Raw genomic sequence first — 144,179 nt, forward strand, 5'->3', positions numbered from 1 at the left:
TTGTGCTAATGACTGGGGTGCCACTGCATATTTCAGCACTAATTCATTAAGGCGGGACAGGGGACAGGGGGACACTGGGAGATAGTCGGAGCTGGGTGAATCTCCACTGCCTGATTGAGGCTGTTATGTTTTATGGGAGCCATTTTTCAAAAACCACCAATGACAGCACTTGAGGTTATTAAACTGCTGGATCAAACGAAAGACTGAGGAGAGATGGGGGAAGAATAGAGGTTACAGGAGTTCAGACGTCGAACGTTGCCGGTCGGGTGGACAGAAAATAGGGGGTGGGGGGATATAATTGGAGGGAGAGGATGTGATTGGAGGTGTTGTTGAGCTGGATAGTCTGTGAACTCACGACCAGAGACATTCATTTACAGGTAAAGCATCAGGTGCGCCATATATATAAAATTACCATTTATTAATAAAATATTAATTATCTATTATCTATAAAATATTAATATATATATAAACATACAGTGCTCAGCGTAAATGAGTACATCATCAACATTTTAAAGTATCTCAATGAACACAAAAACAATTTCTAAAATGTTGACAAGACTAAGTTTAATATAACATCTGTTTAGCTTATAACATGAAAGTAAGGTTAATAATATAACTTGGAGAACAAAATTGTCAGTTTTACTTAAATTAGGGTGATGCAAAAATGAGTACACCCCACAACAAAAACTACTACATCTAGTACTTTGTATGGCCTCCATGATTTTTAAGGACAGCACCAAGTCTTCTAGGCATGAGATGAACAAGTTGGCGACATTTTGCAACATCTCTCTTTTTCCATTTGTCAAGAATGACCTATTTTAGAGACTGGATGCTGGATGGAGAGTGATGCTCAACTTGTCTCTTCAGAATTCCCCATAGGTGTTCGATTGGGTTCAGATTAGGAGACATACTTGGCCACTGAATCACTTTCACCTTGTTCTTCTTCAGAAATCCAACAGTGGCCTTAGATGTGTGTTTAGGATCATTGTCATGTTGGAAAAGTGCACGACGACCAAGGGCACGGAGTGATGGTAGCATCTTCTTTTTCAGTATAGAGCAGTACATCTGTGAATTCATGATGCCATCAATGAAATGCAGCTCCCCGACACCAGCAGCACTCATGCAGCCCCACATAAGGACACTGCCACCACCATGTTTCACTGTAGGAACCATGCATTTTTCTTTGTATTCCTCACCTTTGCGACGCCATAAAGTTTTGAAGCCATCAGTTCCAAAAACATTTATCTTGGTCTCATCATTCCAGAGTATAGAGTCCCAGTAGTCTTCATCTTTGTCAGCATGGGCCCTGGCAAACTCTAGGTGGGCTTCTTTCGTGGACGGCACCCATGCATGCCATTCCTCTGCAGTGTACGCCGTATTGTGTCATGGGAAATAGTCACCCCAGTTTGGCTTTCTACTACTTTAGATAACTGCAGTAAACTTGCATGCAGATTTTCTTCAACCCTTCTCATCAGAAGACGCTCCTGTCGAGGTGTTAGCTTCTGTGGACGTCCTGGATGTCTCTGTGAGATGATTGCAGTCTGCTGGACACCTGTGTAATGAATAATTAGACTCACCTGTGGTTGAATTCTTGTTAAATTAGACATTTGTAGTCTAAAATTTAGCTTTGCTCCAGAGACTTTCAGTGGGGTGTACTCATTTTTGCATCACCCTAATTTGAGTAAAACTGAAAATTTTGCTCTCTAAGTTATATTATTAACCTTAACCTTACTTTCATGTTATAAGTTAAACAGATGTTATATAAAACTTAGTCTTGTCAACATGTTGGAAATTGTTTTTCATTAAGTTATTGTTTAAAATGTTACTTTTCAAAGGCGGTGTACTCATTTACGCTAAGCACTATATATATATATATATAGATAGATACAGACAACCTATATTTATTTATATTTTTATCTAAAAAGTAAACATTGCATTTTATTTGTTTAACAATAGATCAATTAGAAATATTTTGTTGTCCATGATTATTTGACTGTAATTTATCAGATTAAATTTATAATGGCCTGTCTTGCTTATCGTAGCAATACTGATAACATTAAAATGTCACATTAGACTGTGATATATTTTGCATCCCTAAATAAATGTAACTATTTATTTAACATTAGCATCTTTTATCACCTTACTTTTACCATGGTAAAGTAGGTTAAAAGCACCCATAGCCCGTGGTAAAATCACTGTAACGCACAGCCTCTCATAGTTTATTGCTTTAGTGTAAATTGTATTAAATGCATAGATAATAATTTACCCTGACAAATGCTTTAGCTCTCTGAAAACGCTTGTTTAAAGCTACCACTTGAAAACATGACAAATGACCACTATACAAAATCATTTATTGAGACGTAGAAAAACTTGTCATAGACAATCTATTTACAATGTGATATGCATCCCTCATGTGTGTATGAATGTGAGGGAGATAGCGAGGGGAAGATAGTGTGAGTGTGTGTGTGTGTGTGCGCGTGTGTTGCAGACTATGAGGATTTTTTTCTGGTGTCAGCTCTGATTCAGGTGTGTGGAGTGGAGGAGAGAGAGGGGAGAGGACACATTTGACCGTTCTGACCTTGACACACAAACCTGCAGATTACACCCACACACAAAAACACACACGCCACTCATACACCACATACTCCCTGAGCTTCAAACCATGCCCTTCTCCTCAAGAGAAACACTTTCATTTTCCTCAGCAAGGTTACAATCAACATATTTAACTTAACGTCGGAATAATGTGCATGATTAATTGGGCGGTAGGGAGCAGCTTGTGGAAATCTGTACGTTCATACATTCAGTTTCATGTTACAGACTGACAGCACTCTCACTCACTCCAACTCTCTCTTCTCACTGATTAAAGTAATCCTCAAAATGGCACATTTGACTTTATTTTCTGACATCGCAAGCCCTCCCTTCAAACACAGTCAAACACACACTTAAAAAAAGATATCTGCACACCCAGAAGAAAATTTTATTGCTCTAGCTTAGCTTAGCAGACTTTAAAACATTAAAATTTGAGTTTTGTGGCTTACAGTCCATGTTTTTGTTAGGTCATTTACTATTTGTGTACTCCTAAGTTATCAAGTCTTCAAGTTACTCCAGTCTTCAAGTGTCACATGATTCTTCAGGTGGTATCAAGGGGAGGGACATTCTCATTCTAGAGAGCTTTTGATTGGACAAAGATATACAGTGCAGCATGAGTCAGCAATATTTGCGTTCCATTTTCCCAGAAGAGAATGTAAATTTTACTATATGCAAGAAATACTGTGCTATACCATTTGTTTCATTTAATTCGTTATATCAACTTTTCATATTCAGTGTGTATCATATTCCTAATCAGTGTGAATCATATTCTTCATATCAACTTTTCTTGATATTCTATCAGATATGCTCTTCAAATTCCATAGGAGAAACATTTGAACCAAGAGGAAAATTAGAACCAGGCAACCAGGCCACATGAGAGAGACTCTGATTGCAGATTTTGTCAACTCTAAACATAGTTTGAGACATTGTTGAGATCTCTTCTAAAACTCTGGAGGATAATTAATATCCTTTTTTCTTCTTCATTAAAGGGATAGTTCATCCAAAAATGAAAATTCTATCATCATTTTCTCACCCTTATGTTGTTCCAGACCTGTATGACTGTCTTTCTTCTGAGGAACATAACGAATGTTGGTATCCAATTAGTTTTGGTTACCATTGACTTTCATTTTATGGACCAAAAAACACTGAGACGCATCATCTTTTATGTTCCACAGAAATTAACAAATGTTTGGAAACACATGAGAGAGACAAAAATCTCTCAAACTTTTAGCATGTTTTTACTATTACAGCTCTCAAAGTTAACTAATCGTGAAAAGTGTTGCATTACATTTAGATCTATGGCATTATATTTAGACCGTGGCATGAAAGGCTGCAGTGATGAAGATTGTAGCCTATCACAGACATGTTGAGCACATGAAAGCAGTGATCTCGTCATTGCAACTCAATTTCTAACAAATGCTTTCATCATAACTAATAATGCAAACGCATTGTAACTAAGAGATTCGTTGAATAGAACGGGAGTTTGTTAGACATCTCCAGCAATTGCAAAGGGAGCTTTCTTTGATCGCTTCTTTATATAATTTAATCACCATTTAAATAACAGATTATTTTCATCCTACTAAGAGAAACAACGTGAAGTTGGCCATAGTCACTGGTTTGATTTACTCTGACACATAGACAAAGAACATCTGACTGTACATGAATCATTCCATATCAGATCAGGCATTAGAATTAACACTGTTTGCAAAGCCTGCACTGCAATGCTATTGATTTACCAAAGAATCAACAGTGAAATCACGAATACAGATAAATAAAGCTCAACTGAGACATTCACATTGTTGAAAATAAATAACCATATTCCTAGCATTAGGATCCTTTGAAAGGTAATGTTATTTTTGTCTTGTTGTATCGCTCTTCTCTCCTCCTCATCTCACTAAAATGCCAGTGGGCAGGGCTAATGTTGCAATGATGAAGAAGGCATTGATTTCTTCTGCGGAGGCGGGGTTTCACCTATCTATGTCATAGATAGACACATTCCAGGATCAGTTGTCCGATGGGCCTGGTGTCAATAAAAACTTTTATATGACTAACAAGGAAGTTTTCAATTCTGAAACTTACAGGATATTCTTATAGTATGATGACCTCTTATATATCAAAAGCTCAAGGAAAAGTTGATTTCTCAATTCATGACCCCTTTAAGGGAATCGTTCACCCAAAAATTTAATTTCTGTCATTAATTACTCACTTAAGCGTGCTTGAGCTTCCGTTTACCAAATTTGAGTGCTCTATTTACGTTCGCTGATGAAATGTTTATGTGAATAAAAGCCTAAACTAAGTCTAATCATCTTATAAAGTGATCGTGTCTCTTCAGAAGACTTGGATTTGTCCGCTCAATTCATATGGCTTTCTTTTACAATCTCTTTATGAATGTTTTAAAGTGTCAGAGTTTTGGGTGAATAGACTTTCAACAGAAATCTCTCATATTTTATTCAAAATGTCTTCATTTGTTTTCCAAAGATGAACGAAAGTCTTATGGGTTTACTGAGAGTGAGTAATTGATGACAGAATTTTCATTTTTGGTTGAACTAACCCTTTAACTCTCTTTTTTTTTTGTTTCAAAGAAACATTTATAAGAAATCTCATTTGTGATTTCTCATGGATCTGTAGATTCTCATTCACGAAACATCCAAGACTGTCAGTTAAGTTTCCTCCCATGCAGAAGTTTGGTGCATACGTATCACAGCACATATCTGTGCACGTGCAGATGTTTGTGTGCACGCGCTGATAGGTGTCTATTAGCGCATATGCGTGTTTGAGACTGTTCGAGTGTGTGTACGTTAGCGTCGACGGCGCAGCAGTAGCGGCGTCAGTCAAGGAGCTGTGTGTTCCTTGCTTATTACCACTCTCTCCCTGAGGAACGCATCACACATCGTCAGTGGCAGGCTGGGAGAGGAAGTCCCCAGCGGGAGAGAAATATCAGGGGAATCAGGATTCATTTAGCCCTTAAGAGCCTCTCCCCTGTCTACTGCACACAAACACACTGCTGCAGATAGCGACTGATAACCATCGCAGTAGAATGTACTACCATAGAGTGGCCCGGTGCACAAATTCCCCCTCTCTGAGGAGGGCCACCCGCCCCTGACACCATGTGGGCTGCGCGGAGTGGATTACTGCTCTGAGATGAAGGCCACAGACATAAGCGCCTGTGCAACTGCTCGTTCATTTTGAGTCGCGTAATGGTGGCCTGTAAGTCAAAATGGCAGACACGCGCCTGCTGTGATGGACCGTGGCCTGTGTTCTTGGCGGGACGTTTAAGTTCAGTTCAGAGTAGACACACTCGATTCCCGAACCTATTACAGTTTTTTTAAAAAGAAATTAATACTTGTATTCAGCAAGGATGCATTCAGTTGACCAAAATTGAGAGTAAAGACATTTATAATGCTACAAAAGTTTTGTTTCATATAAATACTGTTCTTTTCTATTTATCAAAGAATCCTGAAAAAAATCAAGGTTCCACACAAATATTAAAGGGTTAGTTCACCCAAAAATGAAAATTCTGTCATTAATTACTCACCCTCATGTTATTCCACACCCATAAGACCTTCGTTCATCTTCGAAACACAAATTAAGATATTTTTGATGAAATCCGGTGGCTCAGTGAGGCCTCCATTGCCAGCAAGACAATTAACACTTTCAATGCCCAGAAAGGTACTAAAGACATATTTAAAACAGTTCGTGTGACTACAGTGGTTCAACCTTAATGTTATAAAGCAACGAGAATGCTTTTTGTGTGCCAAAAAACCCCAAAATAACGAATTTATTCAACAATATCTAGTGATGGGCGATTTCAAAACACTGCTTCATGAAGCTTCGAAGCTTTACGAATCTTTTGTTTCAAATCAGTGGTTCGGAGCGTGTATCAAACTGCCAAAGTCACACCCCCCAGTGGTGAACCATTGAAATTTCGAAACACTTACGACGTAACGAATCCTCGTTTACTGAAATCACATGACTTTGGCAGTTTGATACGCGATCCGAACCACTGATTCGAAACAAAAGATTCATAAAGCTTCGAAGCTTCATAAAGCAGAGTGGTTAGAATGATTTCTGAAGGATCGTGACACTATAGACTAGAGTAATGACTGCTGAAAATTCAGCTTTGCGTTCACAGGAATAAATTACATTTTACCATTCAGCATATTGAAATAGAAAATGGTCATTTTCAAATGTAATAATATTTTTCATTATTACTGTTTTTACTATTTTTTTTTTTTTACCAAATAAATGCAGCCTACATGTGTATGTTTTATTTTATTAAAACTTTTTTATTGATGCTTTGCATTATTAAATTGAACTATTAGGTATGAAGTATATTTGTAATATTTCTCTTGCTTCATCAGCAAACTGCTTAGAGACAGTCTAGAATCAAAATGAAATTATCTTAATTTATTAAAAATGTATTTTTAAAAATTACTTTCTTAGTTTATCAAAGCCATTTGACTTTGGGGAATGAATGAACATACATTGTAACTCATTTTTGTCCTCAAATGACTTGTTGAGTCTGTCTGAAAAATTATCTGTTAACTGACAGCACGTGTATAAATTAGACGTAATGGCACCAGGGATTAGCAATTAACATTTTCTTTCAGTTATTTCATGTCTTATCTCTGTGAATGATATGGAATGCTGAGGAGCGCCCTCTCTGGACAGTAGGAAAGAATAATTGAAGTATGGACGCATTCATCACGGTTTTCTCTGAACAGAATTTAAATAAATGGATGACATAGCATGTGATTTTAATCTCTGATGTTAGTGATTAGCGCATGTAGACACACATTATAAACCAGTATGGAGCTGTGAAATCTTCACAAGAATAATGAACAGATTAATAGATGTGTCCCACTTTGGCTAGATAGTTTTTCCTGCAAATTATGGAAATTCTTATATCTTATAAATATCAGTGTCTTCGCTGTGTTGTTAGCGAGTGTTCAGTTTTGTTTGCTAAGACGTGCAGTTGATACTTGAGAGTACTTTTCATGAATAGGGTACAAAAAAGAAGCTGAAACTATAAAGGAAAATACATTTTTTTTGCAATCCCGTTATGTAAATATTGTGTCTCTAAGTATGTTTTTTAAATTTGTTCATTTTCTGTTTTATAGCAATAAACATTACATACAAATCTAAAAAATAAATAGGCAAAATATATATGCAAATCTTTTATAATTTATGTAAAAAGTAAAAAAATAATAAATACACACACACACACACACACACACGTGTATATATATATATATATATATATATATATAGATATGTATTTATTATTTTTTTACTTTTTACACACACAAAAATACATGGAATGTACCTGGTGTATGTACCGTATTGGTGTATGTATCATATTCTGGTTTAGCCTTGCCTGAGCAAACCACAGGTGAGTGTCTATATGTGTGTGTGTGTGTGTGTGTGTGTGTGTGTGTAGAGAGAGAGAGGCCCAGCAGATCATGTCCCGCCACACCACAGGAGTGATAAGAGGGAATAAGCTGTCAGTGGCGCACTGGTCGGACCGTATTGTTCATATTTAGATGGGAGAACAATACAGCACTGTCAGGCTCCTATAGCTCATAATCTGCTGATGCTGACCAAGTGTCAGGTTGATCCATGAGCTGCACCCAGGATTGGCTGTGGCTCCCGCATCCCTAAGCAAAGCCCCTGCAGGAGTGTCAGGGGAAGTACAAATGGGGCTTGCATCTGCTGGACTATAGATAGATACATACATAAAAGAGAGGGTTGAGGAAGACAAAGAAGACAGAGAGTGAGAGAGAATGCTGGGAGGAGACCAGAAAGGTTCAAGTGGTCCAGCTGTGGAAACAAAAGGAAGCGATCGTGAAAGAATCAAAAGGAGAGAATGGAAAAAGAAAGAGTCTCGGGGAATCCTTCACGACACGATTTCACAGTCAACGTTATATTAAGGTCTGACTTGGGTCTGTGGAGCGGCTTGTTTTATGTCAGTGGTACATGAAAAATGTGCTAAAATGGGTCATGGCCGAAATTGTACGAGTATGCGATGTCAGTGTGTGTGATAGATGTAATGATAGTGTTGACAAAGCTAATCTAAAACTAGCTCAGCAAGCTACAAGCTATTTAGAGTGGTTAAACTATAGTCAAGATGCTCTTTTGGAAACTTTGAAGCTGTTTAAGGAAGGAAAATATTTTACAGTATATAACTATCAGAGGATAAAATGTATGTATTTATGTATATGTACATATATATATATACATACATAAAAATGTGTCATTGAAATGTGTCCTTTAATTAAAATTTACACCAAAATACAACTAAAATAGGGCTCTGGGTCATTTTGAAAGATGATCAGTACAAATTATGGTGTAGTCTTGCCAACATTCAAGCATTTTTTAAACAATTCCATTATAATAATATACAAAGGAGAACTCCATTCAGTACTCACGTTCTGTCTGATAGACCATTTTCTGTCTGCAAAATTACAGCTCTTTCGCATCTTATTGCACTTGAACGGACAAATACACACAAAATTATGTCAAAATCCCTGTCTTGATGAATCAGTTAGGTCTTAAATGAATGTAAACAGTTGCGTTGAGCCCTAATCTCGAAACCTCGTAAAACCTCAAATACATACTGGTGAACAGCAGCGTTTTACTAAATATGTTGCAAAAAAGTGCCAACAGAGACTTTGGTGTCATGCAGTGACTTCTGAGAAAGAAAATCAGTTAAGTATTTCTTTAACTGGTTTATTTAAATGAATTGTTTGAATGAACCAATTCACTGAAATGAATCATTTCTAATGCTGCATAATACAGAGAGAAAGGAAGTTTTAGGAGAGTTGTCTATCCATCGGATTTCTATTAAGGCCTCTGTTCTCGTTAAATGAATCAGGCAAGATGAATCCTGGTGCTCTTGACACATGGCCGTGGATCTGAACTGTCTCAAGCAGCTTTTTACAGCCTGAATACATTTATGACGTGCAAATTTGAAGGAGGTACTATTGTTCAGAAAATGGGCCTTTCTGTTCTTTGAGAACAGAAATTATCCGTGATGGTCATGACAGACTGTGATAAAGAGGTCTGGGGACAAAGCTTCCTGTAGCCACTGGACCGGACTGGCCAGACAGAAAGAGAGAGAGAGTTTGACTGTGGCCAGACCTGAATCACAATGGAAGTGAATGAGGCCAAATTTTGGAGGATTTAAAAGAAATGTGAACCTTTTAATTTTATAAAAGCAATTACATTAATTCTTCTGTTAAAACGTGTGTGTTATTTGAGCTGTAATGGCACAAATGCTGTCGACTGAGCTTAACTTGTACTGAACTGAGAATATTCCTTCAAGTTAATGCAATATCAATATCACATTAAAACCACCTACCATGGTCATATGATGGTAAGTCAAGATATGAAATCAAAATTCAGTATTTAGAGAAGCCTATAAAGTTAACTCTGGGCTCGTAGACTTATCTGAAGTGACTAAGGTTCTGTCCCATATTGAACCTTAAGCCCTCGGGATCTTCCTCCGAGTCCACACTTACGTGACACAATGCCGCTTTGACTGTCGGGTAGAAGTCTGCTGTGGGGCTTGCGGACTGGGGCAAAAGTGCGCATTGAAAGCGCACATCGGCCACAAAGGGGAGCGTTCATGAGCACCCCTCTGAACCCTAAAATTACAACTGGGAAACCCTACGGTCTTGTGGACTTTGTAAGTCCGCAAGTGCACATGAATTGTGCTATTTGGGACAGGGCCTAAGGCCTTGCGCTCCTACACTGGGTCCACCTATTTGTTGCGTAATGACTATTAGGTAGTAATCTGCTGTGGACCCCGCAACAGTGGGGGGCTCGTGAGGGTCCTTCTGAGACCCAAAATGACAAACGGCCATTGCAAGCCCTCAAATGAACCATTTGGGATGGCCTACTCCAAAGAGCATCTGGTCTCTTCCCATGATCCTTTTCCCCCTAAACCGCATCACAGCCCGCAACCGACACAGAGCAGAACTCAGTCTCCCTCCATCTGCAGAAATCATTAATCCTTCCCTCAGCACTGTAAGTCATAGAGACAGATTTCACTTTGAGCGATGCGAGTGATCAAAGCAGGCGCTTCACTCTGTGACAGGACTGCAGAAGGCACTGAGGACTCCTCTCTTTAAGAACACTGTACACCTAATCATCTGCAATGTCTGTGACAATACAATTTACATATTTATATTTTCTTTGTCTCTGACAAGAGATGTGTGACAATGTTCTCTCTCTCCCTCACTTTTTCTCTTTCTCAAACACATAAATACATACACCCAATAGCGGAGGCTGGCAACGTCTGTAGGTTTGTTCGTAATGAATTCCTGGTTGCGAAGACACTGAGACGCTGCATTGTGTGTTTACAGGAAATGAGCTGTGGTAGAGAATGTTTGCTGCTTGGAAAGTATTATTACTGTGCATATTTGCGAGGAAAAGCAGAGAAATATCCTCAGCATTCAGTATAAAGAGTTCTTCTAATGACTGTTCTTTCGAGAGCGTCTTGGTATAGCACTTCCTGTTAGGCATCCTATGAGTGTGCTAGTGCTGATTTAAAGTTATACTTGCAACATCGTATCTGGGCTGTCTATCATCATGTGTAATGATCTAGAATATGATGCAGGGCAACAACTCACTGTGCGAGGAAGCCTATAGAATGCAGTCAGAAAGTGCAGTCCTTAAAATTAAAGATATGGGGGCAAAAATGCCCCTATTTGAGTTTATGTCTCATATTTAGATAATATGAGTTAAGCAATCACACGAGTAACGAGTGCAATATTACAAAAGTGCTGTTTTTAGCTATCGAGGGCAAATGCAATACTGATTTTATACAACAGTTCAGTAAATAAGAAGATAATGTGTTATTTTAGACACAATATTGTCTATTTTGTTCAATTTTGCTAATGAAAATTTAAAGACAAAGCAGAACTGTTCGTCTCCACGCAATGCAGTGTTTCATTTCTGAATCCGCGTTTTGAACGAACCGAGTGAAATCAATGAACCATTCATAAAAGACTCGTTGGACTTGAAGCGACGCTGCACAGACTGACCAGTGTATGATATCAAAGTACTTCCAGAGCGATTCAAAAGCAAACAAAGCCATCTGCTCTCTAATCGCTCTTGCGTTACTTTACTGCTTTGATGTCATACATGTCATCAGTCTGTGTAGCGCTGCTTCAAGTACAACAAGCCTGAAGAGAACCATTTACTTAACTCCTGAATGAATCTGCCGTTTGAATGAATTGAACGAATGAATGAATGACTTAAGTCTAATTTTATTTAAATTAGACTCTAAATACAATTTTTTTTTTATTTCCATATTAATTAAAAAAAAATTAAAGATATAGTTCACCCAAAAATGAAAATTCAGTCATCATTTACTCAACCTCATGGTCCAAAATTTTATGTGTAAAAATTTCTCTGTTGAATCGAATAAAATATTTCTTTCTGATGCTACTTTTTTTAATGTCTATTTGATGCTTTACACAATAATGCCTTCAAATTATCTTTTGGGGGTAATTTCTCAGCCAAAATTGACCTGCGATTAAATTGCGATTAATTAGATTAATTAACCGCCATATCATGTAATTATTAGATTAAAAATTTTAAATGCTTGACGGTAAAATATAAATATATATATATAAAACGTTCATTCCATAAAGAATTCCTGGAGTAATTTATTCATGAATCTATATGCCTTTGATTCACTAAAAAGAATCAGTTCATAAGAGTCATTTATTTGTGAATCAGTCTACACTGGTTGTGCTATATGGGTTTGATTCACTAAAAATAAATTGGTTCATAAAGATATTAAGAACCAATATTGAAATCAGTGTTGTTGATTTTTTTTTTTTTTTTTTTTTTAACCCAGCAATACTAATAATTTAAATGTGCTGTTATGTTGTGCTAGCAGAGCTGTTTTGGTGAGTCGTTATGTATACTATATGTTAGCAGTGTTCTGCTTCATAGTGCTGGGAAAGTTGGAGTCTTGTTTACCAAAATGTGTCAGCGATGTGCTGTTGAGTTCTTTACGGATGTTCTAGTCAGGTTCTGTCAGAAATTGTCTCCCTGAAAGCTAATTATTTCTGTCCTTGAGATGTATTTGAGCATCCCCCTCCTTCAAGCGCTTAGCGCGTAATCAAGCCTCTTATCAAGCCTTTCTTGTTGTTCTCAGAGCTACTGTTTAGCCCGCTGCTATTCTGAGAAACAGGTGATTGAGAAGAAGTTTGAGAGGTGCTAGTAGTTCTTTAGGGACCTACAGAGAGCGGTCCCTCTGAGCTGGAAACCCCTTGGCCCTTGCTTTACCGCTGTCTGGCCATGAATGGCAGCGGCGTCTGAGGAAGCAGTTCTGCTAGTGATGAGGCCATAACAACCTAATTACAAGCAGATTCTTTTTGTGTGTAATTACACTGCTAGCTCAGTTTTCATTGTTGACTAAAGGGGTTGTTTTGGCGTGAAAGAGCGCTTTCTTCTTCTCCCCACCCCTCGTTAGCCTTCTTTCTCTGTTTCTGCCTCTCTCATTCCACACAATTTATTACGCCAGCCAACAGATTCGACGGAAACCTCCCAGTATAGGACAATCTGTCATCTCAACATTATCAGCAAGCCACACCGCCTTCCATATTGTGCTACAAGAGCTTCAGCAAATTGCTATTTTTATGAGACATGATAAAGGAAATGCTACCTTATGTTCAAATTTTTTACAGTCTGATGTTGGTGGGCGAAAACGGTTGCGATTTGCCAGCGAAAACATCATGTGTGGCACGAGCGAGCGAGAGAGAGCGAGGGAGGGAGATTTAGGTTCAAAGATATATTTTCTCTTCTATGCATCACAGTCACACTCATCCTGCATTCCATCCAACATTTTAATTATGAAGTTTGATGGAATAAACAGCTGAATGGAAAATGCAAGGCCAGGAAGTTTGATTGTATAGAAGGTGACAAAGGTTGCAGTTAACTGTTTCGGCTTCAGCGCAAGGTCATGGGTGAGTGTAAAATGCAAACACTGAAAACCTCCCAGTGAATGTGAAAGCCCACATAGAAAGAGAGAAAACCAGGTCTTGTTCTGGGTGTAGTCTGCATCTCTCCCTCCTTCTCTCAATCTGTCTCTCCTCCCCAGCCTTGTGCCTGCTTGACAGCCTGGGCAGCACCAAACTGACAGGCCCTCAAACTGCAGCCCAGAAAGCAAGCATTAATTAAGTCATTGCCGGACTGTAATTTCCTTGAGAAGTAAAAAATTCTCACACAAGAAAAGGTTACGGAGACCTTTTCTGTGTCAAAATTACCATGCGTCATGAATATTAATGCCCTTAATGAAGACAACCTTTGCTTCATCAAGAATGTACCAGAGCAGGTGCCATGCTGATAAACTCACTCGTCTGATACTCTCTCTTTCTCCCTCTCTTTCTCTCTTTGCATCTGCTGAAAATAGACAAGCCAAGATTTACTTGTTTAAATCAGCATCTCCCTTCGGGTTTGACTCACCTCATTTTTCCCCCCACATTTTTCCTCTTTCATTCACTTTTGAGAAGCTTGTCCTCTTTGGCGTTCACCTCTTTAAATATGCTGACTTTTAAAGGGAAAGTTGTTTGAGGTTTAGCGATAAGGAATATTTGTTCATAATAGGGTATTTTGTTAAACTTTTGGTCTATTTAATAATGATAAACCCTCAATGTTGGCTATTGGGGTTGACCAGTGTTATTGAACTTGTAGGTGAAGTGTCTTATTTTCGCCAGTATTTTCACTAAGTAGAATTATAAAAAAAAAAAAAAAAAAAAAAAAGACTGTTTTCAGACAGGTTTCCCTGTTTTCCATTCCCAAAAAAACATGTTTTTACATATTTTCAAGATTTTTTATTTTTTTTTAATTTCAGTATTAAGTATATATACATACATACACATAGTTTTTTGGCCATATTGGAATGAACTGAGCAATGTTTTGATGCCACAGTTTTTACACTTTTCAAGGAACCTATGAGTGGCTTAGGATACGTAATGTACAAATAAATAGAACAGGGAATAAATTACACACTATTGGAGCCTGAACCACACAACATCTGAGAAAAATGACTAAAAGGCCATCTACTAGAATAAGAGTAACAGTAACCTGTTAATGGAGGTCCAAATGAACACAATCTATACCACAAAGACTCAGAATAGACAGAAAGCTTCAATTCTGTCATCTCCTCCTCCCTCCATCTTCTCTCCACAATTATAACAAACGAGTCCTAGCACAAACAAAGGTAGAGATCTGTTAACAAACTGCGACTTTAGTCCGACTGCGACTTCGGTGGGAGGCGGCTTTTCTTCTCCAGCTCACCGGCGATCCCCGGCCGTGCCTTTCATTTGACTCTCAGTGTGTGTCACATGTTAATTAGATAAACGTACACATGCGACTCGCCCATTATTCCACACGCCGACAACCAGAACAAAGTGGAGACTGGTGGGAGCACTGCTGATGAGAGAGATGAAAAAACACAACGCCATAGCAAGGGATGACAATTACCAATGGCTTTGAAGTTTTATTTATGAACTTCTCATAGTTCCCTCCTGTGGCTACATGTTAATGTATGATTCTGTGAATGCTTTTAGGACCTTTCCACCTTTTTTGAATTCATACTGAATAGTTTGTTTTGTCTTTGCTTGTTCTGTTTTCATATTTGCCTGGATGTAAATTAGGGCAGTTTTTGAGGTGCTGTCAGTGTGTGTGGGGTCATTTTTCTTTGCTTTGTCTCTCAGAGACTATGGACCTTGGTCAACCCAGACGTCATGTTTAATATAAAGAATAAAGAGGCTGTGAAGTTCTTTACGTTATGTATTATGTATTTTCACAACTGATGCTTTCAGATTCCCCCCCCCGTGGAAATTTTTATATAGACATATTTTTTGAGAAAGATGTTTACAAAACACATGTATCTGAACAATGTCTGAGTAAATAAATAGCTGCTGTGAATCTTTCTAAATGTTAAATCATTACGCCAGGGAATCATTGAATATGAACATCCCTGAATCATTCATTCAACCAATTCATTCATAAATTAATCACATTACTATATATGAGTCATTGAATCATTCACTGTAGCCAAACAAGTGACAAATGACTGTAAGCAAGTGACTTTATTTATGAGTGAGTCATTTGCCATCCAGTACAATCCTGCATTCCAGAACCAGGAGAGGAACCCATGCAAGTGGAAAATATGCGATTTACCCCGGCTGAGCGGCATTGTCAGCTAACCCAGAGATTGTGCTTATATTGTGGTGCCAGTGGAAACGTTATTGACTCGTGTCCAGTTCGACCTCCACATCCCTTGGTGAGTTACATTACCTGTTCCAAAGCTATTTCGTCACTACTTACCACCATTGTAACTCTTACTGCTTCATATGTATCTGTTTAAATCACGGCTCTCTTGGACTTTATATCACCAACTCAAACATGAGAAGAGGACAAGTCAAACCACCTACCAAGTCAAGAACTGGTAAACTGCTCAGCTGAAAAACCATCCATCATTGTGTGGGTCCTGTCAAGCTGCAAGTTGGGTGCCCCCACATAGAAAACATCAAACTCCTGGTTCTGGAGAAATCCACCTTTGGCATTTTGTTAGGGTGCCAGGGCTCAAAAAGCATGATCCCATTCTTTCCTGGAAGAACATAGACATCTTGAAGTGGGGTGACCGTTGCTTCCCTGACTGTTTTCCCAGCCATCCCAGTTCGTGTTTCCAGCGATTCAAGACTGTCTCTATTAACTCCACCTTTATCGAAAGCCCGTTTCGCTGTCACATTTCGGAGGTCCTCAAGAGGCTCTATGAGTACCAGCTATTTCTAAAAGCAGAAAAATGTTCCTTTCATCAGTTATCAATCCAGTTCTTGGGCTACCATATTAGTGCTGAAGGGATCAAAATGGACGAGGGGGAGGTGCAAGCAGTACGCACCTGGTCAACACCTACCTCAGTAAAAGAAATCCAGCACTTCACTGGTTTCTCCAACTTCTAACGACAATTCATAAAGAATTACAGCACCATCACCACTCTTCTCACATCCCTCCTGAAAGGCAAGCAAAAGTCTCTGTCCTGGAGTCCTGAAGCCAACCAGTCTTTTGTCAAAGTCGAAGTCAACTCCTCAAACTGTAGTGGAAGTTGATACCTCGACCATCAGAGTGGGAGCCGTATTATCCAAGCAGCAGGGGAAGCCTTCCCGTCTCCATCCATGTGCCTTTTTCTTCAAGAAACTGGTGGAGCAGAATTATAACGGGAATCTGTAGTTGTTGGCCATAAAATTGGCACTTGAAGAATCGAGACATTGGATGGAGGGATTGTCTCTATTCTGGTGGCCAGGGATGGCACAGGATATCAAAAGGTTCATTGAAGGTTGTTAGGAGTGTGCCATGTCAAAGACCTCTCACCACTTACCACCAGGCAAACTTCTCCCGCTTCCTGTCCCCAATCGACCCTGGTCACACCTAGGAGGGGACTTCATAACTGATCTGCCCCCATTGGATGGACACACATGCATCTTAGTCATTGTTGACAGGTTCTCAAAAGCCTGCCATCTGATTCCATTGGAAGGACTCCCATCTGCTACAAGAGATCAGTCGCTTCCTGAGAACCTTTTGCCATGGCCACCGGAACTCCTGGAACTGCTTTTTTGCCTGGGCTGAGTGTGCCCAAAAAGTCCCTGTGCTAGCCAACATCCGGTTTACCACAAATTCAGTGAGTACTTTGCTTTCAGCCCCCTCTCTTCTAAGGGTCAGTAGAGCCTTTGGAAGAGGGTGAGAGGGTCTGGGACTCATCTCACCTGTTTATCCTGACAATGATTCATACACTCAACCAGTTGTTTCAAAAACACTGCTTTGTTCAGGTACAAGACACATAGTGTATTTATGAGTGAGTCGTTTGAATCATTTACTCATTTGATTTTTTCAAAAACACAGATTCATTCAGGTGCAGAACATATGAATATATTGCTTAATGTGTATACAGTATTTTAATATCTGATGTTTAGGCTTGAGACCCAAATGTTAGAAAAATATATATCAGCACACTTTGAATGCTGCATGTCCAAACAGATTAGAGAATTGCAAGTAACTGTTGTATAATTTGTATTGACAGTGTATTGCCATAATTGAAATCACAAGCAGCGCATTCAGGAGACCTCTCCTGAAAGAGACGTGGCCCATGAGAGCAGAGATGAGCTTTGATTGAGCTCCGTCCCTCAGTCTGGTGTAAAAGGCCTCAGTTCTGTTTACTGTTCTGGCCTGCTGAGCACACGAGTGAGGGCCCTCACCTCAGCTTCAAGCTCTGAGGGGAAAAAAAGTGACATTTGAGGGGCACTTTACAAAACTCGCTCTGCGAAAGATCTTCTGTATCACCTAAAGAGCCTTTGTCAGTCATTGGAAAGCTGTCACCTGGCAGGGAGATACAGCCAGGCGACCGGATGACAGGTTGGAATTAATGAGAAGAGTATGACAGCAGCTGAAGTAGAGATGGGGGGGTAAAAGTGAGAGAGAGAGAGAGAGACGTAGAAAAGGGGTAGAATGGAAAAGAATGGCATGGAGGTCTTTGTTTCTTATAAAGAAATGTGCTGAAGGGGTTATAGACCTGCTGCCGCCATAACACAGAAACGAGGGATGAGAAAGAGGGCAGAGAGAGGACAGAAAAAAGAGAGGGATTGCAGTGGATAATGATAATGGGTTACAGTGTTTCTGGTGCAATATTAGTGTGTTGTATTCCTCCTGGGAACTGGAATCAAACATTCTAATGTCAGTCAAAGTTTCCAAATTCCTACATTTTCATACATTTTGAATTCTCCAGTTAAAGGGATAGCTTATCCAAAAATGAAAACTCTGTCATTATTTCCTCAGCTCATTTCTAAAACTGTATGATTTTTTTCTTCTTTTTAGCAATTTTAGCTTCTTTTGTAGCACAAACAATACATTTTTGAAGAATACCCTGTTGTGAATGAGAACAATGATGATAAACGTGATCGACATGAACTGTGATCCATATTTCAAATCTTCTGAAGCAATATGATAACTTGGGCAAAGACAGACCTTTCAATCATTATTCACTAAAAATTTCAACAGCCACCCTTGTTTCCCATTGCATATTCATGAGAGTTCATGAAAAAGTGTCAGTATCTCCGATTCATGAGTGAATCAGTCAGATCTTTTTGAAGAATCGGCTGATTCATTATGTAATTCATTCACAAATTGCTCTGATCTGGTTCTTGAGTTAACAGCTCACTGCAGTGAAAGACTATCAGTGACTTACTGGTTTTATTTATTTTATTTCTTTTATTGCACAAAAGTGCCATATGGCTTCAAATGACTTGGAATATAGATGTAAATGCAATGGACTACTTTTACGTTATTTTTATGATACTCTTGTGTCTTTTTTGAAACTTGAAAGCTCCAGTCCTCAGTCATTGTAACTGCATAGAAAAAGAACAACCAGCAAGTTGCTCAAAGTTCCTTCTATTGTGTTCCACAGAGGAAAAAAAGTCATATGGGTTTGAAACAACATGGGAATGAGTAAATGATGACAGAATTTTCATTTTGTATGTAATAATCCTTTAAGAACCCAGTTTTCCTGAGGTCTGAGGTAGTAATGATCTAATTTCTGCACTGTCGTTCTTCAGGGCGCCATTCACGAAGCACAACTTGTCAGTCTAAAAAGCGGCGGAAGCTCTTTTCAAAGCCTGACACTCTTTAAATCTAATCAATCTCAAATCGTGTTTCAGCATCCATATAAATGCCTCAAACAGGTTCTCGGTTTAAAAAGCAATCAGTGCATCAAGCAGAAACAGCGCGGCCTGCGTTTCTGCGTGTGAGTGTGCGTTCGCAAGTGTGTTTGTATTGTTGTAACAATTTGTGTAATGCGGATGGGAACACACCTCTCCAAAACAGTAAATGAGTTCTGTCAATGTTTGCGCATCTCAATTAATCAGGGGGAACAATGGCCAGTGGGGCTGGGGGCTGTCAGGGACGGTTTGTTGGCGACACGTCAAAAAGAGACACTGCAGGCTGAAAGACATCTCCACTTTCCCTGGCTCTCAGATTCCTGAAGTCTTTATTTGAGCATGTGTCTAAAATTAAGTGTTAAAATTAAATGAAAGTGAATTAAAATTTACCCTATTTACTTTTCTAATACACATTTTTTATTGTATTGTTCTTGTCACAGTGCATGTTATTCCAAAGGGAAAACAAAAACAAAAAACAGTTTAAAATATTTTATCTGATAGAAATTGAGAGTGAGGGGGGCCTTCAGATATTGTTCTGGACAATGGGGGGCCTTGAATTTAAAATAAATCACTTTTTAAATAATTGACAGATTAATAGACATATTTAAAATAGTTTGTTTAATTAATGTTTTAACTCTTTCCCTGCCATTGACAGAATTTTCCGTCATTTATGACACAACGCTTCCCTGCTATTGATGGAATTTTCCGGAAATCCATGTTTTCACTGTTATATGGTGTTATTACGCATCTCCTGAAAGAGTACAGAATCTCTGGATCAAAACACAGGTGAAGAAGAAGAAGCAGAAACAAGTGATAGAAGCATTGCTTATGCACATGTAAAATAACGCGAACATTAAACAGCATATAAATCAAAACTGAAATGTTGACCCATGAAGAGGTATAGGACTGTGAAGCTTTGGGGGTGTTGATGGAAGCAATGTACTCCATCTATGTTTTGACCATTGTTCTGAATCTGATCCGAATCCAGACAAAATCTTTTACAAAAATGCAATTTTCTCAGCTTTTTGTTCAAAATGTTGCTTTTTTTTCTTTTTTCTTTTTTTTTTTTATGAAACTTACCCACATTCAAATGTTGATTAAAAAAAGAATACATGAAGCCGCTGCTTCTTCTTCTTCTTCTTCTTCTTTTAAAGCAGAGGCTCTGTTCTTTCTTTTGATATATTGCATGTTCAGATATTCATACAACAAAATATTATGGGGGCCATGGAAGTTTTTGAAAATGATAAAAAATGCTGGCGCTGGTTGGCAACTTTTTTAAAAAACGGCTGGAAAAGAGTTAATATACACAAATAAGGTAAGTTATATATTTTATAAATGCAAATTTTAAATACAACTTTCATCAAAAAAAATATCATCTGTCCTTTTGTCAAATATATCCATTTGTCAAATGAGTTAAAAAATGCCATTGGTTAGTTTACTCACACTGATAAAAATTTTCTGCTTAATTTACTTAAAAATGTGATGAATTTTTTTGCATAATTTTATTACGTAGATCAAACAAGACTAGTCTTTGTACAAACTACTTAATTTTTCTGTCTCTTGAAGAAAATTTCCACATAAGTGTTTAGTATTTAGTAATTTAGTCATTTTAGATTTTTTTTTTTTACATTTTTTTGTGTGTAGTTGAAGTTTCCTTTGCAGTACTTTTTACTCAGACATTATAACACTAAATTAAACCATGCTTTTAAAGTGTATGCTTTACTTCGAAACATCTTCTAAGTAAATAATACAATAAATATTGTGTAGACACCATATCTACATAATAGAAGTAATGCGGCACCTAAACACAGAGACCTCAATACTTGGTATACAATACACAATGACGGCAACATTCAATGGATTGTTTTTGAGTATGAATGTGTCACTTTAAGTAGAAAATGAACTCCATATGTCACAAAATGGCAAGTTACTAAACCTAACAACAAAACCAATGATAAAACCTCAACCAAAAAATCAACCTCATTAATTATTCAAGGCCCAGTGCATGATGGGAACACCAGTATCAGAAAAGTTGAGTAGGTTTTACTTAATTTTATAACGTTGATAAGCTTGAATTGAGTACTACTATAGAATTTACTTTGTTTTTTTGAATTCTTGCCTGAGCTAACTTTTTCATGTAGAAATTACATTTGTTTTTTCTGTAGTATTTACTTCACCAGAATCATTTTTATCAGTGCATAAGCAACCAATAACTTTAGACTCCTCACTGATGTGCCACTCAAAGTATATGTAAGCCGGACTGTCATTGGACAGTATGACAGAACGTGTCACCATGACAGCATGAACTTTGTTTGTGTTCAACTTTAGAGCTCCTTTGTTCGGCTTTATGCAGGCCTGCAAAAAATAAATAAATAAAAAATTATTTATGTAAAAAATGTAATTCTAAATTTGGATAAATCTCAGTGATATGCATACTTTACATGGGTCACAGGTGGGTGTATATAAAATATTGCTATGATTAAATACAAAACTCTCACTTATTTCTAGGAAACACAAGCACTGAACATATATGTGCGGCTCATCTGCCGAACACAACAGAAAGTGTCACTTTTAGAATCCCACCACTCGACGACAAAGGAAATTGTCAGGTATGTAACAAGCTATCAAGACTAAACACTTTTTGTTTTCATCACATCTTGAGATTTGTCAAATTGGATCTCGTTACACTAATTAAAATACCTAGGGGATGGAGACTTAACCATGTCAGCAAGACAGAGAGAAGGAGAAAAAAGAAGGAGAAGAGGAGATAAAGATAAATGGCGCATCAGAAACCAATTATCACAGGAAGCAGATTAAAACGGTTTCGCATTTTCACACACAAAAGAGAATGCGAGTCACATTTTACTGATTACACCTTCCATCTCTCTCTCCTCATTCGTTAACGTGTTTGTTAAATCCCCTCTTGTGTTCATTAGCTTCTTCGTTTAGATGCTGCCGACATTTGTTCTCTCACCACTGTTTGTCCAACAAGATCTGCCTCCTACCAGTTTAAAGGCAGAGAGATCCTGTTAGCAGTTATTCAGTTCGGCTCTGGGCCTCAGCAGAGATCACACATTGGGGTGACACCAGTGAAACTGATAAAGCTATCTGTCAGTGGAACCTGAGGAACCAGATTTAGCAAGTACTTACGACATGTTAAAATATTTTCATGAATAACAATTATATGCCAAAATATCACTTCTGTTGCATGTTTTCTCCTCTCTCTGTCTTCAGTTTACTTTATCTTCATCTTCTACTGCAGTATTTGTTATTACAGTACTCTAGTATAAGGAGTTCCTTTTATAAATTTTTTCAGCATATTTATATAAGCAGTATAGAGGGCAGAAAATTATGGTGAGAAAGGGATTAATGAGCAGAATTCGAACCTGCATCGTCCACATGAGAACCACAGCTCAATGGTAGTGCACTAACCACTGGGCATGTACAGTTAGCATTTCATATTCATAAAATAAACCAGATGGAGATTGTACATCTGCTTCATAAATGGCAGCTTGCCAAAACAAAACAAAAAATAAATTAATGTACATGAAATATTGATTTGAGTTGAAATAATTGTATTACGTGACAATAAAGAGAGAACAGAGTAAAGGAAGGGTCTGATTGACCAATCCGAATACAGAATTCCAGAGTGCCTTTGCTAACATTCTTGACCATTCTTTGACCATATCACAATTATTAAAGTAACTATTATGATAATCATCACCAAATAATTGTTTATTTAAAGTATCAGTAGCAAAACTTTATGCAAACTGAAGGGAACCTGCACCTGTAGTTAATGTAGTCTCTTTCAAGATACTCAGCTAAGAGAAGCATCCTAGATTAATGGAGACTCTTTCTGGAGTACTTACCTGAGTGGCCTGCCTTTGAAGTCCTCAGCTGGTGCCAATGTGGGGCTCCCTTTTAGCTTGTGACAGATTGACTCTATTTTCAGTTGCGATGAACTGTTACGGCGAGAGAGAAGTTTCATTTTGATGTACAATCCAGGGCTCCAGACTGTGACAAATGCTACAAAAAATGTGTGGCAATAATGTAAAGTCTAGTTAGTTGAGACAATTTTGTGCATGCCCATATAAACAGTTTCATCAGATATCATTTCGTCATAGTGCGAGTCATTGTTTCTTGCACACTGAACGACAAACTCAGCATGAGCCATGATGACTGATTCACAGACAAACGACTTTTAATGAGTTCATTTCAATGAGTCGGTCAAAAAGCGGTTCACTCAGTCAGTGAATCGTTCAGAACCTTTCCTTATTTCACAATTGAATCGACTCCCTCACTGAACCGCAAATCATTTTCAGTTATGTCTGATTCAAAATGAAGTGGGAAATGTTTCTGCATATAATATAGGCTGAATCCCAAATGGCACCCTAAACCCTCACGGTCTTCCTCTGAGTCCGCACTTTCATGACGTAATGCTGCTTTGACTGCCGGGTAAAGTCCTCTGCGTAGCTCGCAGACTTGCGGGCTCAGCTGAAGTACGCATCAAGGGTGCAAAGGGGGCACTTGTGAGCACCCTTCTGAAACCTAAAATGATAAAAGTAACACCCTACGGTCTCGTGGACTTAACGGACACACGTACGCGGCAGCCATTGTAAGTCCACAAGACTGAAAGTGCATAGAAGTGTGCCATTTGGGATTCATAGACTACTTTAGGTTTGTGACTTGTGTGATTAAAGATACTATAATGTTGTTGGCATAAATTAATAATGATATTCTAAAAACACAATTTTATGTAATAAAATATTTTACAAAACTATTATCTGAGTTTGTAAGGTGGAATTGACTTTAACAGAAACCTTGTTTGGATAACATTGAAACTATAATCTCCACAAGATTTTACTGTTTTTTTTAGGGCTGGGTATTGACACAATTTTCACGATTCGATACGATTTCTATTCACATGCTTGCAATTCGATTCGATTACAATTTCGATTCGATGTCGATTATTTTGGATGTAGTATATAAGATACAGTACATGGCAAATTTTCTAGAGGAAAAAAATCTCTCAACTAATGCTGTAAACTACACATGGGAGTCAGTTGGTACTACTTTACTATAATAATGAAGGTTAAAATTAACTTATTCATATACAAACACTTAAATTACACTCAATTATGTTTTTTTTATAATAAATAAAGTTTAGAATTACATAATCATATTTCTACTCCAATTCGTTTTTTTTTTTTTTTTAATTCGTGGCTGTCATAACTGATTTATTCAAATGATTATATTATAATGAATATGTAATGGTGCATAGCTATATTTATCAGAATGCTGCTTTCTAGAGTTGACTAATGAGTTTATGGTCACTGAATATGTTTTTCTGAGGTAAATGTAACATTACGTGACATTGTTTACAAGCTGTTTTATTGACGTCTTTCTGAGGTTGAAACACTGATTGAGCTATTACACGAGACATGATACGGATTTCGGTAAGTTGTACTGTATTTTAACATACCTTCAGATGTTTAGTCATGTTTATTTCGTGCTGTAACTGGTATTAAAGCGGAGGAGAGGATGTTCACATGCACTCCGTTGCCGCTTCTCTTTAGCTGAGGCGCTAAAGTGATTTGTCACGTCACATTAAACAGTGCCAAAATGGTATTTATTTTTTGAATCTCATAATAAGATGGACATCATTTGAAAACTGAGACTTTGCTTCATATCAAAAGTAACAAAGCACAAAGATTATTGTGATTTATTGGATGGGAGGCGCGCTACATGTTCTGTTCATTCATTCAACTGAAAACAGTCTAGACTAATCGATTCATAAGATTTAAGAATCGATATCGTTCGTAAAAATGAGAATCGATTAAAATAGAGAAATCGATATTGTTTACCCAGCCCTACTGTTTTTATTTAAATAAGCAGAAATATTATTACAAAAAAAGAGTGACAGCATCAAATTGGAACAAATATAGCCTATACATAATACATGTAGAAAAACATCCTAATTTATAAGAGGTTTTTGTGAAGAAATTAATGTTTTTGTTCACAAGGACTCATTAAATCAATTAAAAGGCACAGTAAAGACAATAGTAATTTTAAAAGGTTTCTATTTCAAATAAATGCTGTTCTTTTGAACCTTTTATTCATCAAAGAATACTGAAATTTCCACGAAAATGTCGAAAGCAGTAGTTTTCAACATTGATAATAAGAAGAAATGTTTCTCAAGCACCAAATCAGCATATTAGAATGATTTCTTAAGGATCGTGTGACACTGACGACTTGAGTAATTTATTCCATCACAGGAATAAATTACATATTATTACAATTACTGACCCAAATTTTTGAATTGTAGTGTAACTCAAATTATGTAGTTTATATACTAAATTGTTAAAAGCTAAAGTAAGAAGCTATGCAGCCAATTAACTGAAACACTTCTAAAAAACTTTCTTTATCGAGCGATTTTGTCAACTATCATAGTCATTTGACTCCTAAATGTTTCATTTTAGGAGTCAGTAACTTTCTTGTCATTTTTAAAGGGGAAAAAAGAGAGAATTCAGATCCCTCCATTCAAACCAGAAGCAGAAAAGGCCAGGAATATCAGAGCTAGAGATACCCACCAACCGTTAGAAGTGGGATCAAAGCGATGGAGAAAAAGTGTATGAAAAATGTGGGGAGGACGGGAAGACATGGCTGGGAGGGGGAATCCTCATCCTCTTGTCCCCGTGGCCTGATTCTGGCCTGTGGATGACCTCTCATTACACCCTCTCTTGCGTCCACTTACTATCTCTCTCCACACGTTGCCATGGAGAATAGGATCTTACTCATACCACACTTACCTCTCTCTCTCGCTCTCTTATATTCACTCTTTTTTGCACTATAGAGTGGGGCCATAAAAGCAACCGCGCCCTGGGCTCCCCGTCTCCTATTGGTAAAAAAAAAAAATCAACCTGATCTCACACTGTCGTGCGGTGACAGCATTTGATCGCCCCACTGTTTCTCTCTAGTTTAGGCTCTGTGTGGACAAATGATTAGATACAGATGCTCAGCTGAACTACATGGGGGAGCATGACCGTTAAATGTGTTTGTTTAAGGCTGTGTTTTGCATATTGTGTGTGGGGAGACGGGATGATAGAAAGAGGGAGGATCTGAAACATCATTACAGAACTATATGAAGCTGGGCAGGGACTGAGAAAGCCAATGGATTTGGTTATTTGTCATTTAGCAGATGCTTGTTGTCCAAAGTGATTTACAGTAAATGTAAAGGAGCACTCCTCTGATAGCCCTCAACCACCAAAAGACTGTAGGGCCCTATGAAATCTGTTTTACTTAAATTTGTGCTGGTTCTTGCGCCAATAATTTGCTGCATTTGAAAGCTTAAAAAAAAGCTGCTTTGGAAGGATGCATTCCAAGGTAGGAAGGCATCAAGGCTTGTCCGAATCCAATGTTAGCTTCACTTCCTGTCTCCTGAGAAAGCCTTCATCTGATGGATTTTTGAAGGCAGCATAGATGTATCCTTTGCTGCCTTTGATATCCCACAATCCTGTGCTTGACATTGTGTGACAGTTGAGCTAAAACAAAAAGATGGCATCTGAAAGTTGTGGTTGGTGGTCAGTTTGTGTGTGTTGCTATTTTGCTGTAGATCATTAAACCATTAGGCTGCCTCAAAAGTGGAAGGTCCAAAATCAGTTACCTTCATGTGCAAATGCTGCCAACAAAGTCATTTTAAAAACAAAGTCAATTTAACACCTAAAGTTATTTGATTCAGTGTTTTTATGCCATCTTAAAGGGATAGTTCACCCAAAAATTAAAAAATTCTGTCATCATTTACTCACCCTCAGGTTATTCCAAACCTGTATAAATTTCTTTGTTCTGCTGAACATAAAGGAAGATATTTTGAAGAAAGTTTGTAACCAGGCTGCTTTGGGGCACCATTGACTTCCATAGGGAAAAAAAAAAATACTATGGAAGTCAATGGTGCCCCAGAACTGTTCAGTTTCTCACATTCTTCAAAATATCTTCCATTTTGTTCAACAGAACAAATAAATTTATACAGGTTTGGAACAACCTGAGGGGGAGTAAATGATGACAGAATTTTCATTTTTGGATAAACTATCCCTTTAAGCAGCTTTTTATGCAATGGTCAGATGTTATAATATATCAAAGTCATGGCAATTCAGTTCACACATATGACATTTGCAAAACAAATAAATGGTTGGCATAAAGGGAAAACAAAATAGCCTTTGTGCAGTTCAACATTTGGGATCAGGTATCATTTTCCTAAAGTTTTGATAAGGTTTAGCCTGTGATTGTTTGAAAATGTGTGCTCCGGGACCAGTGTTGGGAGTAACTGCTGTACCTGTAGTTAAAAATTGACTAACTTTTTTTCAGTAGTGTGACATTAGTTTGGTGGTTTCAGTGAAGCTTTTCTATTAACGAGAAATGGTATTGTGTGACAAAATGTATCATGGCTGTTTTTTGTCACATTGTCTTGCAGTTAGTACCAAACAACACTGGAGCCCATTGACATCCATTGTATGGATTAAAAAAACACAAAAAAACACAGAGAGACTGTATCAAAATATCTTCTTTTATGTTCCGCAAGAACGGCAGAATTTTCATTTTTGGGTGGATTTTTTTTTTTTTTTGTATCATATAATAACTGCTCTAATTACACTACCTTTCAAAAGTTTGGGGTCGGTAAGATTTTAAATGTTTTTGATAGATATTTCTTATGCTCACCAAGACTGCAGTCATTTGATCATACTACAGCAAAAACATTAATCATGTTAAAATATTAGTACAATTTCAAATGTTTTCCATTTCAATTAATTTGAAAATTTACAGTAATTCATCCCTGTGATGGCAAAGCTAAATTTTCAGCATCATTACAGTGTCACATGATCCTTCAGAAATAATTCTAATATGCTGATTTGGTCAAGAAACATTTCTTATTATTATCAATGTTGAAAACGATCATGCTTCTAATGTTATTGTGGTATTGTCAAGATACTTTGATGAATAGAAGGTAAAAAACAGAATTTATTTTAAATAGAAATGGAATGCATCCTTACTGAATAGAAGTATTAATTTCTTCACAAAAAGAAAAAAAACTTTACTCACCCCAAAATTTTGAACAGTAGGATATATATTCAAAAATGTGTTGCTATCCTTTATAGCGTCAGTGTAGCTTGCTAGTTTGTAGCTTGTCGTGTTGCAAACTACTTTTTCAAAAAAACAAACCAAAAAAAAAAACTACTTCACCTTGTAGCATTTTTAGTCTTAGCCTCTCTGACAATGTCTAACTTCTGGGAACAATTTTGTCTCCAAAGTGTAGTTAAATAAAGCTCTATTCATGTACACACACACACACACACACACACACACACACACACACACACACACACACACACACACAGAGTGGTACTCAGAAGACTAAAGAAAGGTCTGATAAAAGGTTCTACTACAAAGAGTGCAGGTAAAAAGCTAAAATATATGGCCAGTAGTTCACTCTAAGCAGAAATTAATTACGTAACCTATTGCAGAGTGCTTCAAAAGTTCACTGTGCATGAAAAAATTACTATGTGCTACCTTCACCTTTATGGGATCGTAAAAATTATACTGTTGTACTTAAATTTTTTAATAAAGTGACAGAACATTTATTAAGACTGGCATATGTTGATAATCTAAGGAACAGGCATCAAGTCTTAAAACGCAGTCTGAGGCTGGTCTAGTGTCGCTTTTCAAAGGTCAATAATATTTTTATAATACACCTTTAATGGTTTCTCTTCTTGTCAGGGACTTCCTCAGGATGCAGAGTAGGGCACAGAAATGAAAAGCACAATCGTTAAATGATCTTCCAAATGAGGAAAGTGTAAAATATGACCCAGATATAATATGGCAAGGCTCAAAGAAATGTCTGCAGACAATGTGTGATATACAACGTGGTGTGTGTATGTGTGAAATTATGATGTCCAGCAAAGGAATGGAAGGTCTGTGTTGTGATCAGATGAGGTTTGGTGCAGATCAGAGCTCGACCCGTCTCCTGTGGGATTTGAGCGTCCTAGTGTCATCTGAGGAACGAGTACAAACTACACTTGTTGTTGGGTGACTCAATAAGATGCAAGATTGGAAAATCCTCTGTATGCCATATGAGATCACAGGATCAGAGACTGTTTACATGGTGTTTAATCTATGTCTGTACTGTACAGTGTACAAACTGGTTGAAAATGTGCTCTTTGTTTTTATTGTTCTTTCATGAATATGAATAGTCAAGTCACCTTTATTTATATAGTGCTTTATACAATACAGATTGTTTCAAAGCAGCTTTACAGTGAAAATAACGATTCAATGATGTGAACAGAATTAAATTCTAAGAAGACAATAATAATCAGTCTTTAATCAGTTGAAAGTTCAGTGTTGATTCAGAATATGCTAATTTTATTTGTTTCTATTTCTATTATTTAAGTACTGTTGTTGAAATACGTATTGTTGTGCAGCACAATTTCAGGTTGGCTGGAAAAACGTTTTTACTGTGTGGAGGAAAAATATTTTACCTCATAAAACTGGGATGCTACAGGTTAAAAGCATCAGAAAGTGTCAAATATTCAATGAAAACTCAATGAATGTGGAGACACTGTGATCACACTCCTCTAAAATATTTAATAACGTGGCTCGGCTAAGGTTGGATTGTTATTTGTGCATGAGCAGAGACGTGTTTAGCACAGAGCAGTTTAGATGCAGCGCAGCCCCTACAGCCGAATGAAGCCCTGCGCCCACAGACATGCCTGACTCTCCCATCAGGCCTTGCTGCCTGCGTCTGACAACACTCCAGCCTGTTAAGGTCAAGACCAACAGAGTGTCAGCGAGGATGATGATGATGTATTTTTTGACTCTCTCGTTTTTTCCTCCTGTCTACTCGACTTTATACTTTCTCCTTGTGCCAGTGTCAGCGGTCCATCTGCCCGCTGCCGACTCAAACCCCGGCACGGGTGCGGTGATCCGTCTGAACCCTGTTCCCAGCGACCCCCCCTCTTCCTCCGCCAGCCTGCCATCGTCGCCCCCCCTTCAAAGCCGCAATTGTGTGAACATGAGAACACACAAATACACACATATGCCACCAAACTCATGTCAGGTAAACCACAACAATTACAATCTCACAGTCATAATGAAACGGTGACAAAATTATACCCTCCGATCCCCCTGAGAGTCACAAGATTTTAATATCTGACATTTCTGCACATTGACACATGTGCGGCAGCATCTGCTGCCTGGCTGTGAAATCCGCTCTTCTACGGTGTCTGTCTATGAGTGGGTGTGTGTGTGCGCGCGCTTGTTTCTGTAAATATATATACATATGCAATTCTGGAGGAATTTCAAGATTTGTGCATGTGGTCCATTTGTGCATGTACGGATGTACAACCTAGTGAGCTGCTTAGGATACCTCATTTTGGACACATTCTATGTATCTTTCAAAAAGAAGAAAATCCCAGAATGCATTGCGATTAACTTAGTTTAAAAAAAATCTAAATTTCTCAGTGTTTCTTTAGCATTATTTATACACCACTATAGTATTATTAATATTTTGAAATAGGTTTCGTTTTTTTATATTTTCAGTTTTCATGTTTTCATTTAAATTTTAGTTTCATTTTAGTAATTTTGTTATGTGCTTTCGTCATTTTTAAGTTTTTATATATTTCTATTTAACTTTAATTTATTTTATTCCACCTTTACTTTTAGTAAGTTTTTACTTCTAACAAGTTTGTACTTAAACTTATTTATTTTTTCCATTAATACTTTTCCGTTTGCCAGGTAAAAATTCTGTTTTTCATGTAATATTTATATTTTATTTTATTAAATATTTGTTTCAATTACTGAGAACTTTTAATAGTTTTAGGCCCCGTTTACACTAGTGCGTTTTCGTTTTAAAACGCATAAGTTTTGCTACGGTTACGCCTGTCGTTTACACTACTCCGGTGTTTTCGAACCTCGAAAACAGAGACTTTTGAAAATGCTGCAGAGCCCGTTTTAGTTTGAAAACGGCAGGATTGCGTTTCAGTGTAAACGGACCAAAATGCAGACTTTTGAAAACGATAGCGTGGCTGCCCACGTTCGCTTTGCGTATCCTTGACGACTGTGTAAACAATAACATGGAGACTGAACTGCAATCTTTGCTGGCTTTGTTGTAGTTTTTAGCAGCCATTGTGCAGTTAAACTCTGCATTTTTTTAAATACTGCAGCTACATACATAGCAAAACGCAACTGTTTACACCTGTATGCGCATGCCCAGTGTGCATGAACGGTCATGTGACATGCGTTTTCGGTTGTGTAGTGTAGACGGAGATCGTTTCTGAAATCCTGTGGAAACGCCAGTGTAGACGAGGATCGTTTTCATTTTAAAACGAAAACTAGTGTGAATGGGGCCTTAGTTAACACTTAATACTTATGTTTTTATTTTAAAAAATACAATTATATAAATAAAAAAGGGTTTTTTTACCCAATATTTGTGTACGAGTATGTTACTGTTAGCTTAGCATCATGCTATTTGACATTTAGGATACATTTACGCAACAATGATGTACTAAAAACGGAAAAGTTTTTCCTTTGTGTTTATCGCGTACAGACGACAATTTGTCAAAATGATCCTTGTTTACATGGGGCAGCAAAAATTACTAAAAACGCTGTATTATGCATGCCAGGCCAGTAGTTGGCAATGTTACTTTATAAAGAAACACTACACACCTAATTCGACTTTTTGTAGTTTACATGGAGACGATAATGGTGTCTTTTTCAAAAACTTGGACTTTGAATCCCATTTTCAAAATTTTTCAGGCCCCCAAAACGCCGTTGTTGTGTAAACAAGCGGCCAAAATGCATAACATTTTCTGTTTTTAGTTGAAAATGGTGTTGTGTAAATGGCCCCTAATTCACAAAGTGACTTGCTTTAAAAGTATACGCTATATATCACTTCATGCATTCCCTTGGTATCTAACCCATGACCTTGGTGTTGTTAGCATTATGATCTAATATTTGTGTTAACAGAATGCTAATGCTAATGGAGAACTCCGTTTGAAAATGGTTATGGGGATTGCTATTATTTGTATAGTGTTCCAAATTGGTCAGGATGCTATCTTAGAAGGCGGCTGCCTATGTAGGCAGTATGCGGCATGACAGCTCACTAGCTCTAGGAACATGTGCACCTTATGTGTTTGTCTATTTGTGGCTATGTGTGTGAGCGCTACATATAACATATCAGTGTGTCTACACATAATTAGACCTCACCAACCAAACCAGCAGTCAGACTGCCAGTTGCTGGGATTGAATGAGCGAGACACTGGGCTGAGCAGTAGAGTTCCATAAACACCTCTGGGTTTGAGTCTAAGTGTTTGAGACTGCTGCCTTAGGGTGACATGAGCGTGTGTGATTCTGAGTGGGAGCCCGGAGCTAAAGGCTGAGGGCGGCATGAAAGATACGCTGGCGTCTCCCTTCCGCCACAGGCTGCACACTTTCCCAGTTCTCCCCACAGAGCAGCCTCACTCTTCCCCTGCAAAGCTGTCAGTGCCACTTCAGCGATGCCGCTTGTCTTTGTTCCAGTCAGACGAGGATGATACAGATGAGAAGATAGATAAGATAGACTGCAGGCTGGAGAGGAAGTGTCGGCCGCTGTTTGGGAGTCTGTGGCTTGAAACGCCTCGTGCGTGGTTTCTGGTGGCGCGGAGGAAGTGCTAAATTGAATCTGTGCTCTGTGTAGTGTGAACTACTTGACGTATCTTAACGTCTTAACTCGACGCCCTCTTGCCAACTCGACACATCAAAGACGTCCTCACCTCTTGCATTATAAAACTATTTCAGGCCGATGTAAGACGAAGGGCCCTATATATACACACAATCAGTAGTGGTGTAGTAGAGTGATGGTTAGATGCAATAATAACAACTATAACAAATATAATAATAGACCAAAGAGAAGGCTGCATAAATTGGATCCGAGTATATCTTGGTCACATGCAAAGAAAAACAAGCAGAATCATGCAGGAAAAAATCTACTGGACACATTAGGGATAAGGGCTCTTTTTCATATACATTATTTATACGTTTCATATATATGAACTGAAATTTATATATGTTCATGTGTGTACACTTACCGGCCACTTTATTAGGTACACCTTGCTCGTACCGGGTTGGACCCCGTTTTGCCTTCAGAACTGCCTTAATTCTTCATAGCATAGATTCAAGGTGCTGGAAGCATTCCTCAGAGATTTTGGTCAATATTGACATGATAGCATCACGCAATTGCTATCATGCCAAATGTGCTCTATTGGATTGAGATCTGGTGACTGTGGAGGCCATTTAAGTATAGTGAACTCACCGTCATGTTCAAGAAACCAGTTTGAGATGATTTGAGTTTTGTGACATGGCGCATTATCCTGCTGTATGTAGAAGATGGGTACACTGTGGTCATAAAGGGATGGACATTGTCAGCAACAATACTCAGGTAAGCTGTGCCGTTTAAATGGTGCTCAATTGGTACAAAGGGGCCAAAGTGTGCCATGAAAATATCCCCCACACCACAAGTCCGGAACACACCAAGCCGACGCCGACGAACTAGTGGCGACGAAAGCAGACTGCGGGGTTGGCTCACATCGGCAGCGTCTGGGTCCAAAGTTGCCCTGACACACCAAACCGACGTTTGACACCTGACAGCCAAGTAGTATATCCGTTCTGCGCCTGCATAAGAAGAAATGCCTTTCCGTACCAGCAGGTGGCAGTAGCTAACAGCCAATCAGAATGGTCAGATATCCCGACTGACCGACGAGCTCCAACGCCGATTCAACATGTCGAATCGGCCGAAAAAAGCCGACAAGGACCAACTTCAGCCGACAGTGTGGAACACACTGAGAAAACTGAGAACAAAAACTGCCCAACGGCCGACCGTCAACTTGGTGTGTTCCGGGCTTTACACCAGCAGCCTGAACTGTTGATACAAGGCAGAATGGATCCATGTTTTCATGTTGTTTACCCCAAATTCTGACCCTACCATCTGAATGTTGCAGCAGAAATCGAGACTCATTAGACCAGGCAATGTTTTTCCAATCTTCTATTGTCCAATTTTGGTAAGCCCATGTGAATTGTAGCCTTAGTTTCCTGTTTTTGGCTTGCAGGAGTGTCACCTGGTGTGGTCTTCTGCTGCTGTAGCCCATCTGCTTTGAGGTTCAACATGTTGTGTGTTCAGAGATGCTCTTCTGCAGACCTTGGTTGTAACGAGTGGTTATTTAAGTTACTGTTGCCTTTCTATCAGCTTGAACCAGTCTGGCCATTCTCCTCTGACCTCTGGCATCAACAAAGTATTTTCACCCACAGAACTGCCGATCACTAGATATTTTCTCTTTTTTGGACCATTCTCTATAAACCCTAGAGATTGTTGTGTGTGAAAATCCCAATAAATCAGAAGTTTCTGAAATGCTCAGACCAGCCCATCTGGCACCAACAACCATGTCACATTCAAAGTCACTTAAAGGATTAGTTCACTTTAAAATGAAAATTACCCCAAGCTTTACTCACCCTCAAGCCATCCTACAGTAGGTGTATATGAATTTCTTCTTTCAGATGAACACAATCAGAGTTATATTAATAAATATCCTGATGCTTCTAAGCTTTATAATGGTAGTGAACGGGACCAATGAGTATAAACCTTAAGAAAGTGCATCCATCCAAAGCAAAACGTACTCCACACGGCTCCGGGGGGTTAATAAAGGCCTTCTGAAGCGAAGTGATGCGTTTGTGTAAGAAAAATATCCATATTTAACAAGTTACAGTGGTGGTCAGAATTATTGGCACCCTTGGTAAATATGATCAAAGATGACTATAAAAATAAATCTGCATTGTTTATCCTTTTGATCTGTAATTCATAAAATTAGCAAAAAAACTAACCTTTCATTGAAGGAAAAGAATTGAAAGTGGGGGGAAAATCACATTACTAAATAAATGTTTTTCTCCAAAACATGTTGGCCACAATTATTGGCACCCATTTATTCAATACTTTTTGCAACCTCCTTTTGCCAAGATAACAGCTCTGAGTCTTCACCTGTAATGCCTGGTGAGTTTGGAGAACACCTGACAAGAGATCAGAGACCATTCCTTCATGCAGAATCTCTACAGATCCTTCAGATTCCCAGCTCCATGTTGATGCTTCTTCTCTTTAGTTCACTCCACTAATTTTCTTTAGGGTTCAGGTCAGGGGATTGAGACAACCATGGCAGAAGCTTCATTTTGTGCTCAGTGACACATTTTTGTGTTGGTTTTGATGTTTGCTTTGGATCATTGTCCTGATGGAAGATCCAACCATGGCCCATTATAAGATTTCTAGCAGAAGCGGTCAGGTTTTGTTTTTTTATCTGTTGGTATTTGATAGAATCCATGATACCATGAATCTTAACAAGATGTCCAGGACCTCCAGCAGAAAAATAGGCCCACACCATTAAAGATCCAGCAGTATATTTAACCGTGGGCATGGGGTACTTTTTATCCATGTGTGCACCAAACCCATCTGGTGGGTTTGCTGCCAAAAAGCTCTTTTTTTAGTTTCATCTGACCATAGAAGCCGGTCCTGTTTGAAGTTCCAGTCTTGTCTGACAACTGAATATGCTGGAGATTGTTTCTGGATGAGAGCAGAGGATTTTTCTTGAAACCCTCCCGAACAACTTGTGGGGATGTAGGTGCTGTTTGATAATTTTTTTTAGGCTTTCTGAGACTCAAGACTCAACTAATCTCTGCAATTCTCCAGCTGTGATCCTTTGAGAGTCTTTGGCCACTCAAACTTTCCTCCTCACCGCGCATTAGGACGATTTAGACACACGTCCTCTTCCAGGCAGATTTGTAACATCTTTAGTTGATTGGAACTTCTTAATTATTGCCCTGATAGTGGAAATGGGGATTTTCAATGCTTTAGCTATTTTCTTACAGCCACTTTCTATTTTGTGAAGCTCAGCAATCTTTTGTTGCACATCAGAACTATATTCTTTGGTTTTACTCATTGTGATGAATGATTAAGGGAATTTGGCTTTTGTGTTTCCTCATGTTTTTACTCCTGTGGAACAGGAAGTCATGGCTGGACAATTTCATGTTCATGATCACCCTGGTGTGCTAAAAAAAATGTAAATATGAATGGGAATATACTTCAGAGATATTTACTCATAAAAAAATTCTAGGGGTGCCAATAATTGTTAAAATTATTAAGTTAAAAAAATATTTAACTTACGAAGAAAGTGTAAAAGTCTCGCAGTTCAAATGCATACGCTACATCCTACGCCTTCCCTATTCAACTTACGAAAAAATGCTTAACTGACGCAACGCTTAACTGACGTGACGTCCAGAGGCTTGTGGAGTACGTTTTGCTTTGGATGGATGCACTTTCTTCAGCTTCATATTCATTGGTCCGGGTTCACTGCCATTATAAAGCTTAGATGCGTCAGGATATTTATTAATATAACTCCGATTGTGTTCATCAGAAAGAAGAAAGTCATATACACCTAGGATGGCTTGAGGCTGAGTAAAGCTTGGGGTAATTTTCATTTTAAAGTGAACTAATCCTTTAAATCACCTTTCTTCCCCATTCTGATGCTCAGTTTGAACTTCAGCAGATCATCTTGATCATGTCTGAGTTGCTGCCATGTGATTAGATATTTAACAGGTGTCTCTAACAAAGCGGCTGGTGATATTACACACATTCATTTAAATATATTTTCAATATATTTATTTATATAATTATTTACCTATAGACACGTATACGAAAACCACAAAAGTTTTGATTTTCCTCTGGACAGGTCTTATCTCTTCAAGTGTACAGGGTGAGCCAGGACCACCACTGTTGCCCCCTCAAAAAGGCACAAGAACGTATTTTTATTTAGTCTCACCTGAGCTTCTTAGGTAACACAAGGTGTTTACTTTAAATCCAAGAGCCGTTTTAAATGTAAAACATGCTCTAAACGCGTAGTGCTACATGATAGTTTCTGTATTTTAGTGAACAGAAAATCTTTTGTCTTGTGAGGAAGCATTAATTTATCTTTGCAGTGGGCCTTGACTGCGGTAATTGTTGTGTGAGGGCAGGCGGTGTGCCGAGTCAATCGCTCTCTCTCTCTTTCTCACTCTCTCTTTCAGGCACATAGATTCACTCTTTCCGACACGCGTGTGCATGCAAGAATGAGTCAAAATGACTTATCCAGCGGGGGATGTATTAACACTTCATATCCATAAACTCAAACCTGCAGCATGTCATGTCGAGCACATCAGTCAGAATAGAGCACCAAAACAAAATAAATATTCCAATTTCAGGACCAAAATGGCTTTGAAAGACCTAAAGAGAGTATTAATAGTGAAGGCATATCATATTAAAGTACCCTACAGCTTCTGCGTGTCTTTGTGTTTGCGGTGTCTTCCTGGAGAGCATCTGAAACCCTTGAATTGTAGGACTGAATGAAACGATGAATGTGAGTGTGTTTGTTTGATGCTTTGTTTTCTCTTTATGTGGTGCATAAGGCAATTTGTGAGTTTCAGTATAGCCAAGTACAGCCTACGCTTACAAAAAGTCACCATGGTAACCATAGTTTCCATAAAAATATCATAGTTACCTTTACTACAGTTAGTGTTTTTACATTAAAACTGTGGTAAGTCGATATTAGCCACTACTAATATCACAAAAAGAAATTTCAATTGCAGAAAGACTACTATTTAAATGAGATCCCATATGAATTTAATATGAATTTACAGAAATAGTGACTGTAAAAAACTGGTATTTTGGTATAACCATTATACTTCAGAATTGTGGCGTATTTCAGAGGAAAACGGGATGTTGGATGATGCTAGATTGTAAAAAGTCTCGCTATATGACACCAAAATAGACTTGACTTTAACATGCTACTTTTTTGTAATTGTAAGGTTTAAGTGACTGACGGCATGATTTAATAAACAAATAATTGTTAAAATATTTAGCATTTTTACAAATTCATGAATTATTGTATTAAGAATGAACTTTCTGCCTAAACTCTATTCATATTTCACTTCTGTCAAGCGACCAATAACATCTTCCTAAGCATTGCCCATAATCAAAACCCTCATGCGGTCATGATTCTTCATAATCAACCGAAATACTCTGACATCCCTTTTTCGCTTTCCCCAAATTTCTCTCTGAATCTCCCCGTGAGCTCGCAGCAAACATCTCGGGAGTGTTTTCCACTGCTTGTGCTATTGAGGCTAAACAATTTCACTGCACTAATTGGCCAATGTCAGGCGTGACACTAGGATAAACAAACGCTGCTCAGGAAAACTGAGACAAATGTTGGCTAATTAAACTGATGGGGGAGAGAAAAAAGCTGACAAAAAATTAGAAAAGAGGAAGAAAAAAATCCCACCATGTGAGGCAGGCTTCCCATTTTGAAACGTCTCTGCTCCTCTAATTAGTCTTTATTTGGCAAACGGGAGAATGAAATAAATATATGCCGAAGTAAATAAATAAAAGCGTTTGAGCGGCAAAAGTCAGAACGATTTTGCGGCGTTTTGCGCCGAGACCTTTGAAAGAGGACAAAACGGGGTTGTTTTAGCGAAGGCCTCAGATCTGCCATGTGATCACCTCCCTGCTTCTCTTCATCATCTCGCTCGCCATTTAATCACTTCTGTCAATTTGTTACTCTCTGTCTCGTTTGCGAAATAAACAGTCACGGCATGACGACGGACCTTGGCTTTGTTTGCGTTGGACTTTGAGATGCGCTGGCACACACGTTTTCTGTTACCTTGCCTCTGTTTCTAAATCATTTCTCCATCTCTCCCTCCATAATCTTTCATGTTGTCTCTCTCCCTGTCTCAATTCCTGGTTTTACCACCCCCGCTCCACCACCTCCTACTCCGGAGCGCGTGTCACCGGATGTTTATAGGCTGTTGTTTTCGACGCTGATGACCATTGTCACACAGTGTTTCTATTACCCATCTGCCCTGATGGATGGCCCCTCTCTGCGCTCATGCTGATAGGAGTGTCCTTGATCAGCAGAGGAAGAGAGCGAGAGAGAGAGAGGGGAGGAGGGGGGCTGGCTGAGGTGGGGTTGGCACTACCTGTCCATCCGCGGTCTCAGCAGACTGCAAACTTCAGCCGTGACACGTGTAGATCAGCCCACTTACAGACACGCGGTGACACGCCGGTTGTAAATTGGGCCGCTGCCAGCTGAGGTGGGTGTGGATGCCGAGTCCCTTTCACTGCTTAATTGGCAACCAGCAGTCTGCTGAGGACGGCGCCGTCTTTGCCGTACAGCTGTGTTGAAGGAGTCCGCGGGACAATGGAGATGTAACGGGCCAAGCTTTAATTAAACACATAAGTTGGGTGTCTCTGCTGCACTTCTGTATTTTGCAAACATCTGCAGAAGTTGTTTTTGTTTAAAGTACAGATGTAAATAGCAAGACTGAGTACAGATTTCATTTAAACCATATTGATTCTTAAAATTCCATGAATTACCTTACACCAAGGCTGTAACCATGTCTTGAACACTGGGGGGGACCATGATATTTTTTCCGGGGGGGTGGGGGGTGTTATTGGGTAATTTTTTTTAAAAAGGAATTAAATAATTAAAAGATTAAAAGGTATTTAGGTAATGACGAAAAAGAAATAAGAAAGGTAAAAGGTCTATTGTAGTTATTAAGTAATCAATTTAAACTATTTGCAAATAATATTTTATTTTAAATATTTTTATTTGTGTCAAAAACGCAAAACGATTCTTGTTTCATCACATTCAGTTATAAATTATATTAATCATATCATATTGATCAAATATTAGCTCGTTTTTAATTCAAAACGGCGAAATTTCATAAAAATGTTGAGTAGTTTGCGTCACTGAATATTATTGTCGGTTCCTGAATATTTCAGTCATGAAACAGTCGTCAAATATTAAATGTTTAGCAGCTACTTACTCGCCACATACTCTTTCACTGCTAAAACGAAAGCGTCACATTGGAATTCACACTCGTCTTCAGTGAACAGTAAGCCCCGCCGCCTTTGATTTGATTGGCCAGCTATGAGCACTATTAGACCGCTGAGGCAGACCAGCTTAAAAATGTAACTTTTAAAACTTTTTTTTATCATCCTAACAAGAATGCATAATGGACTACAGCAGAGCAGCATCAGTAATATTAAAAATATTGGGGGGGGGGGGGACAATTTGGCCATTTCTAAATATTGGGGCAGACTTGTGCCCCTCAATGTTGGTTACAGCCCTGCCTTACACTGTATGCTGTGTTTAACAGACAGTGTAATCTGATTCAGGAACAAATGACTCTTATGAACCGGTTCTTTTTAGTGAATCAAAACCATAAAGCATGACCAGCGTAGTCCGACTCAGGAACAAATGAGTCTTATGAGCTGGTTATTTTAATGAATCATCCAAAAATGCTTATTAAATTTATAAAATTGTACACTGTAAAAAATAATTGTTGGTTTAACTTAAAAAAGTAAGTTACCTGGTTGCCTTAAAATTTTGAGTTCATTGAAATTAAAAATTTGAGTTAACACAATGAAGGCGACTGATTTAATCAACAGAAACTCAAAATATTATGTTATCTGAACTACATTAATTATCTAAGTTGATTTGACAAAAGAAAAAAGGTTGTGATAACATCAGACAAATAATTTTTTACAGTGTAGTATTTTATTAAAAGAAAAAATATTATATATAAAATAAAAATAAATAAATAATATTTATTAAATAATAATAAATAGAATAAATAATATTCTATTAATTTATTTATTATTAATATTCTATTTATCATATTTGATACATAATTCACAATTGAACTGCCTTATTTAGGCTATTACGTTAATTCTTCAAATTTATATTTTTATAATGCACTATATTTATTAATCATTCTAAAAAAACTTAAATATGTATAATTGTAAATATTTTAATAAAATGCATTAGAATGTTATATTTTATAATAAGTAATTGTATTAAAATTTTTATATGTAATTTGTTATATTTCTTTATATAAATATAACAATCAATATCTTATTTGATTCCAAATTTGCCTAACCATTGTTCATTTTGTAAATAATGTTAATATTGTTATTGTTAATATTTTGTTATGTACTACATTAAAAGGTTCCCTGAATTTGTTTCATATGTAAGCAGAAGTGACATTATTAAAATATGTCCAAATGGTTTGGATTTGAATTGAGAGCTTGTGAATCAGAACCAAATCGAATCAAGAAATCTGTAGATCTAAATAACTAGCTCTAATATATGCACTATTTTTTAATTCATTTTTTTTTTTTTTTTTCATTTTTTATCGAAACGTGTATTACATTCACATTCTTTACCATTTCACCATGTTTTTTTTATCCCAGTATTTTGTGTTGTGTTTTTATGACACGTCCAAAGTTAAAAAGAGTTCAACTTAAATAAAATAAACGTATATCAACATATTCTTCTGCAGCTGATGAACTCAAGAACATGTCCTGTTGAACAGCCCATAAGTATGTATTTGAAGCATGACATGAAAAGATTTAAAAAACGTATGGTTAGGATGAGGTCACTTTAAAAAATGGATTGTGCGGCATATGTGGAGTCGTTTCGAGTGTGTATCTCTGATAAGAGTTATATTAATGATATTCTGTGTGGGAACAATGATAGCAGCGATTTGCCTCAGCATTGTCATTTACTGATTGATTATCCCGTGATTTATGTTTTAATATAAAGGGGGGGCCGCACCAGAGCACATAATACAATATCCACAGTTAAAATAACTTAACGAGCTGGAGGGAGAGAAAAAACAATGAAATTTGAAATGGATAGAACAGCTTATCAGTTATGACCCCTCTACATATACACTCTGCGTGTGTGCGTATGTGTACATGAATAAGAGACAGAGAGAAAGCAGGAGATTGAGAGCGAGTGAGTGTGTTTCCTCTGTAGACAGTAGGCTGATGATGAATTTTTAAACAGATCACACTGATAATTGTATTTCATATCTGTCAGTGACGAGGAGACTGGCCACTGAGATGCTATTTATGTCAGCGCACCTCGCTCGGTACAGCCCTCAATAAAACTCAAATCACGAGGGAGATTGTTAAGTCTTCCTCAAGAATTATTAAATCGAAGGAAAATTTATGGATGACACTTTATAACAATTAATCAAGAGATGTTGATTAATAAAGTTATCCTCCTCCTCCTCCTCCGTTACAGCCGATGTCGGGCAGCTGAGCCGTCGTTGTCGTCACAGATATGGTTTTGTCATTCTCTCTGATTAATGCAGCCCAGAGAGACGCCTCCTCCGTTGCCCACCACACCCTCGACTTAAAGCAGCCCGACACACTCCAAACATTTTCTACCTGTTAACCTTGAGAAAATATTGGAATGAGTGGGGCAACAGAGAGCGAAGGAGATCATGTGGGACTGACTGAAAAAAAAAATCAAAGTGGAGATTTTGGAGAATGTCACCCAGCCAACCTTGTCACTGTGATTAGGCTACTGTGATTAATTAGTTTAGTAAGATTGAGCATTTAGGTCAGAAGTGTGTGTATATGTGCCTTTTTTTCTTTTTAACTACTTCCCAACCCAAAATCCCAACCCAATATAGTAAATTTAAATCAATCAATCAACCAATATCAATCAATCAATCAATAAATGTATAAATTGGATTATAAATCCAAATGAACAATACAATATAAAAATTTAAAATGTATATATACAGGAAGCCTGAAACAGGAAGTCATGGACGGTCCTAGTTACCCTGATGTGCTAAAAAATAAAATAAATAAATGGAAATATGAATGGGAATATACTTCAGAGCTATTTTACTCATAAGAAATTCTAGGGGTGCTAATAATTGCGGAAAACATTTATTTCATAATGTAACATGTATACACACACACACACACACATATATATATATATATATATATATATATATATACATATTATATATGAAGACAGAGAAATTGTGTGTGTGTGTGTATATATATATATATAAAAATAAAGTGTATATATATATATATATATATGTATACATATACACATACATACACACATATATCTATATATACACATACATATATACACATAATAGGTAACTGTATGTATACATATACACACATACATATTTTTGGTATTTTATTATTAAAATGTTAATGTATTGCATTTACAGTATAATCTACTGTACTTCTGTATATGTGTATTTGTATTACACATATAGCATATAGCAGGAATGAATGAAGGAGAAATTCAGTTGATGAGACCTCAAAGAAAGAGAAAAAAGCAGGAAAACTCCAGCATGTGACCTGGCCAGTATATGAGGGGAAAAAAAACCCCTAAAAAACCCTCTCATTTAGAACGAAGTGGTACGCGTGAACGTTTGCAGGGTAGTTTGGGGTGGAGCAGGGCCGTATACGTCTGATTTGCTGATATAGCCTTGAGGCTGGCGTCATCAGTCGCTCCCGCTGCAGAGGCCAGCCAGAGCTAGCCAAGGCATTTGCAAAGACAGGGACGCCGTTCAGGCTTCTGCTAGGGTGTGAAGCTACAAACGTAGGGCCGGAAAACCTGGCCTGGTTCAACACCCGGATCAAAGACAGCGAGACTCTATAAGGCCGTTTGTTTAAATCTACCTATTTCTGGCAAAGAGAGTGAAGGGACGTTCAGTGTGGCAGACGGTTGGACTGAAATGGTGCGTACGGAGCCTCCTCAGTGTTACATAAACCAAAACCCCTATATAAACACCTCCTGACTACTGACTTGTGTTTTGATAGGCAGCCATATCTGCTAAAATAAACAGAAATGGCAGGTTTGGGCTGTGAGATGTGACCTGCGTTGGTTAGGCAAGATTTTTCTGGTTATATTTATCATATCATTTTACTAAGACTCTAAGGATAGTTTCCCCCCATGTCTTTTTAGTGAAAAAATGAAGAAAAAAAAAAAACACGTTTATTTGAATGGTCTCGAATGCGCTATGTAATCATAACAGTTTGGCATCGTGCAGGATATTTTAGCTGGTCAATGGAGAAAAGAGGAAAACATTTCTTGTTGTTCTTATTAATGCTTTTAGATCTTTTATAAAAACAAACACATTTCCACTAAGCGTCAGAAGTAGAGCACTCCGAGCAGCTTTAGGGGGCTGTTTTTCTCTTTGTTGCATCAGTATTGAGGAGAGATCTCTCTCTAACTGAAACCCTCAGGCTATAAGTTTGACTGAAGCAGAAAAAAACATCCTATTCTGTTTCTCTTAAAAACCATACATTATCAAAGGCATCTCATGCATATCTTTGATCTAAAATGGTTACATCTTAATAATTATGGTTCAGAAGTAAGAAAGAATCAAATGTTTCTTTTTTCATTCCGGTAGTGTTCGAAATTGTTCACCATCTTCGTTTTTTCCAGTGTGAAAAGACCTGGGGAGCAAACAAACAAACTAATAAATAAATAAAAACTGACAGAACTGCGCTGCTATATTATTTAATGACAAGATCTAGAAAGAGGGGAAATATCCTATTTAAAAACGGAATATAAAGCACGGTGTATAGCATTCGTGTCTCATCTGGATCTTTGCACTGTTTCTTTCACTTTTTATATATTTATCCAGTCAATAAAACGCTGAGAGAGAGACGTTTCCAGTAATCCTATATGCTTAAATATGACTCCTTTCCGAGCTTCTGCGGAAAATTATGTTTTTACAGAACATTTCCCTTTGCAACCAATCAAAGAGGTGCAGTCAGTGGTAATGAAACAGGAAAACATTTCAGCACTCCTCTCTCCTTTTTAATGGCTGAAAAATGCTAATTGGAAGAAGACCGCATGTGTCAAAGAAAACAAAAGAGGTGGTATGGCAGGCAGCGGGACTCATGTTGGAGGATGGTATTTTGAAATGTGAAATGTGTCACTTAACTCCTGCTGAAACGCACAGGGTTTGGAGGGGAGGATCGAGGAACGGAAGCCCCTCCTGAACGTGGAGGTGCAGCGGAGCAGGAAGAGACGTTTATGAGGTAATAACCAGATACAGTCACACAGAGAATGAAAATCTAGATGAAGAAACCTGAAAGATCCTGATAGGCAACTACATACTGATTCTTAAAACGTCTCGTCACTGATTTCCATATGCATGACTTGTTGCACACATACAAATATCTAAATAAATCTACCAGTATTTAGGATTGTTTTACACTTTAGCTACATTTCACTCTTGTTGTTTACAATGAATCAAACAATAACAACAAAAAAACATTTCGCGAAATCACATCTCGTGTGTTGCAAGTCATTATTTGTAATGAATTAACAATCATGCTATAAAACAACCGTTTCTCTATTATTTGAAGGGGAGAAAATAAAGGGATTCCACCTCATGTCAGATTCTCAAGTCAAATAAGTTTTGTGATCAGCATTTAGTTGAAAGTACAAAAGTAATGAGTTACGTAAAGCTGTGTGATGGGCTTCCTTCCTCCAGAGAAAGGTGACATTTTAATTACCCTGCCTTATCTGATGGGTTTCAAGATATTCTTCCCAGTAAAAGCCTTCTCTTTATTATTTTTTGTATTATATATTCTTAGCTTTCGCCTGTCAATGACTGTACAAAATTCATTTGACCCAGTCGTTGATTGAAGCTGGGAAGTTTTTATATTGTATAAAATAGTTTTATCAAAAATCTCTTCAGTGTGAGAAGTGTCTCCTGCTTTTATGACAAAAGAAAAAATCCCTATGAAGGAATAATTGTGATAAAATAGATTTCTGACTTGAGCAATATAAAACTTGCTCACTCACTTTTTTTTACTATTACTTCCTTTTTTACACAATCCTCCAATTAGTAATTTAAAAAACACATTTTATATAATTTCAAATGATAACAAAAGACACCATAACTTTGTCCATTGTCCTTTATTTGCATGATTATGTAAGAACAGCAAAAAAATGAATCAGCAAATTGTTTCTATTTTATTTCAAACATTATAATAAGAATTAGCTTAATAAACAGTTATTACTTAAACAGTAAAAAACACACAAATATGTACTGGCTTAGTATATTAAAATGTAAAAATAAATAATAATTAGCAGTGCTACAAAAGCTTAAGAATCGGTGGCAACAACAGCTGTTCCAGCGATCCAGAACTGTAATAATACTGTATATATTTCAACATAAAAGTGATTGTAGAGATGTAGCAATATTAGTTTTAATAAACATAATTGCAGTGGTGTTGGCATGTAAAATGGTTGTGATCATGATCACAGACGTAAGGTTACACCACGGAGCCGTTCTGGAGTATTATTACCACTATTTAAGTTGCCGTGTTTAAGTGCAGAGTTATTATTTTTAGCAGTACTGACGTTAATACCCAAGCGATCATCGCTGGATGGCTTCATGTGCAATTGTGAACAGTGTACACCTTTACAAAAAAATTTAATTATTTAAAAAAATGGACAAACATTCATTTATTCTAAATGCAAGTGTTGCTGACCTCTGACCTGTGGACTGCAAGATTGTCTTTTTTGAAGAACGGCAACATCACCTACAAGACAAGAACAACAATTTTGGAAGCATAATCAATACATCTGAGTCACATGCGAGGTTAGGGTACTTTCTCGCAAGATTCACAAAACAAAGCTATTTCTGTAACCCCATGGGGAAGATATGCTGCTGAAAAATAATGCTGTATCCTGTAATTGGTATTGATCTTGCCTGCTGATTTGGTGAAATGCATGATTATTAAAAAAAGATCACTTGACACACATATTTGCATAATGTGTTAGTACATTGAATTTTTAGGATTTTTAGGTATGATTGCTTGTAAGTGTTCTCTTATGTTGCTTCCACAGACTGTTTACATCACCGTTGAAATCCACATTCCAGAACTAGTAAGTATGTGTATTTCCAACACACATGACAACTGTATGATCAAGTCTTTTTTTAAATAAGAAAACATACCTTTTTTTTTTTTTTGTTAAAAAAAGAAAAACATTGTCATTGTAACTGTCTATAGGGTTCCTCTACTCAAAAATACATCAGTGACAGCTAGCTATGTTTTTGTTTATAAACCTTCAGATCTCACCATACATATCTGTGGACACATATGACGGCATCCCGCCTCGTGTAGCGTGCGGGCAATTTGGATCATAATTTGCTGATGTGATGTGACATGCTACATATAAAAAAAACTACTTCAAAGACCATCACCTCGAATCTCCCTCGGTTTTTCAGTTCCAGTCTTGTACCATCCGTCTGCGATCCCTTAAGCAGACAGCGTAATATTGAGGCATGAAGAATTTCTACAACATATAATGTGCATTATAGCATGTCCAGGCATTTTAATGCAAATAGGGCTATGTAACAGCTACAGTAAATAGCAGATTATACTAAAAATGCGGATAAATCTGAGGTTATTTTTCATAACATATAAGAGAGATGAACCAAATCCATTTGCTTCAGTTACTATAAAGTATCAACACATAAAAGCAGTAATAGAGAATCAGTTTAAAACACCATAAAAGGCATAAAATCTATAATCACTCAGTCTGATGCTGCTCCCTTAAAATACATTAAGTTAATAAACTAAAAATGTAAATATATTTTTCTTATCACTGCATGTAGTGGGTGAGGACATACATTCAGGGACACTATTATTATATTTTTTACACAGCTCATATTTTCCAATCATCTTCAGTCATTTATTTAATTAGAAAACCACTGAACTTGTGTAGGAAAGGCAAACATGAACATTTCTCCTATTGAAGGAGCTTTAACCAGGAATGAAAATGGCACAGTTCAGACTCCACACGAACCGTTCAAAGTGCGTTGGCATTGCATCTTGAGCTTTACGCTCGTGCTTGCATGGCATACCTTCAGGCATGGCCTTTTACAAAAGAATAAGATGTCCTACACTGAATAAGATGATAGGTACACACAAACATTTATACATTATATATAGATAACTAATCCCAAAACACACAATAAACACGCATAAAACACACACACACACACACCCACCCATACACACAAGCATACGCCGACCTGTCAACACTAACTAATGTTCACTTCCAAAATTTGCGTTGCCAATGATGTGTTCTGGCACGTTAATAAAATACAAAGTGCGTAAATAAATAGTTTTACTTATTTTTCACTGGGTCGTAGAAAAAGATGCAATAATTTCATTTCTCTAACACATCAATTGAAAATACTGTAACTGTTTGTATATCTATTAATCTAAAATTATTTCAGTTCATTAGCATAGAATGAGCACAGCTGGGTAATTCACCATGCCAAGACACACTCCAGTCTGGGTATGGAGAATCAGCATGGATAATTTCTGCTGCATTATATATTTTTTTATATATTATATTTACATTACAGTGTTAATGTTACAGTGAAATTACTGATACCGATGAACAACATATATCTAATATGTACTAATTATTTAGTGGATTTAGTTGTGCCTTTATTTACTTGTAAATACACATTGTTATTGTTGTTGCTTGTAATCACTTATATTAATATATGTTTAGCACAGGCACTGTAATATAAAGCGTTAAATCCCTTTTAAGTGCACACTAACAACACCTTGAAGGAAACTTCATCACAATGCTGAATACCAAACATTAAATCTGGAGGACAATGCCGCAAGAACTGCTCCAAACAAAAAAGAAAGAAAGAAAAAAAAAGAAAAAAAAACTGATTTGTAAGTCTGTTAGGATAGAGCTAATAATGATATAAATACCACGACAAAACAGAAAAAGCATTCATTTCTAGTGAATCTCAGTCGGACAGTTAACGTTACACAGTAAGAAGCTGTTAAAGAAAAGTGGAAGAACAGCTAAAATGAGAGCTAGATGTATATGTGTTTTTAAATGTGATTTTCACGGCAGCAATAATAGGAATCAGATAAATCAATAAGAATAACAGTAATACATATTATTATTGTAAAAATACACAGTTTTATAAAAGTTGAAAAGAAGTCAACTGTTCGAAAATACACAAGTCTCTTTCTAACGCACGTTTATTTGAATATGACAAGCTAATAATCATTGTACCGCTGTCTCGCACGGAGACAGAGAGATATCTGTTGTTAACACGCAATAATCTCGGAAAACCGTAGCGTTTTTGCCCAGCGATACTCCTGCCCTACAGCGGGAGAAATCTTGGCTTCTTTGAGCCCGATGAGTTTCTGATGGGAGATTGGTGACGTAAGAGCCATCAACAGCGACAGGCTGATCGAGGTAGTCGCGAGGATGGATAGATGGACAGATGTTGGGGCGGAACTTGGACATATTTCCACATTATTAGCCCCTACCGACAGGCGTACAGCATAAATGATCAGTTAGATTGCAACTGGCAATAGCTCAAGGATGCGCAGCACCGTCAAAGGTAAGAACATGATTTAAACGTCGCGTACAGAGATATCAACGCTTCGGTGGTGGTGATGTATAATATCCTAGCCTGGCTTATTCATACATTTACACTATACTAACAAATGCGTACACTCACCGGGATGCGGTATGCAAAGCGAACCTCTCGCGTCGGTCCACAGGCAGAATTATCCGCTGAAATCACAGCAGAATCCCCGCGTGCCGAACCACCGCGCGTCGAAGAACCTTAAAATCCGTTAGAAAACATCAGGCGACCGGAGCGAGCCAAGGCCACCTCAAAAAATTCACTCGGGTTTCTGGCGTTCCCCTTCCGAGCGATTTAAAAACACACCCACCCACTCGCCAACTTACAGAAAGAGTGGACATTGCGTCAACGCTGGTTTAAAGACAAAAACAAAGTTGAGATTTAAGTGTGATTTTTGGGGGTTGCCAGGTACACCGTGTCAACAAAGTACTGAAGAGCAGATATGATGTGGATTTATTACGCTTCTTAACCTAATAGGATCCGAAATGTCTAACACCGCGGACTCGTTATTTAATTTGTGGATGTTTTGCAATTGATGAATAAGTAATGTGTAAGCGTTGTAGAGAGGCTTGTTACGGTCATACTCAACTTGTTCCAGGAGTCCCTCCCCTTCCCGTGCAAAGTGTTCACTTCCTAGTAAGGTGTAACGAATCAATCTGTAACTTCCAACTGTCCTTTTTTTCGGGGATGGAAAAAGGTCGCAAATAATTTCCTTTTAGCGCTTGAACGCCTGGAATAGTTCGTATGTGTTGTTCGCCTCGGCAAACGTGAACGAGACGTATAAACAAAACTGGCAAAAAGAATAAAAGACAGTGAAAGGATCAAAGAAATGTTTTTATGTTCATGAAAAACTGTTCTAAAATATCAGACCATATAAAATGACATGTTTACAGCGGACACCCCTCCTGAATGTTTGCGCGTGACGTGAAACTTATTTTCACGAGAACAGCGGGAAAACAGAAGTAGCCTACAAAATCATAGTTTAATTTTAAATAGCACTATTTTTTTTACAAAACCGTATACTGTGTATATTAGTTTGAATGGACAACATACAAACAAGTGATGTCTTCTCCAAAAAGGCAGTTCGTTGTCTTTCAAACGATCCTGTTTTGTGGGGAGGGAAAAAACAGAACAATTAAAAAGATTGACAGGTGGGTTTTCACTGTCAGAGTGACGCTCCGGAGGGGTGGAGTAAAGAGAGAGAGGCAGGAAAGGCAACTCGATGTGTCTGTCTATCAGTTGAGACTGTCTGAACCGCTCACGCATCCTGAACGCGCGATACATATTTCAGCGAAGAGCCGCGAGACCAAGAACGCCGTTTCGCTCCCTGGAGTTTTTGTTTTTTTAAAAGAGTAATTAGTTTACGTTCGCTGCGAGAGAGTGTGTTTTTTGTTTATATATCGCTCTGTAGTAAACGCGTCACGCTCGCCCGAATCAACTGTCCACATGTTTCCCTGAGCATGGACGGACAGTGTGTTTGGTGAATATCGGGAGGAGCACGAACAGAGACTCTCCACTGCGCGCGTGGGGAATTTAGTCCGTTGAAAATGCGCACTGAGCTCAAGCCCCATTTGTGACTGACATTAACTGTCTCCTGTCTGCCTGTCTTTTCCCTTGGTTTTGTCCCGGTTTTAGGCTTTCCACCGAGCGAGAGGACGGAAATACAGTTGGACGGGCTCTCCATAACTGGAAGTTTCTTCCGTTTTGCTACAAACTATTGCCATAATCTAAGGAAAACCTAAGGAAGCGTTTTTTTCTGTTTGTGCGCCGTTAGACATGGACGGGAGATATATCTTGAGCTCTTGGCAATCATGCTATGACTTATAATTATTAAACGTCTCGGCCAGATACACCTTCATTTTTTTTTATTTACAGACATTTTAGTCTGTAAAAATATCTACAACCTCTCAAGACCTATTGACCCCTCTTAGACTTTGCATCGGCATCGAAGTGACTTTTTAAAGAGGTGGAATAAAAAAAACAGACTCCGAAGAGAAGAGGAACGTGTTAATACATGCTTTGTATTACATTTTTGAAATTAATTCTTGTCCCCCGTCACTGGCATTTTGGTTCTGTATGAGAAGTCAAGTGGAGGGTGGGACGACAGCATGCCGCGGAGAAAGCAGCAAGCGCCGAGGCGATCTTCAGGTAAGCGGTGCATGCATGTTTTGTTTACTAATATATTAGTACGTAGGTGAAAAAAAAAATCATAAAATCAATCACACTTAATTATTATGTGGGTTGAGTGCTTGATCCAATTTTTGACTTTTTAATTTGTTTTCTGTTCGTCTTGTTAACTTTTAAAGAACGTCAAAAACAAAGGTAATTTCATCAGAATGCATTTATTCATTTAGCAGAATGCATTCATTTAATTTAAAAAATAATGCGTAAGTTTTTTTTTTTTTAAGTTGTGCCAAAATTTAAACTTAACACTCCACCGTGGCCTATGTAGTCGAGTGAAAATGTAGTTTCAAAGTGCTCCAGTTCGTCTATTTAGATGCGGATTGCCATCCTTGATTTGATGCTTGATTGATCGCCTGTCATGTGGCCTCCTTTGATCTATTCATTCCTGATAAACATCAGTAAATCATTCACCATGGAAACACGCATGCGCCGTGCGGCCGCAGCCACTCAAAGGACAACTTTTGCCCCCGTCGTGCGGGAAAATAGAGAAAGGAAAGAAGTTTTCGGCAGGGTTATACACTACTTTTTTTTCGTCATTCAAAGAGAGGGAGAGAAAAGGGGATAAGGGATTGCTGGGGCGTGTCGAGAGCACAAAATGTAGCAGAGAGAACATTTCTTCCCTGATAGATGTCACTGAGCAAGGCCTCGGTACTGAGATCTGTTTTTCTCTTAGCTCAATTTATTCGTATGAAATGTACCTGTGCTCTTTGATGTTACAAGACAGAGCTGATTTCTGTTTTTAACGAATCTTCTATGAAGATCAAGAAAGTGGATCTCTGATTTGCGATGAACGCTGTTGGATTTTTTTTTGGGGGGGGGGGGGGGGGGGGGGGGGTGATTAAACACAAACTAGTCATTATATTTAAAACCATTTTGTTGTATTATACTAAGGGAGTTCCACTTTGTCCTTTTGGCGTTTTCTCTCTCCTTTTTTTCTTTCTTTCATTTTTTTTTTTTTCTTCCCCCCACTTTTAATCTCTGTGACTAACAGGTCCATTCTCTCCTGAATGAAGGCTCTCTTTCAAGTTCAAGCATCAGCAGAGTTACTGATCTGCAGAATTAGGCCCTGATATTTGACTGATGAGGGAACAGCCGACATACCAGACACACTGCTGTAACCGAGGTCGACTTTATAAGGGCTAACAAGTGCGATGCATAGTTGACGTTTCATTTGGTTTTTACGTATACCTTTCTGCTTAGTGGAGGGAAATGGTATTTTAAGGGATTATTTCGTCTCCCTGGCTGTATGGCGAGACTGACGTGGGGAGTTCGAAAGCTCACAGAGGTGAGATGGCGCCTGGTAATCTGACCTGGCAGCTCTTCCACAAAAACAAGCGATCAGCCCCCTCCACCTCAGCTGAATATTGATTTAATTTTCTCTATTCTGACAGGCATGTTCATCATTTGCTTTAATGGTCATTCAAAAGTTGGCAGGCACATTGTTTCCGTTTTTCCCAGAGCCTGACACTTTTCCCCTTTCCATCAAAATAAAAATGTTAGGAATTATTGATTGAGGGAATAAAAAGAAAAGCCGCTTAGCGTGACAAGGTGATTTGTTTTTACTAAAACTTCTTCTAAATCATTCGAGCTGTCTGATTATTTTTTAAATTTTTCGCTGTGCACTAAAAGCACCACTTTTTTCTGTTATGCTCCACCTCTTTTAACGGATGAGTTTGCCTCGATTTGCTTGCTATCATTGCCATTGTTTGCTCTGAGTGATTTACATGCGTCGGCTGTGGGCTCAGGTCGTTTTGGTGCAGTGGGATCGGAGTGGCCCTCTCTGTGTTGGGCTGCTGCAGTCATTTGTATTTATTTGCTGGCTTTTCTCTGAAACAGACACGGGCCTCCCACGTAGAGCACAGACTGTGTCTGTGAGTTTGAGCTCTAGCAGAGAGGAGAGGAGCCAGGGGAGGACTCGGCGATGAATGCAGTATCTCTCCGCTGCTCCAGGTTTCATTTGGTTTTGTGTTTTCACAACCTCCCACGCAGATAGAGACACGCTCGGTTTGCATCCATTCCACGCAACTCCGTCCACTGGATAGCCGGGGCGTAAACACTGAGTGCCCTGAGGTGGTTTGCGATATTTTTGCTGCATTTGCTTTTCCTTCATTTCAACTTATTTTGATTTTACACCTTAGATTACTGTCTCTTTTCTAAATGTAAGCGTGACTGTTAAATTGTATTCCTTTTAGATTCACGTTTGAGACCATATTCAGATTGAAAAAAAAAAAAAACACAAGAGCACAAACATGCTCGAAAGAAGAAAAATAAAACGCGAGCAGGGAGGAACCAGCACGGGGAGTCATTAAAATGCATTCTGTCCTCAGCACCAGAGGCTTCTTAATTATCCGACATAAAGGTAAAGGTTCCTCTGCTGGCTTCATTAGGGAGGAACCCTAATTATCTGAGCTCCTGATGGATTTGTGACAGGCTCTAACGATTAAAGCTGACAAATTCAGCGAAGTGTCAGGTCTGCAGCTGTCTTGATGTAATCAAGTTGATATTATACAGTCCCTTTAGCCTGTAGTGCTGAATTAACTCAATTTTCTGGTGCAGGTGACAAATGGACTTTGCTACCTGACTAATCACGTCACCGTGGCAATGCTGCCTAATGACCTCAGTAATCCAGGCTCTTAACCGCACCGCTGGGCCCAGAAAGCATTTGAGGCAGCCAATCAGAACGCCCCTGCATTAGCCAATCGGGCCTGGTGCTCTGCAAACACGCCATCGCTCTGTCTCCGTGTTGATGGACGTACCACTGTTCTGTGTCATTGGTCGCACTACCGTTCGAGCTCTGAGTGTACCGACACACCGTGCTCCTGCTGACAATAATCGCACCACCACGCTCTCGAAATCTGAAAATACTGTCAGAATTTGAGTGCTGTTGAGCGGCTCGCTTTGCTTAAGTCTCTCAGTGCAGCGTTACATACAAATCAAGCTGCGTTTACAGATTATATTATGTGCAGTGCTGTGATTTATATGTGTTTTTGCAGCACGAGTATGAGGTTAATACCTTTTATTCTCTAACAAAGATTTATTATGTTGCATTAGAGATGTGAAGGTTTTGTTGTAGTCTGTTAAACAGCTCTTCATATTCATTCTCATATCTGGTGAGAAATGTGAAATATACTAGATTATCATTTCTCAATTTGTGATGTCTTTGTATTAAAAGATAGTAGTCGACTGCCACCATTTGTTTTGCATGTACGACGCAAATTATAGAAATAAATCTATAGTGGGACGTTTAGACGTCATGTTCTATCTGTGTCTCTTTCTTTAATGCCTATTTTCGAGCTAGCAAAAAAAATAAATCTTCCTGAAAGACGTGAGAATGCAGCGTGACATCTGAGCTCACCTTGTGTTGGCTTCGCTGGAGGGTAGATTCATCCGCTCTCATGTCATTAACAGGTGACATTGACCCATTTAGTCAATATTCATGTTGGGACCCACCACTTACAACTAATAGTTTAATTTGCATTTGGGGATCAAGCCAGTGGCCTATAGGAAATCAAAGCGTATCCAGTTATTCTGAGTCCCGAGCTTGCCGTTCCCCTTGTCCGAGATCGTGGAGGTTGAGTTTGATTAATGAAGATCGATGACAGGTTTTATGGGAAGAGTGGATCAAAATGAAAATATGTTGGGACTTCGCATGAGCCAAGTGTGATGGTACACAGTCTGCGGTAAACACCGCTCTGCGGTTTTAATGAGCTTAGACACATTTGGGAGTTATCTGGTTTCCGCAAGTTTCGTAAAGTCTAAAATTAAGAATACTTCCAGACGTGTGTTTGTGCGTCTGCTGATAGTTGCTGAAAAACGAGCACACAGAGGACCACAAAAAGCTAGCGTGTCACCAGAGGAGGTTTGGATTAGAGGTACTGTAGCATTATGGGAACTCAAAACTATCAAAAGGGCCAGCTGTGTTTTTTCTTACTCTTTCTTTCTCGCTCCCTTTCTTTCTCGTCCTGTCTGTTTTGATCCCCCATGTTTCATTTCTCAGCTAATTTAGTCCACAGTGAGTCAGAAAGATGAGAGGGAGGGGGAAGAAAGACAAAAGAGAGAAAAGCTCAAGTCATGACCCAGCAACGGGAGTCTCCAAGCTTGAGGAGTACACGGAGGTCAACGTGTACCCAGGGGAGCCCACGTCTGCCTTCTCTCTGTCCTGCCCTGCACTCATCTGTTGCTGCTTTCCCTTGCTTTTTTTTCCCTGGCTCACAGGAAGGATGGGGTGTTTTTAGAGGCTCGGCGGAGTTTTCTCATCCCAGTATGCCGTTTTCCTCATGGAGCGCCTTATACATCCTCATCAGATAAAACACAAACGGCTCGGCCAACAGATCCGTGCCGATGTTTATAACGGGCCAGCAGGAGATTGAGCTTTGATGTTTGTGTTGTAGGATCTGAGGAGCGTGTGGCGTCTCAACAGGATGATGCTGTTTGTGACATTGTCTGATTAGTTGCATATTTTTATAGATAGCTTAGTTAACGTCATATTTCAATGGCTGACATAATTTTATCAAGGACGGCCAAGCGTTCTAAGGTTTAAGCCTTGCGGTCATATGTTCATATTTAGTAACATTCATTTTGACAGATGAGCATGAAACGAAAGGAAGCTCTTTGATGATGTTAAGTAAACACCCATGAAGCCCCCTCAAACTTAGGGAAGTCACGTCCTGGGACTCGCTGTTCCTCCTCCCATCAACCACTGTATTCTCAACTCAAAATATCCTGCCTGCATGAAGACAAAAGACCAGCTAAAGACAGATGAAAGAGAGAAAACCCCCTTTTTTTTTTTTTTGTCTGCAGGTTCCTTTGCTTTTTTTTTTTTTTCTTTTTTTTTATAAACCAAAGTTGTACGCTGTATTGTTTAAGGTCCAATAACGTCTGCAATAAACAATATTTCAAAAAATATTGAGAGTTTTCAAACAAGTTTACAAAACACTTCCCCTCGTCCGTCATTGGTCAGAAAAACGGTAGTCCCGCCCCCAAACTCACACTTGTTTGGGCTAGACGGGATGCTCAAACAAAGCACTGGCTCTCATTCATTAATAATTGCATGCATTATTTCATATTTATACGCACCGGAGAAATTCTCTCGAAAAAATTCTGCCAAATTTACAACACGTGCGTACGCGCAATTGTGGTTTCAGTTTCATTTTCTTTCATAAATTTGAGATTCATTTTAGTACAAAAGTTATTGGTGAATCATCATTTGGTCGTGAAAATGTTTGTAAACAGATTTCATGGACGCTTGGTGAATGAGACCCAATGTTTTAATAGCTTACTTGTATTTAACTCGCATGAAACACGTATGTAATTTTATATATCAAGAACTTACACTTTTAACTCGGTTAGTCAAGAAAGGGCTATGGGAAGAAGACTGCGAACAGGAAACCGAGGGTTTAGTGGTTAAAATGTGATATTCAAAAATGCAGAAAGTGGGGGGGGGGAAAGAGGAAGTGGAAAAAATAAAAAAAGAAGGGAGCGAGCAATAGAAGAAAGGAATGGTGCTCAGAAAGGTATTAGAGCTGACAGATGAACAGGAGTGGGGAGAAATTCTCCCGCAGCAGCTGGGACTGCAGTCATTATCCTGACAGGTGTCAATTAAGAATTACTGCCTGCCTCAGTCCTCTGCGCAGCCCAGCTGTCTGCGCAGCAGAGAAATAACACTTTACCCTTGTCACTTTGTTAGTTCGTAGCCATAGCCTCCGAAAATGAGTCGCCCCAACGCTAATCGATAACCAGTGTATTAGCAATTATTTTGCACATTGATTTACGAGGGCCAACGACTTCTTCTGTGCTGTTATTAGCCCTTGATTAGATCTGCCCGCACACGTGAACACACACACTCTCACGCACGCATTCATAGCATGCTGCCCTGTTGCCAGGTGGATATATGTTTCCTCCGAGGCCCCGAGGTCTAGAACAATCTTAGTGCAGAGTCTTAGTGGCCCTGTTGGGCCTTCTATCACTCGTGGCTGTTACAGAGACAGGCCCCTCTTAGGCCCCACATGCACCCACACACACAAACATGTACAACACCTCTGTGGGGGTTGAAATACAGCCCCATTTCAGGCCGGCCCTGGATGAACGCTGATAGGGTTTGAGTATGTGTGTGTGAGAGAGGGGCTTGTAAAAGGCAAGAGTATTAGTGAGGTGTCGTGGTCTGTTTCAGCTAAATGAATGGCCCTTTGCTGTAGAAGGTGCTCCTGGTTACCGAGAGTTATGGCTGACCAGATAGGGGGCTTCTGGGTAATGTCTGTGTGAAGGAGCACCGAACCGCTACATTTATTTTCATGCCTGCGGTTATTTAATACTCAACTTTAAAGCCATCATCAAGAGCTTTGTAGGTGTCTTCATGCCTTTGCAACAAGTGTGGCAGTTCGAGATCTGATTTTTTTTGATCGATTAGTTGTTGAAGATTTAGTTCACCCAATAACGAACATTCTGTCATCATTTACTCACCCTTGGGTCATTCCAAACTTTTGGTTTTCTGTACAACCTGAAATGAAAACATTTTTTTTTATTTTTTTTTAATGCTCTTTTTCTATACAGTTACAATGAACAGGAACTGAAGCTTTCAAGCTTATAATTGATATACTTCTGATCAAAAGTTTGGGGTCAGTGTGTTTTAAAGAAATTAATACTTTTATTCAGCAAAGACACATTAAATTGATCAGATACGGTGTTTATATTGTTACTAAATATTTATATTTAGTACTGAAGAAGTACAGGATACTGAAGAAAGTGTCACATTTTCCACAAAAATATTCAGCAGCCACAACCGTTTTCAACAACGATAACAATAAGAAATGTTTCTTGAGTACTAAATCAGCAAATTTCTGAAGCATGACACTGAAGACTGGAGTAATGGCTGATGGCTTTGCCATCACATTAATAAACTGCATTTTAAAATATATAAAAGTAAAAGACATTTTAAATTATAATAATATTTTACAATATTATTAATATTATTATTTTTACTGTATTTTGATCAAATAAATGCAGCCCTGATGAGCATAAGATTCTTTCAAAAACATTTAAAAAAAATTTTTATTGGCCCCAAACTTATATACTCATATAGCTTTAAGTCACAAGGACCACTTTTTTATTTATTTATTTATTTATTTATTAATTTTTTTTAGCTTTGCTTGATTTTGCATCTTTTTTTTAAAAACTTGTAAGCTTTTCTTGTAGTTTAATGGAAAAGACTGATCAGCACAGTCTTCAAAACCTCTGCCTTTTCACAGCTGAGCTGAGTAAGAGTATTTATTTATGTCAGAGTATTTATTTTTGGGTGAACTATTCCTGTAAATACTGTACTTTCACAAGCCGTAAGGTAATTGGGTTATCGTGTCACCTGTGAAAACAAAGCTTGCGTATGTGCTAGGTCGAGGTGAGTACAACCAACTCCGAATTCGTTCTCTCACTCATACATAGTGGTGGATTATGTTCTTTATGCTAGAGAATGGGATTTGTGTTTGCTCGAGTGCGACCTTTGCCCTACAGGAACTAAAAAGAGAACCTAATCCCTGGGTTCCCCTGATGTGCCGATGTAAGAATGGAGATCCCTCTCCCTCCACTCTTGATCAGAGGCGTTACGATTCTCCTCTATGAGCGCTAAGCCACTGGACACACAATGAGTGGATAAAGATAAGCCTCCAGCTTGTGTTGACACTCTCATTGAGCCCCATAATGCACTGCTCCGGATCGCTCTCATAAAGACTCAGCTCCCCTTTTTTACGAGCCGTCTTCGAACGGTCGCACAAAATGCCTTGATTTTCTGTGTTTTTACCCTGACACTTTCATTGGTCGTTTTTCGTGCTGTGTTTAAAACCACATTTGCAGTCCATCACCCCTAAAGCTAGGTAAAGAGCCGCATGTCACCCTCATCTCCTACCGAGGGTCACTTTTATTAGCTTCATTGATAAAAGCCTGTCTGCACACATAGACAATAGCTGGTAGGTCCTCCAAGTGGCTGTATTTTTTCCTGTGTGGAGAAGTTTTATTTAACTGATAGGACACTGGAAAGTAATGAATATCATTTTTTTCCCTTTTTTGTCCCCAGTTTTATGGTGCTGATAAGGCATCTAGGGGATGTATATAGCGAAACGGCACAGATTCTTTTTTTAGATGGACAACAGGCAGGACAGATCCCTCTGTCACTACTGTATATCATTTCCAATCTTTGATTTATATATTCAATCTTGTCTTAGAATCATCTCCTAAAGTATGAATCACTGGCATTCATATTTCAGGATCTTTGATAAATACATGCAGAGCTGATATCAGTTTCAAAATAACTAATGCGACAAAAATAATGTCTGGTTTTCATTTCATTCACGCACAGAAGCCTTGAGGGATGTGAACTGTATTTGAATCCTCCTCATATCCTTTAATAGACAGGCGAACATGTCGTGACTAGTCTCCCAGACTCAACTTTATAGGTATTTATAGTGATTTGGACACAATCGCATTCAAATGCCACATGTTCTGAGAGGCCTAAAGCTTGTTTGTAGACCGACTCGCCCAGACAGTGTCAATCATAGTGCTAAGCTTTGCTCTGAATCTTCTGTCTGAGAAAACAGTGGGGGGTGTCCCCTTCAAATCTGCCCCCATCTCCCCTCCCCTTTCTGTTTTTGCCCTCTTCTCTACTGGCCACTGCTTTCTTTAAAAAAGCCATATGCTTCCCAGTTAGACTTCAGCGTGTGCACACATACACACGCAGAGGCTGCGACACATATGAGGATCAGCTATTAACCTTGTCCAGCTGACTGAAAGCCATACGGTTGGTGGAACTTTAACCGAGGGACGCATCATTGATCATTGACTTGTTCTGCTCAGCCCCTAAAGTCTGTGAGCTTGGGAACTTGAGATGAACAGATGTGCTGTAAAGTAGAAAAGTCAGGTGACTCAAAACGAGGAACGCAAACATTTACTCTTCCATTAACAGATCTGAGCTTTATAAAAGCAAGACAAACTATCTCGGAAAGAATTAAATCAACAATAGACGTTCTAGATCTTACTATAGATTGAAAGTCGTGACATGTCGACTCACAAATTCAGTGTCTCAGGCCTAAACTGGTTCTAAACCAAAACATTATGATGTGTCAATCATATTTGGTAATGACTTGCCAGGGAATTTTTTTTCATTGACCGACAATAAGAGACAAGTTTCCGTGTTCTTCTGAAACATAATGTTGACGTGTGTCGAAGTGTTTTTGTATGTGCACGTGTGTGTGTGTGTGTGTGTGTGCGTGTAGCTCTTCTTCACTAGCGCACCGTCTCCATGTTAAATTGGTTATGGCAGCGCAATCCAGCCCTACTTAGAGCCGTCAGAGCAGCCGCCGTGTGACGAGCCTCGGCAAGGACGTGTCATAAATACTGAGGTGTCGTTTCTTTCATGTAAATATACCTCTGTTTCAAGTATCGTCCATCAATACTGCACACGGGGGGAGATATCTAGCTGCTGCACAAAGTATGTGCTCTGGAAAACTGCAGCAGTTCCTATTAGGTCTAGTTTTGTCTGGGAGTGGAGACACACTTTTTTTAAGGGGGTATATATTTTTTTTAAGGTTTTTTTTAGCTTTTCCCCCTGAACTCTACTTATGATGTTTGTGAAGGTTTCAGGCATTTCTTCTTTGGAATTATATGCACTGAATAATTTTGATTTCATGTTTTTTCTTCTGTACCTTTAACCCTCTGGTGCTGCTTGCGTGGCGGCCAAAAATGACCTTTTTCATTTCAATGAAATGAATAATATATTTTAGTTCAAAAATTTTTATTTAATATTTTGTATTTTTAGGGGATTTTATGGTGCTAAATTATATTTATGGAATAGTTATGATCCATTTATTACCCGTCAACCACTTTTTGAGCATAGACCTGAAAATGAAATTTCCAACTTAAACTGTTGTAAATCAGTGCTTTGGAGCACAGACTTAAGATTGGTCTTTTTAAAGACACTCAGCAGATTATTGCTGAAGTGAAAAAGTTAAAGTGAAACTAAAAAAAGTTATTAAAATTAAAAAGTGAAATATAAGTAAAAAGTTTATTTTGAAAAATGAATTTTATATGAAATATATATTTTCCAAAACATGTTTCACTCTAAAACTGTGAGAAAATTAAAGCCATAAATCTAAACAAGTTGTGCTCAAAATTTGAGGTTGATATTTCAAAAAATGAGCTTTCAGTAAGATTTTGTTGGGCGCAGTTCCAAACGTTTCCACTAGATGAAATTTATCTCACATTAATTTCTAATGCGATAATTTTTGACCGCCAACAATACAGGTGTGGCTATTTTTTTTTTTTCAAGACCATTTAAACTTTATGAATCATGTCCATAATTTTGTGTGTGTGTGTGTGTTCACATAGGAAGTGCCAAAACCTTTACCAAGGTTCGTACCGTTCTGATGAAGTGGGGAAAAAACAAACAAAAAAAAACACAATTTTTCGGTCAAAAATCACTGAAAAGCACCAGAGATTTACAATACTGTTCAAAAGGGTTTTTTTTTTTTTTTTTTTTTTTTTTTTTTTTAAGTCGCTTATGCTCACCATGGCTGCTTTTAATTGATGAACAATTTCATTAATAATATTTAATTATTAAATAATAATTTAATTTTAAATATACTTTAAAAACAGTAATATTGTGAAATATTATTAAAATGTAAAATAATTGTTTTCTACTGTATTCCTTTGATGGCAAAGCTGAAATTTCAGCAGTCATTACTTTATGATCTTCAATCACATGATGCTTCAGAAAAAATGCTGATTTGGTGCTTAAGAAATATTTATTTTTATTATCAAATTAATGTGAAAACGGTTGTGCTGTTTGATATTTTTTCAGGATTTTTTGGATGAATAGATAGTTCAAAAGAACAGCATTTATTTGAAATAGAAATCTTTACTGTAACTTTTTATCAATTTAATGCATCCTTGCTGAATGTAAGTATTAAACTTTTGAATAGTAGTGTATGTAATTGACCTCTGTTATTATTGTCTAACCTCTTTGCTCATTTTTCACTTTCAATCATTAGGACAGGCCAAGTTGCTGAATTGTCATTGCTGTATCAGCAGTCATACATCAGTGGTTGTGATGTCATATCCATGATGATTTCTAAATTACCTGTTTTTTCTTCTTAATTTCTCGAATTGATGTTGAATGGACATGGACTTTTTTTTCTTTTTTTTTTAAAAAGAGTTTTCGATACTATATAGACAAAGAAGCGAATGTTCAAGTTTCCCTTTATATTCCCCCATAAAATCGCTGTACCTTGTACCTAGTTGGTTTTAACTACCAGACGGTGAGGAACCAGAGCTACTTTGCAGGTTGAGTGCGATTGTTTCCATCCATTTGCATTCAAAATGGCGGCGTTTTGATGTTTAAATGATAGCAGCTCTCAGGCTGAATGTTAGGACAATGTTGTGGGACAGACAGTGCAGGGAGGATGGAGGGGGGAGGGGCCAGCACTGTCTAAAACCCATCACTCATTGGTTAATGATACTCTCCTCTCATTTAGCCACACCATTCTCCCATTCCCTCCTTCTTTTAACCCTTCACAAATCAAACGTGGGGTCATCCACAGTTCACAGCCCCCAGGTGGTCAGGAAAGCGCTACCACGCCCTCGAGGGTCCGTTTGACAGCGTGTGTCTGTGTGTATGTTTTCCCCTAAACTGTTGTCCAGGTGCCGATTTCTCCACAACTTCATCGCCGCTGTTCTGTTTTTTGTCTCGCTGCCTGTTTGTCTAGTGTCAGTCTCACGGCGTGTGTGCGCGTGAGGTGTTTTTTGAGCCCGGTGGCAGATTTATTGCCTCGGTTCTGTTATTGTGGTGTAAGAGCTGAAAAGTGTCTGTCTGTTCCTGTCACTAAAATATGTCAGAAGCTTTTCCTTCGTCTTTTTAAGGTGTCTGTTGATTGTAACCTACCGGCTGTATAAAGTTCAGGATTGTAGATGAAGACGTGTAAAGCATTCGCCTCTTGTATGTTTTGTTGTTCGTAATTGTATTTCAGCACAATTTAAAGTTCTACATAAGCCCCGCCCCTTGTGTGTGCTTATTGGATATTGTCTAATTTATGCGTTCAGCCACCAATAAGAGTATAACAATTTTTTCCATGTTTAAAATCATTTAAAATTCCAATTTCCTCTCAAATCAGTGTTGAAAATGTGAAAATTGTCCTCAAATTAATTTTGGCCTTGCAAAAACATTAGTCTGCGCAAACTATTTTTTTGTGTGGTTCGCCTATGTCCATCCTTGAGCTTTTCCTGCAAACTGTCAACTAACAAAATACAAAATGAAACCTCTATCCCTCCCTCCCTTACACACACACACTCACACTCTCTCTCTCTCTCTCTCTCTCTCTCTCTCTCTCTCTCTCTCTCTCTCTCTCTCTCTCTCTCTCTCTCTCTCTCTCTCTCTCTCTCTCTCTCTTCCTTTCCACACAGTATCCTCTTTTCTCACACTAAATTTAGGTCACAGCTGTAAAGACAATGAAGCTGATTTGAGTATTTCTCTAGTACTTCCTCTGATGTTTGGTTTTTGTCAACGAAGACTGGAATAGACACATTTCCAGTTGATGTTTTTATCATGCGTGTCGTTCTCCAAGTACAGTTCGGTTGTTTCTTAGTAGTAGTACTAGTAGAGATATTGTGTCTGTTTGTTTCCTCTCAGGTAAAGAGAAACCCCAGAGCTGTGGAATTAAAGCCTTTTACCCATAATCCATCTGACCTGGGTTTGTTATTCCCCCACCGCAAACCTTAAATCAATCTACAAATTCAGCTCTATGTCCTTGCTCATAAAAGGCTCTCCTTTCACGTTCAAAAAAATGAGGAGAAAAGAATGGGAGAAGAAAAAAACGCTGTGTAGGAAAGCAGGGACCTTATATAAAGGGCATGGTCTGCGTCCATGCCAGAAAAGCTTGATTTCCTTTTGCAGTGCGGCCATACATCAGAGGCCCTCCCAGCTGGACTGTCACACTCTGACAGAATGACATGTGTCATTTATCAAAGGGGCCAGAGCTTGGGAAAACTCATATGACAAAGCCTGGGAGAGTTCATTCCCCCTTATCCACAACACACACACACACTCACACACACACACACACAAACACACACACACATAATCCATCTCTCTCGTTCTTTCACTCTCTCACACACACAATTCCCTCCCACCTTTTCGACGCTCGCCTGTTGCCAAAAAATGGGTCTGTAATATTTCTGTCATCTACACACCAACTTGCTGTTCTTTTTCCTGTTCTCTCTCTTGCTCTCTTTCAAAGTTTTTACTGTGTATTATTCTTTTTCCCAAAAGCTGTTTTGCAGTAGTAACTCTTCAACCGCATAATTCCTGTGTTAATTACGGAATCATGTGTATTTGAAGTGATTAAACCCGGCGTAATGAAGCTGAAGATCTTAGATATCCTATATTGCGCGAGCGTTGCTCTGCTGGAATCCATTCATCATTTCGAGCAAACTTCATTCTTAAGTCTACTTGCACCAGCTGAGAAGGAGAGAGAGAAAGCAGGAAGGAGAGGGGTCAAATATAGTTCACACCGCTGTGTACTACTCTACAGGGCACATTCACCCATCACTCAAAATGTGCTTTCTGTCTCTCACTCTGAGGGGCGGGAATAGATGAATTCCACAGACTCTGAGCTCTGGGTTCCAGCGCTGCGCGGCCGACCTTCGACCCCTTAAACGAGCTCTGAATATGTGGTGTGTAATGATCCTCGCGCTGTAAACATTTAATGACGCAGAGACTGTCATGGGAATCTTCGCATTCCCCACCCAGAGAGAACGTCAAAGGAAAGATCCCGTTTATGAAGTATGAGTCTTCGTAAAGATCTTTGTTCTGAGCATGAATCTTTTTGATCATATGCTCTGAATTAGACACATAACGTCCTTGTTACATGTAAAGATCAATAAAACAACAAAGTGGAGTAATGGCAGTTGGCAAATAGAGATTATGTAGGTGATGCGAAGTGTTCTCTCAGTACGAATCTTCCGCTCTGGACAGATGATTCAAACTCTGAACAAAAGTTTGTACTTAGGGTTCCAGTCTTCTCCTCTGAGTGTGAATCTTTTGATACATTGAGCCGTGTTGCTTATGTGGGTGATGCTCAGTACGAATCTTTTGCTCTGAGCAAGATTTGTGCTCTAAAGAAAAGATTTGTACTCATAGTACCAGTCTTCTGTTTCAAGTGTGAATCTTCTGCTTTGAGTTGAATCTGGCTCGCTCTCAATAAGGCTTTTCACACTGCTCTTAATCCCTGATTATCGTCATTCTAAACACCACTTTTAACCCCGGGTAAAAGAACGTTTCACACTTGTAATTTAGAAGCAGTGTTAGCACTGCTTTTTACCTGGGGTTATGAAACCCTGCTCTGGAACAGGGTTAGCTCCGTTTTTTTTTTTTTTTTTTTGCAATGTTACAGCCAGACACTTAGTAGCAGACAACCAATCGTGTACTCGCATGTGCCTGCTTTGGACAGTCACGGAAACACTGCGCATTGTATACAAACAGTAAATTCAGTGATAGGAAAAATGTCAAATGCTAACAGAAAACGCGACAATTTGAGTGAAGAAGAGACCATTTCATTCTTATCTTTATAGTCCGAAATGTCCATTCAGTATAAACTCGATAGTACAGTCAGCAATATGAGGATGCGCAATGCTAGAGCTATGTAAACGGGTTGCGTGCTGCGTTTATCCAATCAATGACACTGACACCGAAAATATGCAAATAAGAATGTTAACACAGGGTTTAGGAATGTACAATGTGAAACGTCAGATTATGAATACCCAGGATTAATGGTTAACCCCGGGTAAATTGTGAGCAGTGTGAAACGTGAAGCAAGATAACCCGGGATTCTGTTTACCCAGGGTTTAGAATGACTATTTCAATAGTTAAAAGAATCTTCTGCTCAGAGCCCTAAAAAGAATCTTCTGCTCAGAGCAAACTATTTGTGCTCAGAGCATGAATCTTTTCCTCGAAGCACAAATAATTTGCTCAGTTAAAAAAAAAAAAAGTGCGCTAAGCAAAAGATTCATAATCAAAGTACCTTTTTTTTTTTTTTTTTTTTTTTTGTTTTTTTTTTTTTTTTTTTTTTTTGGGAGGATCAATCTTCTGCTCTGAGAGTGAAAATTTTACTTGTTGCATGAGCTGTGTGGGTGATGCAAAGTTGTATCTGGCTTGTCCTCAGTATGAATTTTCTGCTCTGAGCAAATGATTCGTGTGTTAAGAAAAAGAATCTGAGCAAAAGATTCATACTCCGATTGCCACTCTTCTCTGAGTATGAATCTTTTGCTTTGAATGTGAATCTTTTGCTCAGTGTGCAAATTTTTTACATTATACATTAAGACATAGTGCGAAAACTAATATGGCCGATCCCATTCCCTCCTTCTTCTCCCCATCTGTCCAGACTATGAATCTTCATTCCAAGTACGAATTAGTTAGAACTAATTAGTTCGTTCAGATACTTTATTCGCAGGTCGTTTGTAAGCTCTTTTCCTCAGGATATGAAAACTATGAATAAAAGATGGAAAAGAACAAGATTAAATGAATAAAAATCTGCATTTGTACGTGGTGCCGTACGACGTCATCTTCCCTTTAGGAGGAATTCTCTCTCTCTCAGCAGGTTGCTGCTCTTCCTTTCACAAATTCTCTTTTCTCTCTCCCCTCCACTTCTCCTCACGTTCCCTCCCTCCCTCCATCTCTCTCTCCCTCCCTCCCTCGCGGTGGCGGGGCAGGCCTTTTCATTTGTCTTCATAAGCCTAATTTATTTTTGCAGCCAGATGTGAGCTGACAGGCATCAGTCAGTGGGGCCGCTGCCCCCCCCCCACCCCACCATTCTCAGGTCAGCAAAGCAGTCACGTCTCTCCGTTTGACTGAGTCCCCCATCAACATTACACAAGATGGATGTGTCTTTAAAGGCCAGATTGATTGTGGATATCGGAGTTATGGCATCATTTATCATGGTGAATATTATTTAGGTGCAGGAAAAGAACAAGAGAGCGGAGATGGGGGGGACGGCGTATTGTTAGAGGGCAATTGGAAGGCTGTGAAAGTTTAATTGTGTGTGTGTGTGAGCGGAAGGAGAGGTCGTTTGTTTCTGGAAGGTTTAGCGAGTTTTGCTATGCTTTCGGTTCTGCCTGGGAATATCATGTTATGTTGAGGGATGAGCTTTTTGCACTTCTGTCTCTCTCTCTCTCTCTCTCTCTCTCTCTCTCTCTCTCTCTCTCTCTCTCTCTCTCTCTGTCTCTCTGTCTCTCTGTCTCTCTCTCTCTCTCTCTCTCTCTCTCTCTCTCTGATGTGTTGTTATTGATTGTGTGTGATGTGGGCCTCTGTGTGATTTAGTGCTCCTCTCAGGACCCTCCATACACTCCGCTCTTTTCTCAGCCCACTTTCACGCCCGTCACAGAAGCTTCTGGAAAAAAGAAAGAGTCTCCAGCTCTTTGTGTGGCTGGGCCCAGGGTCAGAGAAGAGTGTTCGGGACACCAACCAACAAATTTATCATTTTCCATCCCTCAGCTTCAGTCTCTCAATGTGTCCAAGCTGAGGTGAGGCTTATTGTTAGATACAGCAACATGTTTTCCTTGCTGCTTTTATCTAGTTATCTTTCATCTCTCTTTAGGAGGGTGGGATGTTCTATAAGACACACAACTTCCTTTTTGTGAAATGTGAACAATATAGAGCAGTTGCAGCGGATGGAACATGTGCTCTGATACATTGAGTCATGGTGCTCATGTGGGTGATGCGTGTTCAAATTTTGTTCCTAATCCTTTCAAACTGTTGTTTTTTTGTCCAATCTCTAGCTATGGTCCTTGTCTTTTATTTATTTTATTTTATTTTTCATTTTAGATTTTATTTATTTATTTTTATTTTTTTAGTAGTTTAGAAGTAGTTTAGGAGTTTATCACTACATTTTTATTTTATTTTATTTTATTTTATTTTATTATTATTTTTTTTTAAGTGTTATTGGAAGTTTTGTATATTTTCTTCCTAATTTTATTATTTAATTTTATATTTATTATTTTTAAAGTGATTTACAGTGCATTAAAGATAAACATTTTAATAGTGTTTGTTTCCTGGTAATCAAAGCCAGTGATCTTGTCGTTGCGCTCTGCCAGTTGAGCTATTTTTACAATTAACTCATTTCTATTGATTTAAAATAATATTTTTGTAGTTTGCATTTTGGCACAACAAATACTGTGATGTTACCTCCGGCTCCATCTGTTTTTTTTGTTTTTTTTCTTCTTTTCCTGCCTACCTCACTGATGTCATTGACGTGAGAGCCAACAGTTGCCCCCGAGCAGACCAAGGGCAAACGCAACACCAACAAGCTCCTCTCTGAGCAGGCATGAATTGAACAAGCAAGCGAATACGGATGACATCAGACACTTATTTTTTTTTAGTCGTTTAGGGAGCGAAGGGTAGACAGTAGAGAGAAGAGCAGAGCCGTCTGTTTTATGGGACGGTATGGAGGATTATTTATGACTCTGGTCCCCTTTTTTTCCCCAGCGTAGAGATGCTCTTTGGAGCGCAACCTGATATCTAGTAGTAACAGTCTGGTCTTCAGAGAGCTGCTAAAGTTTACAGTGAGCTGACCCTCAGGGGCTTCCATCACAGATCATATAAAACAGGAAATCAGGAATAATGTTTTTAATTCTGTACTCCTATAGCATTACAGGATGTTGAAAGTCAATGTTCCAGTGTGTATATGTGTGAAGGGGCTCTCCAGTGAACATTGACTGTCCATATTTGCTTGTATCCTACAGGATCTCTGTCGTTTCGCTGTATGTATATACAGCGTGGGCGTCCGGCGACCTCCGCCGAATGGCTGGTGCCCATATTTGTCTCTCGCATGTGCAGGGTTTCCCGGTCAGGGAAGGGTCAGGCTCTGGGAATGTATGTGTGCGTTAGCTGAGGGGTGGGATGACGGCACTGGCACATTTGATTGATGGGTAATTGTGCAACCAGACTCAGCTAGACTGAACTGGTGAGGTCACGGCCTGAGAGAGGAGGTGCTTTTTGTCCTTTTCACTTTTTCTTGTCCCTCTGTGTGACGTCTTGCCATTCTCTTTCTTTTTATTACTCTATTTTATACTCTTTCTTTCTTTCTTTCTTTCTTTCTTTCTTTCTTTCTTTCTTTTTTCTTTCAGCTGACCATCTTCATTTCCCTCCTCTCATTCGCTGTTTTCTTTGTCCTGCTTCCCGGGATTCAGCCTGTAGAATTTTTTTTTTTTTTTAACGTGAATTATTTTCTGTAGTCACATGTTGATTATGGCCATTCATCAGAAGTGTCCTCTTTCAAGAAACTTTTTCGACAAAGTGCTCTCATCGCAATCACTTTTGTTATGGTTTAGACCTTAATCTATGATCTGCTATCAAACCTTGTTTGTACTTTGCTGCAGTCATATTTTACTCCTCAGAGTTAGGAACTTATCACACTGAGCGATTGCTGGACGCTCTCCTCGCCGCACTCCCAGGTGCTGAACGGAGCCTTGCTTCATGGCTGTTTTTCCTCTGATTCACTCCAGATTAGATTACAAACAACCCACCTCTCACCAAACAGCTGCATTTCAGTCACAGATTTGACAGGAAGTCTTTAGCTCATGATAAATAGCACAACAGCCACAAACACGTGTATTGCATTCCTGTTAAATTTGATTTTTTTTTTTTTCTCTCTCTCTCTCTCTCTCTCTCTCTCTCTCTCTCTCTGTTTTTTTTTTTTTGCTACTTTTATAAATAATAGGGTAGCAGGGTTGAAAAACTTCAAGGTTCAAATTCAAATAACTGATATAAGAACCAAGGCTCAGTGTGTTGCAAACCACTTAGCCACGGCTCCAACGTAAAGTTTGTGTTTTAGATGCTAATATTGACGTCGGAGGCCTTCGAGGGGTAAAGTTGTCTTTTAGAGCCAAAGCTCTTGGCGGTCTGACAGGATTGAGGGAGGAAGAGTATGAAGGAAGAGCCGAGGAAGACAGCAGCGTGTTGATGAGGGTCGCACAGCGTTCGTACTGCAGGCTCTACTGTTTTTCATCTTTTCTCTTTCAGAGCAGCCTGATTTATGGTAATTATCCATATTTAGGATCATCTATCAACTGGTAGTTGCTAGGCAATGGGAGCAGCTGCTGTGTGTGTGTGTGTTTGGGCTGGTGAGTTTTCTGTCAGGTACTCGGCTCAGGTGATGGCCTAGTGGAGAGACTGTGCTCTGGGATTTAAAGAGACAAAAAAACACAATTCTTTCCTTCATCCTCGTTTTCACTCTTTCTCTCGCTCTCCGTTTTCTTCATAGCTCCCTCCGCATGGGGGTTCTGTGTCTGTTCTGACATTGTTGTGTCTCTGAGCACCAGGGTGGATGGCGTGTTATCTGTTTCTCGGCGAGGGCACGGCGTAAGGGAGGCGCAATATACGGGCGGCGTGTTTGGACTCCAAACCGTCAGGTTTAGCTCAGGATTAGTGAAGCTTTTGAACCTGCATGACCAAACGTAAGCGTGTTGGTTGTTTTTTTTTTTTTTTTTTTCTCAACTGAAAGAGTGGTTTCCCCCATAAAGGGCCAGATGGGGACGAGACTGCAGTGCTTAGGATATAATGGCCATTGTCTCACGGCTGGGCTGCTCCTCTATGACAACGGCAAAAGGTGATTTATTGACTGCGCCTGACGGCACGACGGCCCGCCAACCGCTACGACCAAACCTGGATTGGGTAAAAAAGACACAGAGAAAGCAAGAAATATATAGACACAGAAAAAAACACTGCAATGCAGGAACAAGCAGCAGGAGATTGAGGATAAACAAACAATATGAAATATTTGTGTTTATTTTACAGCTGAGGAGATTATTAGAGACAGCTGCATGGATGGGTGGAAAATCACTTATTGAAGTCATTATTGATTGCAACGCACATGCAGGGTTTTTCTTCTCCCCCCTCAGACACCAGGATCAAGCAGAACCCCTGGAAATCAGGCCTGTTATGTTCATTCTTCTCTGGTCTAACTGCTAGCGTAGCCCATCACCTTAGTTCATGCAAACTATAGGTTATCAACAACACATTTTAATTGTGTATGAATGAAATATATTTACAGTAAAACAAAATGTCTGTTTACAAACATTAATTTACCTCGATTACATTAATTTTCCAAGCCATTCAAATATTTGATTTGATATCTTCCTTAAATTCCATCTGAAACACACGTGTGTATCAGATGCGTGTCGCACGCAAGCACTCTATGAACAGCGCTAATTACAAGAAGGTAATTATTTGTGGAAGTATTCAGGTGAAGATTGAGGCACCTTCAATTACTCAGCAATCATGAGTGCTGTTTAATTAGCTAACATGCACTCGTTTAGCCTCTCCTTGTTTACTCGGCTCTCCGTAATTCACTGTGTGGAGCTCGCGCAATAACAACACGCAGCACAGCTGCTTCAGTCTGAACGTCTTGGGGTGATTCTTCACTTAGGGGAACTTTTCTGTTTAAAGGAATTTAAAGGGAAAAAAGAAAAAAGGATATATTAGAATAGCTTAACTTTTTTTGTTCATCTTTTGTGTTTGATTGCATCCTCCTTATTTTTGAGAATTAAAAAAATTTAATTTCATTATTTTTTTAACACTTTATTTAAATGAAAATGGTCAATGGTCTATGAGTAGCTGCATTAGGTGTCATTACCAAATTGGTTATTGTTTGAAAAATATAATTGAGAAAAATTCAAATTAAGATTAAGGTAGGCACTAGTTCTTCCGAACTGAAGACCCTTTTCATCTTGACAAATGTCCAGTAATAAAAGCTGAATTTTTTTTTTAACCAAAGATTTTTTCATTCAGTTCCCACATTTTGTTCGTTGCAAACATCTTAAGGAGAATCATTTTAAAAGTGTATTTTGTTTTATTGACAATTTTATCCAATAATGCACTTGGATTGCTTTCATTTTTTTTTCGCTATATCTCTGGCCTAGTGGAGGTGTTATAGTAGCATGTGTGCTAGTTTATGCTACCTACTTTTTCAGGCCATTGTAATTTCATTTTATCTTGAGTTAAGGGTCAAGTGTTAAATAAATAAACGTAAACTGCACATTCCTTTTCTGTTTCTCTTCCCTTTTTTTTTTTTTCCTTCAAGCAGCACAGCTATTCGTGTTATATTTAAGTAGCTAAGCGAACGTTAGCTTTGCACTTGCGCTTCCTCTCCTTAAAATAAGTCTGACCTCACCGTACTCTTGCAGGGTGTATTACCCAAGTAAAGTAAATTGCTGTTAATAATTCGTTAATTGAGCCCTTTCATTATTCAGCAAGCATTTTGATATCGCCGTTCAGCAGTCTTGGGGGATGACAGGCCGTGAGCGCCTTGTTGTGGTTTGTGCAACCGTGAGATGTCCATTCACAGGCTGTTCTGAATGAGGACGTAACGGCGGCTAAAGGAGACAGACCCCGTCTCACTCCCCCGGTGCTGCTGTCACCTCTGCTTTGCTCTTCCCTCCCTATTGTTTGAAGCTAATGTAAAATGCACTGTCTATATGACCCATTTTAGCAGCCCATTAGCATAATTTGGCTGTCGCATGGCCACCGAGTTAATGTACTTGCAAATGACAGGGAAAGTGTGTTATACGACCTTAGGGTTTTTAAAAATTAAATGACAAAGTAGGCCGCACTTTGCATAAGTATGGACTTGACATTGGAGTGTGTGTGTGCGCGTCTGTGTGTGTTAGCGAGTGAGTGAGTGATATTGTAGTGTGTCAGTGCAAGGTGAGGTGAAAGCGTTTACACAGTAGTATTTTAGTTTGTTCATCTACTCAACAAAACCGTTTTTTTTTTTTTTTTTTTTTTTTTTTTTATACATTGAAAGAGATACAGAAAGCCTTAGTTAAATTAGATTTTTTTCATTTTTAATGGTTAATGGGCTTATGAACACCTGTGATATTTTGAATATTTTAATGGCCAAGTATTCTAAAATATTTAAATTGTCATTAAAAATCATTAAATTGATCTACGATAGATAGAAAATAACTGTTAAAAAATTATTAAAAAATAGTAATTATCAGGGAATTTAATGTAATCTGAAGTAATAACTTTTAAGTCATTATATATCAAGAGTTGTCATCCATGCAAAATTATCAGACTATTTATTCATGTTTATTTTTCTTCCTCTCAGTTTCATGTAATTCTCAGTATTTTTAATGGAGCGGTCTGTTGCCCTACTTATATACCTCCATCCATACTCGTCCGGAAGTATCTAAAGCGAAAAGATGAATTTGGAGCGCAGAATGGAATGCCACACCAGTTCTTCAGGGGCCTGAAGCTATTCCGCCATATGGTGGCCTATTCCACACAGAGGATGGTGGGAGGGGGCTGGGCCAGCCTTTTACAAGAGATGCTTAAAGAGGCAAAGCAGATATTAATTCAGAGAGCCTACTCCAGAGTGTCCGCAGGAGCACAAATCACTGTCAGCGGATACGGAGAGGTGGGCAGGGTCCGTGTAAAACGCCCGTCTGCACTTCAAAGCCTTCTTTTGTTTAGTCTGTAATAAAGTTAGATGTGTCTCGCAGAGAAAAGGGACGAAAAAAGCCCGGAGACAGAGCACAAAGGAAGTCCTCAAAGAGGACGATTGTGTGGAAGATGGTGAAAAATGTGAAGGCTTTTCTCCTCTTGTAGGTTCACATTGGGCTAGAGAGAGAGAGAGAAGGTGGGGGTCAGATCTACAAGCCAAACCCCCCCTCAGAAACCTGTCCATCTCCACGGTGCCCTTATTACTTTGAACAGCAGCCATCAATCAACGTGTGTCCACAGAATAGAAACAACGATCATTATTCACAGTTCTGAATAAATGGAATGAAGAAAGTGAGTGCAAAAAAGGGTTTACAGGCAGGGTCCAAAATTAACACTTGCCAAGTGATAAATGGGAGTAAGAATTTGCATTGAAGATGAATTAAAACAAAGTTACTTGCGTGGAACTGCAACATAATACATGGTTTAAATTGAATTGTAAGAATGATAGTCTGACCCTGAAAAAGTGACGTGAGTGATTTAAGTCCCAAACCAATGAAAACATCTGTCGTGACCTTTTACCTCAGTTAATGTTTTACTATTCGAAGTCTAAATGCCTAAAAAGTTTTACTGTGTTGAATAATTTCTGCATTATGCCCCCATATGATAATATTTTAAACATATATGAGGTGCAAGTTATGTAATGACCTGCATAGTTTCACTCATATGCAAGAGAAAACACTATACCCTATTCTAGTAAATATATATAATATGCCGTTTTATCACTGGTAAGATTTGTATATTATTTATCTCAGTTTACTTTTTTCAATTTACATCACATTAACGACATGTTCAACTTGTCTGAGAAACCGCCAAAGATTGTTACACAGCATATTGTCTACTGTTTACTTTGGTAAACTGATTTTTTTTTTTTTTTTTTTTTCCACCCAGTAGTCGATATGTTGTAACACACACACTTTGCATTCATTTCTAGAAACTGCAGTTTCCGTTGCCAGTTCCACAGACAGCCCTGCCAGATTGCAGCAGGCCATAAGTGGACTGGGGCAGACAGCATCATGCTACCGAAGCCTTGTTTTAACTGCCCTGGAAAAAGGGGAGCAGGAGGGAGAGAGAGAGAGAGAGAGAGCGAGAGAGAGAGAGATTGCTGCATTCTCACTGACATGCAGAGCATTACCATAATTGGCTTTTCTACATGATAGGACAGAGGAAATAATAATGTCATTTTATTTACAGCCTTCAGTGTCCTGCCCCCCCTCCCCCTCCTCCTTTTCTCTTTCTCTCTCCATCTCTCTCTCTGTCTGCCTTCAGCGTGCTGCGTAGGTCAAAAGACATGGTTTGATCAGCCCTGTCCAAAGGCATCAAAGTTGAGTGGCATGTAATGGAGACCCAGTGACAAACCACATCGGCCAGCCAAATAAGACTTGCCAGTTTTCCCATTAAAATGTCGGGTAAACGGCGCGGCTTTCCTCTGCACACTCCAAAACCACTCTGACCGGCTAAATCAGCCGACTGAGGGAAGGCAGAATTGGACATTAGTAGTGCAAATGACTGTAGTGATTGCCCCCTCTCCTCCTCGATAAAATAAATAAATAAGGAGGAGGAGGCGGGGGAGAGAGGGAGGCGACGGTGGGCCGCACAGTGACAGTCGAGGAAGGAGAGGCCATTGGCATCTGCGCTCTGTCCGCGAGAATTCTCGTTCCCCTCTTCAAGTTTGAACACTTAGGCCTGACACTTCTCAAGTGCACCAGCCAGCCCAATCAGACAGACCTGGTTTTGTCCGGCGGACTGCTTGGAAGCGGCATAAAGAATGGATTTTTGAAGAACAGCAGATGTTTTTGGCCGCCAAAATCAGTCTGTTCCAAAACATAGCAAGCTGCTTCTGTAGCCAGCACAGTTTTTAAAAGCAGCTTCACAATAATAAACAGGAAAATAAGAGAATCAATAATGCAGACGTCATCAAATACAAGACATTCAATTTCTGCTGTAAAGCAGCTCTAAAAAGAGAGTAGTGTTATTATTCAGTTCAGGACAGTTCGGTTCAATAACTGTAAAGTTCATCAATTATGAAACGAGTACAATTGAACTATAAGCAGCTCAACAGAAACCAATAGTGTCGTTATTCTGCTCGAGTTCAAAGTTGATTCAATTTAATGTGTTTGTTGCAAAATTCTTCAAATATGAAAGTTGATTCAAGCAGCTCTGCAGAAGTTTGATCATTCAGCTCAATTCGGTTCAAGTGTGGTTCTCAGAAATAGAACTCGATGGAAAAAAAACATGGGAGAAACCAGGCTCAGTCTGGTGGCCAGTTCTCATTTAGTAGTTAGAATTGTGCTCTGGGGCGCATCTGGGAAATGTGGCTTCGAATCTAGTCTGAGTCTCATTTCCTGTTATTTCAACTCTAAAAAAAATAATACATAGAGGTGTAATCTGAATTTTCAGAGTTTTGCTTGCAGAAACAATTCAATCTCGTCTAGAGTCACGGCTTGCTAATTCTCTGCTGTTTGTTGGGCAACTGTATGCGAATCTCAACGCTCGAGTGCTTGTATGTGGGTGGTGTTTCTAAGAGCTGGCACTGGCTGTGTTTGTATGTGTGGTGTCATGGGTGTCTATAGCAAGAAGGTTCACTCTGCGGCTGATCTTTGTTGGCTGAGACTGTGAGCTCTGCTCGTGTGAGTATGTGTGTGTATGTCCTGCTCATGTCCCGTTGCTGTGTCACCTGTCTAAAATCAGTGAGATCTCAGCAGCCACAGTGACAGCTCCACTCTGGACACAGATGGCCACGCTTTCCTGCACAACACGCATACACGCACACACAACTCACATCTCGCACACCTCATACATGCACACAAGCACAAGGCCCTGGTGCTCTGGCTGATCATTTTAGATGTTGGTGGGCACTCAAGAACATACACACCTTTGTTCTTGTCTCTCCATATTGGTGTGTTGTGTTTGAAAGAACACACGCAAGCACATGGGTGTAAGAGCGATCTTAAAATTGTTTGGGGTGGAAGGGTGCACATTCTAAATATTATCAGCCTGGCTTATGAATATTAATTAAATGGGGCCATTGTCGTAGTTTTAAATGATTTGCAGAAACAGAGCAGGTGTCTCAACTTACTTTTAGATTAGAATATATATATATATATATATATATATATATATATATAATATATATATAATATATATAAAAATATATATATAAAAATAAAATATTAGTGCTGTCAAAATTAGCACGTTAACGCATGCAATGCATCATCGTTTTTTTCCCGTCATAATTTGGCTAGCATTATATTATATGATCACGCTCTTATTCACACAAATGCTTTTAAACCATTTTAGCACCACAAGACTGAGAACGGCCTGTGTGACACACACACAACTTGTGTGCACAGAAAGATGCGCTCCAGTATCGATTTCTCTTTCGCACTTGAACAAACAATACTGCACAAAATTATGCCAAAATGCCCGTTTTGTCGAGTATCTTCATAAGAGCGGTCTTAAATAAGTTAAATAACATCTTAAATGATCTGATGAGTTGTGAGAAAATGAGATACGCGTCAGATCTGCATCATGTTCGGCAGCTGCAGCTCTTAAAGTCACAGCAGCTTAATAAATCAGTTGCTGTGATGTCTGTCATTGGTGTTAATCAAGGAACAAAAGTAACAGAGAAACTTGGAACTTTAATAAGGATTAATCTAAATTTATAATTTATGCTGTGAAGACTGCAAAGTTTCTGATAACTTTATTAATTTCTGTATATTTCCTACCTGTTAGACCGGTAGGAAGACCACAGGTAAACATGGCATTTATTATAATGGGTTTATGTGAATTTTAAGTTCTCTTAAATTATAAGTAATTTAGCCTAATAAATGTTGAAATTGATAGCTTTTAGTTATACTGTAATGTTGAATGTCTATAATTAAAGTTTAAAAAAAAAAAATCAATTTCATAGAGACATCATTACCAGTTTTAATATCAGTGAAACTGGCCTTCATTCATAAAAAGATGTCATTAAACAAATATTATGTCTTTAAGTTGTTTCTACATTAATTTGGAGAGTAACTGAAATTATTACAATATAAAAATATTAAATTCCAATGTTTTCGAAGAGAAATGTGCGATTAATTTTTTTTTTTTTTTTTTAATTGATTGACAGCACTGTGTGTGTGTGTGTGTGTGTGTGTGTGTGTGTGTGTGTCTTATTCAGACATTTTTTATATTTTTGATATATTTTTACTAGTGGGTGCAGGACACTATAGTTCATTTATGGAAGTGAAGATGGCAAAATAAAGTAAACTGTGACATAATATACCCAAAAATTCTTCATACCGTGGACTACCAGTAAAACTGATAAAAATTTGGAACCAAAAATTTAGACACTTTGACCTGAACATGTTTTGCTTAAGTGTTATCTGACATAATTAAGATTAATTTGTTCTGACACAGTTTAACTCTGAGATCTATGTTTTGTGAATTTGTCATATTTTATTATCATTTTTTAAACTAAAGTGAATAAACTATATTAATGAATGAAATGTTCAAGGTGTCTGAATAAATTTTGGTTTGACTGTGTGTGTGTGTGTCTATCTATATCTATCTATCTATCTATCTATCTATCTATATATATAGATATAGATATAGATATAGATATAGATATATAGATATAGATATAGATATAGATATATAGATATACATATATACATTATCTATATCTATATCTATATATGTATGTATATGTGACACACACACACAGTCAAACCAATGATCATTTAAGATTAATCTAAATAATTGTATATATATATATATATATATATAATTCATTTACAATTATTTAGATATAAATACATGTCTATTTGTAGACACGTGTAAATACAAGATCAACATTTGTTGAAAGAGTTTCAGGCCTTGTTTTGTATGGTATCCGTGGAAAGTGCCGGCTTCACTCAGTAAATCAAACTCTTTCTCATTCTCCTCCGCATCAAAAGCATCTTCTTTTTATAGCAACTATTGATTCGCTTAATTGTGTGTATTCTTAACAACTTATCTGTGTCGTTTTCTCCCGACAGTACAATGCAGGCTTATTTTTGACTGACAAACACAACAAGCCCCTCCCCCCCTCCTCTCCTCTTAATCCCTCTCTTATTGTTCAGCGTGATGTTTAAAAGCAGGCCCCCGATAAGAGATGTCAGCAGTCAAACTTCTGATTGGGTTATTAAGTGTGAGCTGTCGTTGCCGTCGTCTGGCGGGTTCCTTTTTTTTTTGACGCAGATGGCAAAAAATTGCCAAGTCGTGTTTGACGGCTTGATGTGAGGACAGTGACATGCCAGCGCGCATGCCTGTCAGATGCCACGCGGTGTCAGGGGCTGAGAAGACGCGCTCGATTTAGTGTCAGGTTCTGCCCATCTCTTTGCGAAAAAAGCCCTCTCGTTCTGGCTTTCTTCTTCGCCCCCCATCTCACTTTTCTCTCTCTCTCTCGGCCCCTCTATCACTCTCTCTGTAATTACAGCAAAGATGAAAAACTTCTCTCTTTGTTTTAACGTGATAAGCTGTCTTAAATGCTGCAGTGACTTGAGGGAATTATCAGGGCTTCAATCCACTGAACCGTGTTGCGGCGTGAACATTTCTTTTAAAGCGATATTTGGATAAGTGATTTATTTGACAGTTCGTAATGTTTATTTCACAAAATCCTTTTCGCTTTACGCCGCCTACTTGATTTCTCAGAGGAATTGACGGATTGAAATCCGTCGGAGAGCTTGAGGTGGAATCAGTGATTCCTCCGGATCAGAAGGCGTCCTTTAAGAAAATCCGAGTAACGGGAACGCCACATACTCCACATTCCCAGCTGTTCACGCCCCTACAGCTTCCTCCACGCAGCTGTAAATGGCACCTTACAAACATCAGGTACGGAGTCCGTTCTGATTACGTGTGCTCAGCTGCACGCCGTTTGAAGCTGACAGCACATCTGCTTCAACCACTGAGACGGATCTTGGCATCTCGGACAGACATCTCCTGGTGGCTCGCTGAGATAAAGGAACAACTCTTCAAGCGCTGCCTGTCTCTTTTTCTTCTCTTTACTCCCATCTCCTCTACTGCTCCCCTCTTTTCCTGCTCTGTCTCTTCCCATTGCCTTCACAGTTGTGCAGGCTGTTGTTGTGGCTTTTCTTCTCGTGTTGTGTTCAAAATGGCTGATAGTAACAATACCGCTCTCAAAGCGAACAGGAGCCTTTTTTTATAGCTGGACATGCTGTGAAGATGCATGCACACACACACACACGCGCACACACAAGCACGCTAGAAAGAGGTACTTTGATGTGTTTCGATGACGGAGAGCTCATTTTGTTTATCTCCCACTGCAGATCGAAACCAGCTGATGAAACAGGAATTTAATCCTACCGCTCCTCATTAAGCACTTGGTCTCATGGACCTTTATTCTCTTTTCATTAAGCGAATTAAACGAGTAGCATTCTGTCTCTCCCTCTCTCTCTCCCTCTTTTTGTCTTGCAGCTGTGGGTGCCGACAGTGGGCTATCACTCCGTTTTTTTTTCTGTCATAGCTCTGTCGGCACACAATAGAGTGAAGGAGCTTTTTGTGGCTGAAACATGAAACCTTACATTTGTGAACATTATTGTTCTGTTCCTTTCCCCCATGTAATACATCTGACAGTACATCTTATTACCACACATTTAGCTGAGGAAAATAAGCATTTTCTAGTGTGTGGCGTAGGCAACATTTTTCAGTATCCTCTTTTTACCTTGAGAAATAAATGTGCACTTAGCAGTAATACGCAGAGCAAAAAAGAGCCGTGTTTTCACAAATAAGCATGAATGTGTATTTCTGAAACACGCACTCATGGCCTGATGCTGTTTTCGCTAAAAATCAATGCATTAACTGGTTCTTATCAATCCCCTGGGACTTTTTTGGTCAAAATATCAACAAGGGAGGAAGACATCCATGCCCATGTTTGGAGACCAGGGTGGCTGATATAGTACTGATATACATATAAAGCAATTTCAAATCAACATGAAATCGAAAATGACACTATTTGCGTTCTTAAAAGGATGGTTTACCCAAAAATGACAATTCTTTCATCATTTACTCAACGTCATGTTGTTCCAGACCTATGAGACTTACACAAAAGAAGATATTTTGAAGAATGAGAATTGTTGTCCAAATAATGAAAGTCAGTGGGCTCCAAAACAAAGCTGGACCATTTTCATTGCATGGGCGAAGAAAAAAAAAAAAGGAATTTTCAAAATATCATCTTTTGTGTTCTGCAACAAAGTCATACAGGTTTGGAGAAACATGATGGTAAGAAATTGAGTAGATGATTTTAAAGATTTTTCATTTTTGGATGAGCTATCTTTTTAATCCACATTTTAACCTTGCATCCCTATTTAGCATTAACCAAGCAGTTATTTGGGCATTGTTTTTTGCTTCTTAACCTAGAACATAAATTGGACTCAAAATTGCAAAAATTAAACATTCATTTGCAAACAAAAAATCTTGACAAATTTGGAACGGATACAAAAACAAATCCTGCTAATCACCCAAGCAGACATGGTTATCGGTCAATGCTAAAATATTGTTGAAATATATCTATCACTAGAAGAAAGGTGCACTAAAGTTGGTTATGTATCCTCTTGTCTTTTATCTCACTCTCTATTTTTCTCCTGTGGCTGCACACACTCTTGACTCCCTGAGAGTTAGTACAGCATGGACCATGACAACATGACATGCCATTTCCACTTGCATTTTAGCATGACTCGCTGCGAGAACTTCCATCGCCTCTGCCAACAGCATTGAGGCAAGCTGCACCCCGCGCTGCATCCCTGGCAATAACTCAGACGCAATCTCACACTCAGAGGAGTCTAGCTTGGCTAGTGCATGAGAGAACTGGATCAATGTCACACACAGTCTGTGCCCTCTAACTACAGGGAAAAGGAGGACAAGAAAGAGCAAGAGAGAGTAGTCTATATATGGTGTAATTTTATTGTAAACAAAGGGGTGGGGAGTTGGGGTAATTTTGCAGTATTGGTTGTAAATGGATGCATATTTTTAAAATTTTGAAATATCTTTTGCTTTTATTACATTTATAATGGTATACAGTTTTTAATCCATACATAATTCCATGACATTACCATGTTTCTTTTTAGTATGTTTATCTGTTTTAAAGATTTAATTTTTTTCTAGATATCTTTTTTTCTTTTTCTTTAGAGGACTCTCCTCTGCCCTCTTTACCCTTGCTGAGCTGTTACACAGGATAGCTTTGTTAGTCTCAGCAGTGAAGGGGGCTATCTATCATAGTCAAGATATGGATGTTTGCCACTTTATAATTGCAAACCTGTGTCCTCTGCCAGGACTATTGACAAAAAAATCTCTTTAGGATCATTATGTAGGCTTGCGCACACACACACACATGCAATGATACATTTTCCCACACCTATTTTGTTTGAAGCAACAAAAATGTTTAAAAGTGAATTTACTTATTCAACGATCCATGTTAAAGATGCACATTTTGGGGGCTCTTGTCTCATCTCTTTTTTTCCCCTCTGTTTTGTTTTCTCAGCCTATGTGCCGGAGGACGAGCTTAAGGCAGCTAAGATCGATGAGGAGCACCTGCAGGACGACGGGCTCTCCTTAGACGGTCAGGACGCAGAGTACCTGTGCAACGAAGAAGACGATGGGCGTGAACAGCTGAGCTACCAGAATTCTCCACTCAGCAATGGCACCAACCCAGACGCTGGGTACGGCTCACCCCTCAGCGACACCAGCGATCACCTGGCTGACTTCAAAAGCACCTCCTCCAAGGAGGGCCAGGATAAAGAGGAGGTTGAAGACATGGAGACAGATGCCGGACTATCATTGCAGGACAGCCTGGCGCAGATGAAAGCCGTCTATGCAAACCTGATTTCAGATGCTTCCTGGTCGAGTATCACAAAGGACATTATGAAAAGCAAGCAGGTTAGTGCCAGTAGCACTAACAGTACTCCAAGCAGCCACAAGGGGAACAACAGCGTTGTGAACAGCCATGCAAGTAATATTACAAGCAGTGGAGCTAGCAGCAGCAGCAATGCTAGCGCTAGCACAAAGACAAATGTGACGCCGAGCAGCAATTCGACAAAAGCCACCACATTAAACAATGCCAACAATGGAAACATCAATGGTGCTAACAGTGGGGGTGTTGCATATGACTGGCACCAAGCAGCACTTGCTAAAACCTTACAGCATACGCCCTACCACCTCATGCCTGAACCAAGTCTCTTCAGCACAGTGCAGCTGTACCGGCAAAACAATAAGCTGTATGGGCCTGTGTTTACGGGTGCCAGCAAGTTCAGATGCAAGGACTGTAGTGCAGCCTACGACACGCTTGTAGGTCTCACGGTGCACATGAACGAAACGGGCCATTACCGTGATGATAACAAGGACAAGGAGGAGGACAGGGGCAAGAAATGGTCCAAGCCACGGAAGCGATCCTTAATGGAGATGGAGGGCAAAGAAGATGCTCAGAAAGTCCTGAAATGCATGTATTGTGGCCACTCATTTGAATCCCTACAGGACTTGAGTGTCCACATGATCAAAACTAAACACTACCAGAAAGTGCCTCTCAAAGAACCAATGCCAGCTCTTGCCTCAAAGCTGGTGCCCTCCACCAAAAAGCGAGCGTTCCAAGACCTGATGTCTCCTTGCTCACCTGAGTCAATCTCCAGCACCCCTGGCATTCCATTGGCAGAGACTGCACCCACCAAAGATCAGAAGATTTCCAACCCATATGTCACGGCTAATAACCGTTATGGCTACCAAAATGGTGCAAGTTATACCTGGCAGTTTGAGGCCCGAAAAGCTCAAATTCTTAAGTGTATGGAGTGCGGGAGTTCCCATGACACCTTGCAGCAGTTGACAGCCCATATGATGGTGACTGGACATTTTCTCAAAGTCACAAACTCCGCCTCTAAAAAGGGAAAGCAATTAGTGTTTGACCCTGTGGTGGAAGAGAAAATCCAATCCATTCCTCTTCCGCCTACAACAACACGTTTACCAGCTCCCACTATCAAGTCACAACCTGATTCACCAATACACCCATCCAACATGGATGAAAGAAAGGAGCTGGAGGAGGAGAAATTGGAGGAACCTGAGGAGAAAAAAATTAAGCAAGAGAAAGAGGATCCTGTTGAGAAGGTGGAAAAAACGGACAAACCCAGCCATTACAAATATCTAAGAGAAGAGGATCTTGAAGAGTCTCCTAAAGGTGGACTAGATATTCTCAAATCATTAGAAAATACAGTCTCCAGTGCAATCAGTAAGGCTCAGACTGGTACGCCCACTTGGGGTGGATATCCCAGCATTCATGCCGCTTACCAGCTCCAAGGTTCTGTGAAACCATCTATACCTGCTGTCCAGAGTGTCCAGATTCAACCAACATTCAACGCCAGCAGCTTGAAATCTTTGACCTCTGACTCCAGCACTCTGATCCATTCTCCAAGCAGCCCATCTCCACCTCCAAACCATAAAAGCAATGTTCTAGCAATGGAAGAGTTAGTGGAGAAAGTAACAGGAAAAATCCCTTCAAAGAAAGACAGGGATGAAAAATCAACTGAACGTGTTTCCAAACATCTCACTGCTGAATTACCCTCTCCTGTCCTCAAAGACCGAAAGGACCTGCCAAGACCAGGAGATCTTAGCAAGCCAACAAAGAATGGAATGGTAGATAAAGACCTAGACCACATTCCGGTTCGGGAAGGAGAATACAAGGAAAGCCATGCAGATAATCCTGTAAAGAACGGAACGGATGTCCACAAAACACAAGTCAGCAATGGTTGCGATAATTTAGGAATCATCACTGACCACTCACCAGAGCAGCCTTTAGTCAACCCTCTCAGTGCATTGCAGTCTATCATGAACACTCATTTGGGTAAGGCCTCCAAAACAGTCAGTCCACTCCTGGACCCACTAGCAATGCTGTACAAGATCAGCAACAACATGATGGAAAAGCCCATGTACAATCCCGCTCAGGTCAAGCAAGTCGAGTCCATCAACAGATATTATGACAATGACGACGATCAGCCCATGGACTTGACGAAGTCCAAAAGTGGCAATGGGCCCATAAACAATTGTTCATCCACTGTTATCAGCAACAGCAGCATCACAAACAGCACCCGACCCATCTTGTCAACGTTGTCTGAATCAGTCTCATCTCCTCTTCGAGAGAATGCCCTAATGGACATCTCTGACATGGTGAAGAACCTCACAGGTCGCCTGACGCCAAAGTCATCAACCCCTTCCTCTATATCCGAAAAGTCAGATGCAGATGGCTGTGCTTTTGAGGATGGGCTGGAGGATCTTTCACCCGTTCAGAAGAGGAAAGGCAGGCAATCAAACTGGAACCCTCAGCATCTGTTGATTCTTCAGGCTCAGTTTGCGTCCAGCCTTCGAGAAACCCCTGACGGAAAGTACATCATTACAGACCTAGGTCCTCAGGAGCGTGTACATATTTGTAAGTTTACAGGTCTCTCCATGACCACCATCTCCCACTGGTTGGCAAACGTCAAGTACCAACTCAGGCGGACAGGTGGAACCAAGTTTCTGAAGAACATAGACTCGGGCCAGCCACTGTTCCTGTGTAGTGATTGTGCCTCCCAGTTCAGAACTCCCTCCACATACATTAACCACTTAGAGTCCCACTTGGGCTTTAGCTTGAAAGACCTCTCAAAGTTATCAATAGACCTCATAAGAGACCAGCAAGCAGTCACAAAAATGATCACAGACAAGACATTCAGTGCCCTTGGCTTGACTGATGAGGACTCTAATTCCATATTTCAGTGCAAACTGTGCAATAGGACTTTTGTCAGCAAGCACGCAGTGAAACTGCACCTCAGCAAAACGCATGGAAAGTCACCGGAGGACCATCTGATCTTTGTTACTGAGCTGGAAAAGTTAGAAAAAGCCTAAGGAAAGCAGGCTGGTGGCAGTGAAGTGACTGGATTGAGAATCATTGCACTACATCACTGTACTGCACTGCGCCTGAACTGAGCCTTCAAAATCAGTCCAACTTCTGTCGTGAAACTGCCTGATTGGACCATGATCTGTTTCGTTGTTTTTTTTTTTTCTTCCCTCGTTTTTTCAGTCTCTTGATTTCTTTCTTGCTTTGTACTGTATTTATCTGATATGTGTCGGTTATGTGCATGTTTTTTTCTTTTTATTTTCTCTCTGAGTGACTTCATATTCAAACAGAATTTACAATTTGTACTCTGTTGAATTGGAAATGAAACAAACATGGTATCCATGGGCATGGTCTAAAAGAAAATGGCAAAAGAACTTCTGAATAGAATGAGTTGCATTGTACACTTACTATACATCAAAAGACTGACTTCATTAAAGCACTCTGTAGTGTTGAATGTTATGAGAATATGTATAAAATGAGACAGAGCTATTTTGTTAATTTGAGCTCAGATTTTCAAATATTGGCTTGACATAAATCAAACTGCAACCCTTTGAAGTGAAAACAATGAATTGTAGATTTTGTTGAGTCTTCTAAACCTTGAAGGATATTGAAGATTTTGACAGGCTGCCTATGATTATACACTTTGGTTTTTCAAAGGCATTTCTTTGTTTTTAATAATCATTGTTTTGTTTTGTTAAGTATCATTTTATACAGTAGCAATTTGAAACGTATGCTTTGGTACCACTATTTCTCTTTCTATGGTTTTGCTTTGGTTTCAACCTGTAAAGACTTAATTGAAATCTTATATACAGCACATATATTTAAATGATCAGCGAAGATGTGTAAATTTCCATCATCATATCTTGCCAATTGCCGCAGCTCAACATTGTTTGTATGGTGTGCATTCTTTTATATTGTCATTTTATATATAGTAAACAAAAAGGAAATAATATGTACAGAGATGTATATGCAGTATATGTGCTGTAGAACCACGATTCATCCTTTAGTTGAACTAAGTTCTCTGATGTGGTAAACACGAAATTGACTGAAGGAGTTGCATCGCTGTTGATGCACGGCGTATGAGAGTGAACCAAGCAATGCAAAACATGAAATACAGTACATTTCAATGTTTTATCATGCCATTGTGAAAAGTCCCATCAATTCCCTTAATTAAAAAAAAAAAAAAAATGTTTTTGTCCCTTAATTGTAAAATAAAAACTGAAGCATTTCTTGATTAATGCGGTTCTCCATTTGGTCATTCATGTGTTTTTCTCTTTTCCTACAATCAGCAATTCACTTGAAATTAAGTCCACCTTGTGGACTTCATCTTAGCTTCCTTCAGAGTCGAAATATTCTGAAGTTCATTGTCCGTGTTTGCTTTTGTGATTGTTTGAATGCAGCACCTTTTCTTGCTGTATGTAAATGAGAGATGTTTCCAGACACAAAACCTGCCAGTAAACAGGAAACTCTCTCGCTGGAGCCAAAACTGGCAAAAAAACTTGGATTTAACGCTTTTCCGTAAAGCCTGTATATCTGGCTTCTCAGGACCGATTCTGTAGCATTGATCCAGCTCTACCTCTTTTTTTTTCGTTGGATCTTAGTGCAGTCCCTGTACGTATTCTATGTAAATTACAGCAATCATGACAACTGCGACATTGTGAGTACCTGCAGAGCAGAGTGAAACATCGGCAGATAGACGCAGTTTAAGCAGATTTGCATATTTTTTTCCCCTCTCTCCTGTTCTCGCAAGCACTCTCCAAGCATTTCACGGGGTTTTCAGACTTAGAAATAAATGCCCAATTTCTAGTGGGAATCAAAGATTTACTCTTTTCAGCTCAATTACTGAGTGATTATACGTGTGGACACAGGGGGCTTGAGGGGAAAGGAAACAAGAAGGGGAAAGGACTGAAATATGCAGTGTTTGCACAATAATCTCAATCTCCATTTGAAGCCGCTTTAGGGAGTTGCAGTATCAAACCCCTTGTTAGTTGCCCTATTTGAGAGTATCCTCTCACTCAAATTGGCATGTTTTGATTTCCCAGTGGTCCCATACTGAATATTCTGAGCCTCCATCTGCTAGTTTTGCTTTCCTCAATTACTGTAATTCTTTTTCATTTTCATTCGGAAGGCAGCATATCTGTGCAAACGATCAAAAATATTAAGCCGTATAAATCCAAAAGTAACCAACTACTTTTGCATAAATAGTCAAATTTGTCATCCAGAGAATTATTTTTACACGTGAAGGAAGCAAGTTTAGGCTTTGAATATGTTCTGGAGTAGATTTACAACTATTAATTCATTCAAGTCATGGTTTTGGTGGAACTTTTCCACATGTTGGAATATACTCAATATAATAACCTGAAAGCATTATTGTTATTGAAATCAAACCTTTTGAGTATGGAACAGATTTAAGTGTATTATAAAATTAAGCCTTCCATTTCCTTCCACATCTGGGGTCCCGACGCACATGAAGATAAAGCGGTCGTGCCAGGTCTCTCTCAAAGAAGTGACTTGCTGCCTATGCGCAGATTTCGCATGCTATGAGAAAACAAAAGGTTTCAAAGCGTACATTTGTGTCTTAAAGCTCCGGAAAACACAAAGGTGAGACAATGTTGAAGACGGAACGTAAACACTGAGGTTTTGAATGCCCTGCAACTTTGTGTGTAAGGCAGAAACATTTTTAGCAGTAAACAAGCATGTTTCATCTGTCCGCACATGTCGCTGGCAAGTACATTCTTCCTTTAAACATTAATCATGATAGCAATACATTTCTGTTTGTGAAAGAATGCATTTAGAATGAAATTCTTAAGTCCATTGACAATGGTGATGATTGATTGATTGATTAATCAAACAAATAGCTTAGACATCAAAACAGATCTCCACTTTCGCTTACCTGTCTAAAATACTAAGATGTTTCAGGACAGGACGAAGGGTTGAAGGAAAGCAGAATTTTGAATAAGTCTTTGCACGTCAAACATCAGTGTCATTACTGATGCAACTCATCACTGTGAATTCATCAGCTTAACCTTCTCTCATGTTTTATTATTCACTTCAAGCAAACAGGAAATAAATAATCTCAGTCTGTTTCTTTGCTGCTCAATCTCACAGACAGACGGTGAAGCATAAATATGATGCCACACAAAAGAATTCATTGATAGCAGGACCATGATGAATTTAAACTGGTTACAATTTGTCATTTTCAAAAGGCAAAGCTGTGAGACCTCATCGCAATTTAAAAGTTCCCTATCAAATTGCACACTTTCTCCTGAGAGGAATATGATTGAATATAATGAAATCTGGAAAATGACACATTATGGGCTGTGAATGACAGTATTTTTGAATATAAAATGGGAAAAATAAAACTTTTAGCCAACATCCATCCAAGTGGACATTTTTTTGGCCAAAAACATTCATTGGTATCTTGGGGAAAAAAAAAAAAAAAGTGTCATAATTTGCTTTCCAAAAGACTTTCAGTCTCTGTAGAACACAAATGGAGATGTTTATCAGAATGTTCACAGTTTTGGTCACTGTCACCAATCATTTTATAAACCTTTATGCTAAATGGCTTCATTTGCATTCCATAGTTGAAACATGAAACAGAGTTTTCATTATTGCGTTCACCTTAACCCCAAAACCTGGCTTCTTTGAGTCAAATACTCAACTTTAAAAACACATTCAGCTTGAAATGCACCAACAGTGACAACCTAAAGTGTTCCTTGCATCAATTTTAAATGTTTTAAGCCTTTAAAAACTCATTTGACACCCTGTGTGCTGACTATTTCTAGACTGAATTTGTTATTCTTAAGCTGTCCGCAATGAGGCCTGTGTTCCTGTCAAACGACAGCTGTCAAACTACAAGGCAGAATGTGTAAAATTGAATCACAGTTGAACACTGTAGAAAACAAAGGGCTGTCAGATAAATGCACACGGCAGAATAAATTGTGAGCCCGTTTGATTGGCAGCTCTAGGACGAAACGTACATTTCCGAGAATAAATATGGCTGGAAAACTTTGAGTCCCATCAGGTGATGGACTGCGGGATCATTGCATTAAGACTTATTTGATGCTTCCTTCCCAACAGATGTGTGAAGTGTTGGGGAGACGGCGTCACAAATGGTTGTGTTCCTGTCAAAAGTGAGCCATGTTTGGAGATGGAACGTCCCACTTATTCATCTGCGTGCGGATAGCGGCCTGAAGAATGGAGATGTGACAAAATCGCTTCTTTATAGAATAATGACGGCTGACATGGGGCCTAATGGATGCAGTGTTTTTAATCTCTGTGAAGGCTCAGCCCGGTGATGGACTCGGCTGCCAGGCCTACAGGTGTGCTGTGACAGCCTGTCTATTCTACTGCTCATCACTCACGCAGAGCAGAGACGACCAGCTACATTTCAGCTCAATCCGCTCAGACGCTGTATTGCACTTGAATGCAAAGCGGCGGGGAGTGGCACCGTAACCCGGGCGGAAAGTTCTCTGGCTTCTTTATATAGAGGTTAAGAGAGTCCAATGTTGGACAGGATACGTCAAGTTGGGTATGATGGGAAGAAGAACAAGTCCAGCTTAGTCAGGCACACGCTTTCTACACAGGCAAACTAGATAAACTGCTGGATATCTAAGGAGAGAAATCAGTTAAAAAAAAAAAAAAGAATTTCATTAAGGCCGCATTTACACTGCAGGTCTTGATGCCCAATTCTGATTTGTTGACTATATTCAATTGGTTTTTGACAACCAGCTTACATCTTCTTTTAAAAGTGACCCCTATCCGATATCTGCATTTACACTACATGCTTGGCAAAACAACCCAAGCTAGACATACTGACACGGAAAAGCTTAGGCCGAAAAGGAAATAAAAACAGCGTGATTTGCAACAGAAGCAGATGAAATGATAACACAAGCTTTTGCTTCCATACCATCTTTAAAGTTTTCTGTAAAAACCCTGTATTTTTGCCTGCATTGTCTCTTCACCCCAAAGGCTCATGACACTGGGGTTGAGCCTTCGTCCTCCATTGCGCCATTGAAAAGAGTCATGCGATCGCGGTTGGCGTCCACCTGAGTTGACGTCATCCACCACCATCGCTTTTTCAATGATGTACGACTCGCATTGATGGGAATATCTGATCTGTCAGTTTACGTGGCAGACGGAAATGCACGCATCCCATTCGTATCAGATTTATTTCCACATATGAATGAGGCCTGAAACCGATCTGAGAATATCGGAATCCATGTGCTTTTTTCCTGCTTACACGTTCATGGGTCATATGCGATCTGTGCCAAATGGGAGGATTGGATCACTTGAACCATGTAATATAAATGCAGCCATAGTTAGGGTTGCATAAATCCATGTGAAACAGTATAAAATAATTGGACTATTTTTTTGTACTTTTTTTTGCATTTGTCAAGTGGCCCTTCATTACTTTTATTACTTTTACACATGACAAATGCAAATACTTTTGTGTTTGTTTATTTTTCAATAATTTTTCAATGTTCAGAGTAAGAAAATGCTGTTCAAATTTGTACATGGTTGCACATTTGTTGAAAAAGTTGTTAATTTGATTGATTTTAAATAGATTTTTAGATAGATTTTCATTTAAACATCTCATTGGTGTTACATTGTTTAATGTTTGTGTGAAAGATTTTCATTTAATGTTATAATTGATTGATTATAGTTTGAGGTAAGAGGTAAGCATTTTCAGATAATATTGACAACACCTTAGAAAATGGTCATTAATTGTTTTGAAATGATTTATATTAAAATATTTTATAATGACCCATAGTGATTGTATCATTTTGAGGACTGTTTCATCCTGTTACAGAGTTTACATTTAAAAGACTTAAAAGTTCTTACAATTTCTGACCTATTAAGATGTCTGTATGCAGCTGGAAGTGATTTTTTTTGCCATTCACTCAACAGTGAATGATTGAATTTTGAATCTTTGCAAGACTGCTTTGTGAGACACAAGCTTCTGCAAATGTTGCTGTGGGATTTGTATGCAATTTCAGATTAAATTGATGTAGGGAAAAGTCAGCGAGTGAGAGTGAGAAAAAGAAGGTAGGGAACGAGAAAGATCTGTGTGAATTAATGAGCACAAATATGCTTCTGTGCCATTATTCGTTGGTGAAAAATGTGTATTCTTACTCCCTGACGGCCCAAGCAGCTGAGAGAAAGTAACTGACTTTGTTGTTGCGTTTCTGTGATTGTTCTTTCAGATTCAGCTGAGTTTCCTCTCAAAGGCTTTAGACTGGCTTAACACATTTGTTTATCTTCGCGCTGTACAGGTACAGCAAGTGTAAAGTGTTTCTTCTCTTTACTTTACTACACAGTATTCATCAACAACTGAAAGACTTAAATGACAGATGGGTATTACTATTGCTGAAATGACTTGTCATGTTTGCACCTTTGATTTAGTAAAAGTAACTCTACAACAAATATTTCTACTATGTTTTCAATGTGGGAATCTACTTTCAAACTATAGCATGGCAAGCTACAAGCTAATTATAAGTTAAAGTAGCTAAGCAGTCAAGTGTGTAAAATATATTAAAATAGGCAAAGTTCATTTAAATTGTAAAATTATTTTAAAGTATTTTTACTGTATTTTTCTTTCTGACCCCAAACTTAAAAAAGGTAGGTTATTTTTCTTTCTCTAAACAAGCATTTTGAATAAAATCGATTTGGGTGACAGCATTAAACAGATAAATATACACTAACTTAAAAACAATAAAACATTCAACTAAATATTAGCATTTAACTTATGTTAAAATGTTAAAAATCAGCCCTGCATTCATGAAAAATTCTTAGAAAGTGTTTCCTTAAAGAAAATATCCTAGTAAAGACGCTACACATTAGATTGTGCCAGGATCATGTTTGTGACCAATCTTATTAGACACAGTGCAGAAATACCATAGCACCAGAAATGGAAGTAATCACTACATTAACTACATTAACATATTTGGCAACTGGAAAAATGCAACTATGCAGCAGTGATGATTTAGTTCTGTCACAACCTTCTATAAACAAAGTGATCAGACAATTACAGCACTTTCAGAGCCTCTTATTGTGTTGCTGTTCATTTCCTATCAAATATATTAACAGCATGGAAAATAAAAAATAAAGAATATATACTATATATATATATATATATATATTGCCAAAAATATTGGGACACCCCTCCAATCTTGAATTCAGGTGTTCCAATCACTTCCATGGCCACGGGTGTATAAACTCAAGCACCTAGGAATGCAGACTGCTTCTACAAACATTTGTGAAAGAATGGGTCACTCTCAGGAGCTCAGTGAATTCAAACGTGGTACCGTGATAGGTTACCACCTGTGCAATAAGTCCATTCGTGAAATTTCCTCACTACTAAATATTCCACGGTCAACTGTTAGTGGTATCATAACAAAGTGGAAGCAATTGGGAACAACAGCAACTCGGCCACGAAGTGGTAGGCCACGTAAAATCAGAGTGGGGTCAGCGCATGCTGAGGCGCACAGTGCACAGAAGTCATCAACTTTCTGCAGAGTCAATAGCTACAGACCTCCAAACTTCGTGTGGCCTTCAGATTAGCTCAAGAACAGTGCGTGTAGAGGTTCATGGAATGGGTTTCCATGGCCGAGCAGCTGCATCCAAGCCTTACATCACCAAGTGCAATGCAAAGCGTTGGATGCAGTGATGTAAAGCACGCCACCACCGGACTCTAGAGCAGTGGAGACGTGTTCTCTAGAGTGACGAATCATGCTTCTCTGTCTGGCAATCCGATGGACGAGTCTGGGTTTGGCGGTTGCCAGGAGAACGGTACTTGCCTGACTGCATTGTGCCAAGTGTAAAGTTTGGTGGAGGGGGGATTATGGTGTGGGGTTGTCTTTCAGGGGTTGGGCTTGGCCCCTTAGTTCCAGAGGAACGAACTCTTAATGCTTCAGCATACCAAGACGTTTTGGACAATTTCATGCTCCCAATTTTGTGGGAACAGTTTGGGGATGGCCTCTTCCTGTTCCAACATGACTGCGCACCAGTGCACGAAGCAAGGTCCATAAAGACATGGATGAGCGAGTTTGGTGTGGAGGAACTTGACTGGCCTGCACAGAGTCCTGACCTCAACCCAATAGAACACCTTTGGGATGAATTAGAGCGGAGACTGTGAGCCAGGCCTTCTCGTCCAACATCACTGCCTTACCTCACAAATGCGCTTCTAGAAGAATGGTCAAAAATTCCCATAAACACACTCCTAAACCTTGTGGAAAGCCTTTCCAGAAGAGTTGAAGCTGTTATAGCTGCAAAGGGTGGGCCAACTCCATATTAAACCCTACGGATTAAGAATGGGATGTCATTAAAGTTCATGTGCACGTAAAGGCAGGCGTCCCAAAATGTTTGGCAATATAGTGTATATATATATAATATGTGTGTGCATGTGTGTGTGAGTACAGTAAAACAGGAAAAATTATGCCTGTAATTTCAAAGTGAAGGCTTACTGTATAATAGACCCTTAAAGGGGACATATCATGAAAATCTGACTTTTTCCATGTTTAAGTACTATAATCAGGTCCTTGGTGAATCTACTAAACCAGAAAATGTGAAAAAGGACAACCCAGTAACTGTGTTTTGGTAAGCCTTTCTCTGAAAGCATGTGAAAAAACGAGCCTTTCAGATTTCGCTCCCCTTGTGACGTAGGAAGAGGATCTTATAATAATATTATCGCCCCTTAATCTGCACGTTTCCACCCACAGCGCTGCCATTTTGTTTTCACAAGCGACAATGGTGTACCAGTAACATCCTGGAGTGCAGCTGTTCTGCACAGTTTAGCTACAACCCTGATCAAACACACTTGAATGTCTTCAGGATTACTAAAGCTACATGAAGGAAGGTGAGTTGGGATGGAGCAAAACTCTGCAGGAAAGCAGCACTCCTTGAGCTTGTGATATGTCTCAGCTATGTAAACATTATCACTGATCTGTTAACGGCTATAATAGTAAACATATGAGTCTCCATAAACTCCTGGCATCTGAGCCACTAAGGACACGGTGGTGTAATTTGATTTATGAAGGAAATGTGTCCAGATAAATTCATATACCAGTCTGTGCAAGTCATTTTACACCAGACTGCTTTGCACACGAAGGTCAGAAAAACACAGGATTTGCAAAAAAGTTGATTCTCAAAGATGGATCGAACTGTTCATTGTTTCTAATTGTTTGCTAATTGTCTTTCTGAATGTGTTTTGTTTGCACATTGCTAACGTACTGTTAGATGTGGCTAAAGTTACCATTGTTTCTTACTTTATTCACGGAGACCAGAGACATGTCGTTATTTTCATTTTTAATCAGAAAATGCTTGCAGTCTGTATAATTCATAAACGCATCTTCATTCTTATTGAGTCTCTCCAACAGTAGCTTTAGCCACGTTAGCTGTGCAGCACGCTATCAAACTCATTCAGAATTTAATGTTAGCAAACGTCCACAAAATACATGCCATACCTACGTGATCTGATATGCTGCATCACAAGTTTGTAATGATCCATTTTGAGTTATATTTGCTGTGTGAGCTTCTCCTGGTGCGCATTTTTTTCTCCCACCCAAAAATAGGCAGTTAAAACATGGCATAATAAAAAATCCACTGAGTATTTGGAGCTGAAACTCACACATTCTGGGGACACCTGAGACTTATGTTGCATCTTGTAAAAGGGGTCATAATAGGTCACCTTTAAAGGCGCTCTTTTTTTCCTTCTTGGACAACCAACCAATCACAGTCTTCAAAAGACTGTGTCATACCTAGTTTTTGTCTTTTCCCCACTCAGAGTTGCTCTCAGATTGGTCCCGAATTGCTCTTAAGCTAAGACTCCTACGTAGAAATTTTTACGATAAATTGGGTGCTTTCTGAGAGGATTCTTAGAAGCTTTAAGAATACGGGCCCAGGTCTAAAACAGCTCACAGCTACACATTAGAATAGTAAAAAATAAAATATTTTATTAGGTCAATTTAAATATCTAAACAAGCCAATTCACTAGAATGATTTAGACTTTTGAACATTACAAATACAAGAGAGTAATTTAAAAAAACTTTGAATTTTCTGTCATTTATGACACAACACTTGACCCTGCCCTGCCATTGATGGAATTTTCCGGCAATCCATGTTTTCACTGTTATACGGTAGGGGGCTCTATTATGCATCTTCTGAAAGAGTAAAGAATTTCTGGATCAAAACACAGGCGAAGAAGAAGCATAAACAAATGATAGAAGCATTGCTTATGTACATGTAAAATAATGCGATCATCAAACATTTAACAGCGTATAAATCAAAATTCAATGTTACTGAATGAAATGTCGAACCCATGAAGAGGTATAGGACTGTGAAGCTTTCGGTGTGTTGTTGGAAGCGATCTACTTTACGTTTTGATCATTATTCTGAATCCGACCCAGATGTTGTATTTGAAAAAAAAACATGATTTTCTCAGTTTTTTGTTCAAAATGTTTTTTTGTTTGTTTTTGTTTTTTATGAAACGTACCCACATTCAAGTGTTGATCAAATAAGAATGCATGAATCAGAATAAAATGTTTTTTTGTTTGTTTTATTTTGTTTAAAAGCGGATACTCTGTTCTTTCTTTTCATATAGGCTTATTGTTCGTTCAGATATTCATGCAACAAAATATTCTGGGGGCCATGAAAGTTGTGAAAATGATCAAAAATGATGACGCTGGCTGTCAAATAAAAAAATAAAAAAAATAAAAATGCTGGCTTGGAAAGAGTTAAAAATTATGAAGACACATGAATTTAAAAAAAGGATAAACAATTTATAAGTACTGCAATAGCCTATTTCATAAAATAAATAAATAAATAAATAAGATTTGTCAATTTTGATTTCTTGAAAAATTTTTCCTGTATTCAGTCCAGTCTTTTTTTTTTTTCTTTCTCTCGGACAAAATCCAGAAAAGTTTACACATGTCCTGCCTTACAAGATGTCCAGTGTGTTTTTTTTCTGTTGTGTTGCAAGTCAGACACTCAAAACTGTGTTCCACACCATCCACCTTCCAACCTTTACAAACAACGAGAGCATGTCCACCCCATCGCCAGCTTAACCTGACACGCGTCTGCGCTGTGTGTTTTTTTCCCCCGTCTGCTTTTTCTGGTTTGGTTTTGTTTTGTTTTAATCAGATGGAGGGTCTCTACTGACGATGTCACGTCTGGGCTCACACATGCACGCTCAGAAGGACAGTGGGCTGTCCGGTGTAGCATCATTAGCTCAGCGGAGACGTGGCGGCCCTGACACATGTCGAGCGGCGTGCAGCCAACCCACGGACGAGCACGAGTCGCTCCTGCATAATTTGAAGGTAACGCCGCATTTCTGTGCAGGCATGCTGTCAGTGGTCCACGGAGAAGAGGGGACACTAGGGTGGGGGGAGACAAGGAGAGACGGAGAGGGGAAGAAATTTATCCAGAGAGCTGTAGTGGTCTTCCTTATTCTTGCTTCTCCTTCTGGAAAAACCTGTGCGCTTCTTCTTCTAACACGGTTTGAACTCACCATCTGACAAGTCAGAGTTTCGAATGTCAATCACAGCTGATTCTTTTCTTTCTTCTCTTTTTTATGAACTGACATTGTTTTTTATATATATATGCTGCTTTTTAAAATGCCGTTCTAAATAAAAAATCCTAAAGTTGGGGTTAATGTTAACCATGTAAGTATAAGACCATGTCAAAGCTAACCATTAGCATTCCCAATCGTCTCAACAGCACTTGCTCGGTATGTAATTTGAAATCATCCATATTTGCTCAGTTCTGCTGCCAGGTTGTTGTCACCTGAGCTAAAAATGACGTAATGACAGCGCTGATTGGCTGATGCCACCACAAAAATACACACAGTTCCAAGTGCTTGCCTGAGCTATGACATTAAAGGCTTTGGACCAAAACAACAAACGTCCATTTCACGAGCTCTGAAAATAAATGGGACGCTGGTAAGACATTTATGATATGAGGGGTTTTCAAACAGGCCGGAAGAGAGTTCTCAGGGTTCCGTGGAAAGTTTGAGAGAGAGAGAGAGAGAGAGAGAGAGAGAGAGAGAGAGAGAGAGAGAAAATAACAATGCATTTACTGCGTGTATTTTTTAAATGATTTCAATTGGATTCAAAATATCTATAATTACTCTAATAATAATGTGTAGAGAAAAGATAAACTTAATACAAAATCAATATTTTCCAGGTAATATTTTAATAATTTGCTATGTACAGTAAAGTAACAACATAAAAACCAATTATTAAATTTTGCATAATATAATAAACACTTTTTCCTTACACAATATAAAAGAAATTAATATTGAGTAACTTAGATTATAGACACAATTTCTAGTCACTTGGACTATTTTTCTCTGCCAACTAAATAGTGAAGTTTTTTTTTTTTTTTTTTTTTTAAATCAGAATTAAAAAGTAGTGACTAATGAATCAGTGTTTTTAAATGAATCGGCTGAATAAATGACTCAATGTCTTACTCATGAAAAAACAGCCAATTGTTTAATTCCTGAAAGAATCATTTGCTGAATTCAGAACTGCATATACTACTCTTACTATTCTGACCATATCTTTCTATTACAGGAATATTAATAGTTTGCGATTCCAAATTCAGCAAGTGTTTTTGAACAAATCGGTTAAATGAGTGATTTACTGACTGACTCAATGTTTTGAATGAATGAAATGAATAAATTATTTGATGACTCATTCATAAAAGCTGTCACTTGTCGCCACCTACTGGTGTAAAATGCAGAAAGAGTCACTGTAAAATACTCACCACTATATCAGCGCTGTTAGACTAAACATCAGCACTTTTAGAATGCCAAAACGTTTTTTTTGTTTGTTTTTTGTTATATATTTTGATTAAAGTCGGTATGATACAGAAGCTGCGATAGTTTTTTCTTTCTTATTGTGATGTATATCCAAGTGAAACAGCTTCTCTTACAAGAAAAATACTTAATTTGTCTATCAGTTATTGATTAAATTGTTGTGGTTTGCTGTTGCTGTGATCTCAGGTGAGCGACAGGTTGTACAACATTATTTCATAAGAATACATGGGAAGTGATGAATGTTCATCAGTGGTGGGAAGATGCATTTTGCTGAGTAGGGCTGCACGATTTATCGCGATTAAACCGCACACGATTTGGCAAAGGCTGCGATTATTTTATGTGCAGCTTGTCAGAGCTGTACGGCTCTGTGATCAGTAGTAAATGCTTCTCCATCTGAAAGCCAGAGGGCGCTCTTGCGAAGAAACTCCAAATATGCCCTGCCACAGAAGAAGATAACATGCGTCATATCGCTGTAGCTGAATAAACAGAAGATTGAAATGCTTTGATTGATTAAACATGACTAATAAACACACGACTGCTTTATTCTGTGTAAGAAGCCACATCATCTCACCAGATATCTATCACATCATATCTACCAGAAGGGTGTGAAATTAACCAACAAAACCTTGACCCCCTGGTGGAAGCTCAGTGAGAATGGAAGCAGAAAAGCAACCACTCCGGTGCACGATTGGGACCCATCATGAGTGATCCATAATTCTATTACCGACAATCAAACTCAATTGTACTTGAGTCATGTCTTCGCAAGAAAACCAGAGTCCTGCTTTTACGAACAGTACATTACCTTTCAAGTTGCATCCATGCACAATCGATCAAAGGTCAAAGATACTATTCCTGTTTTCCAGCTCAGTGCTAATATATGCAGCAGTACTGCTCTGTAGGTATTTCACAGGCCTCATCCATCAGTCCATCCATGCATTATGCATATCAGAGGTCATATTGGCGGCTGCCTCCCCTGCAGAGGCGTTAATCCTTATCTTAGCTGTAATAACAAGATTAGCCAGGCCGAGGGGCTTATTGGGGCAGCTGGGGGTCCTGCTCTGACCGCAGTGGGGTTGACAAGGCCGAACCGATGGGGAAATCCTGCATATTGGGCCAACGGAGCTCATTGATTACTTTAACTTACTAAATTGGCCCGGGGTTGTGTTTGACGCAGTGTATGGAGTCCATCTGTTAAACGGTAGTTAGCTTCACAGGGAATGGGCTAATGTCACGCTAGTGGTGCTGAGTGGAATTTACTTGGACAAGCTGGGATAGAAGTGATGCTTTAGGCAGCTCACATCAGCTCGGTATGGTCATAAAGGTTTATGATGCCTAAGATAATTCTCCTCCATGGATGTTCAATGTCGCCAGCTATGTTTTTCAGTATCCTATAATTTGAACTACATTATATGGCCAAAAGAATGTGGACAATTGAAGACTACACCCGTATGTGCTTGTTAAACGTTTCATTTTAAAATCATGGGAATTAATTTCTCTTTGCTGCAATAACAGCTTTACTCTTCTGGGAAGGTTTTGCACTATATTTTGGAACATGGCTGAGAGGATTGTGTCTCATTAAAGACACAAAGCATCAGTAAATATAAAACCAAGCAGCATTTATTTTAAAGAACTATAGCACATTTCAGTCAAAACAGTTCATTAAAGGAGCTCGACCAGTGCTGGTAGGCTACATCTGTGAAGCAAAAACATGCAGTGTGACCAGGGCTGCGTTTCCCAAAAGCCCAAGTTGATCGTAGAGACCATTGGTGGCAATTGTTCTACGATCAACTTAGGCTTACAATGCTTTTGGGAAATGCAGCCCAGACTGATTCCTGACACATACAAGCCTGTTCTTTTTAGTGAATCACAAACATTCTGTGCGACCAATGAAGTCCTGAGCAAAAGAGCCTTGAGCTGGTTCTTTCTAGTGAATCGCAAACACCATGATTGCTGATGCCACTTGATTTGATATTTGTATCTTTTTGTGTGCATATGAACCTTTTTTAATTTCTGGCTAAGGAATCACCCTTTCCCCCATCTACAGAGTCATTGAGAATTCTTCCCGGCGTTCCCCATGATCTGAACGGAGCATCGCTCAGTGCCGTGATGGCCTTATTCGCACTCAGGTATGCCCTGCATGTACTTGAGATTCATAAACATTTTCACCGTTAGCAATTTTTATTCCTCAAAAGCACACGTCCCATAACTGTCACAGACAGATGCTTGCTTGGAATGATGTATGAATGCTCGGGATGACATGGCTGGCTGCTTTGAGCGGCAATGTTTAGAGTCTATTAATTTTACAGTGCTGTTTGGAATTATCCATCTGTTTAAAGGTTAACTGCCTTCTTGCTTGTGAAGAGTACATTTCTCACACACACTCAAGCTTAACACACGTAAGAACATTACCATCATCGCCGCGCGCAAGTTTTAACGCAGTACACCGTGCACGTCAAGCAGCAAAGCCCATTAAAGGGGTATCGGGCGGCGCGTCTCTCTCCGCTACTTTAACAGGCCTGCTCGTATGTATACTTCTGTACGAGATGTATTATCTGGCAAACAATCCACTTAATGCCCAAAGTGAAGTGAAGAGGCGTTTTTACAAGTCTGTAGATGAGCCTCGCTTTCATGGACGCTGTCCGTACTCTGATTTAGCACGCTAGCCTGCCACTTGACTGTCAGTCGGCCAGAGTAATCTCTCCCCGTCAGCTGCCAGCGAGGGTGAAGTTCATCTTTGCAATAACGTTAAATGCACTGGCGCTTCATCCTTCATGAATATGAATGGCTATATAAATAGGAAAGTTGAAGAGCAGATAGATCGGGTGGCTGTCACTTCAAACTTCCTAATCATCTCCGCTAAAAGCATGCCTTGCCAAACAACACGAGTCAGTGGGATTTGACACGAACCTTGGGAAGTAGCGCTGTTTTAGTTTGTTTTTACCACGCAACCTATCAAATGTATCTCCCTCGCGAGATTCTCATGGGACGGGTGTATCAGCTGCAACACGCTATGGCGGCCGATTACAAGACATGTCTTATCTTTGATTTTGCAGCATGTGGTCTCCTGAGGGTTTGCACCTACTGTGAACACATAACGATTCCTAATTCATTGTAACTCAAAATAATAATTGTTGAAACTTACCGAGTGTAGGGAAATAAGGAGAAATTGATATAAATAATTATTAAGGCACATCAGCAGAGCTAGCTAGTATGTCGTCTTTAAAGAAACAATTCACCCAAATATGAAAATTCTGTCAACATTTATTCACCCTCATGTCGTTCCAAACCTGTATGACTTTCTTTTGTGTGTGTGTGTGTTTAACGCAAAAGGTGCTATTTTTATCCAATTTCGTCAATCCAAATCATATTTTAGTTACAGTAAGTCACTTTTTCACAGAAAATCTTTTGAGTCATTGAGTTGTACTCGATTCATTAAATCATTCAGTTTTTTTCAGTCAACTGATTATTGGAAAGACTCGTTTGAGAGCCAGTGTGGATGTCAAGATTTTCAGTATATAATTAATTTCATCACACAAAGCTATTGTATGGCTTCAGAAGACTTGGTTGGAATACAGTGCATGAGTCATATTGATCACTGTATTGATCACATGAGTCATACTGACGGTGCTATTCTATTCTATTCTAACCCTTATCTCATCTCTCGTAGTGAAATCTTAGTTGGCCAGACAGTGATTCATTGTTTATAAAGCGTTAAAATACGAGTTTTTAAAAGCTTAGCTATAAATGAATAGTCCTCAAAAATTGCTCTTGAAATAGTATTCTCACTTGAAATGGAGTAGAAACTTGGACACGAAAGCAGTTTTCGATATGTCATGGATTAGCAAGCGGATGTTGTTTTTGTGTCCTTTGTGTCCTTTTTGAAGCTTTTTGAAACCTTCAGTCAAAGTTCGTTGTAACTGTATGGAAAACAGTGACCAGTACAATTTTACAAATAGGATGATAACTATAATGATAAAGATATAGACAAGATATAGATATAGATCATTCTACATTGTAACAATTTGTGACCCTGGACCACAAAACCAGTCATAAGTCGCACGGGTATATTTGTAGCAATAGCCAACAATACATTTTATGGGTCCAAATTATCGATTTTTTTTTTTTATGCCAAAAATCATTAGGATATTAAAGGGTTAGTTCACCCAAAAATGAAAATAATGTCATTTATTACTCACCCTCATGTCGTTCCACACCCATAAGACCTTCGTTAATCTTCGGAAAATCAGTTCAGTTCATGTGAGTACAGTGGTTCAATATTAATATTATAAAGTGACGAGAATATTTTTGGTGCGTCAAAAAAACAAAATGACGACTTATATAGTGATGGCCGATTTCAAAACACTGCTTCATTAAGCTTCGGAGCGTTATGAATCAGCGTGTCAAATCAGCGTGTCGAATCAGTGGTTCGGAGCACCAAAGTCACGTGATTCAGCAGTTTGGCGGTTTGACATGCGATCCGAATCATGAATCGACACGCTGATTCATAACGCTCTGAAGCTTCATGAAGCAGTGTTTTGAAATCGGCCATCACTATATAAGTCGTCATTTTGTTTTTTTGATGCACCAAAAATATTCTCGTCACTTTATAATATTAATATTGAACCACTGTACTCACATGAACTGATTTAAATATGTTTTTAGTACATTAATGGATCTTGAGAGAGGAAATGTCATTGCTGGCTATGCAGGCCTCACTGAGCCATCGGGTTTCAACAAAAATATCTTAATTTGCGTTCCGAAGATGAATGAAGGTCTTATGAGTGTGGAACGGCATGAGGGTGAGTAATTAATGACAGAATTTTCATTTTTGGGTGAACTAACCCTTTAACTAAAGATCATGTTCCATGAAGATAATTTGTAAATTTCCTACTATAAATATATCAAAAATGTATTTTTGTGAGTGGATATATGCGTTGCTAAGGACTTCATTTGGACAACTTTAAAAGTGATTATCTCAATATTTTGATTTTTTTGCACCCTCAGATTCCAGATTTTCAAATAGTTGTATCTCGGCCAAATATTGTCCTAACAAACCATACATCAATGGAAAGCTTATTTATTCAGCTTTCAGATGATGTATAAATCTCAATTTAAAAAAAAATTGACCCTTATGACTGGTTTTGTGGTCCAGGGTCACATTTAAAGTGTAACATACATTCTAAATTGAGTCCACACCACAACTATAATAATAATGGCACAGAGGAACGGTATCATTGGATTCACTTTTAAAGCAATTTTTTTTCCAGATGATAAAAACATTGACAGCCAATCAGAATCCATCCTGCTTTAAAGAGCTTGAGCATTTAAAGCAGCAGATGACAGAACTGCATGCAGTGTGTGCTTATAATAAACAGAACGTTATAGTGTGTTGGTGTGGTCACTAATATAGTTATTGTTATAGTTATCTTTATAATTATCATTCATGGTGTCACCGGGCCTTAAAAGATGACAGAATGTTCATTTTTTTGGGGCCTCTTTTATACCACCTCTTTGTGGTCTGCTGCTGTTTCTATGTTTCTCTCTATGAAAAACAACAACCACAAGGCAAGTTGTCAATCATGCACTCTCGTCGCTCTCTGGAGTTGGAGAGGTAGATCTAGCTCTATCTGAAAGCTGTCTCAGACACTACGGTCTCTACTCCGGGGCTAACACGTCCCCATGCTGTTCCCTGTCACCTCACACACGTACACACACACCAACCAGAACATGTGACACCGAATGCGACTTCTTCCACACACACACCGAGTTAATTCCCACCTGCGTGTGTTTCTTCTTCCACATCCGGCTGGTGTTAACCAAACCCATGGATGGCGGAGAAAGCAGAAAGGGAGATGACAAAATAAAAAAAGAAAGGGAAAATTGAGCTTCAGCACATGCCAAAGCTGGGGCTGCCAGTCAGTGACACGTATTTTGACAATCATAGGCTGTCATCACTCTGTGATCAGAACTGCCAGTGGTGAGACAGTTGGGAGACGAGCCGAGGACTGGCAATCCTCACCTTCCTCCCCATACAGCAGTGCTGGGAGAGTCACTTTTGTTATTTATACACACACTGCTGTGTTGGAAGGCAGCAAATCAAACATGTCAGAAGAGCCATGTGCCACCCAGAGTGAGTGTTACAGACATACCGAGGAGCAGGGAGTTTAGAAGAGTGTTTTGTCCTTACAGATGTCTCATGCAGAAATCTGTCTGTCAATGTATTTTTGATTTGTGTGCTATAATGTGTTTATGTTTGAGCAAGTTTTGCTTTTTATGATGTTTTATTAACAAAGTTCGGGAGGAGGACGTTCAGGTAATCAACTCAATTAGCGCGACAGGAGTCACCATTCCGCAATTCTTTCCGCGACTCACCTTTGACTCACAACAGTTTTCCAGCATCCCTCCACCATTAAATTGCCACTCTGAATGCTTACCATATTTACAGGATAATTCAGTGGTTATGTTAGAGAAATGGCAATATTGTGAAATATTATAATATAAAATAACACTTTTATTAATATTTTATAGGCCTATTCAAAGGTTTGGGGTCGGAAAGATTTTAAAACGTTTATTGAAAGAAGTCTCTCATGCTCACCATGGCTGCATTTATTTGATAAAAAAAATACAGTAAAACAGTAATATTGTGAAATATAACAATTTAAAATAACTGTTTTCTGCTTTAATATATTTTAAAATGTAATTTACTTATGTGAAGGCAAAGCCGAATTTTTAGCATCATTACTCCAGTCTTCAGTGTCTCATAATCTTCAGTGTCTCCAGAAATCATTTTAATATGTTGATTTGCTGCTCAAGAAACATTTCTTATTTTCAATGTTGCCTAATTTTATTTATTTATTTATTTTATTTTTTTGGAAACATTGATCCATTTTTTTCTCAGAATTCTTTGATGAATAGAAAGTTCAAAGGAGCAGCATTTATATAATAAAATAATTTATGTACATACAGCATATTGAGTAATTAATAGATTTTCTTTGTAACAGCGTAAAAGTCTTTACTGTCTCTTTGGATCCTTGCTGAATAAAAGTTAATTTCCTTTTTTAAATCTTTCTGACATCAAACTTTTTCTTTTCTTTCAACTTAAATTTATATTTTTGCTGACAAAGAAACATTAAGTTATTAAACATTTGCTTGTTTTATCTAAAACTCAATTAAATTTGATGTGGTTCATTAGACATGTTATGTGCCTCAGAAACCTGTCTGCAACCGGTTTCTGTAAGACAGTCTGTTTTTTTTTTTACAGCTGCATTTGAACTCATAATTCATCAAATCATAATTGTCTTCTTAAGCAGATCAAATACTGCAGGAAAACCCAGACCAGGTGATGATGATCACATGACCTCGCCCTCATTGGTATCCTGATCTGTCTATAAATCTCTGTGCATTCAAAGCATCATTCAAACCATCCAGATTTACAATCCAAATTTACCAGGGGCTTAGTAAAATCTTTTGAGGGAGCTGTGGACCACATGTCATGACGGTAGATGAGTTACAAAGGTTATTCTGTTACACTGTTGTTGCGTTAGCATGTTAGCAAGTTGATGTTGCTGGTAATTAGCATTAGCCAAAATGCTGGAAATATTTTGACTATGAGTTTGTGTCGTGAATTTTAACCAAGGTGGGTAAAGATTCCTGTGTTGTTAACCCCAGCAGTGACAGGGTTAATTTGAACAGTCTGCCCATGAAGCTGCGGGGCAGGGGAGCAGCTTTTTGATCTGTGTGATGGACAGACATTCAACAGCACCAGGGCACAGCATGTAACGAGAGAGAGAGAGAGATAGAGGGGGAAAGACGTACAGCATGGCATCTTGTCCATCTTCTGATGTTCCAGCGCTCTGTCTGCCGAGTGTTGTGTGAGATTGTCGGCGTGTGATTTTTCTCTCTGGAGAGCAGGTGGAAGGGAAGGGAGGGGGGGATGCCGCACCAGACTGTTCTGTGCAGCCATGTGAACAGAGCCCTATCCCAAAATGAGCCTAAAGTGGTCATTACATTACAGAGAGAGCAGCAGTAAAGCAGTGGGAATAAAACAAGCCAAATCTAATGTAGTGCTGCACACTTTAGAGGCTTGATAAGAGTCTCTTCATTTTTAAAATAGTTTTCAGGGCTAAATTTGAATCGTTTGGTTGTAGACGCACACCTCTCAGTCGTCTCTTGCTCAGAAAATAAATTCAGGGGTTATTAGAGTATGCAATGAGAATATTGCTAACAAATTGCTCTTACAGTTTGCTTTTGTTAATCAAAAGGTACGTTCCAATTCGCATGCTTATGCACTAACCTATGCCATTGTGAGTAGTGGCTGAAAAAAAAAGGCTGAAAATTCCAACAAGAAGTGCACTTGAAATGCCTGGATGATGCACTTACAGTGTTTTACAGATAAAAATGTTTCGAATAGAATGGAATGTTGGACACTTTATGCATTTAACGTGCAGCTTTCCTTACTTACATAGCGGAAGGAGAGGGGCTATTACACTACAAAAATTGATGTCTGATCTCAGTATTTTTGTCTTGTTTTCCAGTACAAGTATCTAAACATTCTTAAATCAAGGTACATTTACTTGAGAAGAAAATTATGTAAGATATTAAGTCTTGTTTTCTAAAAAAAAAAGATCAAAATGAAGTGATTTCATGCTTAAAACATGAAGGCATCATTTAGGAAGTTTGGCACACAGGGATTGTGTGTGTGTGTGAGAGAGAGAGAGAGTCTGGTGCTCAGTTATTTAATGAATACTATAGACCATTTTGGAGCAGACGTCACAGTTACGTCACTTGCAGCTGCGCACACATAGTGGTGGCAGAAAAATAGCGGTAACAAGTGGAAGAAAATGGGCAAAATCCACAGAATAAGAGAAAAATGTTTTTTTGTGCCTTTGAACGTCAGAATCGGAATGCAAAAAAATATAGTCTTCATAATGTCGTTGAATACGCCCTTTGAAGCTGTTTATGTTGCAAGTCACAGACTGGACTGATGAAACCTGCAATGATTAATCTACTATTAAAGCATGAATTTGTCTACATAATTAGTCTACATAATATTTACATATGCAGTTCATAGGGGATATACATACATAGCAGTTACAGCATGAAATAATATTTAAACCTATAACATTTTGCATAGATACATTTTAAACATAACCTCTAACATTTTTATTTCACAATTCTGACTTTCTTGCATTTGTGTGTTTATATCTCCCAGTTCAGACTTTAAAACTCGCAATTGTGAGTTTATATCACAATTCTGAGGGGGGAAAAGTCAGAATTGCGGGATATAAACTCGCAATTCTGATGGAAAAAAGACAGAATAACGTGCATATCTCACAATTCTGTTTTTCCTTCTAAGAATTGTGAGATATAAACTCAGATTTGCGAGAAAAAAAGTCAGAATTGCGGAATATAAACTCGAAATTAACTTTTTTTATTCCTTTATTCCGTGGCTTCCATAGACTGCTACTGCAGAACTGTCATTTTCTCCCACCAGGAAGGCTCCGCCCACAAAAAAACATCATCGCTGTTTGCAAACACAATATAGGTCTATACTGCCAACTGCTGGGGCTGCTGTGGCCTAAGGGTTAGAGTAGGCTTTTTCAACCCTGGTCTTCGAGGGCCACTGTCCTGCAGAGTTTAGCTCCAACCCTAATCAAACACACCTGAACAAGCTAATTAAGCTGTTCAGTATAACTAGAAAGCTACAGATAGGTGAGTTTGATCAAGATTGGAGCTAAACTCTGCAGGACAGTGGTCCTCGAGGATCAGGGTTAAGAACCCCTGGGTTAGAGAGTCGGATTTGTAACCTGAAGGTTGTGGGTTCGAGTCTCAGAACAGGCAGGAAATGTTGGTGGGGGGAGTGAATGAACAGTGCTCTCTTCTACTCTCATTACCCACAAGTGAGGTGCCCTTGAGCAAGGCACCTAACCCCCAAAATGTCTGCCCACTGCTCCGGGTGTGTGTTCAATATTCACTGCTGTTTCTGTGCACTTGGATGGGTGAAATGCAGAGCACAAATTCTGAGTATGGAACACCATACTTGGTTACACGCCATGTCACTTTAACTCTTTTTATTATTTATTCTAATCCCAATTCTTGATTTCTCACACCTTGTGTGCATTATCTGGGCAAGACGGAGTGAACTGCGGCGCTAATATTGTCTCATGAACATGGACATCGTGTAGCCATGCAGAGAAGACCAATTTTGTTAAATAATACATTCAATTTTGGTTTGTCTTTCACCAAACCATATTGTATACCCCCAGAACATGGCATGTGTCACATGGGATCGTTCTGTGATACTTTTGTCTTTTTTTTTTCTTTTTTTTTTTAAGTTGCTGGTCATTATGTGGCATTGATGCCATTATATGGACGAGCGCAAGCGGGACATTTTTTAAAAATATTCCCCTTTTATGGTCCATAAAAGAAAGAAGGGCATTCAGCATTATAGCAACACCAGGGTGAGTAAATGATGACTTAATTTTCATTTTAGGGTGAACTTTCCCTTTAAGATTTTAAGGTACACTCTCAGAAAAAATGTGCAAAAATTGTTTTGTCAGCTTGTCACTGGTACCCTCAAAGAGAAATGTTTGTACCTTATTTACCCCTAATAGTTCACAGTAGACACTTAAAGGGTTAGTTCACCCAAAAATGAAAATTCTGTCATTAATTACTCACCCTCATGTCGTTCCACAACCCGTAAGACCTTTGTTCATCTTCGGAACACAAATTAAGATATTTTTGATAAAATCCGATGGCTCAGTGAGGCCTGCATTGCCAGCAAGATAATTAACACTTTCAAATACCCAGAAAGGTACTAAAAACATATTTAAAACAGTTCATGTGACTACAGCGGTTCAACCTTAATGTTATGAAGCGACAAGAATAATTTTTGTGCACCAAAAAACAAAGTAACGACATTATTCAACAATATTTAGTGATGGGTGATTTCAAAACACTGCTTCATGAAGCTTTGAAGCTTTACAAATCTTTTGTTTAGAATCAGTGTTTTGGAGCATGTATCAAACTGCCAAAGTCACGCCCCCAGTGGTGAACCATTGAAATTTCGAAACACTTATGACGTAACAAAGCCTCGTTTACTGAATTCACGTGACTTTGGCAGTTTGAGACACGATCCGAACAACTGATTCGAAACAAAAGATTTGTAAAGCTTTGAAGCTTCATGAAGCAGTGTTTTGAAATCGCCCATCACTAGATATAACTAACCCTTTAAGGATACACACTGAATTATTTGGTAATGTGCAACTTTAAGGGTACTGCCCCAGTGACAAGCTGTACCCCTAAAGGTACAATTTACAGACACTGTACTAACCGTGACTGTAGTAAGCATTTTAGCAGAAGCTTTGGTTTCCATGATAATTGTGTTTGTTACGGGACACAGAAGTAACAACCCATTACTCTTGGACTATATAATTATTCACCGATAATGGCTGATCATCACAGCAGTAATTTAAATAAACCGCAGCATCCTAAAGGTGCATGATTTGTAGATGTCAGTTAAGTTAGTCTATGTTTTTTGTATTGAGTATTATTATTCTATTCACATCTGGCTTACTGGACAGCCTGAAACAGATGTTGGAATATCTTCTATTTGAATCCCTTTTGTTTTGCTTAATAATCAGCAACATGTGTTTTGTAAACAGTGTGACCTGTATGGCCCTGATTAGCGTTTGAGAAGCAAGAATCTGATCTCAGGTCAGATATATTAAGCTGTGAATGAGTGGAGTGCTTCTAATTACAGCAGGTGTGATTTAATGCATTTAGTCTGCGTGATATTGTGTGTCAACAGCTTTACTCACTGAAGGTATAGACAATGTTTAGTCACTCCGTCTGACAATAACGAGGGATTTTAATTAACAGCCTGTCTTATTATCCTCTCACATTGAACAACATATCATCAGAAATGGAAAGAAACACAGCTGACTTCAAGGGCTGTCTCAATTTGTACACAGTAATTAAAATCAAATGACAATTTCATTTGACTGTTTAATTGCTCGTTTAGAGCAAACTTTGCAGAAATGTGTGCAGGTAGCTACATACAATGGTGTGTAAACACAAATATAGGTACAGAATCTCTTTTGCATGAGCATATGCGTGCAGACAGACACACACACACACGTCTGGCTCACATTCCGCTACATGCCGTCTGCTTTTCAACTTTGATGCAACTTAAGAAGAAATCACCTCCCACTTCTTTCTCTCGCCATTTCGTATAGGTGCTGTGAACACTTTTTAATGCAGTAAGAGAATATGAAAAAAAAGTCTGTTAGTAGTCGAGGCTTGGATGTGTGCTTGTCACTGCGTGTTTATCGAAAAACAAGTGCCTATCTCGTCTCAATGTCTAATTAAAGGGATAGATTCTCACAACAATAAATGAATATGCAGATGAGTCTTGCGTCTGGTGCTAATTTCATGAAGCGACGATAACGAGGCCGAGTTAATCTCCTCTCTTTTAACCCTGATTTAGTTGATCCACCATAACAAACAAACAGGAATAATAATCCTATTATTGTCTTAATAGCACATTTTGTTCTGAGAAGTCTTTCTGAAGACGGAGCTTTGAGGTAATGCTGCCTTTATTGAAACAAACAAAACTCAGAAATCAATTTTCATTCATGCTTTGTCTCTCGCTTTTTGCTCCCCATACGATATCTTTACGTCTCCCGTTGGTTTATATATTTATTTATTTCTATCCTCTCCTCCTCTCAGCCCTCTGTTTTTACTGTTTGCCATGTTTCTCAGCTGGTCGAATAATGATAATGAACAATACGAGCCCAGGTTGGAATTAACAATAAGGAGCTTATAGTCTTCCAATGTCACATGCATTTACCACTTGCCATTCAACATTACAGTTTTATAGGTTTTACCTGGATGTTTGTTTCAGCGAATCATTCACAGACGACTTTAAAGCTCTCTGGATATGGAGTCGTGGTGTTTGTCTTTTGTCTTTAGTTGTTTTTGTCTGTTTTATGCCCATGACAATTTTCAAAGTCAGCATGAAATTAAATTAATGATGTTTACTTTCTAAATACAGATTCTTGGTGTTATTGTGAACAACGAAAAAAAGGTGTGTTATCTTAACTTCCAAAACTGTTCTTTGATAAAAATCAGTTTGATAAATTTTTGCCCTGTTTTATCTCATTGAATATCTTATTTCACTATGAAATATTTCAGGCTATAGAAGTAAAATTGGTAAGAAAAAGATAAATTATATACAGTATATTGCCAAAAGTATTGGAACACCCCTCCAATTCATTAAATTCAGGTGTTCCAATCACTTCCATGGCCACAGGTGTATAAAATGAAGCACCTAGACATGCAGACTGCTTCTACAAACATTTGTGAAAGAATGGGTCGCTCTCAGGAGCTCAATGAATTCAAGCGTGGTACCGTGATAGATTGCCACCTGTGCAATAAGTCCATTTGTGAAATTTCCTCACTAGTAAATATTCCACGGTCAACTGTTAGTGGTATCATAACAAAGTGGAAGCAATTGGGAGCAACAGCAACTCAGCCACGAAGTGGTAGGCCACGTAAAATCACAGAGCGGGGTCAGCGCATGTTGAGGCGCACAGAAGTCACCAACTTTCTGCAGAGTCAATAGCTACAGACCTCCAAACTTTGTGTGGCCTTCAGATTAGCTCAAGAACAGTGCATAGAGAGCTTCATGGAATGGGTTTCCATGGCCGAGCAGCTGCATCCAAGCCTTCCATCACCAAGTGCAATGCAAAGTGTCTGATGCAGTGGTGTAAAGCACGCCACCACCGGACTCTAGAGCAGTGGAGACGTGTTCTCTGGAGTGACGAATCATGCTTCTCTGTCTGGCGATCCGATGGACAAGTCTGGGTTTGGCAGTTGCCAGGAGAACAGTACTTGCCTGACTGTATTGTGCCAAGTGTAAAATTTGGTGGAGGGGGATTATGGTGTGGGGTTGTTTTTCAGGGGTTGGGCTTGGCCCCTTAGTTCCAGTGAAAGGAACTCTTAATGCTTCAGCATTCCAAGACATTTTGGACAATTTCATGCTCCCAACTTTGCAGGAACAGTTTGGGGATGGCCCCTTCCTGTTCCAACATGACTGCGCACCAGTGCACAAAGCAAGGTCCATAAAGAGATGGATGAGCGAGTTTGGTGTGGAGGAACTTGACTGGCCTGCACAGAGTCCTGACCTCAACCAGATGAATTAGGGATGAATTAGAGCAGAGACTGCGAGCCAGGCCTTCTCACCAACATCACTGCCTGACCTCACAAATGCGCTTCTAGAAGAATGGTCAAAAATTCCCATAAACACACTCCTAAACCTTGTGGAAAACCCTCCCAGAAGAGTTGAAGCTGTTGTAGCTGCAAAGGGTGGGCCAACTCCATATTAAACCCTACGGATTAAAAATGGGATGTCATTAAAGTTCATGTGCACGTAAAGGCAGGCGTCCCAAAACCATTGGCAATATAGTGTATGTACACCTTTATTAGGTACACCTTGCATGTACCAGGTTGGACACCTTTTTGCCTTCAGAACTGCCTTAATTCTTCATGGCATAGATTCAACAAGGTGCTGGAAACATTCCTCAGGGATTTTTGTCCATATTGACATGATAGCATCACTGAGTTGCTGCAGATTTGTCGGCTGTGAATCTCCCATTCCCATATTGGATTGAGATCTGGTGACTGTGGAGGCCATTTGAGTTTAGTGAACTCACTGTCATGTTCAAGTAAGCAGTTTGAAATGATTTGAGCTATGTGACCTGGCGCGTTATCCTGCTAGAAGTAGCCATTGGAAGATAGTACACTGTGGTCCTAAAGGAATGGACATGGTCAGCAACAATCCTCAAGTAGGCTGTGGCATTTAAATGATGCTCAATTGGTGCTAAGGGGCTCAAAGTGTGCCAAGAAAATATCCCCCACACTAAAGGCAGGATGAATCCATGCTTTCATGTTGTTTACGTCAAATTCTGACCCTACCATCCGAATGTTGCAGCAGAAATCGAGAGTTTTCCAATCTTCTATTGTCCAATTTTGGTGAGCCCTCACTGGATATTTTCTCTTTTCGGACCATTCTCTGTAAACCCTAGAGATGGTTGTATGTGAAAATTCTAGTAGATCAGCAGTTTCTGAAATAGCCCGTCTGGCACCAACAACCATGCCACATTCAAAGCCACTTAAATTACCTTTCTTTCCCATTCTGATGCTCAGGCACAGTCCACACTTACATGTTTTTATAAACAGAGTTTTTCCTTCTTCATTTAAAAAAAAATCTATCTCTGTCAAGAGCATGCCAAACCAACAGGTGGCGGTATAACCCTAACCGTAAAGCTATGTTGGCCAATCAGAAGCCTGAAAAAACGGTTATTACCAGATCCGGTAGGCTAACAAAATGTAAACAAAGGAGAAAGCGCTGCACAATCTGACTTCAAACAAATGAGATAGCACGCACTCCGACGTCACAAGCCAAAATCTCCGGTTTCACCAGCTACACAACAACACTGCAACTGGAGTTTCTGAAAATCTTCACCCTGGCAGGAGTTTTCAAAAAAGTTTGGTTTCAGTGACCTGACACTGCGTTTGCATGTGAACGAATGGCCAAACCGCATAGAAAAAGCTGCGGTTTTGAAAATATCCGTGTTCGTCTGGACAGTGCCTGATTAGATATTTGTGCTAACAAGCAGTTGTACCTAATAATGTCGTAGGTGTTAATATAAATAAATAATATTTAAAAAAAAAAATAATAATAATAAAAATGTTTTTGCTCAAAAATCTTAGGGGGTTATGTATACCATGGCATGGCGCTTCTGGGTGACTGCAAGGACTGACGAGTGCCAGTGTGACAGCGTTGCAGGTGTGAGAGAGGGTTGGCATTTTGAAGGGCACAGTGGGTGAGGCGGGAGAGCAGCCAGGACTCACAGAGAAAGGCAAAGTGGCACACAGTGCAAGGCTTGGTGGACAGAGCAGCACTTCCTTTGCGAGTGACAAGGGGAGGGACGCTGGCACACAGATAGTACAGGGTATTTATAGAATGCAGGGGAGATGGTGCCATAGCAGATACCGCTAACTAACATATGGACTGATTTGTTATAGTTCTGGGTGGGATACTTTTAAGGGTTAGTTTTGGTTTCCTGGTAAGTAGCCATTTTAAGAAGACAGGCTAATTGTGCTTGCATGAGCTGAACAAGACTCTGCTGTATAACTTTGTTTTGTTTTCTTGCAGTACCATTGAAGTAATCAAGTCTGCTTATATTGTGTACAAACTGAGTGGTAAAATAAAGTAGCATTCAGTCCTAACTTGTGTTGATCAATGCATCAAATAAATCTACAGCTTCATAGTCATTAATTAACAAAGCTAAATACAGTAAAAAAAAATTGCATTTTAATATATGAATGTTTTTAAAGTTGCATTTGTCACTGGTGCAGGGTTGCCAGGTTTTCACAACAAAACCGTCTCAAATGCTACTCTAAACTAGCCCAATGGCGTTTCAGGGGGGATCCTCTGGTAATATTAGCATTCAAGTGGACGAATATCATGTTATTTGGGGTTGCTTCAACCCGAGGACATGAAAAACAACTCGCGGCAACAGTGTTAAAGTAGCCCAACTTGGCAACACTGCACTGGTGGCAGCAAACAAAATTTGATACTCTCCCCACCCTTTATAGGTTAACCATCAGGTAGTCTCTCCCCTGTGGAAGCCTGTTTCTGTCTAAAAGTCAAAAATAAAAAAGATAATTTTGAAATAAAGTTTAAAATAAGAAATAAGCAGCTGCAATTGTGAGATATAAAGTCACAAATCAGTATTATTTACTGACTGTACTATTATAGTATTTATTAATATTTTGAGTCTTTTTATTTTTATATTTTTTTATAAAATTTAAGTCATTTTGTTGTGTTTTTGTCATTTTAAATATTTCTATTTAGCTTTCATTTATTTTTATTAGTTTTAGTTTCAGTAATGTTTTAGCATTTAAATGTATTTATTTCAGTTCGTTGCAACATTTCTAATTTTTGTTTCATTTTTAAGTGTAAGTTTTTCATCTTGTTTTGCACACAATCTGTTGTGTTTTCTGTTTTGTTTTCAAGGACTTTTAGTTTGTTATTCATAATTTCCTGTGTTTCCTTTCTGTTTTAGTTCTGTTGTCAAACTATTAATTGTTTCGTAACACTTTACAATAAGATTTATTAGTTAACTACATTAGTTAACATGAACTAATAATGAACTGCACTTCTACAGCATTTATTAGTCTTTGTTGATGTTAATTTCAATATTTACTAATACATTATTAAAATCAAGAGTTGTATTTGTTAACATTAGTTAATTCTCTGTGAACTAACATGAACAAACAATGATTAGCTGGATTTTTATTAACTAACGTTAACAAACAAACAAATATAGTAACAAATGTATTGCTCATGTTAGTTAAAGGGTTAGTTCACCCAAAAATGAAAATAATGTCATTTATTACTCACCCTCATGCCGTTCCACACCCGTAAGACCTTTGTTAATCTTCGGAACGCAAATTAAGATATTTTTGTTGAAATCTGATGGCTCAGTGAGGCCTGCATAGCCAGCAATGACATTTCCTCTCTCAAGATCTATTAATGTACTAAAAACATGTTTAAATCAGTTCATGTGAGTGCAGTGGTTCAATATTAATATTATAAAGCGACGAGAATATTTTTGGTGCGCCAAAAAAACAAAATAACAACTTATATAGTGATGACCGATTTCAAAACACCGCTTCATGAAGCTTCGGAGCGTTATGATTCAGTGTGTCGAATCATGATTCGGATCGCATGTCAAACTGCCAAACTGCTGAAATCACGTGACTTTGGCGTTCCGAACCGCTGATTCGACACAAAAGATTCATAACGCTCCGAAGCTTCAGGAAGCAGTGTTTTGAAATCATTAATGGATCTTGAGAGAGGAAATGTCATTGCTGGCTATGCAGGCCTCACTGAGCCATCGGATTTCAACAAAAAATAACTTAATTTGCGTTCCGAAGATGAATGAAGGTCTTACGGGTGTGGAACGGCATGAGGGTGAGTAATTAATGACAGAATTTTCATTTTTGGGTGAACTAACCCTTTAACAAATTAACTAATGTTAACAAATGAACCTTATTGTAAAGTGTTACCATTGTTACACTGATTACTCACACCTGTTCCTCATTTAGTTCCTGTGTATATAATGCCCTCAATTTCTTTCCTTCATTGTCTGGTGTTGTTTATGTATCGTGCACACTGTTGTGTTGCCTGCTCTTTGTTTTGGATTACTCTTTGTTGAATTCTACTCTTTTGTTTTGTTAAATAAAGTCATGCTGCTATTTTAGATCCGCTTCGGCTCGCCACATCTTCATCCTCAGCCAGCTGTGACACTAATATTTATATTTTATTTCAGTTTTTTTTCTTTAGTTTTAGTTAACAAACACTACACTGATGACAATATGTTGAAATCATGGAAACATTCATATTATTAAAAATTCACATTTGGGAGATTAATTTCTCAAAAATGTATTTCTCATAATGGCAACATGACAATTACCTTTTTATTTCTCTTAATCTGAGGCAAAAATGTGCTTCAGTTCACACCAAACTCAATCTGTTGGTTGTTGACTACTGTATATTACCATGTTTTACCATATACAGTCAATCAATAGTGAATGTGAGTGATCAGAATGTGCTGTCAGTTTGAGGTTGTGAGCGTTTGTAAGTGGGTCAAAGGGTGGGTCTGTGTATCACATTTGGGGGACATGGGTGGGGTTGGGGTGGGAGGGAGAGGGGTAACTCAGGCCTAAAGGCAAATCTCATATCAACATCCACAGTAATAACATCTCCTAATTACCATAATAGCCCAGCTTATCTGATGCGTTTAATTATGTGGGCATGTCTGCTATCCATTTCAAGAGGATGTGTGGCATCAGTGGGCACGCATGCAATCCGGCTCTGTGACTTTAGTGCTGAAACATACTGCTATTGAAGCCCAAGACACATCCCCCACTTTACCGTAGTCCAAAGGCATTTATATAAAATGTACATCAATTATGACAGCCTGGACCAACACATGGCACTGAGAATGAAGTGGATGTTGAATTGCATTGAGCCTTTTCCATACGCAGCATGGGTGTACAATAATAGCCCGGCCCTCAGGCCAGGAAATATAGCATATGACTTGTCTCTTGATTCCTGAGGGCTACATTAGCTGTTATCAATCTCTTTTGATAGCCTTTATTTGCAGATATCCTTAAGCCCTGTGCAATGATTTACATGGCGTAGCAGCGCAGGAGATTGTTCCTGAATGATAGCCCGTGGTAGGTCTTCCAGTCGTCCTCAGGACACGACCATCGACACATTAAAATGGAAATCGCTCTTTTTTTCTGAAGCATTGATGTCGAACATGTCCTAGTCTGTTCTCGTTTTCAGCCCTCCGTCTCTCGTAGGTCATTCTCATTTTGTCTTTATAAACTGCGTATTCAGTGGAACGTATATCTAATATGTCTCGCGAAGACACTGCACTCCTCGTTCTTCAGTCGGCTCTCAGAAACGCCTGAATGCTCGTTCTCTTTTTTCTTTCTAAATCTTTAATATCACCCTTTAATCTTCTTCATTAACAAATGTCTCTTAATTGTCAGAGTTGCTTCTCAGACATCAGATTTAGCGTAAGCCGATTGCAATAGCGGATGTTGTTGGACTAATTTGCTAGCATATTGAGAGTTGATGATCAGAGTAGGACAGGGCCCCTGGCTGGACATGGGATTGAAACTCTTTGATATGAGCAGCACCCTGCTGACAGGAATGTGGAAAAGCCATATGGACAGAGACCAGCTGAGTCCTTGGACAAACTGCAAAAACCCCACACTGACCGGGACCGACTAGGAAGGGGAAGAACTACTTATTCCCTCAGAGCTTGTATGTTTTTGCACCGCAGGGCTTTGAACACACAGATCTAATGAATGTTGCAATGATGTGTGTTTGTAAAATTACTTGAGAAAAAGTCTGGAATAAGAGGGGGAGACGAGAGTAAACATGTGTTCACTTAAAGACTAGAAATTTCCATTCATCTGTGCAACAGTTTATGTTGCCAAGCCAATTAGCTAATGTTCAACCAGACAAATTTTGCTTGATAAAAATTACCATCATGGATTATTTATGGCCAAATGGTTAGATGATCTTAAAAATGTTCTCTAAGGAGGATAGAGAAAACCATTCCTTATAACAGCTAAAACATGACTATTTGATCTGGGTCAGGTTGAGAGGACATTGGTCCTTTTTGCCTATTTTAGAGGCTACAAAATGTATGTGGAAAAGAAAACATGCTCTGGGAGGTTGGAATTTGTTTTTAATTTTATATATTTTTAATTTTATATATTATATATATATATATTTACTAAAGACATGCATGCATGCCATTATTTACTGCCCCAAAAAAGCATGTCTTAAACCAGACACTAATTTGCCCTGTTTAGTAAATCTGACCTATAGTCTATTTAATAATAATAATAAATATTATTATATATTTAATATCTGTATCAATGTAATAACTTTCTGCAGGTTACATCTGTCACCATTATTTTCAGTCTGTTTAGTTATTATAGACGTTTAGTTAGCATTCACTAGTATCCGTCTCCCTTTGTTCATTTTCCCGCCACTCCTTGGTTGTCATGGTTTCTGTCATTATGAGTTCTTTTGTATCAGCTGTCTATCATTAATTACCTTGTTTGAGTTACTATTTAAGTTGTACCTTCTCAGTCACTCTTTGTGTGGTCACCATTGTGTTGAGTGAGTTTTGCTACTGCTTGTTCGCCTGCTTATTGGAATAGTATTATTAAACTTTGTGTTTTGGAACTTTATTCATTGTCTTCATCTGTCTTCCCTCATTACCTGTGACAACATCAATATACAAGTAGGTGATCAGTGTTGGGGAAAGTTACTTTTAAAAGTAATGCATTACAATATTATGTTACTCCCTAAAAAGTAACTAATTTCATTACTTAGTTACTTTTTATGGAAAGTAATGTTATTTTACTTTTGAGTTACTTTTTCAATTCAGAGGCCTGTTGAACAGCCAGTCACATGAAACATTCACTTCTCGCGAGAAAGCCGGCACAATTCACTTCTCTGCTGAAGATTAAGAGATCATTATGAAAAATGTATCATAAATGCATTTACAAGGCAGGAATGCACACTACTGCTGCAGTGAAAGTTTGAGAAGACAGCTGAAAGAAAATATCTGAATATATCAATGCAAGCGAATAAAACAAATAGACTTTATAAGCTCAAAAGAATACACGTAAGCTGAATCTGTTTAAAAGCTTATATATTAAAGCCTGTATTTATATATATTTATATTAATTTGAAAGCAAAGTTTAATATTAACTGTAAATTAATATAATAATTATATGAATATATTATATGAATTATACATGAGTATAATTCATATAATATATCACATGAGTAGCTGTGCAAAATGGCTGTATATCAGCACGGCTGTAGGTAATATCAGCGTGCTGAAATACAGCCATATCGCACTGCTACGAGTGTGATATTGTGTTTATACAACAGTTTGAAGCCACAAGTGTGTAAATAAATAAGAACAACAACGGAGTGTCTTTAAACACCCTATTTTGTGCAGAACTACTTCCTTCTGCCATGGATTCAAATATCAAGTTGACAGTTTAACTATTGAGCCCAAGCCTCTGTTACTAATTCTAAAACGTCACTGAAGAACTAGTAATGAAGGAACGTTGAGTCGCTTCATTGAAGCTTATTGTATTATGTAGAGTATTATGGTATTGAGGGAGATCGACTAAACGAGTGTATTACCTGCATCTGATTTAGCATTCATTCTTCGAGTCTATGTCCATAATATTATAACCATTATAAAAAATCAGTTTAAATGCCCGCTGCGGAAAGCGATATCTTTGTCCTTTTAAGTTAGGGGGATCACAGCGCTAAAATAACTTCCTTGTTCTGACTCACTCATAAAGTCTTTGCCACCATCTAATGGCGTAATAATGTAACTTTCGCTGATACTATTGACAGACCCTTTCTCAATACCAAATACGGCATATTATTTATATAAAATAATATTTATTAAACAACAATATACAAATTAACAACAATAGCCATTATAATAGACATAAACACAAGCAAACAATAAACACAATCAAATAAATAAATAAAAAAAAACAAGCAGTCAAACGTACAAAATTCAGTCAAACGTACAAAAGTAGCGCTCTGATACAGGATTTAAATTAAATATAGCCGAAATATAAGTTATGAAATTTAATTTTCCCCTTAACCCAAATTATTTTGCTCTGGAACAAGTAGTAGATTAATAAGACCAAAGATTGCCTGTTTGATATAACCCAAATTAATTATATTCTTAACCACTATCTTCATAAGAGCCAGCGGCAAATACCCGAAGGACTGGCCGAGATGAAGCTGTTCTCTGCGGGTACATGAGTGCTGAACGGCCGCTGACAGCCTGGAGCTCGCATCTGTGAAAGCGTCAAAACAAATAGTACAATAGGCACTATGTTTATATATGATTTACATATTTGAGGTCTAAATAACTACATTCTCACCTAAAAAACTCTTTAAACTACATTTCGTGACGTAACAACAGTAGTATTTATAAAAAATATGGTGGATTCGCTGCAGCAGAGTGATACAAGCGGTGAAATGGTACCAGTGCTGATACTGGGAGAATATTGCACAGCTCTCAGCTAATCAGATTTGAGAACCAGAAAGAACTGTTGTATAAATAATTATAATTCATATAATAAATATAAATAATTAGCAGCAAAAGATGAGCAATTTTATCTCTAAAATTATTTCACTGTTATCTGCTTTAATTTTGAGTGAGAGATACAGGGGGGTGTTTTTATTGCATCAGATATACGTCAGCTGATTTGTCCAGTTTTGGTCTGCGATCTCTAACCCAGAATAAAACCTGCTCTGGCGAAACCTGCTAAAAACTAGTCCACATTCTTGAGCCCAAAAAAACCCAGAGTTTGCTCAAACTAATCTCAAACTTACCTGGGTAGCAACTGAAACCACCTTCATGCAACAAGCGATGGGCTTGCTTGTTTGTTTTTAATAGCAAAAAACAAAATTTCTATTTTTGGCAAATGTAAAGGCCCTTTCACACCATAAGTGAAATGAATAAGCCTGAGGCCGAAGGAAATGCAAATTCACTCCTGTACAGTGGAGGGCGCAGCACAAACCTTTCAGCTGTGCTGCCATTCTGGATTGCAGAAGAATAGGACACAGGACAATAAAGTTCGACACTCTTACTTCAGCAATAAAAAACAAAATGAAACACAAATATGATGTTTTTTATGGAGCCCCGCACATGACATCCAAGAAAAAAAATTTAATCGAGCACACGATTTACTAATTTGTAATAGTAAATCGTACGCACGTTTTAGTAAATGGAGGAAACGAAATTGTAAATCATGCGCACGTTTTAGTAAATCGAGGGAATGTATTAGTAAATTGTGCACACGATTTAGCCTACTATTTTTTTCCTGCATGTCATGTCCGGGGTTCCGTAGTTTTTGCTTGTTGTTCAGTTGAATTGGATCATCGAAGGTCAGCAGCAAAGACATTGGTTAATAAAGTGAGATGTCAGTCGATAAATGGGAAAACAAAGTAACTTGCATTACTTATTTGAAAAAGTAACTGAGATATTTTGTTGTAAATTTAAAAGCAATGTGTTACCTTACTAGTTACTTGAAAAAAGTAATCTGATTATGTAATGTGTGTTACTTGTACACCCAAAGATTCAGATTCATTAAAACACTGATTCATTTCGCAACACAACAACAGTGAGTCATCAAATCATTTACAATTCATCAAGTCTTTATGAGTAAGTCTTTGAATCATTCATTCAACCGACTTATTCAAAAACGCCGAATTATTCGTAACGAAAAAATAGACTGTCAGTAAATCATTGACTCAAGGGATTGTGCGTAAAATGAAGTTACATTATATTAACTTTTTGCATACTGAACTGTGGTAAAAACAATATCACACTTGCAGTCGTGATGTTTTTACAAATGTCAGCATGACTGTAATATAATTAATGCCTATTTTATACAGTCAAACCCATTCATTTCCTTCATAATATGTGTGATTATTGTAATTACTGTAAGTATATATGTAATATTTATATATTTTAAACCTTCAGTCTTTTAAATTGTAGTATCTGAAATGTCTCTGTATTTGTGTATATTTTAAATGTATATATTTTAACATATATTTAATAATTTTTATTTATATACATATTTTTAAATCAAATATTTTATTATATAATATATATTTTTGAAGGACATAAACACCAAGTTAATTTGATTTATTCCCAGGGAACGTGCTGATAAAACGCATACCTAAAATGCACTGTAAGTCACTTTGGATAAAAGCATCCTCCAAAGGAATAAATGTAAATGTAATGTTGCCAAAACTGCAACAAGAAAGTAGAAACTGCACGCTTGACAAACTGAACTGTCATAAAGGACAACAACTCGGATCAATGACACTTTGAGAGGTCTGAAGAACGAACATGGCTGTGAGCGCAAAATAAGCTAACATGCTAAAAATCTTGATACCTTTGACACCGACAGCCTCGGCCCTGAGGTGTTTTACACACCACTTTTATTGCTTTCTGTCCAGAGATGAAAAAACGGACAAGCAAAACATTATGTAGTCCTGATGCTCGGATCTGATAACGTTTTAGTGTTCACAAACACCCCGATTTCTCTCTCGCTCGCTCGCTCACTCTCTCTCTCTCTTCCCATCTTGTTCAGGATTAGATGATTCTACTTATCCTCCAGACACAGAGACAGAATAACATGTGAAAATTACAATACATCAAGTAGGAGTCATTACGGGAACTGCTCCCTTCCTTGTCTCACTTCAAAGTCTCTGCAGTTTTCTGATCCATGTGACATTCACGCTCCTCCAGGGTCAAACAACATCTTGCAGCCTTCATAAAATGATTAAATATTTTAAACAGCTCGCATGCGTACCTCCATGGCCCCCGGAGACTGATGCTGTTATCGTTTTTGTCAAAGCCACTTTCCATCTGCATTTGTCATTCCTGCTTCGCGCGTATAAGTTATCAATCGGCTTGTCAGAATGCAAAATAACTGATGTTCTTTGGGCGGTATTGGATGGACTATCTCGGGCTTTTAATCAATGCATATTTTTTCCACTCTTCTTTCTTCGCTCCTTCCTCATTCTCTGCTCTTTAATATAAATGTTTAGAGTCCCAGGCGCCTGTAATGTATTTGCACAGAAAACGCTTTGACAGAAGCAGTAGTTATATTATCAAACATTACACCTTGGGGCTAAAAGAGTATCAGAGGCTTTCACACACAGGCAATGCTGGGAATTACAGACATGAAGAGATGACTGCTGTACCCTCACTGTAAGGGATTGCCCCGGCTCTATATAAATCAGACGTGTTGAAAGCTAATCTTTCTCACTCACACATGTAGTGTATACTCTATTTATAGATTTGTCTTGCCTGAGAGAAGATTCCAGGCCATGTGAGGCCTTTATCAGTGGTAACAAGGTTGTTAATGTATCTGAATATGCTGTACATCCTCCATCTTGGCTCGGCATGCGGCAGTTGCGTAAGGGCATGGCTAAATACAAGCCAACCGCTTCCACATCTGTCTCCAACATGACATTATCTGACTAAATGGGGAATTTAAGGAAGGAGGAAGAGAGATGCGCTGTTTTGAAACACCCAAATTGTGTTGAGGAAGCTGCTTGAACACTAGTTTGTCAAGCTGATCATAATTTAAAATTGCAGTCTAGCTACTTTAAAAAAAAAAAAAGAATAGCTAACTGCATTGAAGCTTCTGAAGGGACAATTTCTTGATGTAAATATATAATTGTCAGATTTCTGCAAATGGAGCATTTATCTGGTACAAATGTGTCCCAGTCAGGGTGATGTGATATATAAACCAGTGAGCCAAAACATTATGACCACCTGCCTAATATGCAGTCGGTCCTCTGCATGCTGCCAAAACAGTGCCGACCCCCTGAGGCATGGACTCTACAAGACCCCTGAAGGTGTCCTGTGGTATCTGAAATTAGCAGACGATCCTTAAAATTCTGTAGGTTGTGAGGTGGAGCCGCCGTAGATTGAACTTGTTGGTCTAGCACATCCCTCAGTTGGATTGAGATTTGGGGAATTTGGAGGACAAGGCAACACCTTGAACACTTCATCATGTTCCTCAAACCATTCCTGAACAATGTGTGCAGTGGGGCAGGGTGCATTATCCTGCTGGAAGAGGCCATTTCCACCAGGGAACACTGTTGTCATGAAGGGGTGTACCTGGTTTGCAACAATGTTTAGGTAGGTGGCATGTGTCAAATTTATGTCCACATGATTGGGTGGACCCAGGGTTTCCCAGCAGAACATTGCCCAGAGCATCATACTCCGCTGGCTTGTCATCCCGCAATGCATCCTGGTACCATCACTTTCCCAGATAAACGGTGCACACGTACATGGCCGTCCACGTGGTGTAAAAGAAAACGGGGCTCATTGGACCAGACGACCTTCTTCCACTGTTCCAAGGTCCAGTTCCGTCACTCGCATGCCCATTGTAGACACTTTTGATGGTGGACAGGGGACATTATAGGCATTCTGATTGGTCTGTGGCTATGCAGCCCCATGCGCGGCAGAGTGTGATGTACTGTGTGTTGTGACACATTCCTCCCATAAGTGACACATTCCACCTATAACCATCATTTAAATTTTGTGTGATTTGTGCCACAGTAGACCTTCTGTTGGCTCGGACCATACGCGATTGCTTTCGTTTCCATCTTGCATCGATGAACTTTGGGCGCCCAACACCCTCTCGCGGGTTTGTGGTTTGTCCCTCCTTGGACCACTGTTAGTAAATTCTCACCACTGCTGACTGGGAGCAACCCACAGGCGTTACTATTTCAGAGATACTCTGACCAAGTCACCTAATTATAACAATTTGGCCCTCATCAAAGTCGCTTAGAACTTTATTCCTGTTCATTTCTCCTGCATCCAACATGTTGATTACAAGAACTGATTGTTTGCTTACCATCTAATCTACCCAAATCTTAATATGTGGCCTTGTTAGGAGTAGTGTTGTAGTACTCGAGACCAAGACTGTTCTTAAGACCATTTTTTGAAGGTCTTGGTCTTGTCTTGGTTTCGGACGCATTTGGTCTCGGTCTTGTCTTGGTCTCAGACTAAAAGGACTCGGGATTTTATTTCAAGACCGGTCAAGACCACAACTGCAGGGATATCGCTAAATTGCCATTGCATTGTCTGATTTCTTTGTTAACATCATTAATTTGATTGGATGTAAAACTTCCTGCTTCAAATGCAATCAATAACTTATTTCTAAGTTCATTTATTTTGTTACTTTTGTGCCGGGTCAGAAATCAACAAGGGATTGTGTCAAAAATGTCACCAAAATTAATACAAATGCCCACAAAATTCAAGATATGATTGCAAAAAAGTACTTGTATAAGATCTTGATATTTATTATAACATGATATAATTGAGCAATATCACAAGAAAGAGGGCTGTTTTCACAAATATGAGCACAATTGTACGGAGCCCCAGACATGACATGCAGGAAAAAAATAGTAGGCTAAATCGTGCGCACGATTTATTAATTCGTTCCCTCGATTTACTAAAACGTGCGCACGATTTATGTTTTGTTCTCTCAATTTACTAAAATGTGTGCATGATTTACTATTTCGTTCCCTCGATTTATAAATCATGCGCATGCAATTTAGTAAATCGAGGGAACGAATTAGTAAGTCGTGTGCACGAATTAGTAAGTCGTGTGCACGATTTAGTAAATCGAGGGAACGAATTAGTAAATTGTGCGCACGATTTAATTTTTTTTTTTTCTTGCATGTCATGTGCGGGGCTCCGTACAATTGCAAACATGATATTGATTTTTTACGAATGTTCAATAAACAAAATTTTATTTATAAAACATTAATCTCAACATTATTTATGCATTTGTAATTGTACCAATTCAGATGCAACTTCTGTTCCACCAATTTAAAGATGAACTTTGTTGTTAGTTATTTAAATTGATTGGTAACAACTCTATATAGTGTCTTATTATTCTAATTGTAATTATTGATTGAAAATAAGACATTTCTCAGGAAGGAAATGTGTATTTTTCAGATGAATTTGAGGAGTGCTAGTCTGATCTTGGTCTTGACTCGGTCTCGACTTGCCTTGGTCTTGTCTTGGTCTCAACCCCCCAAAGTCTTGGTCTTGTCTTGGTCTCGACACACACTGGTCTTGGTCTCGGTTTAGGTGGTCTTGACTACAACACTAGGAGATGATCAACGATATTTGCTCCTGTGTCTGGTCATAATGTTTTGGCTCATCAGTGTATTGTGCTTCTTTTATTTCATAAATTGAGTTATTTTTGTATCATCAATTGCGCTTCCATATTTTTCAGGCTGGTCCAGCTAATTCACATGCACATTCAAGAGGTGATATCTTTGAGAAAAAGATGATGTAAGGTTGGACCAGCTGTGTTATGATTTCTCCAATTTATTTCTCAAGTTTATTTATAGTTGTGGACCATTTTTGCTTTTAGTTAGTTACTCATCAACAAGTTAATTCCAGGTAGTTTTAATTTTTTTTTTTAAAAACAGATTTAGGACCTCACAAATTGGGTGCAAGGGGAACTAAATCCAGGTGCCTTTTAGGTAATGAATCCACTAATGAGAGATCATCCCAGCATCCTGCTGTCTTTCTGTCTCTCTTCTGTCACACTCACAAGCACACAAATTTTCCTCTAACGGGCCATAGAGTAAATTAGCAGGTAGGGCTGCAGTGGCTGATTGAAACAAACTGGTGTTGATTGCTGATCAGTCAGCTGTGGAGCAGGATAAGAACATGAGCTAATGGAAAAGAGCAGAAACACCCCCAGTCTATCTGTCTTTCTTTATTTCTCTCTCCCCCAGGGCTGTGGTTATGCTATATGATGTTAGAAATAAAAAAAATAAATAAAAGAAGCGGACGATATCTGCATGATTGGTATGACAGTGATGGCAGCACAGAATGCATGAATTACCATGCTGGTCCTGGCTGGTTTATTCTGGTTTAGTTGGTGAACCATCGGAACTATACATTTTACCAGCAAAATATTTATTTATTTATTTAAAAATGTAAATAATTCAAATACATATACATTACTGTACCTTTCCGTATGTTTGGGTTCAAGTACGATTTTTTTAATGTTTTTTTTTTAAACAGTAATATTGTGAAATATTATTACAATTTAAAATAAATGTTTTCTACTGTAATATGTTTTAAAATGTAATTTATTCTTGTGATGACAAAGCTGAATTTTCAGCATCATTACTCCAGTCTTCAGTGTCACATGATCCTTCAGAAATCATTCTAATATGCTGATTTGCTGCTCAAGATTTCTTATTACTATCAATGTTGAAACAGAGTTCCGCTGTTTGTTTGTTTTTACTACATTTTAAAAATTATTTGTTAGTTACTGTATTTGCAAATCAGTGCAAAAGTCATTCAGCTAAACAGACTATAAAGACCCAAAATTACTTAGCATTTCTGAACTTCTCTTCCACTAGAGAAGGTGCTTTACCTCTGGAAAAAGCACAGGGTTAAAGTTTATGCATTTTGCAGCAGCCTCCGCGAGTCATTAGGACAAACCATATCTAGAGAGGAGAAGAAACCTTCAAAATTGAAGTCATAAATTACAGACTCATGACCTGTACACAGAAAAGCAGCCATTTAGTCAACAGTGTGCTGTTAGCATGCTACGTAAGTCTGCCCTTAGCCCATTACCCAGACACCACCATTCCACTCCCTCCGTTCTCTCCGGTTGACAGCGCCTGTAAATTAGCAAAACAGTCATTTTTTTAATACCTTTGAACCTTCTGGCAACACTTTTCGATCAATTAGGAGGCAAAGCATTAATTCGGCACTCTGTGACTGGTGTCTGCTGGCGTCTTCTGCTTGTCATTGATCCTGAGAGTGATCTCTTTAACCTCAGAGTGATGGTAATGGCATTAGGAGATGAGACCATTACGACGCCTTCTTCCAGCTCTTCACCTCCGAGACAGGCAGAGGGCAGGGGCAAATGGGTGGGGCGTGGCCGGGGGCTCGGGCAGACGAGTCAACGGGGGTGCAGTCAGACACCCCTAGTCTCTCGGCTTGTTCCGCCGTATCTCCTCGGAGGCAATTTAAGTATAAATTAGAGTCGCCGAAGGCCTGCAGAAACACGCTGACAGCCACCCAACACTGAATAAATCACTTTTTATTGTGAGGAAAACTGCACCACCTCAGCTGACATGATGGCGTTTACATTTTAAAGGGAAAAGGTTTATTTGCTGCCGCTTTCCTGCCAGGTGCTCTCAGGGTTTAAGCAGACACTGTCAGTATGTGTTCCCGCCTAAAGTGACCGTTTTAAATCAAGCCTTGGACACAGCTGTCGCGGGAAACTGACCTGTTTAAGTCTTACTGGATCCTCTTGAAAAAGGCTTGCAGACTGGTTAATGGGGCGTCTACAGCGAGTTTCTGCTGTGATACCTGAGAGCTGACCAAGATATGCCAACCGAATCAATATAACTGACGACTTGCAAATTGATATGCTTTTACTAGAAATGAAACCCTCTCAGAATCTTAAAACAAGGCTAATGCTGGGTTCCATCCAACCTGTAAAGACTTGGAAAAGTGAAATAGAACACCATCTGAACTAGACTTCCTTTTAATGAATGAGCGGGAATTTAAATTAAATTGGTTACATCCCTAAGGAAGTTATATGGATTTCTTTGAAATTCAGTCCATTTTAATTCGACTTCCTTGCGTTCAAATTTGAATTACTGCTACCTCAATTCAAATTCAGCATCTAAATGGGAATTTAAAAGGCATTTTCAATTCACTTCTGAATTTTGCACAACCTAGGTATGGCATCCGAAGGGATGTTCTGTAAACAACAACTTCACGAAATTCAGTCCATTTTATTTAGGCCTGTTTACGTTCAAATTCGAATTGGAGTTCTGCATCCTGTTTGCTACCTCAATTCAGATTAAGCAACTGAATGGGAATTTAAAAGGCATTCTCAATTCAATTGTGAATGTTGCACAACCCAGGTATGGCATCCAAAAATCTTAATTTTAAAAGGGGTGGTTGATTATGATTTCAATTTTTTAACTTTAGTTAGTGTGTAATGTTGCTGTTAGAGCATAAACAACATCTGCAAAGTTACAACACTCAAACTTCAATGCAAAGGGAGATATTTTCTTTTAAAGAATTCGCTGTTTAAGGACCACAACTAACGGCTGGTAGGGACTACAGCTGGCTTCTTCCTGGGTTAGTGACATCACTGGATTGATTTGCACAAAAGATTAACATGACGGCACATGAGTTGAATCAACTCCACAGCAACTACATAAATTTATCCACTAATCATTCAGAAACGTCCAGTTGCATTCTAAAAGTTGTAACTTCTTCCTGAGTCTCTCCATCAGTGTCCGACTCCGGTTTGAACAATATAAGGCTGAACACCATTACTGACAATTGTCATTTTGGCTGCGTAAGATTCTCCAGCTTTGTTGTTTTTGAGCAACCGAAACGTGAGCTGTTTAAAGCTCCGCCCTCTTCTGGAAAGCGGGCGGGGGCAGCAGCTCATTTGCATTTAAAGGGACACACACAAAATGGTGTGTTTTTGCTCACCCCCAAATAGGGGCAAATTTGACAAGCTATAATAAATGATCTGTGGGGTATTTTGAGCTAAAACTTCAGACACATTTTGGGGACACCAGAGACTTATATTACATCTTGTAAAAGGGGCATTATAGGTCTCTATAATACATTTCTCTACTCTACATTTCATTACAATATAACCTGTATTTTTGTTTAGAACAGATGTGCTAAACATGGTAAATGATTTTCTCTCTGTTCAACTGTACAAATGTGAAACAAATGGAATTTTGTTTCTTTCTAAATACATCATTTTCCGAGCAGCATGCCACCTGGTCTGTGGTCGGTGACATCAGGTAGAAATATCTCACATCCAACTTAGTATATAATGCAGCATAAATCCTCCTTAAATGAGCGAATTTGACCAAAGTCCTAAACTTAACAGTTGTCTTGTGTCCTATTTAGTAAGTGATGGGTTTCACGGCTTGTGCTGAATTGCCCTGTTTGTTAATCACTTAAGGGATCTCATTCAGTGCTGTCCTCTTTCTACTTTATTCTTTCTATCCTAATGAAGCTTCTGTTAATTAGCCAGTGTGTTTGTCTGGGGTGAGAGTTGTTCAGATTACAGTGTCAGAGAGACTCAATTAGTCCAAGATGGAGTAGTGACTTCTGTCGTTCCATCAGATATAAGGCAATAAGCACCTGGCTGTTATAGTCCCCACTGACCTGATAACATGAAATGGGGTGGAATCAGAACTGAATCCTGACCTCAGTGGAACTAAATGGATAGATAACTTCTTGGGGCAGTGTACAGTAGTGACATTTTTGTCAGATAATGGTGGGTGAATTGTAAAAAAAATAACCAGCTGTTAATATTTTAAGTCATAAGGCTGCAGTTTGCATTATTTGATACATAATTATACTATAGTTCAAAAGTAGCTGGAAGCTTATAATGTTTAATGTTTTTGAAAGTTTCTTATGCTCACCAAGGCTACATTAATTTGATAAAAAAAAAGTAATAAACAGTAATATTGTGAAATATTTTAACAATTTAAAATAACAGTTTTTCAGTTTGCTAAGTAATTTATTCCTGTGATCGCAAAGTTGATTTTTACTCTTCATAGTCTACAGTGTCACATGATCCTTCAGAAATCATTTTAATATGCTGATTTGGTGCTCAAAAAACATTTCTTCTTTCTCTTCTTATTATTATCAGTGGTCAAAACAGTTGTGCTGCTTAATATTTTTGTGGAAACTGTGATACATTTTTAGGTTTTCTTGTATAGAAAGTTCAAAAGAACAGCGTTAATTTGAATATAATGTATATTATAGGGATGCACCAATACCATTTTTTAAGGACCGAGTACGAGTACTGACACTTTTTTCTAGTACTCGCCGATACCGATGCCTATACATTTATTAATTTCTCTCTCTCTCTCTCTCTCTTTTTTTTTTTTTTGGTGATGTTTCAGTTTTCCAAGCAGAACACAGTGAGACTAATGAATGCAGGACAGCTTCTTTATTATTGCTCTAATGAAAAAAGTAATAATTTTTATGTGCTTGTCACAAACTTAAACAACAAAAATTTCACAGTGTCCAATAACCTTCAAAGGGCATAATTACCAATATATATAATTGTTATATAAAAAGAAATTTCCAAACAAATTACAAACAATAGAACAAATACTATAGAGATACAAATTAAATAACTTGTTTTTCAGATAAAGTAGGTTTATTTACCATGTAAACATTTATTTAACATATTTTGTTTTTTTAAATTAACATTAATGACAATTTGTCATTGACAAATATAGGCTACGGTCCCTTTAAGACCGAATCCATGGATACCGACGCATATCCTGTTTTCACCCAAATGTTTACGTCCACTTAAGCCATAACCGACTGTATTTCCGTAAGATACTCCACACGATGGACATTTTGACAACTATGTGTGCATTTGACCGTTTAGGCGCAAGGAGAACTGATCGCGCTCTGTCTGAGAGAACTGGGATCGCGCGCAAGAAAGAGAGAGAGAGGGAGCGCTTCTGGTCTGTGTCATTCAGCGCGATTCCGCCTATCCCGCCTTCACTAATCGATAACGAATTGTGATTGAAAGCATGCAGTTCGAAATGTGTGGGTTGTCATTAATTTTTAAGTATTTCCACACCTCTAAGGCTGACATTGTTTCTGCTGCTGCCGCCGGTGTCTCTGCACGGAAAATTTTGTCAGTTACGTCACGTGAGGTATCGGTCTTTGTTATCGGGGGTATTTTTACGAGTACGTGTACAAGTACATGAGCTTGGTATCGGTGCATCCCTAGTATATTATATTCATGTATATTATGTTGAATATTAAATTTTCTTTAGCAATGTTATAAGTGTCTTCACTGTCACTTTTTATCATTTAACACATCTTTGCTGAATAAAAGTATTAATTACATTAAAAAGCGTCTGCTAAATGACTAAATGTAAATTACTTTAAAAAAAAAAAAGTAAATATCTTATTGACCCCTTTTGAACGGTAGTGTAAATAGCCTATTTTGTTATCATGTCAATATGCCACTCAAAGCATCACATTTGAGATATGGAGGTAATATGAGGTCTGACACAAATTGTATTATTTAAGATGGCTACAAAGTCACACAGTGATGGTGAACAGTAACAAGCAACATAACACAAGCAGCTATAGCAATAATGAATGGTTCCAGCAAGCCAGCACTTCGCTTCTGGGACTATACAGCTCACCAGTAGTAACACACATACACAACATGCAATATTACAGTGAAATGTAAAGCTTCAACCAATTATAAATACCCCTTAAACCCATATCACACACATTTATATTCCTAGTGAGTAATTACATCAAATTTGCTTGTATTTGAGCCCTGCCACAAAGCATAAAATCAACAGTGCCACAATACATTGTGATTTTGCTCCTGAGAGTTTTGTGTTGGTTGCCTAATGCAAGGAATATTCAGCATATGTGTTGCCACATGGAGTTCTGAGGGGAAAAAAAAAACATTTAGGCATGCTTGATGAACTTATGATGGTGAATTTTCCACTGAGGTAAAAGTTAGAAGACATGTGACAAATGTTTTCTTTAGCAGACAGTATGTCTTTGATTTGATAGCTCCTGTAACTTCCTACAGCTAGAGTCAGATAATCATTCTTACAGTTAGAGCACATATTATGTTGCACTTTGTAATAAAGTTACCAGCCAAGTGAAGAGTTTTATTTATTTACTCACTAAAGCCAATTTTTACTTGCATTTGGCACTTGGATGGTGTTAGTTTTGGACCCTTCTTTTAGTAATCCCATGGATGCAGGTTTGAAATCTGGACTGCATCATGTCCCATTGTTCTTCTTTCTCTCTCCTCAATAAATTTCTTTCATTTTTCACTTTCTGTCAGTGTAGAATGTAACTATAATATGGAGCTTAAAATTCAGCGTTTGCCATCACAGGAATAAATTACATTTTAAAATAGAAAACAGTTATTACTAATATTTCACAATATTACTATTTTTATTGTATTTTTAATCAAATAAATGCAGTCTTGGTGAACATAAGAGACTTCTTTTAAAAAAAAACAAAAACATTTGAATGGTAGTGTAATTAAACAAGTTAAAGTGATACTTCACCCAAAAATGAAAATTCTGTCATCATTTACTCACCCTCAAGTTGTTCCAAACCTGTATAAATTTCTCTGTTCTGCTAAACACAAAGGAAAATATTTTGGAGAAAGTTTGTAACCAGGCCGCTTTGGGGCACCATGGTAGGAAAAAAATACTATGAAAGTCAATGGTGCCCCAGAACTGTTCATATTCCCACATTCTTCAAAATATCTTCCTTTGTGTTGAACAGAACAAAGAAATTTAAACCTGACAGTGATTAAATGATGACAAAATCTTTATTTTTGGGAGAACTATCCCTTTAAAGGATTAGTTCACTTTCAAATAAAAATTACCCCAAGCTTTACTCACCCTCAAGCCATCCTAGGTGTATATGACTTTCTTCTTTCTGATGAACACAATTGGAGTTATATTAATAAATATCCTGACGCATCCGAGCTTTATAATGGCAGTGAACGGGATCAACGAGTATGAGCTGAAGAAAGTGTCCCCATCCACATCCACATTTAGTCACGCATTCAAAATACATGCATAAAACAATATACATAGACTTCTAAAGGCACTTTTATGTCTATTGGGTTCTTGCAAATATTGATACTTTTTTAAATTGTGCAATATATTTTAATCAATTAAACATTTGAATTTATTGACAGCCGTAGTCCCTACTAAAATATTGGAGTGATGTTTTGATTCTTTTCAAACCAGATCTTTGACAAGAAGTGCCTCTGATTCTTCTGATTGGATAGGAACAGCTGTGACCGTTGTAAAAAATGAGATCCAATGCAATCTATCGGTGTATATGTTTGTGTGTGTGCGTGTGCATGTGATTTAAAAGTACTTAATCAGATCAAACACAGAGTTTCCCTCCCCTCCATGGAAAGACAGCCACACCCCTCGCAGGCCTCCCTCATACATCCTGGCCGCCCGAGACAGTTTGAATTTATTCAATCAATGCGACTCATCTAATTGATATCTGAAACAGCGGCCGGTGATTTATCGTCAGAGAAATGTAAATGATATATCCCGGGCAGATGTCTTATATTTTCCGACCATTTATTTTGGGGAGTGAGTGAAAGGAAGGCAGCGTGTTTAATTAAAATTCATGAGGGAGGAATGTGCTGAGTTGCACTGGCCTGCGCTGGTCTCTTTGGGTTCAGTCCGGGGGGGGGGTGAGGGGGGGGTATGAATGATGGTGGACAGGAGAGAATGTTGACAAGGGCGAAGTCAGGAGCGTCCTGGTTTGATCACACACTCGCACACACACTCGCCCTCATTCACTCCCAGACTCATTTTAAATCAACACACACGTACGTTTAATATTGCATAAGGGAGGTGTTAAACTCACCCCGCCACGCTAAAGTGGCTTTATTTGGTTTTAAGGGTGTTCTGAAGATGCTTTCGCTAGATCTGGCCCAAACCTATAACGCAACCCCTCCTCTAGTTCCACTGAAATATGCTTAACCTAAATATTTATCCCAATTGACAGTTATCACACTGTTATGCGCAAACAAAACGGGCCACAGGACTGTTCAGACTCTGGCTGTGTGCAGCAAAAGAGAGATTAAAGGAATAGTTCACCCAAAAATGAAAATTCGGTCATTATTTACAAACCCTTATGTCATATTGTCTTCTGTGAAACACTATTGGAGAAGTTGCCCAAACTGCTTTTTTCCATACAAGGAAAGTAGATGGTGATTTATAATGTCAAAATCCAAAAATGAGTGAGGAGCAGGTCAAAAATTATTGCATTATTCACTGTTAATGTTATTATGTGGGGTTGGAATGAAATGAAGGTTACTGTTACATATATATATATATATATATATATATATATACACTACCATTAAAAAGTTTGGTATCTGTAAGATTTTTAAAACATTTTTGAAAGAAATCCCTCATGCTTACCAAGGTTGCATTTATTTAATTAAAAATACTGTAAAATATGTAATATTGTGAAATATTATTACAATTTAAAATAACTGTTTTCTCTTTTAATATTTTAAAATTCCTGAGATGGCAAAGCTGAATTTTCAGCATCATTACTTCCTTCAGAAATCATAATATGCTGATTTGGTGCCCAAGTAACATTTTTTATCGTTATTAATGTAAAAAAAACAAAAAACACTTGTGCTACTTAATATTTTTGTGGAAACAATGATGCAGTTTTTCAGGATTCTTTGATGAATAGAAAGTTCAAAAGAACAGCATTTGTTTGAATTTTTAGTGTCATTTTTGATCAGTTAATCCATACTGAATAAAATGAATTGTTACTAAACCATAGTGTATATTTATTTATTTAACTCTTTCTTTTTTTTCCAGAACCCCTTGTGGCAACACATTTTGGATATTACTTGTGTCGAAACACAAAAAATATCAGGAAGAAAATCACACACTGTAAAAAAAATACCTGTAAAAAAAAAACGGCAGCTGCGGTTGCCAGAAGTTTACCGTAAAAAATACGGTATCAACATTTAGGTTTTATGGGACAGCACTTAGTTTTCTATTTTACAGTTCAAAACGGTAAAATTTAAAGGTTTACACTGTAAAAAATGATTGTGATTTTAACGGTAAAAGACTGTAAAAATGCTACGTTGTAAAACAGTTCATTGGTTTACAGAAAGTTTCTGTACTATATATGGTGAATAACTGTAATAGATCTAACAGTACATTTAATTTAATTTTACAGTAAAATACCATTAAATTTACAGTTTTTTGGATGTGAAAAACAAGTCATTGTATAATTTACAGTGAAAAACCATAAATTCCCACAATTCCCTGCGTGACACTTCACATTTGATGTATTTTCAATGAAATAACTCTGTTTCTTCTCAGCTTTTGGAAAAGCTCCTTGTGATGAGCTTTGATTCATGGCAGTTAGTTGACATGCAGTTGCAAAGTTACTTACAATAGAATGTTTAAAGTAGACCATCGAAATAAAGTGTAACCCAAGTTTGATCTAATTACTTGCTAGGACTATAAAAGTGTGTGAAACAGGTTTATATTTGACTGTAATATTGCATTTTGTGCATGTTTGTTACCATTATTGAGCTGTATAGTCTGAAAAGTGACCAATTTAGAGAAGCAACTCTGTTGATTTGAATGTTGCTAAAATATATGAAACTCAAATAAGCATTAAACACACAGCACTGTATAAAATAATTTGTTTTAACTTATATCAAGCTGTTTCATTGATACTTTCCAATAAATTCATCATATTTCTTGATTTTTTATTTTATTTTTTATGCCAAGCTTTTTGCAATGCATTATGGGACTGCATTCCCTGCAACGTATACATGCGTTAGAATTTGGCTCATATTATGCATCATAACAGGCTCTTAACATCACAGGTGTATTCGGGCCAGGTCTGCTTACATGGCTTTCTGTCATTTAGGGTGGGTTACTGAACATAAATACACCTACGTCAGTCCCAAGGTCACGCGCACACTCTCACACACTCATTGTGTTAAAGGATTGCTGCCTGACGTGACCTTGGTGCCGGGTGAAAGCAAAACATCTCAGACAGTCTGATCTGCCACCCAGTGTATCTTTTTTTTTTCCACCTTTAGAGCAGGAAAGAGCCGTTTGTTTCCCATCAGCAGTCAGTCTCACTCTGTAACTCTAAGCAGCTGGCCAGTCTCGACTGCATTATTCATATAAAGAGAGAGAGAGAGAAAGAGAGAGAGACAGAGGGAGAGAGAGAACGCACACTCTTCACCAAAGTTACAAGATTTATGGCCCTCTGTTTAGGAAATAATTCAAAGTTCATACTCACATACATCATATTTTGAAACACATAGATTATGGGGTGGAACACATTTATCATATTGCAACACACCAGCACATGCACACACACGAACGCACGCAGATACACACTCACAAGTGCACATGTTCTCAATCTCTCTGTCTCTGTCTCTGTGATACACACACACATTCGCACGGTTTGCACTGGGGCCTAATTTCACAGGGATGCGTTTGGTCTGTATGAAAAAGCTTTGTATTAGCTTTGTCACTGAACCCATCAGACAGTAATGAGGCCATGCTTAAAACACACCCTCAGTTCCAGATAAGAGCAGGGAGAGACTTCGGCGAGCACGTCTGCTTTGCGCCGTTCCGATAATACCTCTCCGTCATTTGTCACTTGTACATTTCAGATTTCTAATCTCAGCCAAATTGATCCGTATCGTGCATTTTTATACAGGCTTTTGTGTATATTGATATTTGTGGATTGCTTCGTGTCAACAAAACAAATGTGTATAGTTTTTATTGTGCAATGCGTTTGATATACTTCAGGAAGGAGAATAGGGAATGTTGGCTGGTTTTGCATGCAGAGTCCGAGCCACGGGCTAGGTGGAGTTTAGTGTGCGCCGGAGCTAAATATGAAATAAAAGTGAGTTGTTTGCTGAGATGTTATTATATTAGATGTTAAGACTCTTTTTAAGACATTTTTTTTTTTTTGCATAGAAGTGTTTCGAAATGAAAAGCTGAATCTTGTCTGATTCATAAAAAATATAAGAAAGCAAAGCAAAAAACAAACAAGCAAGCAAAATACAAAATACAAAGTACATAAAAAACACAAAACAAAGCAAAACACAACAAAAGCAAAACAAACAAACAAACAAAAACATTAAAAGCAAAAACAAAGCAAAAAAACGAATTAAAGTAATTAAACAAAACAGACAAAAAACAGACCGTTATTATTGTTAGCTACAAGACTATTAAATCATGTTTAATTGAAAAAAAGCTGAAATTAATAAAATTAATATGTACAGTACAGTAAAAATATATTCTGAATAACAACTGAAAACAACTATTTGGACATTTGTTAAAAATATTTGAACAAAAATACAGTAAAAACAGAAATCATTTAAATATGCTGATTTGCTGCTTAAGTGACATTTCTCAATATTATCAATGTTGAAAACAGTTGTTTTGCTTGATACATTTTTTTCAAGATTGTTTGATAAAAGTTCGAGTGTTTGATGTGTTTAAAGAAAGTTCAAAGGAACACACAAAAAACAAAAAACAAAGCAAAACACAACACAACAAAAGCAAACAAACAAACAAACAACAAAGCCAAAAAAAAAAAACCTATTAAAGTAATTAAACAAAACAGACAAAAGGTATGTCAACCATTATTATTGTTAGCTAAAAGACTATTAAAACATGTTTAATTGAAATAAAGCTAAAATAAAATATAAATATTTGATGAAAAACTAAATGAAAATTAAAAATGTTGCCTTGGTAACTAACTGAAATAATTTTAAGTTAAAGCACTAAAGTTACTTACTGGAAATAAGTAAAAACTAAAATTGAAATAAAAATAAATGAAAAATAAATAGTAAACAAAACAAAAAACAACAACAAAAAAACTTACAAACGCACATAACAAAATTAGTAAAAAATTAAACTAAAATTAAAATGAAAGCTGAAAATATAAAAGCTAATTTAAAATATATTTAAAAAAAACTATAATAGTATATAAATAATACTAAAATAACACTGGGTCTGTCTGAAATACAAAATGGTTTGCTGATAAGCAAACATGAATACGCATCAGACCAATTTTAATGCAGCAATATTTATTTAATTATTTATTTGACAGAGTGATCAGATTTATTTGATGGAATTTACTTCAACTGTTTTTTTTATTAAATCACAATTATAACAAAGTATTAATTTGTTTGATTCAAGACAAATCCACTGAATACATGATTCTGGTGAGACGATTTAGTTTCATTCAGTTTAGTCATGGCTGTCCATATTCTATATAAACAGAAAAATCTTTTCATTAGGAACGCAGAATGACACGAATCACGTAGGGTGATAATTTTAGTATGCGCCGTGTTATTTGAAGCCTAACCCACATTTTGAGACACAGTTTTTCAAAGTCAGAATCATCCTTTTTAAAAAGGATGGTTGTCATTGTCTCTTAATGAAGCACAAGGACATTATTGACAACACTTGAAATGAGGTTACCAGTGGTGAGATGCAATATGGTGGCTTATAAAATTCTGTCCATTAGCCCACAGCAAATGAAAAAGAAATGGCGTGACCATCAGTCCAGGCCCTCCAGACTCGACACTTTCAAAGTCACTGAACAAAAAAAAGAACATGTCTTATTTTTTTTATTTCAGGGAAATATACATTTCGCTTTGTTTATGCTCCTCCTGGATAAACGTTTAATTATGAATCATTTCCAGTAACAAAAAAAAGAAGATATAAAGAAAATGCAGAGGCGTTAGACAGCTAAGGAATACAACTTATTTTCAAAAAAAAGACATTTAGCTGGGGGGTGGTAGGACATGCGGCTCTGAGGTCCCATTAATTACAAAATGCATTAATATTTTATTAGTCCCTTATCAGTAATTAATCAAGCACTTTGATGTAAAGTTCAGCTTACAAAAGCAAGAGGAAATGGTTCCTCAGATATTCGCCTGCTCTCAGAGATGCCTTATTATTTCACAAGAGACGGTTAATCCTCGCATGCCTTAAAAGCATTTTTCCCCTCTTAAGCTTTGGCATACTGCAAAAGAAATACGAAATACACGCAGTGGCTGTAAGGTGTCATGTACAATATGAGGGTGGGACGGGGGGTTGGGGGGGGGACTGCATTTGTAGACAATGAGCTCCCTCAGATCTGATTTGGCGAGGCGTCGAAGGACACCCAATCACAGTAAATATTATTCTTTGTGCTGTGCCTCTAATTAACATGCTTAATTGCAGCTGTCAAAAGGCTCTTCAGATTGTTAAGGACGTGCGAGCTGGAGAGGGTGTGTGTGTGTGTGTGTGTGTGTGTTTGGAGGGGTGGTACTGGCCTGCAGCATGACTGAAGCGGTTGTTTCGCTATTGAAAGCTCACATAGATCACACAAGATCTAGTAGGGGTTTACAATGAAACAGATTATCAGCAGACTCTCATTACAGGACTTTCTTTTTTGTATAGACTCTTCAGACATAGGCATAAAGCAATAATTCAAACATTCTATATATAGTGTATATATATATATATATATATATATATATATATAAAATATACACACTGTAAAAAAAAATCCCCGTAAAATTTATGGTAAAATAACGGCAGCTGTGGTTGCCAGAACTTTACCGTAAAAATACAGTAGCAACGTTTTAGGTTTTATGGGACAGCACTTAGTTTACTGTCTATTTTACAGTTCAAACCTGTATTTAAAGGTTTATATTGTAATAATTATGGTTCATAACTGTTTATTTTACACACTGTAAAAAAAATTCTGTTAAATTTACAGTAAAAAAACATATTTCATTAACTGATATAATGTTAATTTACCAACCTATTGAAGTACTAATATTTGTTTTGTACCTTTATAATACACTGACAACCACCAATCACAGTGGTGAATGAGAATCACATGATGAATCAAAGCTTTTCCAAAAGCTGAGAAGGACTAATATAGAAGGTGCTCAGTGTCATTCACACAAACACTAAACACCATCATTGTAACACTCATGAAATTTTAAAAATGCAATAAACATTAATTTAACAACATTAGATGTAACATAAAACCCTAAAGTACATAACTGATTAGAAAAAAACTAAGAAAAACTTAGAAGAAACAGTTATTTCAACAAAAATACATCAAATGTGAAGTGCCACGCAGGAAATTGTGGGAATGTCAATTTATGTTTTTTTACTGTAAATTATACAATGACTTGTTATTTTTCACTTCCAAAAACTGTAAATTTAATGGTATTTTACCATAAAATTACATTAAATATACCGTTAGATACAGTTATTCACCATGTATAGTACGGAAACTTTCTGTAAACCAATTAACTGTTTTTACAGTCTTTTACTGTTAAAAACACAGGCATTTTTTACAGTGTGTGTGTGTGTGTACATATATATATATATATATATATATATATATCCTGTTTAAATTATTGCAGTAACAACTGAAAACAATTTAGACATTTGTTAAAAATACTTGAATAAAAATACAGTAAAAACAGAAATCATTCGAATATGCCAATTTGCTGTTCAAGTAACATTTCTCATTATTATCAATGTTGAATTTATCAAGGTGTTCTGCTTGATAAATTTTTTCAAGATTGTTTGATAAATAGAAAGTTCAAAGGAACAGCATTTATTTGAAAACAGAAATATTCTGTAACATAAATGTTTTGCTGTACCTTTTGATCAATTTAATACTTACATGCTGAAGTATTAATTTCTTTCAAATTAAAAGTCTACTTAAAGTTGTGTACAATATTGAATGTTTTATAAATTAGATTTGTCCTATAAATGCTTATATATATAAGCATTAATCACAGTACACTGTATAAAATGTTTTGTCAAGTAACCTAAAAAATTAGCTTCTAAGCAAGTTTTATTCAAATGAAAATGATTATTTAAAGTTACTTAATATTGACATTAAATGCTGGAGATTAAAGGGACTGTTCACCAAAAAAAGAAAATTCTGTCATCATTTACTCACCCTCAAGTTGTTCCAAACCTATATGAATTTCTTTCTGCTGAACACAAAAGAAGATATTTTGAAGAATGTCGGTAACCAAGCAGTTAATAAGCCCCTTTGACTTCCATAGTATGAAAAAAAAAATACTGTGGAAGTCAATGGGGCCCATAAACTGTTTGGTTACCGGCATTCTTAAATGTCTACTTTTGTGTTCAGCAGAAAAAAGAAATTCATACAGGTTTAGAACAACTTGACGGTGAGTAAACGATAACAGGATTTTCATTTTTGGGCGAACTATTTCTTTAATGCAAAACCATGGCTCTTACTCCTTTCTAAAATCTAAACGTGTCAGAGAAACCCATAGAGATGACGTCAGTAGCTGCGTGGCTTGAGCAGGAATTTTTATGTTGAAATATGTGAAAAACATTGTTCCAAAAATCTTCAGGGTGATCCGAGGACAGCAGCGTGATGATGTGAAATCTGTGCGAGATAAATTCCCACGGACCCCTCGCGCTACCAAAAATGGAAATTATTTAATCACCCACAAAATCTGATATGTAGGTGAGGCTGAACTGAGGACAGAGCATAATTAAAAAATCTGAATTTATTCCCTAGGAAACCCACACACACACACACTCATTGAGGTTGTAGCGTGACTGGAAGGTCAGTGTGCTCTTTAATGGATAGCATTGATCCTAATGCCTCTGTTTCTGATTGGCCGAAGCTGAACTTTCTCTCCCTGCAGCACCTCCCCCTCCGGCCCACTGATGGATTGACCCACCTGTAGGCCCTCAGGCGGAGCTCCACCAGGAGGCTCATGTCCACAGTGCGGCTGTATTGCAGCACTATAGCACATGTGGCAGGTTGTGTGTCTCTCTCTCTCTCTCTCTCTCTCTCTCTCTCTCTCTCTCTCTCTCTCACACACACACATAGCCACAAACTCAGAGCAGAAGAGAGACCATCCCATTACTCCATTGGAGGCCCTGAGAGCTTGATGAGGTCTCTCTATATCTCTGCTGTCCCTGTCTCTGACACTGAGGGCCAGGACACAAGGGGAAAACAGCACTGCAGGTGCTTTTCTCTTTCCCAGTCACCAGAGAAGTACATTAGGACAGACAGTACACAAAAATAAATTAGGTACTTTGGGGTTGTTTATACTGTAAGACCAAAAAAACAGTAGCAAACAATATACAGAGAGGCCATAACACAGAGAAGTTATGGTAACACTTTAGAATACTGATCCTTCATTAATGAATAACTACACAGGAACAAATGAGTAATGGAT

General features: G+C 38.3%; 1 protein-coding gene and 2 long non-coding RNA genes across 4 annotated transcripts in view; 2 read left to right on the forward strand and 1 right to left on the reverse strand.

Annotated features, from left to right (window-relative positions):
• Positions 1 to 46,162: 46,162 nt before the first annotated feature.
• Positions 46,163 to 47,612, reverse strand: LOC127501289 (uncharacterized). The gene is made up of 2 exons (XR_007926578.1): positions 47,472 to 47,612; positions 46,163 to 46,806 (listed from the first exon to the last, which is right to left on the reverse strand). It is a non-coding gene; the product is annotated as an uncharacterized LOC127501289 (long non-coding RNA).
• A 1,778-nt stretch (positions 47,613 to 49,390) lies between these two features.
• On the forward strand, positions 49,391 to 87,531 carry tshz1 (teashirt zinc finger homeobox 1). 2 transcript variants are annotated; one of them, XM_051873215.1, is made up of 3 exons: positions 49,391 to 49,655; positions 51,318 to 51,830; positions 82,922 to 87,531. In XM_051873215.1, the coding sequence occupies exons 2-3, from the start codon at positions 51,791 to 51,793 to the stop codon at positions 86,299 to 86,301; spliced, it is 3,420 nt and encodes a 1,139-aa protein (XP_051729175.1). In that variant the 5' UTR covers positions 49,391 to 49,655; positions 51,318 to 51,790; the 3' UTR covers positions 86,302 to 87,531. The 2 variants fall into 2 exon arrangements, with proteins under 2 accessions (XP_051729175.1, XP_051729176.1); XM_051873216.1 differs by lacking the exon at positions 51,318 to 51,830 and having other exon boundaries at positions 49,622 to 49,655.
• Positions 87,532 to 96,461: 8,930 nt separating this feature from the next.
• The window catches only part of LOC127501652 (uncharacterized), a 62,213-nt gene continuing 14,495 nt past the window's right edge, over positions 96,462 to 144,179 (forward strand). The window contains exons 1-2 of the long non-coding RNA XR_007926670.1: positions 96,462 to 97,608; positions 101,152 to 101,233. This is a non-coding gene — a long non-coding RNA (uncharacterized LOC127501652). The remainder of the gene's footprint in view (positions 97,609 to 101,151; positions 101,234 to 144,179) is intronic.

The sequence above is a fragment of the Ctenopharyngodon idella genome, chromosome 19, assembly GCF_019924925.1.
Source record: "Ctenopharyngodon idella isolate HZGC_01 chromosome 19, HZGC01, whole genome shotgun sequence".
NCBI lineage: Eukaryota > Metazoa > Chordata > Actinopteri > Cypriniformes > Xenocyprididae > Ctenopharyngodon > Ctenopharyngodon idella.

What these genes read in the sequence shown, in the direction of transcription:
- tshz1 (XM_051873215.1), top strand. Translation starts at nt 51,791, where the DNA reads ATGCCGCGGAGAAAGCAGCAAGCGCCGAGGCGATCTTCAG. An exon ending in AGCGCCGAGGCGATCTTCAG is followed by an intron (nt 51,831 to 82,921) that starts GTAAGCGGTGCA and finishes TTGTTTTCTCAG; the next exon opens with CCTATGTGCCGGAGGACGAG.